General features: G+C 33.8%; 1 pseudogene; it reads right to left on the reverse strand.

Annotated features, from left to right (window-relative positions):
* Window positions 1–11,265: 11,265 nt before the first annotated feature.
* Window positions 11,266–75,657, reverse strand: LOC149549372 (AP-1 complex subunit mu-2-like; annotated as a pseudogene).
* Between the last annotated feature and the right edge of the window lie 68,522 nt (window positions 75,658–144,179).

Raw genomic sequence — 144,179 nt, forward strand, 5'->3', positions numbered from 1 at the left:
GTCAAAGTCCTTCAAACATTTGAGGTTGGTAGGTCAACTATAGTGCCTAAACCTCTCAAGTTTCTAAATCCTCTTGTGCTATTGTTGCCACCACCCTTACCTCTGCATCACATATGGCCAAAAACTATTCTATTTGGCCATTCAAAACTACTTTCCTAATAATATAACAAAACTATAGCTTCCAAAACTATTCTTTCAGCTTAGACAGCCAACTCCATACTTTTGCATCCTTGGTTCCTATAGCCAAATGAACCAAAATATATCAATTTTATGCATTAACCATACACTCTTTCAAGAAATATTTCAAACCTTAAGACTTTATAAAATGCATTATATTCCTTAATAATTAAGGCATAACAAGGATTAGGATGGGCTTAAGATAAGGAAAAGATGTATAAAGAATGTACAAAAACAAAGTAGTTTGCACACCCATCATTCTCCCCAGGTTAAAGGTTTTGCATGTCCTCATGCAAATGAGGTGACTGAGTGGATCCAATAGGCTTGACATTTAATATCTTAGCATTCACTTCAACTCCAACTATATCAGTGGCTTCCTTCTTCTGAGAAGCAAGAGCTTGTACTTGTAACTATAACTGTTGATTGGATTCTTGGAGTTGAGCGACAATCTACCATAATTGTGTATTAGAAAAGAGTGGCATACCTTACTCTACGTCAGGAACTCCATGAATTCCACTTATCCCTGTAGCAACTGGACCATCTTGAACTGTAAGGGCGACAAGAGTTGCATCTTTACTAGCATTGGCCATTGTAATGGGAGACTCATAAAAAGGATGCTCATTTTGTATGTCTTGGTAAAGAATCACATTAGTATCGATGGTTGGAAGATCCTCTATTGCATCCTTGTCTTGTTGAATACTTTCTTCATGAGGAATAGGGCATACATTTTCAATTGTTCAAGGAACATCCTCTTATGATTTTTCAATGTTAGGATTCTCTATAATGCCTTCTTCTTTATTAACCTGAATATGCATATTAGTATCTTCCTCAATCTCTTTGTCTATGCCTTCAACTAATTGATTAGGATTCCCATAGTCTTCCACTCTTTCCTCATCTCTCTGTTTAGGTGTCTCTTCTTCCTTTGAAATGGGATGCTCAATAGTAACAGATTCTTTTCATTGTTTTTGTTTTTTATTTCTATGCTGCTGATTTCTTAACCTCCTTAAGAGTTAGGAATTCTTTACCTGAGGTTCCTTTGTACCTAAGATTTCCATGTCATAGACAAATCCTACTTTGTCAGCTAATTCCTGCAACCTATTAGGGGTATGCTGCTTCTACTGAGTAACCATAGGATGAGTACTAAATTTTGGGGTTTCATTTCTCGCTTTTCTTTTAGGCTTTGAGGCTTTTTCTTTTAGTAGGCTTAAGGGTTTCAAATGCCACTTCTTAAAAGGGTCGGCTTCAAGGATATTATCAATGGCAGGAGATTGCGGGTTTTTTATATGGCTCTGGTTCACAAATGCATCCCATCTAAAATTGGTTAAGCCCGACGAAGGTTGTGGTCAATAATGAGCTTAATTAACCCATGGTGAGCCAAGGAATCAACATGACCTCAATTATACTGGTCACAAGACCGATTCAGGGAGCAAAATAGGTAATATGGGAGATTAACAAGGACACCATATCGCAAGTGTAACATGAGGCGAAAATGGTGGGGAAATACATACATGTAGCATTCTTCGCAAGTGATATAGTGAATTAAAAACTTTTCAATGACATCCCATGGTTCTAGAAGTGATTTTTGCATCACCCCTTGTCCTTAGACATTCTCGACCAATTCTCCTTTTTGAAGAAACTACTTTTTGTGGGGTTTTAAATTTATAACCCTTGATGATGGATTAGGAAAGAAATGGTCACCAATTTGAGGTAGGCCAGTGACCCTTCCAATTGTCTGTAAATTGATAGGAAACTATAGTCCCCAAATAGTAGCATGAGTTCCTTGAAATCTCGAAGCAAATTCTGTGTCTATGGTCGCATCAAACCCACATAGGCATTTAAAGAAATTTGTCCATCCAGCATGAGCAAAAATTTTAAAGGCTACCTCATCAACATATAACTTATCCAAATATTTTGGTTCAAAGTGAAGATGTTTTCCCCCCATGACAACAAGCAATAGTTTGAACAAGTTCAACATGGTAGGAAGAAATAAAAATGGCAATGGTGAAAATGACAGGAAATATGGAAAATGACAAGAAATATGAAATGGTTTTAGCAACAGAGAGGATGATACCACCAAATTTGGTAATAATGACAAGGTAAGGATAATTAAAGTTTAGGATAGAAAGGACTCGTGTAAGAAGTGACCTGGTGCAGGATCGAAAAAGGCTTAATAATGTAAAAGAAGCATGTAATTAATGTTGTGGAAGTGATAACCTAAAAGGATTTACGTGGAAATGATGACTTGGTATAGGACCTCAGACTTAAGTGGCTGATCTATCTTGGTCATGCCAAGTAATCATCAAAGGAATAAACTACATTGAATAAAGCAAAAGGTAAGAGAATACTTCCTAACATGGCAACAGTGAGGAATGAAGATTTGAATCGTCAGAAAACCCAAGGAGATCATCTCATCAAATAAATCAAGGGGACGCCAACCACAAGGAAAGGGACAGAAAGCACGTGAGAATTAAATAAAATCTTCCAAAAATAGATTTGCAAATAAATGGTCACTAATGCAGAGAGACACATGGTAGTGCAGGCCACCGAAAAACTCTGAGTGATAGGAGGTTCAGGAGGAAGGAATGCCAAGAGAATGGCGACAGGAACAAAGAGACCTCCTATCGCACAACCATTAGAATGAATTGTTGGAAGTTTGTTTTCTTCTATTTTTTTTTGTAATATATATATGGCATAGAAATATTTTATCAATTCTGAAGGGGACCAAAGGGAACCATGGTGAGTTCCTTGGCAATTTCTAGAAAGAAAGCTTCCTTCGAGAGAGGTTTCTTATATAGCTTCAACTAGTGACCATTAATGAGGAGCTTGCGATGTTCAGAGTCCATAGTTCAAAGTTGGACTACACCATTTTCATATACATGCTCAATTTCATAAGTTTTGAGCCATCTTGTATGAAATTTACCTTTAAAATCTTGGAAGTGGGAGTCATAGAGAAGTGCCCAATTGCCAGGTTGGAAAGAATGCTGATGAATGTTCTTTTCATGCCACAGTGCTTGTTGATTTTGAACATGTTTGGTATGAAGAAGTTCTTCTTAATGTAACTCATCAAGGGAGTGGAGTTGTGTTAAACGTTCCTTTTGAGCATTAGAGAGACTCAATCTGAGTTGAAGGGTAGTTGGAAGAGTCTTAATCTCAAACTCAATAGGAAGTACAACCTTCTTAGCATAAACCAATTCATAAGGGGTTAGACTAGTGGTTTTGTCTTCCACATAGTACAATAGGCCCACATAGCTTTAGGAAGTCGTGTGGCCCAATCACGCTTATGAAGTGCAATAATTTTGGTAAGAATATTTTCCAATTCTTGATTAGTTACCTTGACTTGTCCATTTGCTTGAGGATGATAAGGTGACAATTTTATGTGGTGAATCTCATATTTTTTGATTAATGTAGAAATGAGGTCTAAAGTAAACTAAGGTTCTTGATCAATAGTGATCTCATGTGGAACACCAAAGTGAGTGAAAATCTCAGAATATAAGAATTCAGCAACTTTGGTATCTCGAGCATGTTTAAGTGCGACCACCTCAACCCATTTTGTAACATAATTTGTACAAACAAGAATATATTCCTTATTTTTGGAAGGTGGGTTGATAGGTCCAATGAAATCAAGAACCCATTTTTCAAAAGGTTCAATAGGGTGAAGTGGCATCTCATCTAATCATGTAGGATGACCCATGCACTGGCATTGGTCACAATGTTGAACATAATATTTGCAATCCTTATGGAGCGTAGGCCAGTAATAACCTACAATCAAAATCTTTTGAGTAGTTTGTTGAGGAGCAAAGTGTCCTCCACAAGGTTCAATATGACAGGCATGAAGAATATCAAAGACATCATCCTCAAGAATGCATCAGCGAATGATGTTATCAATGTCGGTATGAAATAGAAGACCATTGATCCAAGTATAATGTCCACTGAGGCCCACTAACTTATGATGCTCATGAGAAGAGAAGTGTGGTGGAAATTTGCATGTGACCAAATAGTTGGCAATATTGGCATACCATGGAATTTTGGTAGAGATTACAAAGAGGTTTTCATTAGGAAATGATTCATCAATAGGAACAACTTCATTATCCAACTGCAGTATCCGGGACAAGAAATCTGCAACCACATTTTCTTGACCAGGCTTATGAAGTATAGTGACATCAAATTCTTGTAATAAAGGAAACCATCTAATAACCCTACTAGTTACTACAGGTTTATTCATCAAAAATTGAATTGTTGAATGATCAGTATGAACAAACACCTTATAATCAATAATGTAGTGCCAAAATTTATTAATGGCATAAACAACAACTAAAAATTCTTTTTTAGTTACCATATAATTTAACTCAAGACTAGTAAAGTTCTTGCTAATTTAGTAGATTGAATAGAAGAGGTTGTCCTCCTTTTTGTCAAAGTATTGCTCCCACTGAGAAGTCAAAAGCATTAGTGTGGATATGGAATGGTAATTCCCAATTAGGACCTTTGAGAATAGGAGTAGTTACCAACTTGGTCTTAATGGTTTCAAAGGCGTCTTGACATTTGAGGGTCCAAGTGAAAACATCTTTAGCTAACAAGGTGAACAGAGGAGAAGAAATCTTACTAAAGTTTTGAATAAATCTCTTGTAATATATGGCATGACCAAGGAAACTCTGAACATCTTTTTGGGTTAAAGGTGTGGGGAGGTCTTGAATTATTTGGATCTTTTTGGGATCAACTTCTATACCTTTTGATGAGATTAAATGACCTAAAACAATTTCATCTGTCATCAACATATGACATTTCTCATGGACTAAAGACAAATTAGTGTCGATGCATCGCTTGAGCACTTTCTCTAAGTTATCTTTAGCTTCATCAAATGTATTTCCATGAATAGTAAAATCATACATATAAACTTCTACACAATCATTAACTAGATCAGCAAAGATACTTAACACTACCTGTTGAAATGTTGCAGGGGCATTACATAACCCAAAAGGAAGAACATTGTATGCAAAGGTTCCCCATGGGCAAGTGAAGGTAGTTTTGTCCTGATCTTCTGGGGCAATGTGGATCTGGTTGTACCTGCTAAATCCATCCAAAAAGGAAAAGAATCACTTTCCTACAAGATTATCCAAGACTTGATCAATAAAGGGTAATGGAAAATGATCTTTCTTAGTAGCCTTATTTAAAGCTCAATAATCAACAAAAATATGCCACTTACCATTATTCTTTGGAATGAAAACCAAAGGAGATACCCACCTACTATCCAAAATTGGATAAATGAAACCAACATTCAAAATTTTTTGGAGTTCCTCTTTGACAATATCACGCAAGGTAGGATTGAGTTTGCATTGTGGTTATCAAACTGGGTGACTTCCTTCTTCAATGTAAATGTGATGGGTACAAGTGTCCGAATGAATACCTCACATGTCTTGATACTCCCATGCAAATGCATCTTTATGTTCTTTAAGCACACTTATGAGATCCTTAACCTGAGCTAGTGTTAGATGTGGATTAATATTGAGGGTATGCCTAGGTAGGATTTCCATAGGTTCTGATGATGTAGGCCTGGATGATGTTTATGGTTTTTCCAAGGGCAATAATGGGCTATGCAAAGACTAATGTGGCAAGAGTTGATGCAATGTGAGGAAATGTTGAATAGATCTGGAATTTCCAACAAAAGGAAATTTCCCAAAAGGAAAGTCAATAGTCACATGAGAAGGGAAAACCATAGTTTTTAGGATATCATTAGACTCGGCTATTTTGAAGAAAGTTCACTAGGATGGCTCATCAGTTGGGTCTTCAGAATACTATACTTGCTCAATGGTAAGGATTGGAACATAATCATCTGAATCACTACTGACCCAAGTTGGGTCCTCAATGTCTAATAATGGTTGAGTAGGAGGATATAAGGTCAACTCTTTTGTTTGCTCACCATTGGAAATAATCATGTTACCTGATTGACAATTAATGTGGGCATTGACTACTGCTAACCAAGGTCTTCCACAGATGAGAGGATATCCCCCCCAACTTAGCTTTGGGCTTAAGGATCATAAAATCGGTTGGATAATCCCAACTATCAATGGAAAGAATGAAATCTTATATAACCCCTTCTAGTCTAACTAGGGATCGATCAGAACTTTGAAGCACTATAGGATAGGTCTGAGTCCTTCTAAAGATAATTTTTTTTTTAAAAAAAAATTTCATTACATTTATAACAGTGCCTAGATCCACAAGTGTATTAAGAATAACAATTGTATCGATACTTACCTAGATGATAGGACTACTAGGATCTACACATTTTGGAATGCTAATATTTTCCAACATTAATTCTACAAGTTGTCTAATAACTTGAACAGTTTTTTGATCTTTCTTTCTCTGGGATCAGGTACATAATTCTCATATTGTCTTTTTGTATACTGGCACATCCTTAAGAGCCCACAAAAGAGGAATATTGATATTAACATTGTGTAATTCATTTAAAATATCAAACTTAGAATGTGTTGGTTCTTTAGGCTCTGGCTTATGAATGAATCAATCGGGAAAGGGTGGTTCTTTTTTTGGCTCCTCTTCAGGTTCATCTGGAACTTCTATGATAGTAGATCCTTTAAGAGCTTTCCCAGATCTGAGGTGTACACCATCCAACTCAACCAAGTTAATAGGATAGGTGGGAAAATTAGACACTTCACTATGATAGATTGGTTGAGGAGGTTTATTATTGGGATTTGGATTTGGTTGAGTTGGCATGGATGTGGGTTTAGGAAGTTGTGGTGGATTTAAAGGTGGATTCAAAGAAGATGGAGGTATGGGAGGAAGAAATTATTGAGGTTGTTGATAGGGGCTTATTATTGGTGGTGGAGGAAAAGACTCTTGTTGAAGATAGGGTTGCATATAAGGTTGTTAAGGTAGATACGATGATTGTGGAGGTGGACACAGAGCTTACGCCCTCCACGTTTGATGCCATTGTTGCGTACTAGGTTGAAAACTTTGGGGCCATTAAAAATGAGTTTGATGTTGTTGATAACCTCCATACCATGATCTGTGGTTAGGGAATTGCTAGGCTAGTCCAAAAAAATATTCATTAGAGAACCCTCTAGGTAAAAATTGGCATCATGGAGCCATATAATAAACTAGTTCTTCAATATACTCCATAGGAATCATCCCTTGAGGAAGAGGTCATAGTGTTGAAGTCTTACTAGCTTCCTCCAGTGATGCTATATGAGTTCGATTATAAGGGCAATCTTGCAGTCCATGCTTCTTATGACATGTTGGACAATATATTGCCAAGGCCTTTTTAGCTTCCTCATGTTTCTTGTGAGAATACAATGTGTCAATTTGTTTTCCCATATGATTCAATAAGTTAGTTTTAAGATCTTCAAGTAAATTACAAATTTCACATTTAGAAATACCCGATGTATTACCCATAGTGGAAAACTTACTTGAATTTCTGTGAATAGATCGATGAGACTACGAATAGTTCCTGCATATATTGAAAATATCTTCAAAGGACATTTTAGAAATGTCACATTTTCCAATCAAATTTAAGGCATCCATGGTTTCATCATGAATCTCTCTTAAGAAAAGCATCTTGATGGTTTTTGAAGTTAAATCAGGATGTTGTGAGCATTGTAAATTAAAGGCAAAACATTCCAAGAAATCTTCAACCGACTCTTCTTCTTGTTGAGTCATGTGAAAGATTTCATCCCATACTTCCTTTGTCTTACAGTACTCCTACTATTTGGATAGAAAATAATCATTCATTTGGTTCCATGTTCTAATGTCCCTAAGACTCATAAACCATCATAATGTAGCATCCTTCAAAGTAGCTGGGAATAGCTTTAATTTTTGTGCATCACTTTGATAATCATAGCAATTACAAAGGACATCAAATTCAAATAGGAACATATTAGGATCTTCCGAGGTTGACCTCTAAATATGGGAAGTGCAGAGTGAGGGATGTTTTTGATAGGGGCATCATCCACAAGAGCTTAAATAGGGAACTCAAAGATCATATTGTGTTCAACAATTTCATTCCTACTGTATCTAGCATTAGTTCCTCATACATTTTTGTTTTCAACATTGTCAGCCATGACTTCTTCTAAAACTTTGGTTGGCCAAGGTGTAAAATATGTTTTAAAGGGTTGTTCCTAAGGCTTTGGAGGCTTACTACACCTAATTTTGTATGACTTTGCAAACTATTCAACAATTTTAGAGGGTGTAGTAAGAGAGGTGAATTGAGAAGATGGCTGGATTTTAACTTTACTGCTTGGTTTGATTTCTACATTTGATGGATTTTTCTCTTTTTGTGGTTTTTGAATTTTTGAACTACCTACAGATTCCTTCTTAACAAATCTACCTTAACTATCTCTAGGCCTATTCATCCACCTAAATGATTTAACGTAGTGGAAACCAAAGGTACTATCCTAAGCAAGGTTGACAATTGTTCAAAATTTCTCAAGGGCTCACTGTTCCTATCTTGACTTATTATAGTTTCACACCTTTAATATCTCTCCTCAACAATGGTGCCAAAAATGTTGGGTAGAACTGACGTTCATCTTGATGGTATATGATTGAATCAACAATAGCCTAAAAATTCCAATCCAAGATTCATAAACTCGTGAGAGATATAATAACTATTTGCACAAGGGGTGAAGTTAATAAATCAAGGGGTTTATGAATGCAATTATTGTTTGCTAATAAATTGAACTGTTCAAATTACCACACATTGAAGATTTACAAATGGTTTCTAATCTAAAGTCCACACTTAAACAATTGAACACAATATATTTATAAATGTTGTGAATGTTATTAACACTCCTCTAAAAAACTAATCACAAATACTATTAACTCTCCTCTACTTTATCACAATTTTTTTACGAATGCTATCACAAAGTTTTGTTTGATTAAAAGGTTGGTCCGAATTTACTTGAATTGTGATAGGAGCTTTGGTAGTGGTAGGAGGTTGTTTACAAAAAACTGGTTGTACTACAAAATGTTGTAGGAAGTATGATAAGAGTGGCAAAGAGTATGATTAGTGCAATAGGAAGTATGATAAATAGAAATAGGAAATGGTTTAGTAAATGAATGGAGATTTAAGTAGTAGCAAAACAATGATATATAATAAGTGAAATAGATAAAAATGCTTCAGCCAACTACTTCATCAAACACTAATACATTTGGCATCAATTTGTGATGGCTATGTGTTGCCACTATGACAGTAATAGACGTCGCTATTTTTTAGTCGCAAAATACGACGTCTACCCTATTCCGTCGCAATTACAACATATAGCCATCGCAATCCAACCACTTTCTTGTGACACCAACCTCGTCACAATTCGTGGGGTATCCATCACAATAGTGATGCCTCCAAGGTTTTTGCGATGGCAGTTGGGGCGTCCACCTGTAGCGACTCCAATAGCAACCTCGTCGCAATAATTCCTTTCTGTGTCGCAATTGTGACGACGACAGTTGAATTGCAATAGAAGGGGGTGTCTCCTTTACAACAACCTCATCGCAATTCATCATTTGTGTGTCACAATTACGACAAGATGTGACAGAACATGGCATCACCAATACCGCTTTCCCGTCGCAATTATGATGGCGGTGGAGTAAAACATAAAAAAAAATCGTTGGCTTCCAGCTATGTCAAACAAAATCAAACCTCTTAAACCCTGCATAACTTCATTTGGTCACATCTTATATTTGAGTAGGATGGTGTCTTATTGGTGCTCCCTCAATTATTTCATGAGATATTATTATCAGGCCATCCAATCGACTATAGGACAAAGATGATTCATGAACAATCAAATTAGCAATACAGTCGATTTACATTGCATTTGGACACTTGGTTTGAGGTTCATCTCATTGATTCCCATTCATCACAGGATCTTTATTTGATTAGAACTCGATAGAAAACATTGAGATTTCTCAAGCCCCAAGCCCAAATCATGCAGGCTTCAATCTCTACATATCATAAAGCCTGTATATAGAGTTGAGCATCACGTAGCTGGAAGCTTCACTTGCATCAGCTCTCGAATGTTGTGAGAATGCTCAGCTCTATATATAGGCTTTATGATATGTGGATATTGAAGCCTACATGATTTGGACTTGGGGCTCAGGAAATCTCAATGTTTTCTATCGAGGTCTAATCAGATAAAGATCCTGTGATGAATGGGAATCGATGAGATGAACCTCAAACCAAGTGTCCAAATGCAATGCAGATCGACCATATTACTAATTTGATTGTTCAAGAATCATCTTTGTCCTATAGCTGATTGGATGGCCTGGTAATAATATATCATGAAATAATGGAAGGAGCACCAGTAAGACACCATCCTACTCAAATATAAGATGTGACCAAATGAAGTTACATAGGGTTTAAGAGGTTTGACTTTGTTTGACGTTGGAGGTAGTTGAGAATGATGTAGCTGGAAGCTTCACCTCCCTTGTCTCCTCCCTTTGTCTCACTCCTTCTCAGGCCTTAATATGTCATACTTGTGTTGCTTAAATCATTGAGTACTGATAATTTTGGTAAAATTGATTCCTTACATTTCACTTTTCAAAAGCTTTCTTATAAGGATAAACTATGATAGAAACAATCTCTTGAACATGCACACACTTTTCTTGCTATGGTGGACTAGGAATGTGTAATATATATTTTGTGCATTACAATATCATGTAGTGAAACCAATTATACAAATACAAATATAGAAGTAGTGAAACCATGGAAGAAAAAGCTAGTAAAATTGGGAAGGTTCAATTCTAATGATTAGTGGCTGAAACAATTGACTGTAACTAATCTCTATATCCTCCCACCCAATGCTGAAGCAAAGTTCATTCCAAAGATTTTTTTTTCCCTTAGAGAGTAAATTAGGTGAGATCGAGAAACTACAATTGAAAGCAATCAGAATATATAAAAGAAAGAATGATGAACACAACAAAACCAAATTTGTGATGGGTTTTTAACAAGACATAGTTGTTAGGCAGATAGTCAAATAACATCCTTCTGCTTGATCCTTCATTTAGAAACTAAAAACAACTTAATAAACCATCAGAATGATCAAATATCACATTCTCTCTTGTTTACAACATTTCTTAGTTTTCACTAGTCTAGATCATTCTTAGTTCATATTCACCTGCCATTGTAATGTACCTCACCCATGGCAATGCTTGATATCCACTATTTTCAATGATTTTCAGATACCTGACCTGCAATAAAGAATTGCAACAAAAGAAAGTTGTTATAAAGTAGCAGCCTAAATCTAAATGAACAAAATGTAAATTCTCAACCATTTATTCAATGCATCAATTTACTTGTGGAGCTAAATATTTAAAAAGCATAATGATTTTCACTGAGGCCAATATAAATATAAGCAATGAGCTTGTTCTCATCAAAAATATAGAAGTGAACATACAAAAGGGTCCAACACTATGATGAATTTTATGGATTCAGTCCAAAATGACTTGAAATTACTCAAATTTCAAATAAGTTATAAATCATGGTAATGAGCTAATGATACTCGTAAAAGAAATAATCTACATTTGTAAACTAAAGTTAAGAAATGACCTAAATTCCTGATATAGTAAAATATGGTATCTCAAGTTTGACACGAATAGGCGCCCACTTTTCTAGGGTTGCTTCTTCAGCAATTATGCTAGAAAGGCTAAATTTAGCCTTGAATATGTATTCATGAATCAAAACCCACATAATAAGTCAATCAAGAAACTAAAACATCAAGGTCCAAAACCATGGTACTATTAACCATCTTTGAACAAGAAACCCAATGAAAGCTACAAGATACCTTTCCACCAAGAAATGATTTTATTTTCCAAAGCAAAGCATCCCTCTCTGAGGAGTATGCAGAAGTACCCATTGCATTAGCTAGTACTGGCAATTCAATTTCAACATTTGTTGCCATACTGCAAAGTTAAAGAAAACCATGAGACAAATGAGAAAATACATAGAAATATGAGTCATACTTAAACCATTCCCTGAAGCTAACATGTTAGAAAGATCTATCTAAATAGTAATAGGCATACATAAGCCAGAGAGACAATTTGAAACTTGCGATCTTTGTATTGGCTGCGTGCTCTCACCAAATATTCTACCTGACTTCTTGAATGCTTTTCTACTTGAGCTTCAACCCATATCAATGGCTTTACCTGCAAAGTAATTAAAAAAAATGATATGAAACCTACTTTAGAAGGATATCCTTCATAACAGAACTTCAATGATTTGACAACAACTGCATTCTCTTGAATATATGAACAAACCTATGTGCTAAGTATGTAGTTCATAAGATCAAAAGTCCCATCATGAGGTATGAAGGATATAGTTCTATCATTTTCAAAAAGAGCAAGACGAACGCACCTGACAGAAGAAATAGAAATTAACATATGCCTTTTAAAGGGAAAAAAAGACCAAGTACAACATCAAAGGAATTTGCAAGCACTTTAATATAAGATAAAATTGATATTTTAAGGAATTGAATAAGAAAATGAGCTTGATTGCATACTGATGAAACTTAATGTCATCCAAATCAATTGCTTTACCCTTTGACGCTTTGCCTTGATCTTCTAGTAGCACCCTGTCATTGAGTCCAAGTTTGCATTCTGGCATTTCGTTGAAAAAAAAGTGAATCAAAATACACTTGTCATTAATAGCTAGCTATGTAACATTTCAGGAGTCATGCTAAAAGTACATTATATATAAATAAAAATTAGAAATAGCCACATTTTGCACAAAACAAGCTAAATTAACCATGAAACACAATTAATAATTCAAAGCCAAATATTAAATCAAAAGTTATAAAGGTTTAATACTTATGGCATATGTATAAAACAAAGAAATCATTAGTGGTCAAACTACTTTGAACACTCAATAATTATATAAAACGTCTAAAGATATTTACATATCAGTATTTTATTCTTTTTTTGTAATTTTTCATACTTTTTTATTTCCAAGATCAGCTGTGGAGTTCCAGCTTCAGCCTTTATATGGCAAGGGCACAGGTGTCTTGACCAAATTATTCCAGATACATTTATTACAGACCTGGGGAAGGCCTACAAACTGTACAAATTAGACCTAGTTTGGGTATGGGACCCAATGTAGCATAATCTAAACTTCAACATTTGGTCATTATAATTTGACTTTTAATCTGTCACTCTAAACTCCCCAAGAAATTGCACTCTGTTCAATCATCCACCACAGTTCATTATTCTTCTATATTTGTTTTATTCTCGCTGAAGCATGTAATCTGTTGAAATACAACTATCCAACAACGAAGTTGGTTGTCTCATGACCAAAAAAAAATTATTTATTAAATCTTAGCAATGAATATGAACATAATATTTGTACTTATAAAAGTTGGACAATTTGTAGATTCTTTGTCTGATGGTAATTCATAATTCTACCACGTAAAAATAAACACAAGATGTTTATTATCTAAACTCTCATGCACCAATCCTGTTCTCATAATATATGTCTATATGTTTAGCTGTGTATAAGCATACATGGGCCTTTCAACTTAGAAAATGGGGTTTTTCCTATTTCAAGGCATTCCACAAGTAGGGTACATATTTAAGAAAATAGGTGTGCAGTAACATTATAATTTTCTCCATGAACCTAGCTGGAGTTTACAGTGTTTCAACTTAGCAGAGATTATGGGAAACAATTCCATGTTTCCTCTATGTAGTCTATTAGTTTTATTTCTAAAAGAACTCAATAATAAGATTATGCATGGGGTAGGAAAAAACTACCTCAAGTACGCTCTCATCTTCAATGCTCCAACCACATCTGATCACACTATTTGCCCATTGCTACTCACAAGAATATTTACACTTTCTACTACATCCAAAAAGACCTTTAATAACAAATTAAAAGCACAAAATTAGTTAAATATCAATTTCCATATTCAAGCAAAGCACAAAGTTAAATCTAGATTAGCCTTTAACCTCATTTTTTTTGTATTGTATTCCTTCACCTCGCCAGGAAACTGCATTTTTAATAGCCATTGGAGGTCACTAAGTGATTTCCATCCTGTAATCATCTATTTTGATGAATTCACTCAAAATCTTTGCCTCTATATATTGAGGGTACCCGAAATCTATTATTTCATCTAGTAGTTCATACTGCACAATGGGAAATAAAAGTGGTGAAATGATCTATACACATATTTTAAATTTTAAGTTCGTGATAAAATATTCTTAAATAGTTCATTACAAGGAATTCTGAATCCTCGACCCTCTGTGGCTTAGATTAAAAATAGATGTGTACACTCACAACAACAAAAAAATTGTCTCTCAAAGACTCTTCTTCTAGCTCTTCAAAATAGTGCTTGAATACCTACAGAAATAACACACATGACAATCCAAAACTGAACCTAAAGTTGACATGTGAATCAGTTATTGCAACACACTAATCATAGTAGAAAAAAAAGAGGAACATTAACAACTCTTGATTACTGTAATAACACCTAAATATGCATGCAATAGCTACAAATAAAAGAATTGTATGCATACACTAGAATTCCTAGCTCTATAGGTTCAATAAGTTCCCTAAATGTAGTGTTCCATTTAATAATTGAAAATAGAGCCTCGGACAAGAAATAAATTGTGAATGAGAATTGTAGATTGTTGAACTTACATCCACAACTCGATGTAAAAATAATAGTAAGCTAGTTGCATTAGAGTTATGTCTTGATGCTACCATAAGGTAGATATTGTTATGCTAAATGAACATGTAAGTCACCTCATTGTCATAGAGTACTGGATTTTGTAATGTGGGATCACCCTGTCCATGTAATTCCATCAAAAAACTTGTCAAAACACATATGTTGAAACCATCCTCATAGATGGCCAATTTAGCCTTATAAGAGACAAGATATAAGAGAGGGTGGTACATTTTAATGAATATATTCATACAAGACAATGTAATTTATGTGACATTGGCCACCTAAATGTCTTTAACTTTTAAGTAATTTGCATACCTCTATGTAAATATTCCATATCTGAGAAGCTTCTTTGTACAACATTGCAATTTTTAACTTCATGATGCACATAGCACAGATGAGTCAATAAAAACTATAGTTTCTTGCGTTCTTTCCACAATTTTAAAAGAGTTCTTATTGATAGATCCATGTAAGAATTTTATTCCTCTAAAAATGGTTTTATTACCAATTTTAAAGAAAGTGGACACAAACTAAATAAAGAATCTTCAAATCAAGGACTGGAAGTTACATTTATGTAGAGCCTTCCAATATCCCCTTAAGGAACCCTATTCAACTCGAGGATTCAACAACATCTTGGAATCCACTCAAGGAACTAGAGTTCAACTCAAGGATCAATAAGAAGTCCCTGACTTAGTAGATCTCTTCCACACACCATACCCACAAATTCACTTCCTACCTCATTACCACAATCTCTTATTGTATCAATTTCCTTCTAGGTCACCTAGTGTACCTAGCACATCCATCATACCAAAATCCAACTCCAGCATCTCTCATTGACCCTAACACCTTAGACCATCTTATCATGGCCTATCTACCATGCTTCAACTCTTCACCAGCTTCCAACAACCCATCTTTCACCATTTCCTACTTTAGCCCTTCTAGGCCTGTCTGGTAGCCCTGTCATGTAGCAAATTGCACTTTTCTCTCTAACTCCCCAAACAATCTATTGACTTAGTCATCTTTTCAAATAACCTTTATGGTTTTCCTCAAACCTTTCAAATATTAGTTTCTCAACCTGTGACTATTGCACCTTTCTATGGCCATCACTACAACAATTAGGCCTAATTAGCCCTTGCCTAACAAAGCAACTATGCTTTGGACAAACACCCAACTCTCCAAACCTTGAAAAAATCTTAATGCATCTAATAAATGATAGGATTCCACAATTTTTTTGACCCTCCATGCATTTCTAGACACCTTCTCATCAAACCCTCCCTTTAAGGGTTTCTAGTCTAGGGCTTCCTAGGAAAGACCCTAAATCAACTCATAAAACCTTTCTATTGGCTCAAACACCTTTAAAAATACTCCCTAAAATTTTTTCAACACAGATTTATCCATTCCATCCTCCATTTTCTCATATTCACCATGTGGTAACTTGCAAATGCACCTTCACTGTTTGGTACAACAGTCACCCTGTTGTTCTTTTCTTTATTCACTATCACCTGCATCCTCCTGGATTAAAATCATAAAAAAAACTTATTCATACACTTAAGTGCCTCTCCCATAAGTTAGATTCCATTCACAAAAAGTGGGAGAGGTTTGTCTCCATTAATGACTACAAAACTGTGACAATCAGTCACGTTCCCTGTGACAGTAGAGATTTCAAAGATAGTTTTTTTTTAAAAATAACTTACAAAGTCCTTGCCAAGAGTTAACAAATCATGACAATATTTTTGAGGAGCAACAACAATAAATATTGAATATAAATAACTTTATTGGATTACCAAATTGAATCTTGCAATCAGGAAACTATCACTATGACAGTGAATAGCAGATTTGTTTGATTTATTTATTTTCTTGTTACATACACCTCTCTTCAACTTCTACCCTTGTGTCTTATAATGAAATTTATTTTCTAAAAATTTTCCCATCTAACTAACTCATAAAACTGAACTAAAGCCCCCTTGGACACCAACTGCTCTTCTAACTATCTTATGACAGCAAATAGACAGTTTTTATAACTTTTTTTAACATCATTACCTTTCATTATCTTTTGTGACCTTTTCTTGGCTAAAGACTTATGAGAACTATAATTTCATTCCTAAATGACTCTAAAAGACCTTTTAAAACACTCTTCACACACCTATAACCTTAACTAACCCCATTCAAGCCTAAGTTGGCTTATGTTGCCAATGTTGGCAATTTTACAAGATCTTGCACTTTGAGTGCATTTTACATCATTTAGGGGCTTTAATAGCCTATTACATCTTGTAAACACTACCATCCACCCATAACTCTTCCTAGGACACCCTAGGGCTTCAAATGACCCCTTACATCATATTGACTCCCTATTTGTGCCAATTTACCTATTCTTGGCAATACCTTACATTTTGTCAACTTTGTGAAATTTATTAGATTTAATGGCTTTAATAGCCATGATTCATCATAAAATAACTCAATAGGTCTCCATTAGGCATTGATTGCCCTTGTACCTTCATTATCTCCTACATAGCTCCTGGTGTACCATGTAGGTTCATTTTTTCTTGGGTTCCCTTGCACCATACATGGATTCAAATGAAGGATTGGTAAAATATGGATAAGAAATCAACAAGTATTAACAGTGACACCTCCTTTACTTCTTAGTAATATCAAAAGTGAGGTTCACCACTAAGTATGTTGGTTAAGTGGTGGTGGTGATGGTGTAGGGGCCAACAAGGTTCAAACAGCCACTAGGCCATCATCATTGTAGGCTTGTGCCAATTTGCTCTCGAGGTTGAGCCTTAACTTTGTTAATTGTGGATAAGGTCCCCCATTTGTGGCCTCACCAATCCATAGCTCCAGTTCAAAAGCATTTTTCTTGGAGCTGGAGTGTGTGTTGTGTTGTGTTAGAATCACTAATATGATCAAATCCTAATTCCCTTTGCTTAAAATAACCTCTTCCAAGCAGTGGCATATTCAGATAACATAGTCCCAAGACAATTTTGATCAAGGGTTTCCCTAGTTAATTATGATAATTGTATCATTGGTGATAACATAGTCCCAAGATAGTGTTGATATCCAAGGATGTAATAAAAAAGCTACAAGTTTAGAACTTCATGATAGTTCAAAGCATGAAGCCTTAGATGCATAGGGCAATAGACTAAACATAGTACAAAATAAAGAAATATTTAGTATCTTATTGAGCTTCACTTTGTTTCAAGAATAGTTTAATATTCTCTACTAAACAGGGCCAACCACATGAAGGTGGAAGCTCATTTGGCCCCACCCCCTCCCCCTAACATCACTCTACATTCCCCATTAACATCTAACATTCATTCATTCTTTCAACCATTAATAAAATGTAACATTCAATCAATATCACATGATAACATTCATTAACACATTAGATTTGTAAACATGTAGTTCATTCATCAATATTTTACATTAACACATAATTCATGAACATTCATTAGCACATAATTAAATTCATTGAGACATAAAATTCAATAATTATCAATTAAGGTATGTAGATGACAATCATTTCTTTTTTTTCTTTCTATTTCTTTTTTCTATGTAAGCTCTAAGAGGAGCATCGGTGTCATCATCAATTCCCCCCTCATCAGTTGTTTTTTTCTGTATTCTTGATGATCTCAAATTCCTATGCTATTGCAAAGGGGGGTCCTCTGCAATAAAAAATAAAAGAGTTAAATTAAAAATAATTTATTATAATTTTTACAAGTATTTAATTATTTTAAATAATATAACTGTGGTGCTCTTTACCTGATCTGACCACATCATTGTGTCTGGACTCAACATCAACATGCTCATGAACATTGACCCCTTGATCCTCTACAGCTGCTATACAAAATGTTATGTTAACCCAAACACAATTATAATTACATATTAAAAATTTAATAGCAAATGTATACCTCCACCACTGGGATGCACATCATGTGAACCTTCAGCATTCACAGATTGTGTATAAGGATTGTTAGGCTACATTCCAACATCCTATGCATTGTTATCATTGGTTGCTTAAAATAGATATACTCACTTTATATTGGAACTTAACATCAAATAGACTAATTGGTAAAGTATTCAATTTGAAATAAATTTCATTTAGCTTATTTATCTGTGGCTCAGATGCATCATTATTCGAACCTTCCACATTGATTTCAGCTCGTAGCCATTCAGCCACGGCTCTATAGCCTTGTTGGAATCCAATTCTCTTATCCTCTTCTGTGAGGCATCTCTTGAACTCTGAGCCCTACATTTTTGCATGGTATGGTGAATTTTACTTGCATTGTTTCATCAACCAATGGAGGGTAGTTAAAATATCAAAATGAAATACAAAAGTGCAAAAGTTGAGGATCAGGAGCATAGACAAGCTAGTCTATCCTAGCATTTCCCATCATAATATATAAAAAATTTGATACAATTTTTCATTTACTGATACTTACAACTCGTGCTTGAAGTTTCAAAAAACCACCAGAGCCGAGCTTGTGTGTCCTGTGCTTTTCTAGTCTTGCCTTTGTTGCCTTTGATGTGTCAAGCAATCTATGAAAAGTTTGAAATATGTTAGATAGTATAAATATATAGGTTAATTAGTACATAATTACATTCTCAATAGTATCATATACCTTGGTGTACTCTCTACTAGTGTAATTGCATTTTTCTTGTCAACTTTATACTTTCCATCCAAAATCAAAGCTTGCCACTCAGCCTCAGGAACATAGGGCAGACGCTCGTACCTAGGTTTATCCCGTAAGTTTTTTCTATACTGGTCCCTAATATACTTCAAACATAAACCAACTTTTTCAAGGAACTTGTTTCTCTTGAATGCACGAGGTCCAAAGAGTTGGGTCATGCTCTCTATAAGATCATCCTTCAACTTTTTGTCTTCGTTATTCCACCTTTTAAGTAAAAAAAAACATGTTAGACTCATAAATGAAGTGAAGCTACTGGGTAAAAGCACAAACCTGTGTCACCTTTTATAAAGAAATGTGATATCAAAATGTGACAGTTCAACATTAATGACAAAAAAAATGGTATTCATGTTTAAAATATGAAGATTATGTAAACTGATGAAATGTGTAGAATTGTATGAATTTTATGCTTATAATTTTTATAATTTTTTTGACTAAGAATTTCTTCATTTTATTTTATTTTGAAGTCCCTTTTTTAACTGTAAAAAATATAGTATGTAGTTCCCGTCAAACAAGTATGTGCAAATCATCTTTATTTTGTTTTTATTTGAAAATATTTTATAGATGACATGTATAGCCAGTGAACAAAAAAAGAAATAATTATTTTTTATGTATATTTTCTTTGTTATAAGTACTCAAGTTCGACCTTGTCAGAATCCAACAGTTTTTTCCTCCTGTCAAAACTTCCCTATCAAATCTATACCCTCTTGAAAAAAAATTACATATTCATGAAGAGGATTCTCTACTCTAGTGATAAATATTATTTTTTTATTTTTTTTATATGATTTACTATTTTTTTTCATTTTTGGAGAGAGCATCTTTTGAAATGTTGAAATATCGACTTATAATATTTTGAGATTATAACATATTATAACTAATCAAAACACTCAAAAATTTATATAATGATGATATTGAATCTGAGATCTATAAAAGGGTATTTTTAGTTTTTGAAAAAAATTGAGCTTTGATAGAGAAATGAGATTTGACCAAAATAGGTTTTTGTATCACAAATGGTGACACAGATCTATGCTTTTACCCTACCTTTAATATAGTTCAAGAAATGGATGAAAAGGAAAACTATTCTAGCAATGATATGAAATAAAAATAGTGGTTTGGGGTTTTAGTTAGGATATGATGTTCCACTAGATATGCTTGGTGGGCCCGAATATTCGCAAACACTCATCACCAAGTTTTTTCCAAAAAACATCATTCCCTACGAAACAATCATGGATCATTAGTCGATGAAGAGTGATCAAAAACTAAATTACTATTATATCACTATAGAATAATAACTTTAAAGTACCTAGAACTTTGGCTACTTTTAATGGAATGCCTTCACCGTTGTTGATGATCAATATGACATCCTTCACCGTTCCTATACCAGGAACATAGGAACATCTAGGAAATGATGTTGCAGCTCCTATTGTGAAAAGTTTCATAAGTTTCATAAGTCTTTGTCATGAAGTATAAACACATAACACTTAAACACATAACAAAAGAGAGAAAAAGAGGGATTTTTGTACCAATAGATGGTGCAATAGTCAATGCATGTAAGCTACATGTTGTTGACTCAATAGTCGGAAAGAGATTTGTGGTTGTCCCTGATAGAGGTAGCGTCATCATAGGACCTAAAGCTGAAGAAAAAAAATGTTAGAGCATGCATAAATATAGAACGTGTGGACTAGCATGGACAAGATTGTTAGAGCATTAAATAAAGGATTGTTCGAACATGTATTGTCAATGATTATGATAATTCCTATATATATTCAGTGGAAAACACAAGTGGGGAATGGAACATGCGATCTACCTAAACCACCTGCAACACCCTCATCATGGGAATGGGGCTTGAAATCATGCAAAAAAATCTGTAAAGACAATGCATCCATATTTTAATTAATGCCATAAAAGAGCATAACATAAAAACCATTATTGAACTCTTGTTATAATTAAAAATTTCATTAATACTTACTTTTAAGGTTTTAGAGGTGTGCAACAATTCAGATGCCCTATCTTTTATTTCCTGAGTAGTAGGCTTAATGGTTGCCAAACATATAATTTCTTTGCCAATTTTCTTTAGCAACTTTTTAATTGAACCGATCGGGTCATCGGTCTCTGCTAAATCAATATAAAAAGGGTCCTCCTGAGGGGTGAGCTACTGAGGGACTGCAGGTTCCTTTCCCTCCCTCCGACCACTGGCCCTCTGTGACAACAATAGTATTAGTACTATCAAAATTACTCCAAAACAATGAAGAAAACAACATTAAAAAATAACATTTTTCTTCTATCTAGTTAGCACAATTACAGTGAGTTTTACCTACTCATGTGTAGATGATCCAGGAACATCGTCAGCATCCCCTCTAGGTAGTTGCTCCATATTGTGCCCCTATCTCAAAGATCAAGTAAAAAAATGTTAGCCAAAAATTTATTGACTAAATGGTATGTTGGAGTCATTGATTAGAAGTTGGTTTAATAGTATGTACCACCCCCATGATAGTAGCATCGTTTGTATCTATGTGGTTCAAATTGTAATCAATAAGAAGCTCTTCCCCTGTACATATTGATTTTATCATATAGATGAATACGCGATTTCCCTCACCCGCCTCAAATATGCAATTGGGTTGCTTTATAGTTGACCCTGGTCCTATACTATTTATAAAACCTGCAATATTCCCTATTGCTTTTGCCCTTGCATCAATATATATAGCCACACTTTTGCTTTGATTATTGTCTTGTTGTTGTATATAATTTTCCAAGAGGGCATACCTACACATACTTATTTTATATTGAACAATATCCATTCAACTTTTGTTATCGTAACATGGTCCAACATACTCCATCAATTCAAAAACTTTTTTGTAAGACACCTTTATGTCGTCCATAGAAAATAGGCCCAAACCATGTAATGATGATGGTGCTATGCAATATATCCTCTCGTTAACACAAAAATTAGTGTTTATTGGAGGAAGTTCCTTGGGTACCCAATGTTTCTATAGATGTTGGTACCTCAAGGGCACCTCGATGTTGTCTTCTGTCTCATCATCATAAGAACATGACCCCCCTTGAGCAAGGAAAAATTTCATGCATTTATTGAATTTCCTTCTAGTCATTTGACCTCTAGTTAATCTTCTTGTTCTAGATAAACTGCATGTCTCACTTTCCTCTTCTATTCCTATATTTCCCTCACTCGAGGAAGACACTTTTGACAAATACCTATTCGCTGGTACCTACAAATGGGAGAGATCTTAGAAGACATCAATCTTACTATTGATAATTGTATTAAATAGACTATCTATAAGGAGTATTGACTTATACCTGTCAATCCATGAGACTATGTGGGATGCTCCTGAAAGGGGTTCAGTTTCCTGCAAATGTAATTCAATTATCATGAGCATAACCAGATCATAATCATAATCACATCCATCATAAGCATCACATAAAAATTAAAAACATTAAAAGGTACATAATATAACACTTAAATCAGGCTCACATTATAAGCCTACTAGGGAAGTAGGCATAGTGAAGGGCTAAGCACTTATATTATGTTTTCCTTATGAATTCTATTCTAGGTACAACTCCCTTTTATAGATATTTAATGAATTCCCTTTTCTAAACTAAACACTTACAAATGCTTTTGACTTGAAAGAAAATAAGGCTCAATACATTCACACATCAATATGTATTTTAAATAGTTTTATTTAATTAATTTAGATTAGCAATATTCTATTTCTAGTTGAAACTTGTAGCTTTTAAATAGATAATGAATAAACTATGTAACCATATAAGAAAAATATATTTCTATCAAGAAATGAATATTAAATAGATTAAGGATTGATGGCATACCTCTAAATTTCATCATCATCATCCTCGTCGTCATCATCATTATCATCATCATCATCCTCCTTGTCATCATCATCATCGTCATCCTCACCATCATCGTCACCATCATCGTCATCATCGTCATCGTTGTCATCATCATCATCAACATCAACATCATCTTCATCATCATCATTAGTAGCAACATCTACATCATCTTCTACTTCTTCGATATCTTCTTCTTGCATCGCATTATACTTTATTAGCCTTCCTCTCGGTTCATGTCTAACAACAAATGACCAACCCAGTTTATGTGGAACCTCTGACTAAAATAACTACTCACATTGGCTTGGAAGAGCATAGGGCTCATCCCCAACTAGCTCAAACTACCTTGTATTAACCATTGTAAATCCATTATCATGTTCAATAATAGTTCTATCAAGATCATTTGGTCATAGCATGTACCATTTGACAAAAAAGAGTACAAATTTGAAGGAACTAAAGTCGCATCAAGTATATCATCCAAAATGCCATAGTATCAATTTTCAAACTCTTGAGGATGTAAGTTTTTTCTAGATGAAATATTAGTCACTTGAAAGACTGCAGTTATTCTTGAATCACAAGGTTTCTTCATGTCATCCAACACTTTGACACAAAATTTTTTACCATTACAAAACATAGCCTTGTGGTGTTTAACCTACAATAATATGTGAAACATGTCAAAATTATTGTATCATGAGTTGATAAACATACGGGTGATTAATAAATTTGTACGTACCTAGAAATCTCTTAAACCACGTGCTAAATCTATTTCTCTTTGTGCAACATTGGAATCTCCATTACAATGAGCTTCTTTAACCAATGAAGATACACCTTCCCATGTTAATGTTCGACTAGAATGTTGACATTGTTCAATCCATACCATCATCCAATAAAGATTGTTTGCAATATATAAATGTAGTGCATCCCACTCTGTAGCACCTGTACAACAAAAAAATAGACAACTTACAACCGATTTATTTTGAAGATTAAGAAATAATTTATTACAATAAAATCTTATAATTTATTACCTCTCACTTTCCTCAATGTACCTTTCCCCATCAAGTACTCCCCTTCTAATTTTTTAAAAGGCCCAAGATCACAAATGCGATCTACATGGATATTTGATGCAAACTTAGGAAGATATTCAGTAATGTACACCATAGTTTGGTATACCATAGAACCCTCAAGATGTGCTCTTTGTCGAACCAAAGCCTTCAAAGATTTCAAGTGCCTCTCAACCATCCACATTGAGCTAGTGTGTACAGGTCCACACAATTCAATCTCCTCAACTAGGTGTATGAGGTAGTGTTCCTGTACATTGAAAAAAGTTGGAGGTAGAAACTTTTGCATTTCACATAGTAAATGAGGAATTCTTCTCTTCCTATAGTTTATACCTTCTTTATGGATTTCTTTAGATGACAACCACCTACATTAAGAGATTCAAGTCACAAAAAATATATAGATACGAGACTTTACAAAATAATATACAATAGATTATATAGCAAGAAAAAAAAATCATGAATATAATAAATATATACAATAGATTGAACAGATATTACTACTTACCTCATATATTTTCCAAGATCATATATCACTTGTTTGATGTTATTGTTGAAGGGCTCTGGGAGAGATAGAGGAAGCACATACTGCAGTAATTATAAACCAATCATTTCATTGCTTTCTAACATAACATAATGAACAGTACATGTAGTTTATGAATATATTGTAAATAAAGAAGAACATAACTTACCTTGATGAAAGTATGCCAATCATGCATTTTGAGCCCTAGCCCAAATTCACTTTTTTTTATATGAGATTGTTTATGTTTGCAGCAAATCCTGTGGGAAATTAAATTTTTTGTATGACTTCTTTTATGGCATCACTTTGCTGCTCCGTTAATAACCAATGAAGGACACTTATATTAATCTGATCTCTATTACTATTTGAGTGAATGGAATTCTTCAATGCATGATTGGATTCAGGAATGTTATTACAAATTTTGACAATTTTTTCTTTGTCACGCCTTCCATCCAGTATTTTCCACAATGTCTCTATTATATTCTTTCCAATATGCATAGAATCAAACAAATGCACAATTTGTAAGTGCTTGTAGTAGGGAAACTTGCTAAATTGTCTGGGATAGCTTTTTAGTCCCTTTGGAAGGTTGTCAGTACTGCCTTGATGACCTTCACGATCATCAATTATACAATTACTAAACAAAAATCACAATAGAAATATATAAATTACAAACATAAACCATTAGGTGGAATGACATTACCTTCATGATTAATTCTATTATATTCCAACTTCCATAGGCGAGGTGTCATTCTTTGTGGCTTTGATGTAGTCTCTTCTTTCCCATTGAAAAGATGTTTTTTCGTACTTCAATACTTATGATTCTTGTGGAGGAAGTGTCTACACTCATCAAAAACATTCTTTCCTAGACTTTTTGAATGACGAGATTTTATCTTTGGATCACAAACTAGACATGCAAATTTTCCCTTTGTTTGAAGACCTACAAGATAATGATATAATTGGATTATTAAATATGTTGATTTTTATAATTAGAATTATCGCGTGCAACTTGAATTCACTATAACATACCACAAAAATGTGTTAGCCCTGGGGCATCATGTATTGTCCATGCAAATTGCATGGAATTGAAGTTGTCTTTGTCCTATTGGTCTAGACACGTCATACATAGTGACATTGTTCCATAACTCCACCAACTCATCGATAAGAGGATCAATATATACATTCATATCTTTAACTTGATATTTACCTACTTGAATGAACAGTAACATTACATAATTATTATGACCATTTTACTGCAAGATTTGTAAGTACATGTAAATTAATAACTATCAAATGATAAGATACCTGGAACAATCATTGCCAACATAATGTGCTCCCTCTTTATTGACATCCATGGAGGAATGTTATTGTTAATAAAAAAAATAGGCCACACCAAGTAAACAAATCTCATCTCTCCAAATGGATTGACACCATCTGCTACCAATGAAAGGCTGAGATTATGAGGTTCTTCTGTGAAGTGTTGCCACTTTTCCTCTATGTACATAAATGCGAAACTATCTACAGGGATTCAAATAATTTCATCTCGACTTCTATTGTGTGCATGATAATCCATAAATTGAGCCAAGCTACTAAACCTGAATAATTATCGCATCCGTGGAATAATGGAGATGTAACAAAGAACCTTTTGAGGCACCTTTTTTGTTAGTTGATCTATTCGATATCTACTCATATGACATATAGGGCATTATGTTGCAAATTCATGTTCTTTATAATATATAATATGATCATTGGGACGAGCATGTATTGCTTGATACTCCATTTCAATATATTTCATAACAGCAGATAATTCTTGATATGAGCGAGGTAGAATATTTGATGATGGTAATAGAAACTTGCCTATCAATCTACAGCAAAAAATATAAGTTATTAATATAAAAAATATTAGTGGTACATTATTCACCCTTTGTTAACTATAAAGACATATATGACATACCTTAACATATGTGACATTGTTATGTTGGATAAACCATTCATTACCTTCAAGTTCAACAACAAAAATACAATAGAGAGAAGAGTTGTTTGGAAGTATTTGTATAGGGGCTCGTATGCCTTCTGAAGTAGAGGTACATCAAGGCTATCATCATCATCATGATAAGATAAACTTGGACTAAATGTGTCATGGATCAATGTATTTATACCATCATCTTCAATTGTGTTTTCTGGTGCATGATTTTCATCTTCCATGGGATCATTATCTTCACCTTGGATATTTGCACCTCCATGTTCCTCCACTTCAAAAACCATATTCTTCAGATTGTTGTGGTTCATATCATGTACTTCCCTGGGGAGATCAACCTATATAAAATTGATTAACATAAATAAACCATGATCATCAACTCATCATCAAGTGATTTCATATGTATATAAATTGTTAAAATGATATAATGAATGACTTACTAGTGGATGATAGTCATGCCCGCCTTCAATGTGACCATTCTCCCTACAATGTCTCTTAACTGTTTTGATTAGTAGTCTTCTACTGTTAAAGCCCTTACAAATTTTGCAAGGACAATAACATTTTCCATCACCTTTTCTTTTCAAGTTAGACCACAATCTAGTGATTGTCTCCCTATTTTGTTCTTCACTTATATTATTTGACATGATTGTTCTTTGCAGAAAGAAAAAATCGGGCTATGAAAACTTTGGTCTACAACTTTCACAAACTAAGAAAAACTATTGAAAGTACACAAATCTTCTTAGACCTAGTTAAATACTTTAATATTTTAAAAATACTTTCTTTGTCTTTATTCCTAAGACATTTAACCCAATCACCTTTTATAACATTCAATCAATTGCTCTAGGAAAATTTGTGGATAAGATTATTTGTAAAACTTTGACCAATCGCCTGAAGGTCTTATTTCAAGTGACCTTACAACATTAAGCCACTAAAAGAAATTTCAAAACATATAAGCTAAAATTCTAGTTAAAATATACATTAGATTAAAAAATATACAATTTTCATACCCAAGCACGCAGCTATAACTCGTGCAACAACCTTCTTCCTTAGCTGTAGAAGCTCTCTAGCAATCAAATTATACAAACTACAAGGCCTAACAGCAATTTCAAAACATATAAGCTACAAGTCTAGTTAAAATATACATTAGATTAAAAAATATACAATTTTCACACCTAAGCGCGCAGCTATAACTCGTGCAACGACCTTCTTGCTTAGCTGTAGAAGCTCTCCAGCAATCAAATTATACAAGGTACAAGACCTAACAGCAATTTCAAAACGTATAAGCTACAAGGCAGTACATATTACATGACATGGCAAAAGGAACAAAATTTACAAGCTTTAGCAAGACATATTAAATGACATCATAGTGCTAGAGAGATCGCAATTATATGAGTCAAACATAGTCATGAAAAAATACATAAATTAGTTATTATATGCAATTAAAAGATATAAAGTTAGATAGGGACATCCATAGGGCATATTGAAGAAATGAAATGTTCATATAGATTTCATATAGGATTTTGAAGATGATAGTGTTCTAAGGCAAAGAATCCATTCATATAACCATAATGACATTAAATGTTTAAGCATGGTCAATCATCAAATACCAAAATAGAGCAGCAATAAATCATTAGCAATAGTATTTGCTTGAAAGTTTCTAAAGCTTTTTCAAAAAATCCATTTTGTTCTTTTAACTCTTAAATCATTTGCTTTTGTTTCTATGATGATACAATAGCAAGCAATGTTATTCAGAATTAGATTCAACAAACCTTAGTAGTGTAAATAGCCATCTCATCTAAATTGGACTCTATACACGAGGGGGCATTCACATACTCTTCCCCTAAAGGTATCCTGAAGAACAATAGCCACTATTCTTGAGTTTGTGAATTGCACCTCAAGATGAATGAAGCTTAAAAGGAATGAAAATTGTTTTCATACATTTAAATCAGGATGTAATAGTTATTCATAAGTATATACCTTGCAAGCACTTATAATTTATGTTATATGTGTTGCAGGAAAAGAAGAAGTTTCAAGATAAGTTTACATTGTTGTTATATGTGTTGCAAGAAAAGAAGAACGTTACATTGCTTTAACTTTCCATTGATGAGTATCATCTAAGACTCTTAGCAAAATTTTCCCAGCAAATTTTATCAATTTTGCCTCTCCATAATTATACTTATTAAATAAAATAAACCACACAATTACTGTTTAGTACAAGAGAGTTATGTTCATATGTTAAGAGACAATTCATTTTCTGTTATGAAAATTTGGGGATGCCAAATGCTCTAAAATCCGTTATATTCACTTTTTATTTTATTTTATTATAGGTAATTTCAATGTAAATTAAGGTTATTCTTTTTCTGAAGAATGATATTGAATGGTCTATCACAGGTATGTGCTTCATCACTTGGTGAGATTTCTACTAAGGCTCAATTAGATGAGAGAGCCATGATTGAAGAGGCCTCAAATTCTATAGCCGCTGATATGCCAACCATTCATCCAAGTGCTACTGAGGAACATGGTGAAGTAGAGAAACCGGTCTTCAGAAAAACCAAAGGAAACAAATGAACCACTTGAGTAAGATGGATGCCAGTTAGGTAAGGTTGATTCTAGTGAAAAAAGACTTGAAAATTTTGAAACTCCCATGCAACAAGATATAACTGAAGAGGTTGAGATGCACCTGGTGGAAAAGTAGGAATCTCCAACCATAGTTTAATCATCAATTAAGATCCTGTCTCGGAGTGATGATATTGTGAAGTAGCAAGAAGAAGGGTTGCTATTTGTGGAGCTAGTTGCTGGAGCTGATGCTAATGCTTCTGCTTCTAAAGAACTTGAGTCTCAAGGGGTACATTCTGGTGTTGATGTTTAGAATGAAAAAAATGTGATAGATAACAATGATATTCAATGGAACAATGACATTCAATGTAACAATGATATCAACAGTGCTTTAAGATAGTACGCATCTCTTAGACAGTGAGATATCAATAAAAGACAGTGATGCTCAATAGATGTCACTGCTATGACAAGCAAGGTCTTTTATATTACAAAGATCTTGAAGATGACAAGAGCAGTTAGGAGCAGCATTATGAAGAGTCATGACAAAAGGAAAGAAACTAGGAAATGAAGACAATATCAAGGGCACTAATGAAAGCATCAAAAGAATGCAATAGCTATTAGAGAAGATACGAAGCAAATGAAATACATTTTTACACAAATGTTTCCACTATAGGAGTTCTTATAAAAAATTTTCATTTTTATTAACTTTCATTATATAAATGAAGATCTATCTAGGTTGCATTGCTTGCAAAGAAAATCTTTATGATTCTGGTAAACTTACTATTGGTAGTTGGGTAAGAATGACACCTTACATCAAATGTAGGATGATTAGGTTGATCTAGACATCCATGGAAAATATTGTGACTTAGAGTGATTTTACATGAATATTAGGTCCTAAATGATATTTACCACTATAGAATTTTGAAAAAAAAGTGATGGTCATGACAACTCATTCAAAAGGATGTTCAACAGAGAATAACATCTCGTGAATATTATAGCAGTAAGAAAGAGATAAAAAAGGCACGTGTGTTAGAGGCAAAGATACAAGTTTGTCTAAGAGCAAAGCATTACATAAAATAAGACAAGAACATTGTTGTTGAAAAGAAGAATACTGAAATCTAAAAGGAAAGCCCAAAGAATGAGAATTCCAGTGCAAAATAGTGATCAACAAATTAAAGGACAGTAGCAGTCAAGAATCATGCAATTAAGATATTAAAAAGAAAATTAATGGACAAGAGCCAAGTCATTAAATGGTGCCCATTCAAAGACAAAAACAAGTGCTACAAAAGACTAAAAATAGTGAGAAGGAATTGGAGATATCTTGAGCAGAGATCAATCAGAAGTCATCAAAATCAATCAATGTTATCTAGGAACAATGTCAAAGGACAGTGATAAAGAAATACAACATTAAAGGACAGTGATGAAGAAATGTTGACACACTTTTATATGTATGTTCAGTGAGCATAGATCAAGACCAATGGTAAATGTTGAAAATAACAAAACAGATATGTCATCAAATGGAATCCATAATAGTGATGACAAGACAGTGAGATGGACTGTTATAGAAACTCAGAGATGATAGGACATGACAAGATGTACATTTACCATTGTCTAGAGGAGCATCATCATCAGAGGTTACAAAAGAGCTATCAAAAATGATATGAGTAGATTTAATGACATTAAAACATCATGATCACAATTAATTTCAGTGAAGAAGAAGATCAAAACTATGATAAATATTAGAGAGCGTGACTCATATGATGAGGGGCAGAAAGAAAGATAATTTCACCTTTTTGTTAAAGGTATTTAGAGTGTTTTCAAGGTGATTCACTATCCTTGGATACATTCACAGCTTTTATTTGAAGGATATTCACCATATAATGATCATCAATTTACTGTCTTGTCTAAGGGGTCCAAGCACTAATGTCAAAGACCATTTTCTGTTAATAATGGTATAACACTTTTGGTGAAGATACAATATCTAAAATTGTATGAAACGATGCTCTTGGTTACACAAAGTAGACCTAGAAATGCAGTAAGAATATTATGATGGCCATCAGACAATAAAGAGCAGTGAGGTGGCCAAGGGTAGAAACAATGTGTGTACCATATAAAAGCAGAAATAATATATGTATAAGAGAAAAAAAAGTGATCAAACAATGTAAGGAAATAGTGAGCAGATATGCATCCAAATAGCACTACTACAATGCAAAAAATAGTGACATCAGAGAGAAAGATAGTGGGGAATATACATGCAAAACAATGATTGATGTTATGAATAAATTATAAAAAATGAATGTGAATAACAATGACATGGAAATAGTGAGTAAATAGAAATATCAATATCAGAGGATAGGAAGATCGAAAATAGTAGTCAGAGATTAGTAATATAACAAAATTGGGTACATTATCCAATTTTTGAAGTTCTTGATTGGAGGGGTTTAGATAATTGGCCTATTAAGTTTTATGCTACTCGAGTTGTACTTCCTAAGAATCCTCCTTTTAAGTTCCAACCAATGTGGCTTCATTTCATGGCTTCATGGTTCTGAGATGGAGGCTTGCCATATGAGCATATGATAGAAGTAATAAATTGCAATATGTTTAAATGGCATATCAAGAAATGGTCATGTATTGGTAATATTTATGCTAGGAAGAGGTAGGCACAAGATTGTGTGTTGTCACTTACAAAAATTCAAGATCTTGTCTTTTCATAGGATTTGAGTAGAGAGGAGTCTCAAGTTGTTTGAGAACTTAAGTAAGTAATGAGAACTATTTTAAGGAAGTACAAGGTAAGGGTTGATTGGCTTTAGGAAGGAGATACAAATATAGTATTTTTCTATAATTATGTGCAAACTTATAGTTAAAATAGGATTTATATATCTACTTTGGTTAATTTAGATGGAATTTATCTAATCTTTTCATATGTTTTGTCTCAAAAAAATCTACGTGGTACTATTTAGAAGATTCATCCCTACTAAGGATGAGGGGAATGATGCAGAGATGGGTAAGGGCTCTTTATCAACTATTAGGCAGTCTTGCCAAAAGATCAAATTGCAATCCAAACTAACAATGTTCCTTAGGGCTACTAATGGCTCACATATACAAATACAACGACTCAACTTCACGAGGGTTCTACTATGGTTTCCAAGGTCCTCAAACACCTAACCCATCCCAAAAAGTTCACTCACCAAGTTAATGGTTATAAAGATTAATTTGAGCTTGTAAACATTGTTTCAGGTTTACAATTTTTTGTTCTCTAAATAAATAAACCCCCTATGATTAGGCAGTTGGAGTAGGAAAACATCAAATGCTTGGACTATATTTGCAACTTTCATGTTTAATACTACTAGCTACATCAGTGCTCTTGAGTTCTATTTACATCTTTGCAACTTCAATCCTGAAGCTACTATGGCAGGAGGAAAATGTAGCAAATCTATTAGGAGAATATGCACTTTGGATGCTACCAAAACTATCTGCATTAGGTTTCCCAATGCAAAAGTTTCTTCAAGCACAGAGAAAAGTCATGGTAATGGCTTGGATTGCCTTGGCGGTGTTGATGTTTCATGCATTTTTGAGCTGGTTATTAATCTTCCAAGTGGGTTTAGGGTTAGCCAGAGTAGCTATTACATCAAACATATCATGGTATATTATCGATATTAGTCAGCTTTTGTATATAGTTTACTTTTGCCAAGAGGCTTGGAAAGGGTTCTCTTGGCTTGCTTCTCATGATCTATGGGCTTTTCTTTGAATTTCAATGGCTTTGAGTGTCATGCTATGGTTAGTAGCATAATCACTCTTTCTATTTTGTGTTCTAAACTCAATTTCTGGTATAAACCCTAATTAGGATATGCAATGATGGGTAATTTTAAAAATGCAACAATTCAAGTTTGATGCACTATCTATTTGGTAAGGAACTCCTCCACAAGTTTGTTTAAAAAATCCAACTTTTTCCTCAAATGCAACTTATCTAGTAGTAATGGACTCAGATCTAGGTATTTCATAGGTGAAATTGTTTGTTACCAAATTGGGTGTCTCATGGTGTATATGGTTGTTTAAACCTATAATAAGTTAAAATAAGTAGTTAAATGTTCTCTTTTTGATAGTTCACTCTGTTCTATTTATAGCATGATTTTGAATGGATGGAAAACCATGATCTTCATCAATTTCAATGTTGGAATTACGTATGAATTATTCTTATAGTATATATTCTATGATGAGTGTTAAGTCATTGGGCATCAATAACACGAGATTGGCTGTAATAGAAATAATTACACTAAATTTGCCTAATCAATCAATCAAAATATGTTACTGGTAGTGTTGTATACTCAGAACCTATGTGTATGAATGCAACTAATTTATCATTTAGCAATAAAACTTCCACCCACACAAATTGCTAAGTTGTGGACATTTCTCACCTGCAAAGCCTGATAATATACCCTTCTCCAAATGAATATAATGCAAAACGCCGATGCACATACCCTTCTCCAAATGCATATAACGTTGGCGACAGCCCCTAGTTTTGTAGGTAAGTTTGAGGATTTTTGAACGCGGAAGAAGTTGGAATGAAATCCATGACCTAATTTAGTGCCAATTAAGTTTTATTTGGGTTTGGGAGATTGTGAACACGGATGAAGATGAGGATGAGCCAGCACAGCTCTCCCTTTCCCAAAGTTTGCAGAGAGATGTTTCTCCTTTTGTTCTTTCTAATAATTCTTCCTTCAGTCTTATGTGATTACCGATGGTCTATCTACAACAATGCCTCAAATTTTATAGAGGGGAGTGCATACTCCACAAACTTGGATTGAGTAACTACCGATTTATCTCGCAATGCACCTCAAAGTTCAAGTTTTCAATGTTTGAAATGGCATATAACGTGACTTGATATGCTGCAGAAGAAAACTTGCTGAATGACCAATGCAAGCTTTTTTTTTCAATTATAGCTCGATGACATTGCAATTGCGACACCTACATTGCCTGATGTCACAATTGCAACATCGTCGGGCTATAATTGAAAAGAAAAGACAAAAAAAACATAACATTTGTCCACCATCGCAAATTGGCATCGCAAATTGACCCCTAATGTATTAGTGAGACAACTAAATCCTTGATTAACAATAACAGGCATTAACAAACATACATGCAATGAACTTAGATAATTGAGAAATATGTAAATACACACATTCAATTTAATCTATGGAAAGATGCATAAAAATCAATCATTGTTGAATACTCACTGAATAAACTAAATTGATCTCACCAATTTTCCCAAGAGGGGGCCCTCCTTCGGTTCACAAGGTCAGAGATGCCTAAAACCAGCTACTACAAAAGCTTCATGTTCTTAATATCACAGGTTCTCCAAGATAATATAAAGAGAGTATTTTATTCATATATCATATATCACATGTCTTACAATTAACATTTTTTAATATAGACTTAATATGTTTTAACTGAATCAACAACTAGTTGGAATGACTGACAGCCTATTCCCTAAATGTAAAAGATGATTTATTTTGGCCACTGGCCATATAACCATTTACAAAACAACTTGACTAAAATAACATACAACCAAAAACTATTTTGTTTAGCCATTTAGAACTACTTTCCTAATAATATAACAAAATTGCAACTTCCAAAATTGTTCTTTTAGCTTAGACAACCAACTCCATACTTTCGCATCCTTGGTTCCTATAGAAAAATGAACCAAAATATATCAATTTTATGCATTAACCATCCACTCTTTCAAGAAATATTTCAAATCTTAAGACTTTATCAAATGCATTATATTCCTTAATAATTAATGACATAATAGGGGTTAGGATAGGCTTAAGATAAGGCAAAGATGTATAAAGAATTTACAAAGACAAAGTAGTTTGCACACCCATCACATCCATATCCATACCTTAGTCACTTTCATCCCTCCCTTTGCAAGTCTATTCACTACCACCCATTACCAACTATTTTTCTATGCCACCCTTAGGCAATAGCAAATTCTCCCCTACAATGCAATATCCCACTATGAACACTCTTCCTCACATTAATTACCTTGCACCTATTAATACTCAATTGCTCTCTCAAGTAGAAGCATAGCCAACCTATATTGGGCAAGATATACATTCCAAAGCATGGACCAAGTATTGCTAACACTACCATCCTTTCAGTCATAATCATCATGCCAATAGTATGCTTAGGTGTCCCTGCAAAATTATCTAGTAGGGAAACAACCTCATACTTACACTCCCCATCAATAGTCTACCTAGAAAATGCAATAGTATGCACAAACTACATTCCAACAACCCATAACATGCATCCCAGTAGTAGTACAACCCATTTTTTAGACACCACCATACAATAGTCAGGCTTTCCCATATTAGCCTTTAACATCTACTACATATACCACACTAGGGACACCTAGACCAGGGGTACCCATTATCCCACCTATAAACTCTAAATGGGAAGAGATAAAAAATGCTCTCAAAGCCCTCAAAGATGGGACAAACTCCAAAAATTTTGATTTTGAAAATGATTGTCCATATCTATTTGACAAAACCATCACAATGAAACCCTTTCCTAAACACTTTGAGATCCCCAAGTTTGATAAATTTAGAGGGAAAAGTGATCCAGTCACACATGTCAAGGAATTCCATATGCATTACCAAGAAGTGGCCTATAATAATGTGTTCCTCATGCTAATCTTTCCAAAAATCTTAGGGGGCCCTACCCTCAAATGGTTCTATCCTATACCCTAGGGTATCATTAAGACCTTTGCTGATCTTTCTGAAGCCTTTGTGGCTCAATGTGCTCATCTTGTCGAGACTGAGTTATTAGTAGTAGACCTAGTTCATACCAAGAAAAAAGGAGGAAAAATCCTTGTAGATGTATGCGTGAATATGTGACCTCTACTAACACACACACTTCAACACGGTCATTGTATGTGGATTCATCTCAAAATGAATATTGGATTGTTCATCCAAAAATCAGCCTGACAAGTGACCTGTTGCCTTCTATCTAAAGGGAATTGCTTGTCAGATATCCTCAGATTCGAGGTGTTTAAGCAACCAGACCCTGTAAGAATGAAGGATTTAAAAAGAAGATGTGACTAATCTATATGAGAATGTAGATTAATCTAGAATGGAGTATGCACGTTTAATCTAAAAACATGTAAAAGAAAGCAATGCTAAAATGTATACATATTAAATATAGAAAATAAATATGAAAGTAGGGAGCTCAAATGAATGCACAATCCAGTAGCAATTCGATGCAAATTCTCATTCAACCTCCTCTCAATAAGAAGAGATGAGGGTCTCTTAAATAGACTTTCCTAGAATCCATCAATGGTTGAGATTGATTTCAATCAACTGTCAGGATTAAAGGTGAAGTTCAATCATGAAGGAAGATTCCCAAATTAAAGGGAGTTAACTGATTTAATTTGAGTAAAAAAAGGAGTTAACTAATTTAATTTGAGTAGAAAAAGGAGTTAACTAATTTAACTCATTTTTGATCAATAGTGAACTGAAAATTTCCTTTTTTGAACTGAAGAAGGATTTTGGAGAGATATTTAATTTAATAAAATGAGATATGCTCTCATAATTACCTTTTCTAATTAGTTAAATAATCCTTTAATTAATTAGAGATACTTTTCTTATTTAATTAAATAACTTCATTTAATTAATTAGGAATGGCTTCCCATTTAATTAAATAGATGTGTTTAATTAATTAGAAGTAAGTACTCCATTTAATTAAATAATTTTGTTTAATTAATTAAAATAGGCACATTTATTGAATTAAATAAATTTAATTCCATACTACATTAGCCTTAGGATATAATTTAATTTAATTAAAGTATAAATACTTAATAATTAAATTAAATATTAATCATTAGGTTTAATGTGACTAATATGAGTAAATACTATAGGAATTAAATAATAAGGATGATGAATGTAGATTTAGGTTTTCTGCATTTGACAATTAAGTCAAGTAGCGAGTAGCAGAATGAGAATTGCCTTTTAGAATAGGTCTTAGGATTGATCAGAAATAGACCAAAATTGGTTGAGATGGAAATGAGCCAATTTTGGGGTATTACAGTAGAATACTTACAACATTGGCAGACCCTCACAACTAGGATCTCATGTACCATCCTAGAACGTCACCTTGTCAAAACGTTCATAAACAATGCACATCCTAGTCTCGCCCATCACATGGTTATGAACTGTTTACACATTAAGGAAAAAGGGATGGGACTTAAGTAGGGGCTCATCATGGATGGTGTCATTAAAATTTACAATGAAAACACCCAAGACCGAGGCCCAAGCAATGACAAACCACAATATTGGAATAAGAATAAGAACATAGTAACGGATGGCGTCATTGACACCCAACATGTTCATATTGTTGGGGCAACAGCCAACATAACTACCACATTTTGTCAACAACAACAACCACCAATCTATTAGTAGCCTCCTATGCAAAACAACATGCACAATGCTCAACTAGACCTAAACCATGTAATTAGAGACAACCCCATGTATACACCCCATTAGGAAAGCCTCTTGATGCAATCTTTGAAAAACTAGCCAAGAATAATCTTATTAGACATTCGCAAACCCAACCCTTGGAACCTAATCAGTCTAGGGCATCTTGATATAAGGATAATGAGTTTATCAAATTATATCATGTCAAAAGGCATACCATCCTCAAATACATGCAACTCAAGGACTATGTCCAAGACCTTATTGATCAGAAGGAGATCATAGTGGGGGCACAAGCCTCACCCAACACAAGATTAATGATATATCAAAATGCTTATCCTTCTCACAACACAAACAAAGGAAAATAATCTACAAACACTCCTACCAACAAACCAAACAATGCTATAAAAAAAAAAAGGCAATAATTGAGATAAGTCTCAAAACTATACCTCATCATACTAGACTATAGAAACCTTATTGGCTCCATATCACAAGTTGACTTGTCTATCAATGTTATAAACATCAAAGGCCTAGATTCCCAATATGTAGTTACTACTTGATGAGCTCGACTCAATATAGCTAGCCCATCTATATCTACACCATCAAGGCCACCTCCATCAAGAGCACCTTCATCAAGATCACCCCCATTAGGACCATAGTATAATATCTTGGAACATCTTGGAAACATGCCAACATAGATTTCCATTCAAGATCTCTTACAAAAAATCCAACTTTATCAAGAGATCCTTGACAATACTCTCCATGAGTCATGTGTCTACACTAACATAAATGCCACCGAGTTTCACAACTTGGTTGACCACCTTTCCACATCATGTGTTTTATCCTTCAAGGCCTCTGACACCCCAATAGTTGAACCTAATCATGTACTTTGACTTCACATAGCCATCATGGTTTCTGACTTTGCAGTCAAATGGGTCATGATAGATAATGGATCAGCTTTAAATCTATGTGTGTAAAAGCACAGATCTGTGTCACTGTTTATGATACCAAAACCTGTTTTGGTAAAATCTCATTTCTTTATCAAAATTCTTTTTTTTTTTCAAAAACTAAAAATACCCTTTTATAGATTTTAGATTCAATATCATCATTATATAAATTTTTGAGTGTTTTGATTAGTTATAATATGTTATAATTTCAAAATATTATTAGTCGATATTTCAACATTTCAGAAGATGCCTACTCAAAAAAGGAAAAAAAATAGTAAATCATATAAAAAAAAATAAAAATAATTTTTATCTCTAGAGGAGAGAATCCTCTTCATGAATATGTAAATTTTTTTCAAGAAGGTATAGATTTGATAGGGAAGTTTTGACAGGAGGAAAAATTTGTTAGATTCTGATAAGGTCGAACTTGAGCACTTATAACAAAGAAAATATACATAAAAAATAATTATTTCTTTTTTTGTTCACTAGCTATACATGTCATCTATAAGATATTTTCAAATCAGAACAAAAAAAGATGATTTGCATATACTTGTTTGATAGGAACTACACCCTATATTTTTTATAGTTAAAAAAGGGACTTCAAAATAAAATAAAATGAATAAATTCCTACTCAAAAAAATTATAAAAATTATAAGAATAAAATTCATCCAATTCTACACATTTCATCAATTTACATCATCTTCATATTTTAAACACAAATACTTTTTTTTTTGTCATTAATGTTGAACTTTCACATTCTGATATCATGTTTCTTTATAAAAGGTGACACAAGTTTGTTCTTTTACCCATGTACTTTAAAATTCATCAAAAAATTAGGATACACTAAGGCAGATATCCTTAATGAGGTAATTACCATCAAATCAGATGACAATTTGGAGCTCACTACTGAAGGAACCATCTTGCTACCCCTCTAAGTTGGCCTAACCACTCAAGAAATAGTTTTTCATGTAGTTGATCTTAACCTCCCATACAACATCATCCTTGGCCAACCATGGATTCATGCTATGAAGGCTATTCCATCCATGTACCATCAGTGCATCAAATTTCTACATAATGGCACTAAGGTAACCATCCATGTAGATCCTAAACCCTTTGCTTATTGCAATGTAGTCAAAGCTTCATACACCAACAATTTTAAAAGAATCAAAATTGGCCACATCATGGCTAGTTCCTTTGGCACCTGCCATGATCCAAATACCATTTTAGTCTCAACCCTTTCCATGGTTAAGATCAACTACCAAGGTTGTGGTGAATATAGTCTCATAGATGCTTTTGTTGTCGGCACTCTACCACTTAGTTCACATACTTCGAGATACCCGACACATCAAGGGCCAAAGCCAGATACCACCTCTCAACTTGTAGTGCATGCGGCTAGGTTTCATTTTGTTATCATTGCCAAACTCTTTTACGGTCAATTGTATATTGATGATTATTAGTAACATTATTTTGATATTGTTTTAGATTTGGTTTATTATATGATGAGATTACTTGGTACTTTATAGTTCATGTATGTATGATGATTATTTAGTAATTTCAGTTATTTAAGATGATTAGTTAGATGATTTTTTATCATAAGTGTTTTCTCATGGATACTTACCCCATACTTGCATGTGTATGGTGTGCATGCTTGTCTTCTTTCTGTATGGTGTTTCTGATGTGGTTAAAGAAGGGAGTCATAGTCACCTGCTAGTCGAGATCTACACGATGCACCACTTCCTACCATTCCCTATTTAGCTTAGTAAATATTGTGTATGTACATGTGTGGATTTTATGCAAGCTATAGGTACCGAGTATCAACTTCCCTGAATTGCCAGGATGAGCATACCCTATCGCATTATCTCAATGGTAAGAGAGGGGAGATAAATTCTCAAGTCAAAATCCCAACCCTTTAAGCCATTGGTCCTAATTGAAAATAGGGACAAGTATCTGAGTTGAGTACCTTTCAAATATGTCAGATGACGTAATTCATGATATTGACCCTTTTGGTTTGATTTTGTATATGTTTTGCTATGATGGGATTTTGTATTTTACTTTTATGAGTCTTTGGTATATTTTCTATTAATTAAGTCTAATTAAAAGATTTAATTAAAGGTTTAATTTAATGAAAAATTGATATGATATTTATTTTATTTAATTAAATGGGAAATTAATTAAATAAAATAATTAAATTTGAAGATAAAAGTTATGAATTTAAAGTTGGAACGTGATAATATATATGTAATTTAATAATATTATTATTATTGAAGTTAGTAAATATTTTATCAATTAAGTTTGAAAAATAAATTTAAAAGTGAAAATGATATTAAAATTTATTAAAAGATTCTAGATTGCATGATGTGTGCATGTGATTAAAAAATATATATTAAGATAAAACAAGTGGATTTATTAAAGTGAGTGCATGAGATTTAAGAATTAATAAATTAATTTGAAAAGAGAAAAGTGAATATTAAATAAATTAATGTGCATTATTTATTCACATAGGAGTATGCGAACTCTCGAGAGTTGTCATGTAGACAACACAAGAATTTGCACTCTAATTATGCACGTGTTGTCTACACTTAGGAGTTAGCATAATATTTAAGCACATGTTGTCTACAACATTCTAGAGACCTCATCATGTTTATCTTCTTATTGTGGAAGTTATGTGGTTAGTTGTAATGCTTATCTCCTAGTTCTTTCTAGACACATTCTAGATGCATCTTAGAGGCCTTTATATAGAGGCTCTCCTGGTGTGTTTGGACAAGCTAAAAAAGGCATTTGAGAAGCTCATATGCTTCTACATGCTCTTATGCTACTACAAGAACTTCTAGTCACTTGGGGGTTTTAGTTGGTTTGATTCTTGGAGGAATGGAGAATATTGGAGAATGAAGAGATTTTTTTCTATGGACTTCTGAGGCATAGAAAATTAGCATCAGTATCCAGGTACACTCGTGATTTTAACATATTCCATTTGCACTCTTTCTCTTCATGTCTTCATCGTGTCTGTTATATTTGTCTGAATATACTCCATGAATGAATCTTCAATCTTGAAATTGGAATCTAGATATGTATGTTAATTTTTATTTGGTTTCAAAGAAACATTAGGAAACCCTCATTTTATTTATGAAAGAAATTCATCACAAACTGGCCTGTCACTACCCCTTACATAGACTCGAACTCAAACATTCATAACTTTTTGTCTGCACCAAATTTATTCGATCACTCCAATCAAATTTGGCACAACTTGGCCCTCTCTAACATATTTAAAATTTGGCTCGATCCAATGGTTCATTAGGGACATATGGCCTCCGTACTAGGACTATTTTATTCAATGAGAGTCATTCCTCCATTTTCCATAACCAGGAGTTCTTTGTGCTTAAACTTCACAAAAATAATCTATCAAAGCATGAAATGAATTAAAAATTAAACCAACATAGATCTAAGAAATTTATACTGAAGATTTTATCCAAATGAGAAGTCTTTTCAATACAAAACGTGTATTGTGCCCTTACAACAGCAAGCTAGGACTTTGCAGAGAATTTAATTTGGTATTGTATGAAACTTTGATAGCCCTACATCATTATGCATTTTATTAATATTCAAAAGTATTTTCAAGAGTTTTATCCCAACTTTAAATCCTCAAACCACTCTTAAAATCCATAAACCCTCTTCGAGCCTTCTAGGCTTCATTTTGCCAATTTTTGGAAATTTACATTTTTAGGCACTTCAAGTGCATTTGACACCATATAATGGCTCTACTTTCCATATTAAAATAAATTGGACCTTTGAAGGTCTTTAAATAACTCATCTACCTTAGAATCTTGAAGTGAACCCTAGGTACACTAACTCCCAAAATACCATTAAGGCTACATCATTGATCCTTTTACAAAGTGATCAATCAAAATATTTAAAACATAAACAAAAGATTATTAAGTGACCATTGTGGACTTATTACAATCAAATGAACCTTCAAGGTCATGTTCATTTTTTGATCCCCCTAGGATCTATTTAGTTACCCTAGTTCCTCTCAGCCTTTTGTCCTTGGCCCTGGTGCTCCTGCACCAATTAATAGTAGAAGAAGTGTAATTAATTATTAGTCAATTTAAGTAAATGGATTTTTAAATGGGGCAGATTAAAAGAAAAGAGATAATAATAAGTGTTTAGTGGAATTAAATAATTGAATTATTAATGAGATTGATTTTACTTAAAATCAATGAGGATTATTTTAAATAAATGATTGTCCTTGAAGTGTTTTAAGAAAATTGTAAACTAATTATTTGAAAGTTGATAAGTATTATTTTTATGATTTGAATAATGGGAGATTCTCTTAGAATTAAGGGAGTTTCATTTAATTATTAGATACATTGATTTTAGTAAAATAATGCAATGATTTTATTGAAAGTCAATGGGAGTTAGTTTAATGATTTGAATAAGTAAATAATTATCTTTGAATATTTTAGAAAATTGTTTTAAAATAATGGAGGGATAATTCTATGCTTTAATTAACGAAATAAATGGGTTGACTTGTAGAAGAACCTTATACTCTTGAAATGTACTTGAAACAAAATCAGAATCCTCATATTTGGCTTAATCATGTGATTGCAAAAGCAAACTAAAATATGTGTTTGTATCTTGTTATTTATGCTATCCATGTTTAGGGTTTGGGGGGTCCTAGAGTGTTGACCAATTAGGATGTCTACCAGACGCTTGGGAGTTATACGAATGTGATGGCATGTTGATGTTATTTGGTCTCGATCTTTTTAAAACCCAACCATGGTAATGTGATGGCATGCTCTATGAGATGTTTTTATTTATTGCTTGTTATTGATTTTCAGTCTTAATGTGAAAAGCCAAGGTGTATGTATTTGATACACTTGACTTAACCATTTTTCAGTCATTGATCAATTATACTTGGGTTATTTTCCTATCACCTTAATGGGACTAAAGTGTTTGTTTTGATCTTGATGAAGTCATGTTATGACATGTTTTGACTTGACCATTTTAGAGTCTCGATCAGTATTACTTTGATATACTTTTTGGTTGCTTGTTGAGAATCAATGGATATTGTGATTATCAGTGATACCTTCAGTTCCCAATAGAGAATTGTTGTGGTCATCATTATTAATGGATGCTTTTCAATTGCTCATTGAGATTTGATGCTTTTATTGTGGATTATCGTTTGGTATTTTTCCAGTCGCTTGTATAGGACTGTGGTGATTTTGAGATTTATGATTCTATGAGCTTAGGGTAGGTTATCTAATTGTAGTGTCGGGAAGTGGCTTGCAATGGGAGCCAGGGCCCTAGGTGGCTGCCACGGTAACTCATTGTAAGTTGTTTTAATAAGTGAAAATGTTTACACTAAATGGAGATTAAATGAACTTAAAAAGATAATTGTATGTTCTCGCCCATGCCTCGAGTGCTAGTACAGACTAGGATGGGAATAGAGAGAATGCTTGGTTGCGACCTTGCATTCTGTAGTATGCCTCGTCAGTATGAGAGGATACTAGTGGCCACATAGGGATCACTAGGGGGTCGGGGTCTATTGAGAGACTACCAGGGTAACTCTAGCGTGATCCGTTCGATGACACTTTTCTGCTTGCATAGAACGTTCCTACATGTCTTTGTTTTGCCTCTGGGATTAGATGTCGATTTGTGAATTGGAACCTTTGAGTTAGTATACTTTTAGTATTCCTGTACTTAGAAAATTTTTGTGCTATGTGATTGGTAGCTTGTTTAGGAATTGACATTATCTCCTCAGCACAGTGGGAGTGAGCCATTTAGCTTCCCTGCGGTCGGGTGGTAGTGGTTTTTCACTCTTAACATTTGAGATCCGTCTGAGACACCATGGCTGATGTATTCCTTGTTGGCATCTATCTTCGTTTTTTTGCTAGATTATGATGGTTGACATGTATCCTTATATTGATGATTATCATATGATAGATGATGTTATTTACTTATCTTATGCTTTATTTTGCATGTTAGATTTCTTTCTGCATATGATGTAGTATGTTTTAAGAGTAACATTCCTATTATGATAATACCAATGATCTCTTTGGTGAGTTGGGATGTTATGCACAGAGGGATGGCTAGGACCCATAATGGTCTAATGATGCTATTTACAATTGGAAGGAACCGTGCACTTAGTTAATCATTATTTTTATCATTTATGACTATCTTTTACAATGGATGTTTATATCTTCTATGATGATGTATCATGTATGGAATTTGGTTTCATTTACTTTATTACACTTGTATCATGGATTTGATGAGGATGATGTATCTTTATTTTCACACATGTATATTCTTTTAAGATTTTCATTCCCTGTGACATGTACAGTGGATGATTGAGTATTCTAAATTTAATTACCAAGAGGCATTCTGAAACAAATGTGTAATATGGACATTGGACTTCCTATTTATTCTTTCATGTGGATGTGATAGTGGCTAGACTTAGTATTAATTAGATTAAATATGACTCAACGTCATGGGATCCTTAAGGAATGTAACCTATTTATGTAAACTTTTAGTTGAATGTATGTTATTACTTCCGCTACTATGTGTTTGATATGAATGGTTTATCTTTCATGTTTAAAAAAAAAAATATTGTCTGGCAAACTTAGAAAAACTTAAGGTTAATTCTTTTGGGTCCCTTGGTGGGGCATTACATCTAGTATCACAGCCCGAGTTTCAACATTGGGAGCTCTGGGTATATTGGAATGCCACTAGTTATTAACTAATTGAGAAAAAAAAAACTTTGAACTATCATGTGTATCTCTTTCAAATTGAAACTTGAAACTAGGTGAGTTGAAACATATCTTAAACCGTTACTTGGATATTTTTCATATTTTTGCACTTGGGTTTCAAAATTGAAGTTATATTGGAACCTAAACATGGGCAAAACTTAAAATTGGAACTTATCCTATTTTTAAAACATGTATCTTTTATCTATGTTTTAAGATAGTATGCCTTTGATTATCTTTGCAAGCATTATGTTGCTCTTGTTTAGAGTGTTTAGGGAATCTGTTTTAGAAGTTGTTAAAAGAATGAATGTTGGATCAATGTGGTTTCCAGTTTACTATTAAACTAGAATCATACTTCTCTAAGTGTGCGGTAGTGTACTCAGTGGAATCATATCCTCCTACAGGGGGAAAGGGTTCAATGGGACCCACACAGTGAGTTCTTTAGTCTTATCATTCATGTAAGCTTCCAAGAGTAAGCCTAATTCTATGGGGGGTGGATGTAGTGCTTGCCCTTAGGTTGCATTTTGTTATCATTTCCAAACTCTTTTAGGTCAATTGTATATTGATGATTATTAATAACATTATTTTGATATTGTTTTAGATTTGGTTTATTATATGATGAGATTACTTGGTACTTTATAGTTCATGTATGTATGATGATTATTCAGTAATTTCAGTTATTGATGATGATTAGTTAGATGATTTATTATCATAAGTGTTTTCTCATGGATACTTACCCCATACTTGCATGTGTATGGTGTGCGTGCTTGTTTTCTTTCTGTATGGTGTTTCTGATGTGGTTAAAGAAGGGAGTTGTAGTCACCTGCTAGTCATGATCTACACGATGCACCACTTCCTACCATTGCATGTTTAGCTTAGTATATATTGTGTCTGTATATGTGTGGATTTTATGTAGGCTGCAGGTACCAGGTATCGACTTCCCTGAATTGCCAGGATGAGCATACCCTATCGCATTATCTCAATGGTAAGAGAGGGGAGATAAATTCTCAAGTCAAAATCCCAACCCTTTACGCCATTTGTCCAAATTGAAAATTGGGACAAGTATCTGAGTTGAGTACCCTTTGAATATGTCAGATGATGTAATTCGTGATATTAACCCTTTTGGTTTGATTTTGTATGTGGTTTGCTATGATGAGATTTTGTATTTTACTTTATGAGTCTTTGGTATATTTTATATTAACTAAGTCTAATTAAAAGATTTAATTGATGGTTTAATTTAGTGGAAAATTAATATGATATTTATTTTATTTAATTAATTGAGAAATTAATTAAATAAAATAATCAAATTTGAAGATAAAAGTTACGAGTTTAAAGTTGGAACGTGATAATATTTATGTAAATTAATAATAATAATATTATTATTTAAGTTAGTAAATATTTTATCGATTAAGTTTCAAAAATAAATTTAATAGTGGAAAAGAGATTAAAATTTATTAAAAGATTCTAGATTTCATGATGTTTGCATGTGATTAAAAAATATATATATTAAGATAAAACAAGTGGATTTATTAAAGTGAGTGCATGAGATTTAAGAATTAATAAATTAATTTGAAAAGAGAAAAGTGAATATTAAATAAATTAATATGCATTATTTATTTGCATAGGAGTATGCAAACTCTCAAGAGTTGTCATGTAGACAACACAAGAGTTTGCACTCTAATTATGCACATGTTCTCTACACTTAGGAGTTAGCATATTATTTAAGCACATGTTGTCTACAATATTCTAGAGACCTCATCATGTTTATCTTCTTATTGTGGAAGTTATGTGCTTAGTTGTAATGCATATCTCCTAGTTCTTTCTAGACACATTCTAAATGCATCTTAGAGGCCTTTATACAGAGGCTCTCCTAGTGTGTTTGGACAAGCTAAAAAAGGCATTCGAGAAGCTCATATGCTTCTACATGCTCTTATTCTTTTACAAGAACTTCTAGTCACTTGGAGGTTTTGGTTGGTTTGATTATTGGAGGAATGGAAAATTTTGGAGAAGGAAGGGATTTTTTTCTATGGACTTCTAAGGCATAGCAAATTAGCATCAGTATCCAGGTGCACTCATGATTTTCACATATTCCATTTGCACTCTTTCTCTTCCTGTCTTCATTGTGTCTGTTATATGTGTCTAAATATACTCCATGAACGAATATTAAATCTTGAAATTGGAATCTAGATATGTATGTTAATTTTTATTTGGTTGCAAAGAAATATTAGGAAACCTTAGTTTTATTTATGAAAGAAATTCATCACAAACTACCCTGTCGTTGTTAGAATCTGATAAGATTAATAACCCAGAAAACTAGTGCAAAGAGTAAATATCTAAACTATGAATGCAAATGATACAAAATAAAAATAACATCATAGAGTTAGTCTCCAAGAGAGTAATGCAAATGCTAGAAGCAAAATAACATTAAGAGGATGCAAAAACAAGAGATACAAATACAAGCCAGGTAGCATGCTTATATAGGCAAGGAAGAGAGAGGAGGTGGCAACACCAACCAATGAGGAGCAACCATCTATCGGACTAAAGATAGCAAAGTATCTTCCCAAGATAGCTAATGGATGCTCACATGTAGGAAGGTGACACCTCACAACCATTCACCTAATAAGACATGCTTTATTAACCTAAGCGAGATTATTAAAAGTGTAGGAAAAACCTAGCAAAATAGGAAAAAATAAAAAACTACACTAACACACCCCCATAAGCGAAGCTTAGGTGGATGTAGAAATGGGTCCCGACAACGAGGCCATGTTAGGTACCCAAGTACAATGCAAGAAGATGCAACCTCTGAAAGCGGGGAAAGAGAGAAAACCACAAGGGAAAAACCCTCCCCCAAAAAGAGGTAAGAACCTAGTGAAGAACTGAAGAAGTCTCCCGCTAGGGAAATTGTCCCCTAAAATAGGAACAAGGAGTGATCATGAAGAAGCAACATCACTGAAGCATGAAGAACCGCAAAACTCTGTCAAAATGTTGATCTGTAGAACCCCCATGGAAATAGAAGGCATGAACCATCAACCAAAGGAACCTCCATGGAAATAGAAGGCACGAACCATCAACCAAAGGAACCTCCATGGAAATAGAAGGCACGAACCATCAACCAAAGGAACCTCCATGGAAATAGAAGGCATGAACCATCAACCAAAGAAGCATAGAACAACAATATAACCTCCCCTTAAGGTAGGTGAGGTGACAGGCAGCTAAAAAGATGGGCCAAAAATCTCCTACAACACAGGAGAAAAAACTCATCGAGAGTGAGGTACAAACACAAATAAAGGCATGTGTCGTCAACACTGCATGAGGAATTAGAGAAAGAGAGCCTATAAGTGGCAAACAACTATCCCCCCCATCAAAGCGAAGAACAGAGGCAAGGAAAAATCAAGGAGGCCAAAAAGCCAGATCCATCTTATGGACATGCAAAGAGCAATATCTCATATAATCCAATAACTGAATGAATAAAATACAAAGAGGTGAATCCTTATAAAGGAATCACGAAACCTGAAAAGGGAAGCTAAAGCCTAGGAAAGCTAGGGTTGCACAATATAATTAATAAAATATTAATTATATGCACTTACAAGATAGCTTAAGAAAACTAGAGTAATAGGCAACTTAATTAATTAAATCAAAGTGATTTAATTAATAAGTTAGAACAAATAATTACTCTAACAGTCGTTGCCCCTTACATAGACCCAAACTCAAACATTCATAACTTTTTATCTAGACCAAATTTATTCGATTGCTCTAGTCAGATATGGTACAACTTGGCTCTCTCTAACATATTTCAAATTCAGCTCGATCCAATAGTTCATTAGGGAGATATGGCCTCCATAGTGGAACTATTTTATTCAATGACAGTCATTCCTCCATTTTCCATAACCAGTAGTTCTTTGTGCTTAAAATTCCCAAAAATAATCTATCAAAGCATGCAATGGATTAAAAAATAAAAAAACATAGATCTAAGACATTTATACTGAAGATTTTATCCAAGCGAGAAGTCTTTTCAATACAAAAAGTAGACTGTGCCCTGACGACAGCAAGCTAGGACTTTAGAGATAATTTAATTTTGATGGCTCTACATCATTATGAATTCTATTAATATTCCAAAGTATTTTCAAGAGTTTTATACCAACTTTAATTCCTCAAACCACACTTAAAATCTGTAAACCCTCTTCGAGCCTTCTAGGCTTCATTTTGTCAATTTTTGGAAATTTACATTTTTAGGCACTTCAAGTGCATTTGACACCGTATAATGGCTCTACTTTCCATATTAAAATAAATTGGACCTTTGAAGGTCTTTAAATAACTCATCTACCTTAGAATCTTGAAGTGAACCCTAGGTACACTAACTCCCAAAATGCCATTAAGGCTACATCATTAATTTGTTTACAAATTGATCAATCAAATCATTTAAAACATAAACAAAACATTATTAAGTGACCATTGTGGACTTATTAAAATCAAATGGAAATTCAAGGTCATGTTCATTCTTTGATCCCCCTAGGATCTATTTAGTTACCCTAGTTCCTCTCGACCTTTTGTCCTTGGCCCTGGTGCTCCTGCACTAGTTAATAGTAGAAGAAGTGTAATTAATTATTAGTCAATTTAAGTAAATGGATTTTTAAATGAGGTCAGATTAAAAGAAAAGAGATAATAATAAGTATTTGGTGGAATTAAATAATTGAATTATTAATGAGATTGATTTTACTTCAAATTAATGAGGATTATTTTAAATAAATGATTGTCCTTGAAGTGTTTTAAGAAAATTGTAAACTAATTATTTGAAAGTTGATAAGTATTACTTTTACGATTTGAATAATGGAGATGCTCTTGGAATTAAGGGAGTTTCATTTTATTATTAGTAACATTGATTTTAGTAAAATAATGCAATGATTTTATTAAAAGTCAATAGGAATTAGTTTAATGATTTGAATAAGTAAATAATTATGTTTGAATATTTTAGAAAATTGTTTTAAAATAATGGAGGGATAATTCTATGCTTTAATTAAGGAAATAAATGGGTTGACTTGTAGAAGAATCCTATACTCTTTAATTGTACTTGAAACAAAATTGGAAACCTCATATTTGGCTTAATCATGTGATTGCAAAAGCAAACTAAAATATGTGTTTGTATCTTGTTATTTATGGTGTCCATGTTTGGGGTTTGGGTGGTCCTAGAGTGTTGACCAGTTAGGATGTCTACCAGAGGCTTGGGAGTTATGCGAATGTGATGGCATGTTGATGTTATTTGGTCTTGATCTTTTTAAAACCCAACCATGGTAATGTGATGGCATGCTCTATGAGATGTTTGTATTTATTGATTGTTATTGCTTTTCAGTCTTCATGTGTAAAGCTAAGGTGTATGTATTTGAGAGACTTGACTTAACCATTTTTGAGTCATCAATTAGTTATACTTGGGTTACTTTCCTATCACCTTGATGGGACTAAAGTGTTTGTTTTGATCTTGATGATGTCATGTTATGACATGTTTTGACTTGACCATTTTGGAGTCTTGATTAGTATTACTTTGAGATAATTTTTGGTTGCTTGTTGAGAACCAATGGATATTGTGATTACCAGTGATACCTTCAGTTGCCAATAGAGAACTATTGTGGTCATGATTATTAATGGATGCTTTTCAGTTGCTCATGGAGATTTGATGTTTTTATTGTGGATTAACTTTTGGTATTTTGCAGTCGCTTGTATAGGACTGTGGTGATTTTGAGATTTATGATTCCATGAGCTTAAGGTAGGTTATCTACTTGTAGTGTCAGGAAGTGGCTTGCAATGGGGGCCGAGGCCCTAAGTGGCTGCCAAGGTAACTCATTGTAAGTTGTTTTAATAAGTGAAAACATTTACACTAAATGGGGATTAAATGAACCTAATAAGATAATTGTATGTTCTCACCCATGCTTCGAGTGCTAGTATAGACTAGGATGGGAGTACAGAGAACACTTGGTTGTGACCTTGCATTCTGTAGTATGCCTTGTCAATATTAGAGGATACTAGTGGCCTCATAGGGATCACTAGGGGGCTGGGGTCTATTGAGAGACTACCAGGGTAACTCTAGCGTGATCTGTGTGATGACACTTTCCCGCTTGCATAGAAGGTTCCTACATGTCTTTGTTGTGCCTCTAGGATTAGATGTCAATTTGTGAATTGGAACCTTTGAGTTAGTATACTTTTAGGATTGTTGGACTTTGAAAGTGTTTGTGCTATGTGATTGGTAGCTTGTTTAGGACTTGACATTATCTCCTCAGCATGGTGGGAGTGGGCCATTTAGGTTCCACGCGGTCAAGTGGTAATGGTTTTTCACTCTTACCATTTGAGATCCATCTGAGACATCATGGCTAATGCATTCCTTGTTGGCATCTATCTTTGTTTTGTTCCTGGATTATGATGGTGGACATGTATCCTTATATTGATGATTAGCATATGATAGATGATGTTATTTACTTATCTTATGCTTTATTTTGCATCTTAGATTTCTTTTTGCATATGATGTAGTATGTTATAGGAGTAACATTCCTATTATGATAATACCAATGATCTCTTTTGTGACTTGGGATGTTACACACAGAGGGATGGCTAGGAACCATGATGGTCTAATGATGCTATTGACAATTGGGAGGAACCGTGCACTTAGTTAATTGTTATTTTTATGATTTATGGCTATGTTTTACAATGGATGTTTATATCTTCTATGATGATGTATCATGTATGGAATTTGGTTTCATTTACTTTATTGCACTTGTCTCATGGATTCAATGAGGATGATGTATCTTTATTTTCACACATAATTATTCTTTTAAGCTTTTCATTCCCTATGACATGTACAGTGGATGATTGAGTATTCCAAATTTAATTGCCAAGAGGCATTCTGAAACAAATGTGGAATATGGACATTGGACTTTCTATTTATTCTTTCATGTGGATGTGGCAGTGGCTAGACTTAGTATTAATTAGATCAAATGTGACTCAACGTCATGGGATCCTTAAGGAATGTAACCTATTTATGTAAAATTTTAGTTGAATGTATGTTATTACTTCTGCTACTATGTGTTTGATATGAATGGTTTATCTTTCATGTTTCAAAAAAATAAAAATTGTTTGGCAAACTTAGAAAAACTTTAGGTTAATTCTTTTGGGTCCCTTGGCAGGGCGTTACACAACTCAGGTAGTTGGGCCCTACCACATTTATTACCAAAGGTATTCTTGATGGAGATGAAATTGCTCTAGACATTAGCACATGTCTATACAAAGAGCCACCTCCAAAAAGTGAAGAACTTCCTTATCACTTTAAACAAAAATATCCCTGGTCAGATCGCCTTGCCATTAAGAAATGGGATTATAAAGGAGGTGGTCTAGGCCATATAGAATTAGGCATTAGGTAGCCTATAGAAGCATACCAAGAAAAGAAAAAGAAAGCCTTAGGCTATGGACTCCCCGTAATTGGGATCACTACGAAAGAAGGCCATGCCTTCACAAACATCCAAAATAGCCCTATTGAGGTTGAAGACATTCTTAAAGAGGTAGAAAAGAAATCCTACAATGATATATTCCTTTAAAAAATTATCCTTGGAGCCTTTGTGCTCTGCCAATTATCCCTAAATCTCATAGACCTACCACTCACTCACCCTAAACTCATAGATTGGGACCAAGTGTTGTCCATGTTGTCAAATTCTCTATAGAGCATAGACTTCTTAGATTCATGGTGGTAGAAACACCACATAAATGACTGCCACTACCATCAACATATGTCTACAAATTAGATCCAAGAGATTAGTTTGGGGAGGAGGAGATCTCTAGTTGCAAAATTGAGCTGAAAAATGAAACAAAAAAGAAAAAAGAAAAACATAACCATCCTCTAATGAAAACTCCTCTAGAGCACCATTGAATGATTCAAAAAATGAAAAGAAAATAAAGGACATATCTGATAGTGAAAACCTCTTAGAGGTACCTAAAGATGGAGATTTCATCCTTCCCCCACAGGATCTGAGGCTTGTCATATCATCAGTCTTGATAGAGGAAACTAGACCGGTCAATATCAGTCTGATTGAGGTACTAGAGATCACATTTATTATGGCATCTCTACCACTCAAGTAGGCATAACTTCTCATCAAATTTTGTGGAAATTTTTGTTTCTTTGCACGTTCCTACCAAGACATGCCAAGGTTGCACCCCAAGTTATTAGTCCACCATTTCGTCATGGATCTAAGGGCCAAACCTGTCAAGCAAAAGCTTCATAAGATGCACCCCAAAATTTCTTTACTGGTTAAAGTGGAGTTAGAAAATTTTCTAGAGGCAAAGATCATTCACTCAATTGACTATTCAAAATGGAGCTCCAACATGGTACTTATCACAAAGCCTTCTGGTGATATTAGAATTTGCACAGACTTCCAAGATCCAAATAAGGCTTGCTTGAAGGATAATTTCCTATTACAAAACATGGACATGATTGTTGATCTCACCATAGGCCATGAGCTCTTATCACTCATGGATGGTTTTTCTAGGATACAGTCAAATCCAGATAGCATAGGTAGACTAGCATAAGACAACATTTACCACCTCTTGGGGGACATTCTATTATAACATGATGCCATTTGGATTAAAGAATGCTAGAGCAACATATCAGCATGCCATGATAGTCATCTTCCATGACCTTATCCATAAAACTCTGGAGGATTGTGTGGATGATATTTTAGTCAAATATTTTAATGCCCTTGATCACTTGTCTCATCTGGAGGAAGTATTTGATTGATTGGCTAAATATTGTGTCATTCTCAACCCTAAGAAGTGTGTCTTCGATATCACCTTGGGAAAACTCCTAGGATTCATTGTATCACAACATGGTATCAAGATCGATCCTAATAAGGTCAAGGCCATCATGGATATGGCTCCTCCTAAGGCCATCCAATAGTTTCACTCTCTTCAAGGGAAGCTATGATCAATCAGACAATCTATCTCACAACTTGCTAACAAGTGCAAACCATTTACACATTTAATAAAAAAGGATCAGAATTTCAGGTTGGACCCCATTTGCCAATGCAAATTTGAACTAATCAAGCAATACTTGGTTAATCCACCTATATTGGTTCCTTTGGTTGTGGTTCATCTTCTCATAATCTACATCATAGCTATCCCAATAGCACTAGGTGCTCTTCTAGAACAACTTGATGATGTAGGCTAGGTAGGGGCTATTTACTACGTTAGTCATAGTTCAGTGGGATATGAGCTCAATTATACACCAATGGAAAAGGGTTTCCTAGCTATGGTATTTTTCCACTTAGAATTTGTGTCATTGCATGTTAAGCCACACAATGCTACTTATATCCAAAATTGGTCCTTTAAAGTATATGTTGTCACGCACAATGTTCACAAAACATCTGGTTAAATGGGTCATGCTTCTTAGAAATTCAACATCCAATATGTCAAAAAAAAGGCTACTAAGGGCCAACCTATAGAAGATCACTTGGACAATGCACCTTTGGTTATAGATCACCCCCTCATTATGGAATTTCCAGATGAGCACCTCTACTTAATAGACAAACAACCCTCCTTGAAATTATACTTTGATGAATCTTACACATCCCATGGCACCGACACTAGCATACTCTTGGTTACACCTTAGGGAGATTACATTCCTAAATCCTTTAAGCTATAGTTCCAGTATACCAACAACATCTCAGAGCATGAGGCCCTTGTTGTAGGGCTCAAAATAATGATTGAATGGAATATTATAGAGCTATAGGTCTATGGAGATTCATAACTTATTATCAAATAGGCCCTGGATGAATATCCAACCAAGGATGACAAGTTGTTTCCTTAAAAGTAGTTATTTGACCAATTGAAGGAACATTTGACTCAAATTTAGTTCATATAGATACCTAGATTGCAAAACAAGGCAACATATGCCATGGCCATTATTGGTTCACTTTTGGAAATACCATGAGAGGCTACACAGTATGAATTCTTAGTCAAGCAGCTACATGAGCCTACATATGAGAATTATGAGTCAACACGGGTATGCATCTTGGTTAGTCCTCAATCCCCATGTTACCATGAAATTCACGCTTACCTACAAAATGGTGTCATATCTCCCTATCTTACATGAACTCAATGCCAGAACCTTATTTGTAGAGCTTGTTGTTATACTATCATTTCCCAAACCCTATATCATCATGGTTATCATAATACTTTCTCTTGATGTTTAGAAAAAAATGAGGCTACAATGGCTCTCAAGGAGGTACACATGAAACTTTGTGGTTCTAACACGAGCGACATAGTTCTAGCTAAGTATATCCTTTGGGCTAGGTATTATTTGCCTACTCTAGAGCATGATACATGAAACTTTGTGAAATGATGTCTACCTTGTCAAAAACATGCTAATCTAATCTAAGCTCTAGCTCAGGATCTGAAACCTATTGCAATGCCATGGCCATTTACGTGTTGGGGGTTTGACATTATCGATGTTATCACACCTCTCTCTTCAGAAGGACATAAGTGGATAATCACCACCACTTATTATTTTACTAAGTGGGTAGAAGTAGTCCCACATGTCACTGCCATAGGAGTTCAAGTGTCCAAATTTATCCTATATAATATCATATGTCACTTCAGCATCCCAACTACCATTTTCACTAACCATGGAGGTAATCTTGAAAATCTCAATATGGAGGAATTGTGCACTTCCCTTCATATCCATCACCATTTTTCTAGCCCATACTTCCCACAAGGTAATGGTTAGGCAAAGGCAACTAATAAGACCCTACTCAAAATCCTAAAGAAAGTGGTCAATGATTCTAGCTGCGACTGGTATTTATAAATCAACCCCTCTATGGGCCTACTGCACCTCATTCCATACATCCATAGGCACAACCCCATACTCCTTGGTTTATGGTGCTAAAGTAGTATTACCTATTGAGGTTGAACTCCCATCCCTTCACATTTCTTTATGCGTCCATATATCAGATGAGGATTGCAGAGTGGCTAGACTTACCCAGCTTGATTTACTCGATGAAAAAAGACAACAGAGCTATGACCACCTCATATTCTACCGAAATTGCCTCAAGCACAATTTCAACAAGATGGTCCATTCTCACCACTTTCAAGAGCGAGACATGGTCCTCAAAGAAAACATGAAGGTCCAAGCTAAACGAGAAAAGAAAGACAAGTTTGAGCCTATGTGGCTTGGTCCTTATGTGGTCACAATATCTTTTGGCTCAAGGGCCTATCAGCTATCCATAGTTGAAGGTGAAGTCCTGAATGATCCCATCAATATCATTCACCTTAAATTATATCCCTAAGAATCTTCGATCTATCCTACCCACTTTAAGGGAGAAAAAAATAAGAAAAGAAAGAAAGAGAAAAAGAATCAGGAAAAGAAAAATAGGCGTCCAATGGTTAAAACTTGGCAATTCAAGTGCCTTGGATAGGTACCCTAGTGAAAACCTAGCAATTAGGTGCCAAGTGTTCTTAGCCTTTTTTATTATCTATCAATGACATACATCTTCCCCATCACCCTTTCACACCTCATTGCCCATCTTCCCATTTTGCAAGGTGTTCCCCATAGTTTTGCCTTCACACCCCCATCCATCAAGAACATATCTATGTCATCTTAGGTTATACCATAAGGATCCTAATATTCTTGGTTTTCTTTCCTTCTTGGTGATAACCTTTGTCCTATCATAAGTGTTAATTTTTTAGTTGTTTGAATTCTTTTTATTAAGTTAGTATTTAGTATTACACTAGTAGATTAAGTGATACATTTTGGCAGCTACCTGGTCCAAATGCTCATCCAATGGGTATTATCCTCTTCATATCCTATATGTTACTCCTAGCCCCACCATCCCCTATAGTGCTACTTCCCTAATCATCTCCCTCATCGCCTTTGGTGGCATCCCTTGCATTGGTAATCCAAATATCCTATACACATCCTCTAGTGTCATAGTCATCTCTCCTATCAACAGGTGGAATGTGTTTGTCTCACTGTGCCACCACTTGCATAAGGCTATCACCATCACCATATATGTATGTGTATTGGGTAATCTTGACAGATACCTCAGGTCGATGGCATCAATCCTTGCCCAGTTTTCCTATGTCAGTTGCTCTTTGGTGCATAGTACAATTGCCCATTGCTTGTGTGACACCAACATATCTAGAGACCATTGCACACAAACCAGTCACACATTAGTTTTCCTTTTCATATTTACATTGCCTAAACTTCTAATCACCCCTCATCCCTCTACTCAATCCCTCCTTTGTCTACCACCTTTCCCTTTTTCCCCTAATCCCACCATCATGGTTTCATGAACACTCTAAACTCATGATCCCACTAACATTAGTTCCCTTGAGATCATTGTTTGACCCTTTGACTCCCTCAAACCCTATCCACATTCTTTCAAGCACATTTCCACAAGTCTTAACACTAGTAGTCCTGTCGATCCAACTTTTCACAGGATTGCCTTTGACCTTCTATTCCTGGTCAACACTTAACTCATTCCCATATCACATTCCCACCTGGAGAAGTGCATTTTTTCTTGTGGGATCACTTTCCTGCTATCTTATCCTCATTCCTATAAATTTATACACAAATTTTTTATCTCATGAAAGGTGTTTTCTAGGCCTTTTTAACACTACCCCTAGCCATTTTTTGCAATATCATGATCCTGCCGATCCCGCTAGACCGTGTCCATGAGATTGAGTTTTTAATATTGTGAAAATGCTAAAATAACTATAAAATAAAACTTGAAAGGTTGGTTTTTTGACCCTACTGATCGATCTGGTGTCCTCCACACCCGTAATCACTATACCACATCTTCTCAATGCTCTGGTTGTCTAAGCATAGCCATCATATCATTTAAATCAAAGCTCCTAGTAGCTATATCTCCTCATCCATATGAATGAAAATAAACCTTCCTAGCTCCCCTCAAGCCCCTTATAGACCCCCTATGGTGTCCTATCTTTCTATCTGCCTCCTCTAGTGTCCTCCTTTTCCCCTGGCCTTCTTTCTTTTTTCCTTTTATTCCCCTTTCCACCCTTTTTTCATTCTTCTATGTCCTCCTACTTGCCCTAACTAACTGTAGATTTTCAAGAAGTCATCAAGCCTTGTATTATTTCCCCATTGCCTTCTTGAGGGGGCATCACATAGCCCATTCTCTCCCTTTCTACTCAAAACAGGGGCAACCATGTTGCTTCAAAAAGTCTTCTTCACATTGTTTATATTCAAACTTCTTTGAAATAGTGTTGTTCCAACACTACATCAAAGAGAGACAAAGTGTAGACACCTAAATCTAATTACATAAATAGGTTATCATATTTAGTGATCTCCTAGGACATTATTGATTAAATATTTATTATTTAATTAATTAATCATCATCCCCTAGTTAATTAATTAATTAAATTAACTATAGCCCAATTGATAAAATCAAATGATAACCCAAAATCAATTTATCAATTAAATTAAATATGTTGTCAAATCTATTTAATTTAATCTGATATCCCTTATTTGTTAAATAGACTATTTAATAAATTATCCAAGTCCCTAAAACATCCCTAAGCCCTACCTTTACCCCTAATCCAACCCATTCACCCATACTAACCTCACTTAGCCTCCTTACTAACTCATCCCATCAAAGCTAAGCCACTTGCCCCCTAACCCCCTTTCTAAGCTAAGTCTAATCCCCCTCCTAAATATTTGTAGATCTCTAAGCAAAGGTTAAGACTTGCTAACCCAAGCCAAAGTCAACAAATCCCCCTTATCCTCTTCCATCCCTATCCAGGAGCATTAATGCCTCTTACATGCCATTAATGTATCTTTCATCCCTCTTTATGACTCTTACATCCCTCTTACACACTCATCATCCCTCATTACTCCCTTTGACCAACCTTTATCTCATCCCCTCACAATCATCCTCCTTGTGAGAAGTGTCACCCCCCTATTGGCTCTAAACAAGTGCAATCCATGTGCTTCCCTTTGAAAGCATCTTAGCCCTCCCTCACCATTCTTCCATCCTTGCATCCTGAATCTCCATTTCACTACCCCTTAGCCTATAAATAAAGCCCTTTCCTCTCATAATCCATCATCCACTTTCATACAAACTTATAATGTTATTTTGAGAGCCAAAAAAATACCAAAATACCATCATAATGCTGAAATCCTTCCCTACCTCCATTGTTGAAACACTCATCTATATACACACTTGGTAAAAACCCACACCTATTGGAATCTTGAGAACAACATGAGCATACACCCCTATCCATGAGGGACATATCTATGTCATCATAGGTTATACCATAAGGAGCCTACCATTCTTGGTTTTCCTTTATTCTTAGTGATAACCTTGGTCCTATCATAATTTTTTATTGTTGAGTTGTGTGAATGATTTTTATTAAGTTAGTATTCAGTATTACACTACTAGATTAGGTGATACACCACCTTTATTGGCATCAGGGTTTCAGTGGGGGTGTTCTAAGGATATAACAACATGAATTTGACATGAAGAACTCAAACTTAAAGGTTCTTGATGTTAGCATATAATAGCATGGCATTCAACTAAGTATGAATATGAATTCTGCATCTAGTGTGGGGTCACGATAGATGTTGTTCTTGTATGTAGTGTGTACACGATAATTAATAATGTCATAGTTTGGCTAAGGGTTTCTTTGTTAATAAAACTCAACTAATTTAACTTTCTAACATCTATCATTTAGTTACTATATTTTCATCTCGTAATGATTATAGATCTTATGAACCATCCTTATGTACATATGGATTGATGCATAATCTACATAGATATCTAACTATTTTCTTAATGTTACAATTGAGAATTTTACTCATCACTAACATTGTACCACAACTAGTTAAATATGTTGACCATCTTACCAGATATTTTAATTCAAGCAAATTTCATACTCATCTTGCTAATAACTAACTACTAACTACTAACTACTAACTGACCACTATCTAACCACCCTACTTACTCTAAATACTAACCATTAACTCACCACTAGCAACTAACTTCTAATACTGCTACTAAATTAACCTATATTATTTATATCATTTTATGTAACAATTATATACTTACATCATAATATATATATTTCAACATATATTTATCTTGCATCATATACTATCTTTAATAGCTATCATTATTATACATACTAAACTAATATTCTTATTAATGCTAATACTGACATTACTAACTAAAACAAATTACTAATGTACCCATATTCCTAACTCAACTAGTGACTAATATTTATGTTCCCTAAGTTCTGCTACTACCCTCATACCTTTGACTTAATAATTCCCCAATTTCCTAAAATAACCCAACCTAAACATACACATATCAACATTCAAAACATGTATCTCCTTTCAGCTACACATGAACCCCACCCACCCCCCTCCCGACCCAAGGTGCTAGCTAGTCTCCAGAAAAAATGCACCAACAAAAATAAAATCAAACATGATTCTTTTTTACATTCATGAAAACACAATGAAATTTTCTAAAAAAAATTGTTGTTTTTTATCACAAAATATACAAATCATGAAGATCAAATGTTGAAAATCTCAAAAAAAATCATTGTGTTTTAATTTTTTTGAAATTTAGTCAATACTACAATTTTTAGGGAGGATAGTGGTGTCCCTTACCCAAGTAGTATACTTGGAGGACAATACCAAGCACTTTCCTCTAGCTCTCGTGATTGGAGGGCCGACTTGACTAGTGATATGGTACTGAGTGGAACCTCGAGGTTGGGTCGAATCCCAAGTGCAAAATCTTCACTCTCATGCCAAGTACAAGGAGGGATTTTGTTCATTTATTTTTTCCTTTTGCTTCTATAGAGATGACACCTAGAGTAATGTCAGGGCAATTTCCATGTTGGGCACTAAAGAAAGGGAAGGTATTATGTCCTAGGTATTTTTGACTAGGGTCAAAACATGTTTTGTGCCTCATACTCAAGTACTTGGGTGGTATATGAAGGGTTAGAGGAGATGTGGCATGTAGGATGGGAAGTGCTAGGGACCACCTCTCTCCTCCCTCATCTTATACATAAGACTTATATATGATATCTCTCTAGGTTCTTTTTCTCTTTTAAATTATTATATGGTCCTTTACTTTTGCATGGAATGGTATAGATGGGACATATTTATTTTAATTTATTTGATGGTGACTTATTCCCTAAGTATAGTTACAGGGTGTTTGAGTGTTATTTTTACTTATTTTGTGGATAGACATGCATGGGGATTTTGATGGGACTTAAGATTGTCCCCCAATTTTTTTTAACTTATACATTCCATTTAAGTCCTAGGCTATAGGACATATTTGTTTATTATTTTATAGGGGAGTCATAGGAATATACCTGATGAATTTTTGTATTGCTCTGTAATTGGGGAGTCTCACTCCCCATACATTTTCCACATAGCTTATTGCACTCTTCCAACTTGTAGTTTCAACTTATCATGTGTTACCTTTATGTTATTTTTTTGAATTTTATTATAGCTTTGTGAATTTCTTAGTGTAGTATAACTATGATGTCATAATTAATGTTTTTCCATGTAATCAATAGATTAATGAATCTATTTAAACCACTTATAAAATGAACTCACTACACAAAATGTAATAGAAATAAGATCAATATGAAACTATAAGATTAATCTTTACTATGAATAATGGAACTTGAATGACATCCATTGATAATCCAAGGCTTAGTGAATTTTTCTTTACATGAACAATTTAATTGAAATACAATATATTATATTGCTTTATGATTCAATTGAGCATGAGACAACAATGAATAATCATTACATAAGTATCAAACCACAAACTATCCCTTGATAAGAATCATTTCCACACTTCATCTATGACTATTTTGATATATCAATCCTTCCATTTCAATACAACTAAATGAATGTAATTGTTCTTAGGATGCAACTACCTACTTTCATCTCCCAAGTTCATCAACTTTTCAAGAAGTTACACTTCACAGTAATGTACCTAAGATGGATATTCCATCCTTCCAAATATAATACACAACAACATAGATGGAGATTCTTCATGCAAATGAATCACATATCTACAAGATGCTACATCAATGCATTGAGCAATCCATGCTTTTCCCATTGGCCCATTGAGCACAAAGTCTAGAAATACATAAACAAAACAAAACAACAAGAACCATGGAAACTCTCCTCCCAACCATAGGCCTCCAAAGAGACCATCCCCAAGCTAGGGGAACAAGGCTCAAATTGGGTATACCATACAATCTTGAAAATGCATATACATTACATTGTTACACTTAAACAATCTCATCCCAAGGTATGTTTCACAATGGTTCACAAATGGAAAAATTAACATAGGGTGAAGGTGTGCTTTTCAAATATGAGACTTTCCATAATAAACAATAAATGCAATAAACAATCTCCTTGCCCTTTTGAGGATTTCACAAATCAACAATTATGCCCTTTTGGGGCTTTCACAATCATCCACATCTTCACAATAAATTCCCAAACACACTACCATCATCTATAGCTTTCTTGGAGCACATACTCGATAAACTTCCTCTCTCCACCATACTTTCCTTATCACCCTTAAAGAAAGATATGAATGATTATGTCATACAATGGAGCCCATACTCCAAGGTTCTCAACTACATTGTCAAGCCCAACTAAGCCCTTAACCTTGGACTTCTCTTCCCTTCCCAAAGAGTGAGATAAGTCCTCACACCTATAAACAACATACTTAACAAAATGGAGAAACAAGAGAAAATCAAATGCAACAACACATTTTTCCTCAACACAACAATATCATAATCTTCCCATAACATGAGTCACCATTCCAAAATTTACATGAAGGCTTCATAACAATACAACACCATGCGATCTACTTACACTATGAACTCACACTCCTTCATACTCATGAAAGAAATACCATTATGCAAGTTTGAAGAAAAATAGTACATGGCCAACAAGCACCAACCTTGGTCCTCTGCAAAATGGCCATGAAAGTTGGAGAAGAGATCCCTTTTTCCTTCCCTCCAAGTTTCCAAACCATAAGTGTCTCTAAAGTAAGAGAGTGGGTAGAAAACCCCCTAATTTCATCCCAAGTCCTCTAAAAAGGATCCCAAAAATGGTCATAACATAAGCTTCCTTTACTTACACTTGTTTCTTTCTAAAAATGTTGCATTGACCAAGTAAGAGTGTGTTGAAGAAGTCATGTGACACTCCAATTTCGAATTTCTTTGAAAGTGACTTTTTTGGAGGGCTTCCAAGGTCATCTAGGCTTACTAAAGGTTAAATTTAGACCACCAACCCATACTACTATCATGTGAGCACTTATTTTTCACTAAAATAATGCCCTAGGACCACTTTTTGATCCATAAAAGTTAATAGGAAGTTGGAATATGAATTTCCCTTGATGGAGACAAGTTTCTCCTAACATTCTACCATAAGGGGTTAACTTGGATACTGCATTGGGTTAGGTTTAGGTTAGGTGATAAGCCATCAACACATGGACAACACAAGTGTCAAGTGACACATAAACACAACACATTGCATTTGTAGTGACACGTCTCTAATTATATATAAATTGAACTATTACACACACACACATACAATTCACGTTTACGAAACAAAAATACATTACAACAAGTTTCAAATCTTTCCACTGATTCAACCTTGGCTATGTCATGTTCCCATGGGTTTGAGCCTTGATTCCCAAGTTAATTCCATGGTTAATTTTTGGCACACTAAACTCAATTATCAGTAGTCCAAGAAAACCATGTAAGCAATATATAAATATGTGCAACAAATCATTATCACATTCAATATTAGGTTTGCATATTTCATCATTTCCAATTAACTTTCCTTTTTCATATCATTCCATATAAAACATTCAAAACATTAAAATATCAAATTCTACATATCAACATTAGTCTTTACCTAACATGACCAAATTAGCATTCTAAATAACCTCATAATCGTATTTCTATCATAGTGATGGAATATTGAATCCATGAGTATTGAGTCACCATGCATGTGAATTAGGTCATAGTGAATACCACAATCTATCCTTTACCACTAGTTTTCTTATTAATCATTATAATTTGACAAATTCAGGCATTTCTACAATTCAGTTTCTATTGAACCATTTAATATATCAAATAGCTCCTAATGTGTAGAGATAAGTGTGGATCATCAAAATAAATATGTTAAAATAACATATCCCTATAGTCTCAACAATGTATCAAAACATCGAACTAGAAGTATCATAATGAAAATATGTCATCTGTGCAATGGTGGATTGCACACACATATTTAATGAGTTTTATTTGATAGGCTACAAAACACTAACACTCGCTCTTAGCTAGGGAGGATAAACACCTGAAATATACTACTCCATTATTAATATCAGGAATACATTTTTTTAAGGATATCTTTGATCAAAAGATATCCACCATTTTGATATCATAAGTATTGGTCTTCCAGATTATTGACATATGATATTTATCAAATATTTAACTAACGTTTGATATCACATTTGATATCTTGACTATTGGTCTCCAAGAATATCACCACATGATATTCACTAAGTACTCAAAAGGGTTTATATCACATCTTTAATCATGAGAATTTGTCTCCCAAAATAGAAAAATTCAATATTCACCAAATACTCTTTGAGTAATGGCCTTCCAAAATGTTGATATGTAAGATGTTCGCCAAGTACTATGAATAATGGCCTTCTAGAACTTCAAGTTGCATGATGTCTACCAAGTACTCTATGTAATGGCCCTCTGGAACATTAATTTACATAACATTCACCTTGTACTCAAAAAATGTTTATAAGATATGTGCACATGCATTTTCATAATGCTTACCACATAAACATCCACCATGCAAAGTATAATCTATCATGATCCACATAGACATTGTAAGATATCCATCTTAATAGAAATTAATTTATTGTAAGATCCTCATCTTTCAATAATTTATGGAAATATAAGTGATAATTATTAGGAATTCATCACTTCCTCATAATGTACACAAGGGATATGCCCATTAAAACATGCAATCACATGCATGATACTAAAAGTTTACATCAAGTCAAAAATCTCTCTAATTCTTATGTGATCAAGACCTTCAAGGATCAATTAAAACATATCATCTATCTACTCCTTCTGATTGTAAGGAAACAATAAAGAATATAACTATTTCCACATAACCCATAATAGATCTGAAATATATATGCAATTAAAATCCACATGCAAGAGAATAGACAACATACCCACAAAATTGTGACACAAGATATACCTTGGGAAACCCTCATTAAGGGAAAAAACCTAGCCTCCAAAAGCATCCATCACCATGTATTATTCAGCAAAAACCACCATTGCAACCATGGAAGCCTTCAAAGCCATAACCACAATCAAGCAATCCATATGAACAAGCATGAATACACACATCTCATGCCATGCTTCCAACCTTCACAAATGCTACCTTGGCTAACTTGTCAAGCCTATTCTTGCTCGATTCTTTCCCTTTTTGCCTTCTTATTATCTCACATGCCAACAACTACCCTTGTGACTATTTATATAGTAGTAAGTCCCACAAAACCACCAAGTGGTATTACATAAACCATGTGCTAAAGCCATGTGCTACCTAACCCATTGAACTCACGTTTAATATTGAAAATTTAATTCTTTTTCCCAATATTAAATAATTACATGAAATATTATCATAATGTTATAATACAACACATCAAGTTATCCCATTGGAATCTTTACATGTTTAACATCCATCTAGATGCTCTTAGATATAACATTATATAATGAAATAATATAATATAATATAACAATATTATGCAATGTGTGCAACACTCATTATCTCAACAATCTCCCACTTGTTGCATATATTGCATAGGGTCAATCTGTAGCCACATAAATGAACAAGGGAATAATCCCTCCTAGCACATCCTCCATCATGGATCAAAGAACATCATGTGCTCTACCTAGTACCCACAACAAAATCAAACTATCCAACATCTCAAAAATGAATGATCTCACCTCCTATTATGCCACTACCACTAAATAGAAATAGAAGACATCTAAAGAGAAAGCCACCCAAATTGTCAGATTAGAAGATCATAAAATTATGTACCAACTAAAATACCAAGAACAAAAACCTTATCCAAAAGTAATCACATGTATCCATAGTTGTCAAAATATCCACAGCTGAAATAACACCCACAACAAGTGCCAAACCCATCCAACTATTCATACCTCCAAAGGTATACCAAGTGAATCTCTTATCATCAACATATCCAATCTATAACCTACAATCACAAGCTTTAAGAGAAATACCTGCCACATATATACCAAGACACTCCCACTAGAAATGATAATGTGAAAACTATAACCAATCCACTCACAACATCTCAAAGAAGTGAAACCATGTAGTCTCAAGGACATCCACAAAACATAAACCAATAACCTATAAGAAAAACTCTCATAGCAAGTCTCCAATACTCTCCCAAGCTCTCTAAAACTAATAGAGGAAAGAGATAAAGGAATAACCATGCCATCTCTCACATGACATACATGAACACAAATAAGTGATCACAATCTCTAACCAATCTCAAATCCAATGTAAGTGAAACTAAACATCTAGGAAGATAACCAAGATGAGAGAGAAACCATGCAAATCATAACTTGTATCATGTCCTTATACATTCACCTCTAGATGTAAATTGTGCAAGTATGGTCTCCTCCATAAAACCCCAACCAAGAAGCCTCAAAAACACCCAAACCATATCATATAACTAATCATGGATGTAAGACTCTCACAAGAAGATCAAACTTATAAACCATTCCTAATACAAGGAATATGCCCAATTTAAAATCATCTCCCAAACTCAACCAACATAAAAAGATATGCAAATGGAGATAACCAATGCTAAACCATCTCTCAAATGAACCCTCCATAACTAACTCATGTACCATAGCTCAAGATCCATATCCATGAAATACAAGCATAAAAATAATGCTCTTGAGAGAAATAATGGGCTATAGCTCTCAAGTAGAAAACCACTGAGTAGACCAAGAGTGGAAAATGAGAATTCTCATCAAGATATCCAAGTCTCCAATGAAGAATCATATAAGAACAATCTACTCTCAAGTCCATATATCAGAGCCCAAGTTTCTACATTGGGAGCTCTGGATATTTTGGAACAACTAGAACTTTGAACTATAAAGTGTATCTCTTCAACTTAAAACTAGGTGAACTGAAATAGAACTTGAACTGTTACTTGAATATTTTTCATACTTCAACACTTAGGTTTCAAAACTGAAAATTTTACTTAAATCTAAACATAGAACTAAACTTAGTCTATTGCAAACATGTGTCTTTTGATTGTAATAGTACTTTGTACTATTGTAGGATGGTATCTGAGACTAGGACTTCTGTTAGAGGCCATGGTAGAGGCCGTGGAAGAGGCCATGGTCATGGTAGAGCTATCAGTGTCCATGAGTCTGCCCATGAGGGATCGGCTCATGTTGAGAGCAGGGAAGAGCACACTAGTAGGTAGTAGAAAGAGAGCCATAAAGAGGACCAAGCTAAGTCTGAAGAGGTTGGTTTGAGACAGATGATGCAGACTATTCTAGAATGTCTACCTCTTGTTCAAGAATAGCCCAAAGTGCATCAGACAAAACAAGAGCATAGACCCAGGTCTAGGAGTCCTCGAAAGGATCGTCAGAGGTCCATTGTGTCCACTTAGATGAAGGATCTTTCGAGATCTAAGGTCAAGCCTTTCAATGGGTAAGGTTTGTGTTATGTGGTCGAGCAATGGCTTATTTCCCTCAACAGGATTTTTGCCATGCAAGATTTCAACAGCAATGTTAAGGCAAGATTTGCGATCACTAATTTAGAGAATTTTGGGGCCACTTGGTGGACGATTGAGGAGAAGAAGCTGGGAATCGATATGAGCAGTGTCACGTGGGAACTATTTTTAGAGAGTTTTCATGAATGATTCCTACCAAAGGAATGGAAACAGTAGAGGACAGTCGAATAAGGTGACTATTAAGAACAGGTATCCTTTGCCTAGGATTGATGACTTATTTGATCAAATCAAGGGAGCTACAATATTCTCCAAGATTGACCTTAAGTCAGGATACCACCAGCTTTGCATCAAGGAGGCTGATATTCACAAGACCACTTTTTGAACGCGCTATGGGCATTATAAGTTCATAGTGGTACCCTTTCGGTTGAATAATGCTCCATCGATTTTCATGAGTTTGATGAATGGAGTGTCCTGATCTTATCTAGACAGGTTTGTACTTGTGTTTCTTGATGACATATTGATATATTCTAAGACTCAAAAGGAGCATGAGGAACACCTGTGGTTGGTATTCCATTGTTTGGGGGACAACCAACTTTATGGCAATGCAGCTAAGTGCAAATTCTTCAAATCGAAGATTCAGTATTTAGGGCATGTCATTTCAGGCGATGGTATTTCAGTGGATCTTGCAAAGATTCCGGCGATAATAGATTGGCCTACACTGACTAATGTGTCATAGATTCGTAGTTTCATGGGCCTAGCTGGTTATTATCACAGATTTGTCCAGAACTTCTTTAAGATAGCACATCCTATCACTTCTCTTCAGAGGAAAGGAAGAATTTTGTATGGATAGAAAAATGTGAGGAATCTTTTTAGAAGCTCAAGGGGCTTTTGACCACTACACCTATTTTAGCCATACCTGATCCAGAGGGTGATTTCATGGTGTGTACAGATGCTTCTCTTGAAGGGATTGGGGCAGTGCTGATGCAAAATGGACAAGTGATTGCGTATGAATCACGCAAGCTCAAGGATCATGCGGTAAATTATCCTATGCATGATCTTGAGTTAGTAGTAGTAGTTCATGCTTTGACAAGGTGGAGACATTTCTTGTTGGGGCATAGATTCCAGCTACATAGAGATCATCATAGTCTTCGGTACATTTTCACTCAACCTAATTTGAATGCTCGTTAAAGGTGACAGATGGAGTTTTTATGCGAGTATGATTTTGAGGTTAAGTACATTCAGGGTAAGGAGAATGTGGTGGCAGATGCTTTGAGTCACAGGAGACATGTGGTATCATCGACCACTCTTAGTGTGGATTTGAGGAGTCAGATTCTTCAGGCACTTCCTACAAATTCTTGCTATCAGGAAGTGTGCAGAGAGATAGATTTAGGAAGACCTTTGGAAGGTAGGGTTGTAGGTTATTCTTGAGAATCAAATGGTCTTTTGAGACATTTGGGGATGATTTATGTGCCATTACTGGATGAGTTTTGCACCTTGATTCTGGAAAAAGCCCATCGTATACCTTACTAAGCACATTCAGGTGTCAAGAAGATGCATGCTGATTTGAGATGTTTGTTCTTTTGGTCTGGGATGAAGCGAGACATTGCTGATTTTGTGGCTAGGTGCCTTAAGTGTCAGAGAGTTAAAGAAGAACATCAGCACATGGCTGGACTTTCGCAACCAAATCTCATTCCTTCTTGGAAGTGGGATATCATCTCCATGGATTTCATAGTAGGATTACCTATGACTGTTCGTCGTCATGATGCTATCATGGTCACCGCTGATCAGTTGACTAAGGTGGCACATTTCTCACTGATTAGGTCTTCCTACACAACAACTTCTATAGATAATTTCTTCATGCGTGACATTGTGAGATTACATGGTATTCCTAGAAAGATTATTTTTGACAGGGATCCTGTATTCACATTCGCATTCTGGACATCATTGCAACATGAGCTTGGAGCATAGTTAAACTTCGGTTTGACATATCATCTAGAGACTGATGGTCAGACAGAGAGGGTGAATCAAGTTTTGGAGGATATGTTATGGATGTATGTGATGAATAGGTAGACACATTGGGAGGACTATCTCTACCTAGTGGAGTTTGCTTACAACAACGGGTATCATAGTTCTATTGGCATGGCACCATTTCAAGAATTATATGGACGTCCTTTTTGTACACCCTTGAGTTGGGACAGCCTTGAGGATTGCATCCTATTGGGTCCTAAGATTCTTCATGATATGGAGCAACAGGTAGTGTGAATCCATGAGCACTTGACTATGGCACAGGATAGGTAAAAGAAGTATGCCTATGCTCATAGGACTAATAAGTAGTTTGTTGTGGGTGATAAAGTTTTCTTGAGAGTGCATCCGCGAAAGAGTCTGATCTGATATGGAAAGGGTTCTAAGCTAGCACCTCGCTTTGTGGGACCATTCGAGATTTTAGAGAGGATTGACCTGGTTTCTTACCGCCTTGCTCTACCGCCCAGCCTAGCTCGCATTCATGACGTTTTCCACATTTCAGTGCTTCGGTAGTATATTCCTGATATTGTACATGTTCTTGATTGGAATTCGTTGGAGGTAGAGGACGGGTAGCTGGCTTTGGAGCCGGTTCATATTCTGGAGCAGTGAAAGTTGACCCTCAGGGGTCGAACCATCAAGCAGGTAAGGATCCAATGGGACCCCACTGTTGATTCTTCAGATACTTGGGAGGATGCAGCTAGATTATGGGAGTTATATCCCTACTTGTTTGTAGGCTTCTAGGAGTAAGCCTAATCCAAGGGGGGGTGGATGCAGTGCCTACCCTCCTTCACATCTCTTCTGGACATTTTTGTTGTTATTATCAGACTATGATAGACTAGTTTTATGTTGATGGATTAGTAGTATTGTTTTGAGACTATCAGACAATATGTTATGGATTTAGTGGTTATATGATGAGATCATTTATACTTTATATTTCATGTATGCATGATGATCATTACATTGCTTTCAGTTATTGTTGATGATTAGTTATATGGTTTATTATCTCATGTCTTTTATTATGGATACTTATCCCATACTTGCACGTGTATGGTGTACATGTTTTCATATTGTATGGCATTTCTGATATGGTTAAGGAAGGGAGTCGTAGTCACCTGCTTAGTCGGGATCTACACAATGCACCACTTCCTGCCATTGTCTGTTTAGCTTAGCATTATATATACTGTATGTACATGCATGGGTTTTTCTAGAAGTTGCAGGTACCGGGTATCGACTTCCCTGAATTGCTAGGATGAGTGTACCCTATTATACTATCTCAATGATAAGAGAAGGGAGATAAATTCTCAATTCCAAATCCCAAACCCTTAAACCATTTGTCCTAGTGTGATAGGACAAGTATCTGAATATTTTACACACCGAATGTGTCAGATGACATATTTCGTGACTTTTAACCCTTTAGACTAATTTGGTGTCAATTGCTCTATGATGGGTTTTCATATTTTATCTTGGAGGTCTATGGTGAATTTTCTATTAAGTCTTAATAAATAGATTTAATTAATAAATAAATTACTTGAGAAAATTAATATAAAATATCATGATATTTGATTTTTTTTTTATTAATTAAATGAGAATTAATTGAGGAAAAAGGAATTAAATAAAAGAAAATTAGAAATTAAAATTAATAATAATAATAAAATAATAATAAAGTGATAAATAAATAATAGTAATAAAAGTTATAAAAATTAAAATGAAAGTTAAAAAAATTTAAATAGAAATTATATAAAAAGTAAATTGGAGTTATAAGCTTGCATGGGAGTTAATGCACCTTTTCATTTCTCATATGTCAACAACACGGGGGTTAGTGCATCAATTAAGCACATGGTGTCTACAACCCTATGACTCATCTAGAAGGTTGGAAAAGACACATGCTTAGTTGGTGACACCTTCTAGCTATTTCTAAAAGCATTCTAGATGTTTCCTGAGAGCTCTTTATATTTAGGCATTCCCAGAACCTTAGACATAGCGTGGAAAGCATTTGGAGGATTGGAGGACTTGGGAACTCTGAAGAAGGGAGAAGCTTGCTCTGTGGGTTTTCTAAGGAAGAGCGAATTAGCATCAAAATCTGGGTAGATGCTTGTGATTTTACTTATGCGATTTCCGCATCTTGCATTCCCTTGTCTTCTTCGTGTTTTCCATGTTTTTTCTAAGGATTTTTCTATTTAAATTATATGCATTCTCAATATGGGTAGTTAAATTATAATTGAGAATCTTATTTGCATAAATCTTAAAAGAAAACGGGGCTAGGGTTGAATTGTAGTTAAATTCATTAGAAAGTTATTGAGAAAATAAAGAGAAAATATTTTATAGGAAACTCATAAAATCGTGTATATATATATATATATATATGATACTAGATCTACATTTTCATATTTAAATTCTAAAAATTTATACACACACACACACACACACACACACACACACACACACACACACATATATATATATCTATTTAAATGGAAAAAAAAATTGAGTGAATTACCGCAGTGGAGACTCGTCAAATCGCATTGCGACTTGTATTTGCATTTTTGAAAACATGCTATAAAAACAAATGTTATATGTATTAGATCATGGGTCAGGTGGACGTACCAACCTGACTGTCCTTTGTGCTAAGGTGCCAAGGGATCCAAAGAATTAACCTAGAATTTCACTAAGTTTGGTAGCATTTTTTTTTTAATATGAAAGTAAATACCACATATAACTTATGCACAATAATGTAAGCAATAGCAATGTCCATCTGAAAGTAAACATAACATCCATAACAGATTACATTCTTTAAAGATTCCTTAACGTTGAATTACATCTAAAACAACTAACATACATGAATCCAACATCCACATGAAATAATAATGATAAGTCCAATGTTTATACATTACATTTCCAAATGCTCAATCATCCAATGTACATGTCACAGGGTATGAAATCTCAAAAGAATATACATATATAGAATAAGGTACATCATCCTATTCTAATCCATGATACATCAAAGTAAAGATAATCGCATGATATACATGATACATCATCATAGAAGACATATACATCCATCATAAAAATCAAACATAATAAACTAAGTGCACGGTTCCTCCCAACTATTAATAGCATCATTAGACCATCATGGGCCCTAGCCATCCCTCCATGCATAACATTCCAAATTACCAAAGAGATCATCAGTATTAACATAGTAGGAATGTCACTCATATACTATATCATATGTAGAAAGTAATCTAACATGCAAATATAACCATAAGATAACATCATCTAACATATGCTAATCATCAATAAAAGGATACATATCCACCATCATGAAGGATGCATCAGCCATGATGTCTCAATGAATCTCAAATGATAAGAGTGGAAAAACACTACCACCCGACCGTGTGGTACCTAAGCGGTCCACTCCCACCATGCTGAGGAGATAATCTCAAGTCCCAAACAGGCTATCAAAATCGCATAACACAAATCTCTATAAGTTCAAGAATCCTAAAAGTATACTAACTCAAAGGTTCCAAACACAAAATCGACATCTAATCCCAAAGGCACACAAAGACATGTAGGAACCTACTATGCAAGCAGGAAAGTGTCATCGCATTTATCATGTACAAGTTACCCTAGCAATTAGCTAAACTCCACGGGTCCATACTAATCTCATGTGGCCACTAGTATCCTCTTATATGGACGAGGCATACTATGGAATGCAAGGTCGCAACCATGCATTCTCTCTACTCCCATCCTAGTCTATACAAGCACTCAAGGCATGGGTGAGAACCAAAACACTTATCTTTTTAGGTTCATTTAGTTAGTATTAGGTGTGAATGTTATCACTTATTAATCCAACTTACAATGAGTTACCCTGGTAGCCCCTTAGGGCCTTGGCCCCCATTGCAAGCCACTTCCCGATACTACATGCAGATATCCTACCCTAAGCTCATGGAATCATAAATCTCAAAATCACAAAAGATAATCCATAATAAAATCATCAAATATGTATAAAAACATCAAATCTCCATGAGCAAGCATCCATAGAAAATCATGATCACAATAGCTCTCTATTGGCAACTGAGGTATCACTGATAATCAAAAGTATCCAATGGTTCTCAATAGCCAAATAATATCTCAATCATACTAATCGAAGACTCCAAAATGGTTGAGTCAAGCATGTCACAACATGACATCATCAAGAATAAATCCACATTTCAGTCCCATCATGGCGACTAGAAAATAACCAAGGATAACTGATCGATGACCAAAAATGGTTAAGTCAAGTGTCTCATACATAAGAATCTCAACTATAACAATCAGTAATTACAACCAATACATAGAGCATTCCATCACATAACCATGGTTGGGTTTATAAAGATCGAGATTAAAACATCATCACGACATCACAATCACATAACCCCCAAGCCTCTGGTAGACATCCTATAACTGGTCAACACTAGTCAACCCAAAACCCAAAACAATAGCATAAAGAATGCACAATGCAAACACATGTTTTTGTTTTGCTAAATTTACAAACTTGAATTAAATGTAGAAGTCTCAATTTATGTTTCCAAGTTTGGAGAATGAATGGAGGAACATTTTGTATAGTTTTCCTAACACATGTATTGTTTTGGATGAATAAAAGTTTTCCTTAAAAATCCATCTTCCAATTATAATCTTTTTTTGAAAACATCCCCCACCAAACTATCAATTAACTTTCATATACTTTATTTAATAATTTAAAACAATTAATTAAATTTTAATAGTTAATTTACAATATTATAAACTAATTCATCCTTATAAAAGATGAAACTTTAATACAAATAATTTATCAAATAATAATAATAATTCATTAATAACATTTTACATACTTACATATGTACATATATATATATATATATATATATATATATATATATAAAACTATTGCATTTTTAATAAAACGAAATATAAAATCGAATTATATAAATTCGATTGATGACATATAATATGGAAAGAAGCATTATATAAAACATGCACTTCGCATATAACAAATAGCAGCGACCATACCTAGTGTTTAAAACACCGTCACCACACATAAGTCGTGCGGCCTGTAGTGCCAACACACTGCCAAGTGCAAGTGTTGTGTGCACGGGTTTACGCACGAAGGACAGTCGGGTTGGTACATCTGCCCGATCCATGATCTAATACATATAACGTTTGTTTTTATAGCATTTTTTCAAAAATGCAAATACAAATCGCAATGCGATTTGACGAGTCTCCACTATGGTAATTCACTTGATTTTTCCATTTAAATGTATATATATATATACATACATATATATATACATATATATATATATATATGTATATATATATATATATGTATATATATATATATATGTATATATATATATGTATGTATATATATATATATGTATATATAAATATATAAATATATATATGTATATATATATATATGTATGTATATATATATATATAAATGTATATATGTATATATATAGGTGTATATATATATATAAATTTGTAGAATTTAAATATGAAAATGTAGATCTGGTATCATATATATATATATATATATATATATATATATATATATACACACGATTTTATGAGTTTCCTATAGAATATTTTCTCTTTGTTTTCTCAATAACTTTCAAATGAATTTGACTACAATTCAACCTTAGCCCCGTGTTCTTTTCAGATTTATGCAAATAAGATTCTCAAATATACTTTAACTACCCATGTTGAGAATACATATAATTTAAATAGAAAAATCCTCAAAAATCACATGGAAAACATGAAGAAGACAGGGCAATGCAAGATGTGAAAATAGCATAAGTAAAATCACAAGCATCTATTCGAATTCTGATGCTAATTTGCTCTTCCTCAGAAAACCCGCAGAGCAAGCTCCTCCCTTCTTCAAAGTTCCCGAGTCCTCCAATGCTCCAAATGCTCTCCATGCTATGTCTAAGCTTCTAGGAATGCCTGAATATAAAGAGCTCTCAAGAAACATCTAGAATGCTTCTACAAACAGCTAGAAGGTGTCACCAACTAAGCATGTGTCTTTTCCAACCTTCTAGATGAGTCATAGGGTTGTAGACACCATGTGCTTAATTGATGCACTAACCCCCGTGTTGTTGACATATGAGAAATGAAAAGGTGCGTTAACCCCTAGGCAAGCTTATAACTCCAATTTACTTTTTATATAATTTTTATTTAAATTTTTATAACTTTTATTATTATTATTTATTTATTACTTTATTATTATTTTATTAGTTCGTATTCTGGAGCAATGGGAGTTGACCCTCAGGGGTCGAACCATCAAGCAGGTAAGGGTCCAATGGGACCCTACTGATGATTCTTCAGCTACTTGGGAGGATACAGCTAGATTACGGGAGTTATATCCCTACCTGTTTGTAGGCTTCCAGGAGTAAGTATAATCCAAGGGGGGGTGGATGTAGTGCCTACCCTCATTCACATCTTTTTTGGACATTGTTTTTGTTATTATCAGACTATGATAGACTAGTTTTATGTTGATGGATTAGTAGTATTGTTTTGAGACTATCAGACATTATGTTATGGATTTAGTGGTTATATGATGAGATCATTTAGACTTTACATTTCATGTATGCATGATGATCATTACATTGCTTTCAGTTATTGTTGATGATTAGTTAGATGGTTTATTATCTCATGTGTTTTATTATGGATACTTAGCCCATACTTGCATGTGTATGGTGTGCGTTTTTTCATATTGTATGGCATTTCTGATATGGTTAAGGAAGGGAGTCGTAGTCACCTGCTTAGTCAGGATCTACATGATGCACACTTCCTACCATTGTCTGTTTAGCTTAGCATTATATATATTGTATGTACATGAATGGTTTTTCTACAGGTTGCAGGTATTGGGTATCGACTTCCCTGAAGTGCCAGGATGAGTGTACCCTATTATACTATCTCAATGATAAGAGAAGGGAGATAAATTCTCAAGTCCAAATCCCAAACCCTTAAACCATTTGTCCTAGTGAGATAGGACAAGTATCTGGATATTTTACCCACCGAATGTGTCGGATGACATATTTCATGACTTTTAACCCTTTAGACTAATTTTGTGTGAATTGCTCTATGATGGGTTTTCATATTTTATCTTGGAGGTCTATGGTGAATTTTTTATTAATTAAGTCTTAATAAATAGATTTAGTTAATAAATTAATTACTTGAGAAAATTAATATAAAATATCATGATATTTGATATTTTATTTATAATTAATTAAATGAGAATTAATTGAGGAAAAAGGAATTAAATAAAACAAAATTAGAAATTAAAATTAATAATAATAATAAAGTAATAAATAAATAATAATAATCAAAGTTATAAAAATTAAAATGAAAGTTATAAAAATTTAAATAGAAATTATATTAAAAGTAAATTGGAGTTATAAGCTTGAATGGGAGTTAATGCACCTTTTTATTTCTCATATGTCAACAACACGGGGGTTAGTGCATCAATTAAGCACATGGTGTCTACAACCCTATGACTCATCTAGAAGGTTGGAAAAGACACATGCTTAGTTGGTGACACCTTCTAGCTATTTCTAGAAGCATTCTAGATGTTTCCTGAGAGCTCTTTATATTCAGGCATTCCTAAAAGCTTAGATATAGCGTGAAGAACATTTGGAGCATTGGAGGACTGGGGAACTCTGAAGAAGGGAGGAGCTTGGCTGCGGGTTTTCTAAGGAAGAGTGAATTAGCATCATAATTCGGGTAGATGCTTGTGATTTTACTTATACTATTTTCGCATCTTGCATTCCCCTGTCTTCTTCGTGTTTTCCATGTGTTTTCTGAAGAAATTTCCATTTAAATTATATGCATTCTCAATATGGGTAGTTAATGTATATTTGAGAATCTTATTTGCATAAATCTAAAAAGAACACTGGGCTAGGGTTGAATTGTAGTTAAATTCATTAAAAAGTTATTGAGAAAATAAAGAGAAAATATTTTATAGGAAACTCATAAAATTGTATATATATATATATATATATATATATATATATATATATATATATATATATTTGTAGAATTTAAATATGAAAATGCAGATCTAGTATCATATATATATATATAGATACATATATACATATATATATATATATATATATATATACATATACATATATATATATACACATATATATGTATACACATACACACACACACACACACACACACACACACACACACACACACACACACACACACATATATATATATCTATTTAAATGAAAAAAAATTGAGTGAATTACCACAGTGGAGACTCGTCAAATCGCATTGCGACTTGTATTTGCGTTTTTAAAAAAATGCTATAAAAATAGACATTATATGTATTAGATCATGGGTCGGACAGACATACCAACCCGACTATCCTTCGTGCGTAGACCCATGTGCACGACACCTGGGCTTGGCAGTGTGTTGGCGCTGTAGGCTACATGGCTTATGTGTGGCGATGGTGTTTTAAACACTGAGTATGATCGCCGCTATTTGTTATATGTGAAGCGCATGTTTTATATAATGCTTCTTTCCATATTATATGTCATCAATCGAATTTGTATAATTCAATTTTATATTTCGTTTTATTAAAAATGCAATAGTTATATATATATATATATAAGTATGTAAAATGTTATTAATGAATTATTATTATTATTTGATAAATGATTTGTATTAAAGTTTCATCTTTTATAAGGATGAATTAGTTTATAATATTGTAAATTAACTATTAAAATTTAAATAATTGTTTTAAATTATTAAATAAAGTATATGAAAGTTAATTGATAGTTTGGTGGGGGACGTTTTCAAACAAAGATTATAATTGGAAGATGGATTTTTAAGGAAAACTTTTATTCATCCAAAACAATACAGGTGTTAGGAAAACTGTACAAAATGTTCCTCCATTCATTCTCCAAACTTGGAAACATAAACTGAGACCTCTACATTTAATTCAAGTTTGTAAATTTAGCAAAACCAAAACATGTGTTTGCATTGTGTATTCTTTATGCTATTGTTTTGGGTTTTGGGTTGACTAGTGTTGACTAGTTATAGGACGTCTACCAGAGGCTTAGGGGTTATGTGATTGTGATGTCATGATGATGTTTTCATCTCAATCTTTATATACCCAACCATGGTTATGTGATGGAATGCTCTATGTATTGGTTGTAATTACTGATTGTTATAGTTGAGATTCTTATGTATGAGACACTTGACTTAACCATTTTTGGTCATCGATCAGTTATCCTTGGTTATTTTCTAGTCACCATGATGGGACTGTAGTGTGGATTTATTCTTGATGATGTCATGTTGTGACATGTTTTGACTCAACCATTTTGGAGTCTTTGATCAATATGATTGAGATATATTTTGGTTATTGAGAACCATTGGATACTTTTGATTATCAGTGATACCTTAGTTACCAATAGAGAGCTGTTGTGATCATGATTTTCTATGGATGCTTGCTCATGGAGATTTGATGCTTTTATGCATATTTGATGATTTTATTATGGATTATCTTTTGTGATTTTGTGATTTTGTGATTTATGATTCCATGAGCTTAGGGTAGGATATATGCATGTAGTGTCAGGATGTGGCTTGCAATGGGGCCCGAGGCCCCAAGAGGCTACTAGGGTAACTCATTGTAAGTTGGATTAATAAGTGATAACATTCACACTTAATACTAACTAAATGAACTTAAAAAGATAAGTGTTTTGGTTCTCGCCCATGCCTTGAGTGCTTGTATAAACTAGGATGGGAGTAGAGAGAACGCATGGTTGAGACCTTGCATTCCATAGTATGCCTCGTCCGTATGAGAGGATACTAGTGGCCGCATGAGATCAGTATGGACCCGTGGTGTTTAGCTAACTACCAGGGTAACTTGTACATGATAAATGCAATGACACTTTCCCACTTGCATAGTAGGTTCCTACATGTCTTTGTGTGCCTCTAGGATTAGATGTTGATTTTGTGTTTGGAACCTTTGAGTTAGTATACTTTTAAGATTCCTAGACTTATAGAGATTTGTGTTATGTGATTTTGATAGCTTGTTTGGGACTTGAGATTATCTCCTCAACATGGTGGGAGTGGACCACTTAGGTACCACGCGATTGGGTGGTAGTGTTTTTCCACTCTTATCATTTGAGATTCATTGAGACATCGTGGCTGATGCGTCCTTCATGATGGTGGATATATATCCTTTCATTGATGTTTAGCATATGTTAGATGATGTTATCTTATGCTTATATTTGCATGTTAGATTACTTTCTGCATATGATATAGTATATGTTAGGAGTGACATTCTTACTATGTTAATACTGATGATCTCTTCGGTGATTTGGAATGTTATGCACGAAGGGATGGCTAGGGCCCACGATGGTCTAATGATGCTATTAACGGTTGGGAGGAATCGTGCACTTAGTTTATTATGTTGATTTTTATGATGGATGTATATGTCTTCTATGATGATGTATCATGTATGTCATGTGATTATCTTTACATTGATGTATCATGGATTAGAATAGGATGATGTACCTTATTCTATACATGTATATTCTTTTGAGCTTTTCATACCATGTGACATGTACAGTGGATGATTGAGCATTTGGAAATGTAATGTATAAACATTGGACTTATCATTATTATTTCATGTGGATGTTGGATTCATGTATGTTAGTTGTTTTAGATGTAATTCAACGTTAAGGGATCTTTAAAGAATGTAATATGTTATGTATGTTATGTTTACTTTCAGATGGACATTGCTATTGCTTTCGTTATTATGCATAAGTTATATGTGGTATTTACTTTCGTGTTAAAAAAAAAAATGCTACCAAACTTAGTGAAATTCTAGGTTAATTTTTTGTATCCCTTGGCGGGGCTTTACACCATATTAGGTGAATCCACCTTGTACGTCCTATTGAAACAATCAACGATCCCAACAAATACTTTTCTAAACCAAGAGAAATCAACATCGCCACCATATCTAAGTATCCATGAGCACTTGTAACCAATCAATCCATGCTAACTCCAAATGCAACATAACAATATCATGAAGTATATAGCTTATGATCAATGTACTCAATAGCAATAAACTAAGCCAAGATCATCGTCAAAGTTCCAACCATGGCCTCAAGAACATAAACATGACAACATGATCTAACCATCTCAACCAAAGAGATAACATACTCCATATGAACACACCATAACATGTCACAAATCTAAATGCATATCAAGAGTATACCATGACATAATAATGAAACCATAATCAGACCAAGGATAACATGTGAAATGAAAGCATAAACCACACCTTTACCAAGAACCTCATCATTCCTCAAGATGCAACCATCTCCACATACAATGAAGACAACTATCTCCACATACTGTGAATAACCATCTCCACACACCATGAAGAAAAAAAAACCATCTCCACATATAATGAAGAAAAAACCATCTACACATACCATGAAGAACCATCTCCATACACCATGAAGATAACTAAGAACCACATGAGTCCTCAAGATCTAACCATCTTCACACACCATGAAGATAAGAAAATGTCAAAAATGCTTCTACAACAACATGATCTAAGATAAACCTCCAACATTTTCAAACACTTTATATATATATATATATATATATATATATATATATATATATATATATATATATATATGCTGACAACTCCCACTCAACTGTCATACCAACTCACCTATGACATCATAACATCCATCTCCTACATGAAAATCCTCTAGTTCTGCACACACATAATCAAAGTGTTAGCACCAAGTGAAACTAAGATCTCCAAACTAGGAAGATACAAACTAAACCAGGAAATAATCCTACATTATCACCTCATCACTATCACAAGCTCCTGCTAAGCCATGTATCCAAGCTATCCATGACATCATGATGAAAAACTATCTTTTAACCATGAGAATTAACCATGGCATAAAACTATCAAAGATCTCAAAGTGCACATCATGAGCTCTTCAAAATAAACCAAATAACCATGATCCTCAACCAAGAAGATATATCACCATAATCAAATCAGAAATTAAAGCTAATGAACATCAAGGATGTACCTGTATATCCAATCATTTCACAAAATCCAGGACCAATGATCACATCCATGAACCAAGCATCTAACTCTCAATATGTCCAACCTGTCAACATAAATTACTCAACCATAATCTTCCACCATGATTGTACCTGATAACAACATCTCATCTCTTTTACATAAAGAAAAAAATAGAAAAGCATGTGAATTAGGGCATAGACAACCCAAATCCAAGCCACCAATTTGAATATACATCAATAATGAAAGATCAATGGGCAAAGCCAACCCATAACCAAGCTATAAATATAACCTGTAAGTCTAGACTGCTTACAACACTACACAACTTGTAGACCTAACAAGTCATCATACATATCAAAACCAAATACTGATAATCATATCATCATGAGACCAATCTAAAATATGAACTGAGTATACAATGACATCAAATCTTAAATCTCCAAAATATACAATGGCATAAACTCACAATGCTACCATAGTCAATATACACCATAAATTGTTTAGGTCAAAATATCTGTGAGGCCTCACCCGGTCCACCATACTATAAATGAGATAATTACATTATGATGATTCTAATTCAATGTTTTGATACACTTTTAAGACTATAGGGTTATTCCATTTTGATATCTACATTTTGATGATCTACACTTACCTCCGCATATTATGACCTAATTGATATATTTAATGATTCCATTTCATGTTCTAAATTATTGACATTGCTTTAATATAAATTGAATGGTAGAAATGCTTGTTATGTAAGAATGTAATGTTTAAGTGGAAATTAGTGTTAAAGGATAGATTGTGTTATGCACTGAGACCTAACCTGCATACCTAGGGATTCAATATTTGTGGATTCAACATCTTGTCACAATGATAAAAATAGATTATGAAGTTATTTAGAATATTAAATTGACCATGCTATGTTGATAAGAAAAGTTTGATATTATAGTATTCTGAGCATTTTATGTGAAAATTGTTAGAAAATAAAGTTAAGTATGGAACCCAAATGTTGAATGGAATATGCAAGTTTTGATATTTTAATATTTTGAATGTTATATTTGAAATGATTAAGGAAAAGTTAATTTGAGATGATGAAATATATGTGTAATGAACCCTTTTTTCACATATATATTGTCTTGCTAATGTCCTCAATATCAACGTACGAGCAGCCTTATAACCAATGTGTTCTTCTTATATATGCCTTCTATTACTCTTATATTACCTTATCTTACATTTATATTTCACTTCTATGTTCGGTGTTCTTATCCTTGATAAGGAAATTGATATCCTTTGGTGCTATAATGTCTTCCCTTGATATTCTCTACACTCTCCTTGAAGCTTGTTCCACGTCTTTGAAATTGGGGAGCCATGTATATCCTTTGATATGAAATTGGACTTGAATATTCATGCGACTGAAGTAGTATGTTTCAGCGAGTGTGGCTCCTCCCAAGCCACTGCAATTCTCATTGTCTTACTTCCACTTTTACTTATGCAAAGAACAATTGGTGGTGACGTGTCTATCGTACCCCTGCCGGAGTCTATTGGAAAACCAGCGATGATTGTACGAGCTCCAATGTTGACTACCCTCATATAATGCCTATTTTTATCCTTTCAATGTGATTCGGTAGTCGACCTGTGATACGGATCTTGCTCAATGTAGTTTTCTGAGTATGTATTCTTTGTATTCCTTTTTCCTCCAATGATTATCTGAGTCATTTGCTCACCCTTTTAAAATACCTATTCAATGTGACACGACTCTTCCATGCGTTAATGTAATATGTTGGTTGGGTTTATTAATCAAACCTTTGTATTGAGTGTAACCATATATTACATTAATAATAATATTAGTAAAAACATTATTATTATTGCGTAGAGTATTTGCTTTTTACTATTTGTATTATAATGATATATTATAATATTATCCTTCGATATGTTAATCTTATAATAATAAAATTATTATTGTTATTTGATATATTTATAATTAATATCTTTATTAGTTATAACTATTATATATCTCATAGATATTATATTGATTAATTTATTAATCAATTTATTATCAATAGTTAATAATAGTATGTGTGATAATTATATTATAATTATAATATTTATTTATTCTTACATCTTTGTGAATAATAATTATTTATGTTATTAAGAATAATATAAATTAAGTAAAATAAATAGATCATAAATAGTTTATCAATATTATTTCTTTTTTTGAATAATCGATAATAGAATTATTATTATTATATGTTATCCAGTTATAATTATAGGATTCCTTTTAGGAGGGGTCATGACAATATGCAAGCCTAATGTTGAATGAGGTAATGATTTATTTCACATACGTACTTATTGCTTGCATGATTTCTTGGACTATTAATGCTCGAGTTTAGTGTGCAGGAATTTGACCATGGGTTTAATGGGGAATCAAGGCTCAAACTACTACAAACATGATATAGCCAAGGTTGAATTAGTGGAAAAGACTCAAACCTCATTGTAGTGTGTTTTGCTTCGTATACGTGCATTGTAGGTATGTGTAGTAGCTTGGTTCATGTATTATTGGAGACAAGTCACTTTTAATGTAATGTGTTGTTTTGTGTGTTGTACATGTGGTGATGCCATGTCATTCAGGGTTTTACAAGAAGTAACCTAACCTAAACCTAACCCCAATGTAGTACCTAGGTTAACCTCACATAGAAAAATGCCATGAGGAGTCTCCATTAAGGGAAATTCGAATTCCAACTTCCTACTAACTTGTTAGAGTCAAAAAGTGGTCCTAGGGGGTTACCATGGTGAAAAACAAGTACCCACATGATAGTAGTATGAGTTGGGGGTCTAAATCCAACCTTTAGTAGGCCTAGATGACCTTGGGAACCCTCCAAACAAGTCACTTTCAAAGCAATTCGAAATTGGAGTGTCACATGACTCCTTCCACCCTATTAGTTGGTCAAGGCTACATTTATAGAAGGAGACAAGAGTGTAAGAAAAAGGCAGATCATGTTATCACCATTTTTAGATAGTGGGGTTTTTGGGATCCTTTTTAGAGGGCTTGGGGGAAAGTTAGTGGGTTGTCCACCCATTCTCTAACTTTAGAGACTCTTAGGGTTTGTAAGCTTAGGAGGGAGATCTTCCACAACCATTCATTGCCATTTTACAAAAGGATTCAAGGTTGGTTTCTTCTTGCCCATGTATTATGTTTCTTCAAAACTTGCATAATGGTATTGCATTCATGAGCATGTACAGATGTGAGTTCATATTGTGAGTAGATTCATGGCATTGTATTGTGATGTAGTGTTCACATGAATGTTTGAACGGTGTTCTTTCCATGTAGTTATTTTTCTTTCATTTTGAAGTTGAATCTTGAGATTGCATTCATGAGATTGTAGGTAGTGAGAATGACATTGTGAAGGAAATGATTGTTACCATCTTGTAACTTGATGTGTTGTGTTGTGTTGTGTGGTGTTGAGCATGAAGTTTGGATTTCCCTTATTTTCTTGTTTTTGATCTTCCATGTTTGTGCATGAATATTGTTATGGGTGTGAGACTTCACTCACCCTTTGGGAAGGGAAGAGAAGTCCAGGGTGAAGGGCTTAAGTTGGGCTTGAAAATGTATTGAGAACCTTGGAGTATGGACTCCATTGTATGACATAACCATTCATATCTTGCTGGGGGTGATAAGGAAAGTATGGTGTAGAGAGGAAGTTTATGGAGTATGGGTTTCAAGAAGGCTACAGTTAATGGTAGTGATTTTGGAGGATGATTTGTGGAGGCCCCAAGAGGGCATTAATTTGTTGATTTATGATAGCCCCAAGAGGGCATGAAATTTGTTGATTTATGATAGTCCCGAGAGGGCATGAAAATTGTCTATTGTAGATATAGTTTGGTATAGAGAGTCTCCATTCTAGAGCACACCTTCACCCTATGTTTAGGGTTCCATTTGTGAAACCATTGTGAAATAGCCTTGGGAGGGAATTGTTCAAGTTTTGTAATGTAATGATTATGAATTGAATGTTTGTATGTGTAACCTAGTTTGAGCCTTGTTCCCCTAGCATGAGGGTGGTCTCTTTGAGGCCTATGGTTGGGTGGAAAACACCCATGGTCCTTGTTGTTTTGTTGTGATGCATTTGGAGGTTTGTGTTCAAGAAGAAATGGAAGAAGGGCTTGGAATGATCACTTTATAGAATGTTGCTTGAAAGAGAGAATTTCTCATTTGTGCATTTCATAGTATGGAGGGATCTCCATCTTGATTGTATTGTTTAAGTACTATTTCATGTTAGAAATGTAAGGATTGTGAAAATATAGCTTGGATCATTTTGTTGATATGATAATTTCATATGTAATGATATGAAGAGATGAATGTCTATAATGATATAGTTGTAATTCAAGATAATCCTTTGCAACTAGATAGCTTAATGGTATTACCCTCATAGGAAATGTTAACATTGTTTGAGTAATGTTCATTCTTGAGCTTTAGATGGAGAGTGCATTCAACTATGATTAGTCATAAAAAGGAGCTCCAATATGTAATGTAAGTTTGGCAAGTAAATTCATTTAAAGTTTCACATTTGGTGATTTGATGTAATAGGAAGAGAACATTAAATAAAATTAAATTATAAAACAAAAGACCCTCCTTATGATGATTTATAGGCAATCAAATAGAAATATTTCATAGTGTTGTGTGAATGATTTCTATGATATAGTTGGTTCAAAAATGATAATGGTATTGTAAGAGTATATGTTATGAAAGGGAAGAAAGTTGATTTATTTTGATAGTTCAATTTATGTGCATGAGGGTTAGATCATTTAATTTCCAAGATTTAATAATCATCAACATGTTCACCACAATTCCATGGAAAGATAAAAATAAATTTAGTATGAGAATATACATAGTCCAAAATTAGACGGAAGTTGTTGTAGGAGCATATTATGCTCTCTAGAAAATGTATGGGGAAAGGAAAATAATTCCTTCCCCAATACAGAGCAATAAAGTAATCAAGAAAGAATATATACCCTTAAGATACCATACATAAAATAAGAAGAACTAAGATATTTGAATAATGAGCCACACTTATAATGAACTTTTAGGCTTATCAACAGTTGAAAACCAAGGACTCATATGAGTCTCATGAAATTTATCACATCCTCTCAAATGAATAAATATATATATTTATAGATATATGCTCTTAAACTTGTCACGACTACATTATTACCCTAGTAGCTAGCTTTTAACACTAGGTGTTACTCAAACACATCACCACCAAGAAATAATGAAATTCAAATAAATAAAAATAAATCAATAAATAAACCAACCTAGATGCCATGTGTTCATAGTGGAGTGAGGCAGATTTTATTTTATTTAAAATATACGTATATATATATATATATATATATAATGATAAACCTTAAACACTAACAACACGTGATGGGAGCCGAGGCGCTATCGATATGGGGAAATGTGAAAGTTTTGTTTTTTCTAAAAAAAATCTTAAGCAAGCTAAGACAAGCGCTTTACACCTTAGAAGGGACCCAAGCGCATATGAATGTAACCTGCCCCTGACACATGTCAGGCCCCTCCCCATTAGGCACCTTCCTCCATTAAAGCAAGCCGCCATCCTTGGAGAGAGTGCTGGGATCTTGGTGTAGTCACCTAGGTGTAGATGAAAAGGTCGAGATAGGTGTATGGAAGAAAGCGCTTGAGACTGCACCTTGGAATTGCACGGCACCGGCTACGGTGCAACATATTTGCACTGGGCCCGGCCCATTAACGAGTTTATTTATATATAAATGTCATCCTATGTTAATTTTAACATGCATGAATTAATGCTCTGTACTTCACCGTAACAAACACGATTACCAAAGCCGTTTGGTGACACATTTGACTTATGCTTAAAAGTGGTTTGCGTTAGTAAAAGTTTTGTTTGCACAGTAAAAGTTATGAGCAACAGTCCCTAAATAATACTTACCTGACTTTATTTTTTAGTAGTTAATTTTATCTTTTAATTAAGTTTATTAATATATAATATAATATTTATTGAACAAATCTAAATATATATATTTAATAAGTTTAGTTTTGAATTGATTTTGATAAATTGTGATGTTTTAATTTCGTTAATAAGTGTTTTAAAAATATATATTTTATTATATTGATATTATTTAATAATATCAAGTTGTGTGATTACAAAAAAATGTATTTCACAATTCAATTTAATAATAGTTTTTAGTAGATACATTAAAAGTAATATAATAAATACTTTCATCTACATCTCCTTTCCATTTCTTCTTATTATTTTGAAAATATATCAAAAGACACCATATGATAAATATTATAGTATACGTTTTTTTTACTTTAAAACTATTTTTAATAAGATTATAGTATACGAATAATAAATAATAAATTATTTTGATTTTAAAAAAGAGTTCTTTTAATTAATTTTAATAAAGCTTAAAAGCAACTCTACATGTAGTTATAAATAAGTTTTGAATTAAAAGCAATCTTTATATGGTTGTCAAATAATTTATTTAAAGTATAATAATACATTACGGTTATAATCTTAACACAATGTGTAATATATTTTTTAAATTTTGAAAGGCTTTGTGAAATTAAATGAGAGAAGTAATATCATAAATTATAATTATAATTATAAATAATTCTATGTTAAATATATCTATTAAGACTTATTATTGCTAAATAATAATAATAAAGCAAAAAAATAATTTCCAGAAAGTGAAATATAAAATATCAGTCTCAAATTTTTTTACAATTGAAAAATATGAACATAGATAGATTGAGAATAAATTTTTTAGAAAGTAAGTGACTAGGTTAATTGTAATTTTCCATTAGTTCTCAACTTTTTTTACAATTGAAAAATATGAACATAGATAGATTGGGAATAAGTTTTTTAGAAAGTAAGTAACTAGGTTAACTGTAATTTTTCATTGGCTCTCAACTTGTTTTACAATTGAAAATATGAACATAGATAGATTGAGAATAAGTTTTTTAGAAAGTGAGGAAGTAACTAGGTTAATCATAATTTTTCACTAGCTCTCAACTTTTTTGACAATTGAAAAATATGAACATAGATAGATTGAGAATAAGTTTTTTTTAGAAAGTGACGAAGTAACTAGGTTAATTGTAATTTTTCATTGAAGTGGGGAAGTAACTAACACTAAGTGTAACAATAAGGTGTACATAATGTCATGACATGGGATGTGCATATAAACAATAATGATTAGGGTGCAACATAAAAGATAATAATATTTTTCTAAATATAAATTAAATGATTAAGTATGTCTATTAAAACTATTATTAAATTGAATGAAATAAAATATTTTTATCACTACAATTTAATATAATAAATGATATTAATGTAGTAAAATAAATGTTTAAAAAATAAGATTAAAATAACACAAATCACCAAAATAAATTCAAAATTTAACTTATTTAATATATTCGTTTGAATTTGTTCAATAAAATATTATTTAATATATATTCGTTTGAATTTTTTACTTGAACAGTTATATATTAAACAATATTTTCTTGACTTCAAAATAATTTATTATTTATTCTTCATATACTATAATTTTATTAAAAGTATTTTAAGAAAATATTTTTAAAGTAAAAAAATACTTATACTATAATCTTTGTCATATGATGTCTTTTGATATTTATTTAAAATAATAACAAGAAATGGAAAGGAGATGTAGATGAAAGTATTTATTAGATTGTTAAATATCTACTAAAATCTATTATTAAATTGAATTATGAATTTTTTTTTTTTAATCACACAACTTGATATATTAAATGATATCAATGTAATAAAAAAATACTCTAAAAATACTTATAAACAAAATTAAAACATCACAATTTATCAAAATCAATTCAAAACTTTACTTATTAAATATATATATTTAGGTTTGTTCAATAAATATTATACAATATATTAATAAACTTACTTAAAAGATAATATTAACTACTAAAAATTAAATTTTAGTAAGTATTATTTAAGTACTGTTGCTCATAACTTTTATTGTGCAAAACTTTTACTAACGCAAACCACGGCTTTGGTAATCGGGTTTGTTACGGTGAAGTATAGGGCATTAATTCATGCATGTTAAAATTAACATAGGATGACATGCATATATAAATAAACTTGTTAATGGGCCCGGCCCGGTGCAAATATGTTGCACCGTAGCCGGTGCCGAATTGCACTTGGATCAGGTGCTTGGGATTCAATCATCGTTGAAGGAACCCATGTCAAATCATGTTCCATGAAAGATGGGAACACCTCCAGCAGTCACGTGAATGCATGGGGAGGTGAAAAGCGCGCCCAAAGTTGGGTCTCGAACCAAGGCTATCATGTGCTGGAGCTGTCTATCTAGCAGAGGATTTGCACCAGACGTGACAGTTTCATGAATTAATTAATTAATTTATAAATCACATAAGTTAAATTAATTAATTAATTCAGGAAACTGTCACGTTTGGTGCAAATCCTCTGTTGTTTAGCCACAGGCTCATGTGCTAAGAAGAGAGTAGGTTGTGCTGACACGTGGAAGTATGAGAGGTTGGTGGGGAAGGTTAGGATGTTGGGATGCCCTACTCAATAATTTGGATTGGTAGAGGCCCGTGGCTATACAACCATGAAAATGCACTTTCTTTACATTGCTTATTTCTAACTTTTTAAAAAGTTAACTAAGTCCTCTCCTTCGTATGGAAGTGCATTTTCGTGGCTGTATAGACGTTGCCTTGGTAGAGGGCCATGGTCATAGAGTTAGATAGTAGTCTACCAAGGAGCATGTATTGGCATATTAGTAAGATATAGGACTATATTAGTTAGGTAGTAGATAGAAAATTATTTAATATGACCAACTAAAGAGAATAATAGGAATTAGTATTATTATTATTATAGGGGTGATGTTGGTGGAATAATTAGGGTAGATAATTGGAATTAGGAATATGTATAAATGGATATATTAGTATAGTTATATATGTTTTTTTCTATGGTGTTGTACATAGTAAAGAAATACTTATTAAATGTTAGTCATCACATAGCTTATGTAGTGTATATTGTCAATATATAAAACCTTATACTTGTGATTTACCATTATAAATTGTATAAAGATTGTTATTGAGTTATATATCAAATATAAATATAGAACGAATAGTATACTTTTATTTAATTATACCATATTAATTTTAACTATAATGAATTATATATTTAGCTTTAGTTAGATTTTAATAAGTTTTTATTCTAGTTCATTTTTTTTAAAGAATACAACTTGATAAATAAATAAACAAATAAATAAAAAATTATTTGATTTCTTAAAGTGGTAGGTTACCTTTTAGTTATGCAATTTTGAAATTTTCATTGCATCAAATAACTATAGTAAATAATTAAATTATATTAGCAAAAAAATATTGTCTTCTACACAATCATAACGCGTTTCAATATGTTTATGTTGACTTCCACTTTGTGTTCAATCCAATTTTCTTATTCAAAAGTTTTTTTATTTTCATAATACAATTAATGAACTGATTATTTTTGAAAAAATAATATTTGAGTAGTATTACTATTCATATGATGTGGCTCTATGAAGGCATGAACTTTTGTGCTTGCGTCCTTGATTTTTTTTGGGTTGTCTTTCCATCTACCCCCACCTAATATACAATATGTGCATTGATCTAATAATGACAATAATCTGTGGTGCATAATTCCCCATGCCTATATAATTTTAGTAAGTGTACCTTTAACATAAGCCTACCCTAAGATTCTAGTTCATACCTAATTGAAGATCTAGACAAGATATCTAGTAAACCCTAAGGTACTATCAAAGAGAGCATAATCAGTTGTTTCTTCCCATCTAATTAGGGTCTTGCATCAATAAAATGCTCCCTGGTTTTTAATGTGGTGTAGACATGAACCGTCTACCAACCAAGTGAGAGCCACTTCAGTTAGGTGACTAAAGGTTCTGGTAACCTTATAAGCATAATTGTTAGGTATTTTGAACTCGTAACCTTGTATCAATATGTAGTCTCATATGCGTTCCATAATTATATGTTTCAGAATAAAATAAAATATTAAAATAAATAAGTGAATAATAGCAATAATTAAAAATAAATAAATAAATTAGTTTTGTTTTGTCTGTTAAATTATGGGCATGACAATATCACACAATAAGCCATGCCAAACTTGCACCAAATCTGAACCAATATGTAAAGATCTCCAAGAGCTTTCTGTTGACTACTCAAAGTCCAAAATCTAACTCCATATGCCCAAGTTTTGCCCTAATCTGTGAAAAATAAATAACATCTGACTTTTGGGCTCTTAAAACCTAAGAAAATATCAAAATCATATAACCAAATCTACACCAAGTTGTAGTGCTATGAATTAGCTTTCCAATGCCTTTAAGATGTTTGAAATTCGATATCTTGAGAGAAAGGTATGGTCATTTGAGTAAGACAGTCTTTTTACCATTTTCACTATATATTTTTTTGTGATTAAATTTTTGATGGGATTAAATTTGATGGCCGTCATGGGCTAATACTAAAAAACTCTTTCATTTCCTCTGGACATGGCCAAACTAGGGCATATTATATTTCAAAATTTATGGAAATGTCAACTTGGATCCAATGGTGAGGTCTATTTTTGCCTAGGAGATCATTTTTGTAAGCTCCCCATAAAACACTCATTTAAATGCAATATCCGAACAACTTTTTTGTCCAACAATTTCACATGCCCAAAATCTACCAACATCCCATCATAACAGAAAACCTAAAACCCTCAAATCTGCAACAAAAACTCATATATCCTACCTTTTTTAATCCTCTCATGCATTCCCATGAATTCAATCTAGGGTTACAATAACACAACCATAGCTCTGATACCACTTGTAATGAAACTTGCAACAAAGAATATAACTATTTCCACATAACCCATAATAAATCTAAAATATATATGCAATTAAAATCCACATGCAAGAGAATAAAAAACATACCCAAAAAATTGTGACACAAGATATACCCTGGGAAATCCTCATTAAAGGAAAAAAACATAGCCTCCAAAAGCATCCATCACCATGTATTATTCAACAAAAAACACCATTACGATACAACCATGGAAGCCTTCAAAGCTATAGCTACAACCAAAAAATCCATGTGAACAAGCATGGATCTACACATCCCATGCCATGCTTCCAACCTTCACAAATGCTCCCTTGACTAACCTATCAAGCCTGTCTCACACGACTTTTTCTTTTTTTGCCTTCTACTTATCTCACACACCAACAACTACCCTTGTGGCTACTTATATAGTAGAAACTCCCACAAAACGACCAAGTGACATTACATAAACCATTTGCTACCTAACCCATTGAACCCACATTAATTTATTAAAAATTTAATTCTTTTCCCCAATATTAAATAATTACATGAAATATTATCACAATGTTATAATACAACAAATCAAGTATATGCCATGAGAATCTTTACATATTGCATGTCCATCTAGATACTTTTAGATACAACATTACATAATAAAATAAAATAATACAATATAATGTTCATTATTGTGTAACATTTGCAAAACCCATTATCTCAACATTGATGGAGGTGTTAGACTCCCTATGAATCTGATATCAATCTCCCTCTTCTTGCAAGTACAATCTTCTAGGAAAAGATCAAGGCAAATAGTTTTTATAGAATAAATAAGAGAGATACTAACATAATACTCAAGAATAATTATGCATATAATGATATAAGATCTAATTTAAATATATTCTTTGAACATATATGAACATATAAATTCAATCTTCTAAGTATATATATCTTTAATCAATATTTTCACATATTATGATTTAATTTACATATATAATCACCATATATGTACATTTATATCTATCCATATAATTATATAAGAAAAGTAAATTATACTTCATAATAATATGGAAAAGAAAAATAAATAACATACCACTATATATCTTAAGAGGATCGTTAGGAAGAATCCTTAATAATTCCCTTAACACACCTCTTAAAACAAAGGTTAGTGTACTCAAGTATGTCCTCTTCACTGGGTGCTGCCAACATGAATGTCTTTCCCACTTGGCTGAGGACTAGCCTAAACACAATTAATATCTTTCCTTGTCATATCCCTATGGCCTGCATTTGATTTTCCAAGCCTTTGATCTACCACATATTGTTTTCTCTATGACATATATGCCCATTTTATGTGATCAAACACCAAACCATTAAAAATTTCCTCTACCTTTAGTGATATCTACAATACAGGCAATAAAATACTTATGTTTAGTACTGTAGTTTTCAACCATACGTCAATGGGTCCAATCACTAATTAGGAGTGATCTATTCATATCACACACACACACACACACACACACACACACACACACACATATGGGTATGCGTAGGATCATGGTCAATCAAACTATGGCCTTAAGTGGTAGTGAAAAACATGCAAATTAGGGCTATGTTAACTTGACACATAATTTTAAAGTATTTATGGGATTTATATATAAAAGTTGTAGAAAAAGAATCTATAGGAAATTGAATGTAGTTTCTAAACTACTAGGCATTATCTAGAGAGAAAAATATTTGATTTGTCAAAATTTTGGATTTTAATGTAGTACTAGAAAAATTTAAGGGTGAAAATAAAAAGTATGTATTTTTCTAGCCACCTTAATCAAAATCAAATGATAATATTTTTTTAATATAATTATAGATATAAAAAGTAGATTCATGCCAAGATATTATACATATTCTTGGGTATTTTTATTTCAAATAAATAATTAACTATGAATTTTCTACTATAACTTTTTTTAGAATAAAACAACTCCTATATCTGACCACCTTAACTAATTGAAAACTTTAGAAAATTCTTTTTTTTCTTTTTTTTCTTATACTAGATGAAGCATAGAATGTGAGGCAACTTTTTTATTTCAAAAATGTTATAACGTTTGAAAGTTATAGCTATTTTTCAATTAGTATGTCAATCAGTAGATTACATATATCTTCATTAAAAATTAACTAATAAATATTTATCAAACTCAGAATTTCATAGCAATTATATCAATGAAATCTTGAGAGTGTTATTAAAAAACCCTTTTCGTTTCATTGAATTTCAATGAAAAAAATATTATTAGATGGCTACTCGAAGTCTGAATGTCATTGAATCATATCTCAAACACATTTTTTGAGTTGACTAAAAAGGTTTGGTAAATACCAAGCCTAATTAGGTACTCGATCCAAAATTGGGTACCCAAAATGTGGCTGCAGTTTTTTTTTCAAAAATTGAGAAGGTGAGATATTAATTGTACATTTTAAACTGAAAGTTAACAAACATATTGAAATATGTTTTCACATTTAACATATAATGATATATTTGACTACTATTATTTTATATATTTTTATTTTATATTATATAACAAATTTTATTTTATAATATTATATATGATATTAAATATGATTAGATAGTATATTAGTATTGTACTACTATCTATTATTATATAGTATTATATATTATCTATATATTATTATAATAATAATATTTAATATATATTACTATAATATATATTATTATATAGTATTAAAAAATATCACATAGTATTATATGGTTTATTAAATTACAATATGATCGATTACCCTATGTCCCTAGGGGTACTAGGACCTCTAGGGAAATACAACAATCAATGCAATGGGTCTAATGGGGTCATCGGCTACCACGTGACCCCATTCAACCCATTGCATCTCGAAATGTGTCCCTAGGGGTCCTAGGCACCCTTGGGACATAAGGTAATCAATGTTATGGGTCTAATGGGGGTTGTGCACTAGCTCACGACCCCATTTGACTCATTGTATTGCGACATGTGTCCCTAGGGTTCCTAGGACCCTTAGGGACATAGAGTAATCAATGCTATGAGTGGAATGGATTTGTAGTCTAGCAAACAATGCCATTCAACCCATTGCGTCATGACATGTGTCCCTAGGGGTCCTAGGACCCCTAAGGACATAGGGTAATTGATACAATGGGTCAAATGGGGCCATGGGCACATTGGACCCATTGCATTGTGACATGTGTCCCTAGGGATCCTAGGACCCCTAGGAACATAAAGTAACCAATGCTATGGGTCCAATGGTGTTGTGAGATAGCCCACAACCCCATTTGACCCATTGCATTGCGACATGCATTTGGGAGATAGGGTAATTGATGCTATGGGTCAAATGGTGTGGTTGCTTAGCCCACAACCCTCTTGGACCCATTGCATTGTGACATGTTTCCCTAAGAGTCATAGTATCCCTAGGGACATAGGGTAATCAATGCAATGGGTCAAATGGGTTGTGGGATAGCCCATGACCCTATTGGACCCATTGCATTGTGACATCTGTCCCTAAGGGTCCTAGGACCCATAAGGAGATAGGGTAATCAATGCAATAAGTTTAATGGGGTCATGGGCTAACCTACAAACCTAGTGGATACATTGTATTGTGATATGTGTTTGTAGGGGTACTAAGACCCCTAAGGACATAGGGTAATCAATGCTATGAGTTGAATGGGGTCGTAGGCTAGTGTACAATCCAATTTGACCTATTACATTTTGACATGTGTCTTAGGGGTCCTAAGACCACTAGGGACATAGGATAAGTGATGCTATGGGTCTAATGGGGTGTAGGCTAGTCCACAACCCTTGGACCCATTACATTGTGACATGTGTCCCTACGGGTCCTAGGCCCCTAGAGACATAGGGTAATTGATGTTATGGGTTGAATGGGGTTGTAGGCTAGCTCACAACCCCATTCAACCCATTGCATCACAACATATGTCTCTAGGGGTCCTAGGACTAGTAGGGACATAGGGTAATTGATGCTTTGGATCCAATGAGGTCGTAGGCTAGCCCATGATCCCATTGGATGCATTGCATTACAATATGTGTCCTTAGGGGTCCTAGGACCCCTAGAGACATAGCATAATTGATGTTATGGTTCCAATGGGGTTGTAGGCTGGCCTTCAACCCCATTGGACCCATTGTATCATGAGATGTATCCCTATGGTTCCTACAACCCCTAGGGACATAGGGTAATTGATGTAATGAGTTGAATGGGGTTGTGGGCTAGACCCATTGCATAATGACATGTGTCCCTAGGGATCCTAAGACCCCTAGGAACATAGGGTAATTGATGCAACCAGTCCAATGGTGTTATAGGGTAGCCTACGATCCTATTCAACCCATTGCATCTTGACATGTGTTTGTAGGAGTCCTAGGACCCCTAAGGACATAGGGGAATCAATGCTATGGGTTGAATAGGGTCATAGGCTATCCCACAATCCCATTCAACCCATTGAATCATGACATGTGTCCCTAAGGGTCATAGGACCCCTAGGGACATAGGTTAATCTGTGCTTTGGTTTGAATGGGGTCATGGGCTAGCTCTTGACTCCATTTGGTCCATTGCATTGTGACATGTGTCTCTAGGGGTCCTAGGACCCCTATGTACATAGGGTAATCAATGTAATGGGTCCAATGGGACCAACAGGGCTGGGGGCTAGCCCATGACCCCATTCGACCCATTGGATAGATTACCCTAGCCTACGAACCCATTACTATATAATAATAATAATACATTACTATATTATATAATAATAATAATATATGACTATATATTAAATATAATAATATGTTTAATAATAATAATTTATTACTATATTATATAATAATAATAATCATATATTGTTAGGGTTTGACAAATTTAGAATAATATATGAATAAATAGTTAAATGCAGAAACAAAAGAGGAAAACCATAAGAACACATAGAACACATATATTTAACATAGTTCACCCAAAACCTAGGCTATGTCCACCTACATAGCCATCCAACTTTTCTTATTATCAAGTGCTTATAGTACAAACCTTTACAACTCAATACCACCACAAGAACAACCTATCTCATTATACATCAAATTGCCACAATCCATAACCCTAAGCTATCTTATACTTCTCTGATTAGTCAGCACAAACTAACACATATTGGGATATTATATTTAATAATAATATTCATATTTTACTATATTATATTAAATATTAATAATACTATACTAATATATACCAATATAATAATATATAATAGTTGTTGATTTCCCACAATTACCCAAATTATTTCCCTCCAAATTTTGGGCAATCATTTCTAGTACTTGATATCATATTGGGTATCTGATGTTATATCAGATACCCAACATGGGATCAAGTATCTAAATTATTTTACTAGCATACTTTTCCCTAAATATTCTCTATCACTGCAAACCCAACACTCACTTTTTTTGGGGTCATTTTCATGAGTTTGGAGAAAAATGATTGTTTGGGGCCCATTCGACTAAAAAGGTTGCTACAAGATTTGATTAGGTGTCTAATATTGTTTTCTAAATGGGGAGTAGTAGTCATCAAAAGGATAAACACAAAAGGAAGGCATCAAATTAAGACATTGCAACATATAGGGAAAGGGATAAGGTAAATCACTAAAGGAAGAGATAAGGTATGTTAAATGTAAATCAAGTTGACAATTTATTGATTGAAGGTGAAATCATAGAGTCAAAAAATGAATATGTTTAGTTGGGGAATGAAAATGTACCAATTGATAATGATAATGCCACAATTGAAAATTTGGAGAATGAAAATTTACTAGTTCATAGTGTTCATAGTGTAAATGTCATGATTGACCATGTCAAAAATGAAAATGCACATGAATGTTACATATGTCCTAATTATAATTTGCATGAAGGTCCTAGAACACCAAAATGGATAATTGAAATTGATGAAATTATTATTACTAATTTGGAAGGGAAAAATCACAAAGAACGCATCGGCTATGGGCTTCAACACTATATAAGATGTATTTTTGTAATAGGACAGTGGTGGAACAATGTCAACTTTTTATGCACTTATTAAAGTTGAAAAATATAAGATCTATGCTTTCCAAATTGAAGATTTGTGTTAGTAAGAAAATGGAAAGAAATACCATTAATGTGAAGAATCTTTTCAGTGCTCTTAATAGCATTAGGAAAAATAGCACAGAGAAGGAAAAGAGAGATGCTCTAAGGGTTATTATAACCTCTTTGGTAATTCATCATTTGAAAAAGGGTAGATATATGAGACAAACTTGTATTGACTTGAACCTAAATTGCACTACTTTGAGAAGAGCATTTACTAGATGAGAGAGAACTGATGATCCTTTTCAAAATGATACAGGGGTTTTTGGTGGGAGACTTTCACATTTTGATAAGAAGCTAACTGATGATGTGAAGCAAGAAATTACATAGTTTTGGCACTCTAGCTCAATAGTATCACCCAATGCTAAAGATGTGTTGAAGTTGAGAATTGGCATTAGAGATCGCACACCACATCCTAAACATTATTTGGAGGTAAGTTAAACTATGTTGTTCAAAGAATTTAGAGAGAGAGTCATTGAAGATTTCATATATCACAAATGGATTTTGAATCCTTGAAGTCATTTTATTGTGTGCCACTTAAAATTCAAAATACATGTTGTTGCAAATATGATAGGGAGTTTTCTATGCACCATGAACTATTATTCTCCATCCGTTCTACTATGCATAGTAAAGAAATGTTGGAGAATTGTGGTGCTAGTGGCTTCCAAAATCATCAAGAGATTTGTTACATCAATTTTTATGTCCTAGAGTTAATGGTTGTTTCTTTTATCGAAATTCTTGCTTAAATGAGAAGTGTTCAACATGTGGTGGCTTATCCAAGTTTGGAACATGTTTTCATGAGGGGTGCAAACAAGATCTTGGGAGGAGAATAGTAAAAAAATAGTATATGAAATGGTGAAATACACATTGAAGAGTGGAGGTGAGGGCCTAGATGTGAATTGGTTGCAAAAGAAATTAGTGTAGCTAGTTTTATTTTAGATTTCAAGAAATTTTTTTTCTACAAGTATACAAGACATAATCATAGGTCTCAGTGGTTGGATCAACAATTAAGAATGTGTAAGGAGACTTTTCCCATTGGCACTATTATATTAGTTGTTGACTTTGCAGAGAACTACACATTGTAGCACCAAAATGTGACATAATCTCACTATTACGACTCCACTTAGATTGCTATTTTTTTCTACATAACATATATACATACCCCTAATAGTATATAAGATAATCAAAAGATTATTAGAGAGTACCATTTTTACATGAGTGATGATAGATCTCTCTTATGAGTTTGTGCAACATTGTTTTGAGAATTATCTTGATTTCTTACAGGAGCATGAAATTGTTATGAATAGACATATCATTTGGTTAGATAATTACATAGGTCAATTCAAGAATGGTCACATGTTATATTATTTGTGTAGGATGCACATAGAGAGGGGTGTGCCTCATATTTGGAGTTTTTCTGAGTCTAACCATGGGAAAGGGAAACATGATGGAGCAGGTGCATGTGTGAACAGAGCTCTAGTTCAGGAGAAATCAAAGATTTCAGGAGTAGTTCTTCTTGATGCTCATAGCATTGTTGATTGGTGTAGTTCAACATTATCACAGAGGGACTCTTGACTCAGTAGTATGCACGTTCTTTTGGTTAGTTGAGGAAGGGTCAATAGGTGATAGATCATATTGTGGTACTATTAGAGAGTCATAAGAAGTGCATTCATTATAAAGCTTTGATTTTAGTACATGGACCATTTGGATATGACAACTAGCTTTCTTTTGTCCTATTTATTTTTAGTGTGATTGGGATCATTGTGAGTTGAGTGAAGGGGTGGACGCATGGGCTCTACATTATCTTGCTCCATTTCCTATCATACCCTCTATCAAAAATGATGATAGGGAAAGTTTAGTTGAGCATAACCATCTATTGGATCTTCTTTTACCAAGACATGTCTTTGCATTGGTTGCACCATAGGGGAATGATGAAAAATTAGATTATTGGTTAGCATGTTGTGTAAGTGGTAAACAAAATCTTGCACAATCAATCACAGATGATGATGGATTCATATATTCTATTGGCTGAGTTGTTGTTGTTGGAATATGGCCATAGACATACATACTTAAAGGGAATGGAACTCCTGCATTTGAATACTATTGGAAGCACAATTTCTTTTTCATATATTCACATCTTATTATAGAAACAACTATGAAGTTGTTGAAGCATCGAGGAAAACCAAAAGTAAAAGAACTTTTTACTATTACTAATGCTGATCACAAAGCCTTATTGGAGAACCTAAAATAGAGAGAAGACCCTAGAGGAACACTCAACTAGGTATATTTAGTTCTTATATTATTTTTTTATAATTACTTAGTGAACCGATGACTATCTTGTTTAATACAATTATTTACTAATATTTTTTATAATATTAGAATATAGGTACATCATGAAGAGTAGACATGCATAAAGATAAAAACTAAATAAGGAGTAGAATGAAGAAAAATCTATTCTATTTTTGACACTATGTTTTTTGGTAATTGTGTATTGATGTAATAATGATGAAATACTTGAGATATTATAAATGTAAACTTGCTGATTTAATGTAAGAAACAAAGATATTTTTACTTAATGTAATTAATGTGTAGGGACCTAAAAGATGATGATTTTAATTAATACTAACACCAAACATGCACTATCCCCAATACAAAAAAATTGAGGGAGCTAAAAAATATATTTTTTCTTAATACTAACCCTAGTGACACCCTTGTTCCCAATGCATAGAGCCTCCAATGTTTGCAGCCACCCTATATCAAAGAGTCTCCAAGGTACTCTAAGAGTGTTTGGAGGTCGATCTTCTGAGGGTCATAACTCATAGCTCATTGGGGCTATTGGTGAAATGTTGAGCACTACAAGATGATCATGTTGAGGTCTCCAATAACCTATATCATTTTGGAGAGATCAAATTCCATGTGAACTTGGTACAACAATCTCGCTCAATGCCAAAACTTGCAGTATGCCTCAGTTCATAGGTGCATCACTATGCAACTTGAAACTATTGATATTGGAATAAAATAATCAATGCCAGTAGCTCTAGATGGGTAGGTAAACCATAGCAAGACCCTTGTTCCAACTGTGGAGAGCCTCCAATGTGTTGGCTCCTAAAGTAACAATTTTTTAATAACCTAGTGATAGGAACACATACACCTAGGGGCAGCTAATTCCCATGTTCAATGTACCTAGTTAGACACTAGGGCCAACTGTAAGGCTATACTCTTACTTTAGGCTCTGCATGTCCTAGGTGGGTGAACCTTAGATTTTTCATTTTGTACCACTTTCAAATTATACAACTTGAATCTATATAACAGATAGAAAATCATGAATCTTCTATGCTTGTACAAACAAAATAGACATGAAATACTAATAACATGACCTTAGAACTTGATAAACTAAGAATCTTCTATCCTTATACAAACAACATAAACATGAAATACTAATAACATGACCTTACAACTTGATAAACCAAGGAAAAAGCTTTTTAGCTCTTAAACATAAAAGGGAAAAGATTTTTGATCAGTGTGTTGATTATTAGCAAAACCAATGTATGAGAATAAAAAATCATAGATCCTATAGTTGATCAGTGCCTTATCTATTGGGAAATTTCATGAATCACAAACATTAATCCTTGGACATCATTGATATATTCCATATATCAAGACTATAGATCTATCCTATCACTTTGTGAATAAGACATTTGCATCATTTTTGAATCTCATACTCGACCTATCCCTTCATGAAATATGCAACCCTGTGATGATAAACTAAGAACTTACATGACTCCTTGAATCACAAAAAAATATATCAACACATACAACCTAAAATATGATGCAACGTGGTTTTGTGCTCTATGTTCACAGACCATAGAAGATTACAAACAACATAAAAAGGAGACAAAATTTAGATTGAAGATAAACTAATTGATCACTTCATTTATTTCTTTGAAATATATGAAATTACTCTATTAAAAAAATCAACAGACCAGAATTGTCTATATTTACTCCATTAATGTTGATCAAATACAAAGAGAAATGCTGAGAATGGTGGAAACCTAGTTGAGAGCATGCCTAGAAAACTAGGGAACCAACATGTTGTATCAAAGTTGTGAAAAAAAATTCAACCAAATTGAAACCATGCTTGTGGTATCACAACAGTAAAAAATGTCCAAGAACTAGAACCCTTTCCTTCACATCTTGAAAATCCTTATAAAGAGAAGGATTGTAGAAAGCATCAGATGCAAGGGCACATGTCAAACCTTTACTAAAAAAAAAATAGATATATTTCCATAACAATACATTTAAAACATTCTCTACATTTAGATAAAATTGAGGAAGTGGTTGCAAAGCTGGTAGCAAGTAATTATTGCAGGAGTCTTCAACTTAATTTTGTTTGTCTTCTACTACCTTTAATCATGTAATTCTTTAACTACCTCTTACTTTCAAAGCCTTATGATTTGTAAATACTTTCAAAATATTCATTCTTTCTTGATGGGCCTCTCAAAGAATATGATTTTCATCAAAATATCTTATAGCTTTACGCTACCTAAAAATTTGATATCTATCATTCCTATAGCTTGAGAAACTCATCTTCTTGGCATTGTTTAGTATTGTCTTGTGCACTACTCCTTAGTATTCTTGTAAGCCTAAAAACTAGCCTTTATGATCTCATGATCATAACCATATCACAAAATTAGGCTTTGTCTTTTCCAGCCTTACAATCTTACGATCATAGTTAATTGCCTCTTTGTAACTTCAGAAGTTACCTTTAACTATCACCTTTATCTCCCAACCATATGCTCGCTGCTTGTATTTCATTATTGTAGCCTTGGAAGCTTTAACTTTCATCTTCATGATCTTATGATCTTCATTTTCATAGCTTCGGAAGTCTCCTTGTAAAGCCTTTACATATACATGGTCTTCCCTTTATCATAAGATTGTAACCATGCATTCCTTCAACAATTTATGTCTTTGCAATCTTATGAAGACATGAACTTATGATCCAACATGACATCTCAACTTCAATCTTTTTTCATCCTTGACTATACAACATCTCATAGCATCGAAGCTCCTCCATCTTTATCTTACAATTTCACAATAAGCCTAAGATCGCAACACCATTTTTCTTAGATCCCTGATATTATGAAATGGAAGTAGGGTTGTATCTCTAATTCTTAACACCTTTGACCTCACAAATAGTCAAACCATCATAGATTTAAATACCAAGCCCTTCCAAATTTATGATTGGCCTCCTAGAGCATGCCACATGGCACCCTTTGATTTTCTAGATTCACCACATATCATCTTATCGCACCATCAGGGCCTTTACCCTTGACCGCACTTTAACTTGAGAAATCATGCACCTAACTCTTTTTCACACTATTAGACCTCATTTCTTTAACCTAGGTTAATTACCATGACCCTATGATCAATGATCAACTAAACACTCTCACACCTTCTCTACCTTGAAAAAAAACTATGATGTTAAGTTCATGATGCTATGACTCCTCATATTTTCCACATCACAATTGTATTTCCCTATTAACTAAGTTGACCTACAATGTTGAAAACCATTGTATACTAACCCTAATTGCCTATTCGACACCACTAGAGATGATGTTTTCTTTAATTGTGTGATATTGTACTGAGCATTTTTTGGTTAAATGTTGCTTCATTTTCCAACACCACAACTTAACACCTTAATTGTCTTTGAAAAATGCAACAATGCTTTAGCCCATTTACCTTGACATTTTTCTTCATTGATAGCTTTGCAACTTCAAATGTTAACCAAAATTTTTTCCTTGCAACAAAGTAATCCGAAGCTTTTGTGACTTTTCCACTGTAAACTAAGTCAATCATAATATTCCTGCAATGTTGTGATAGTCTAAAACTTAACTTCTTGATTTTTGTCTCACTCCATTGAAACTTAACTCTTCACTATATTTTAGACCCTTGTGAAAGAGTGATGAACATGTCTACTAACTGTCAGATATGTTTCATGGATTTGTAACATTAAACATCAACTTCCATCTTACTTGTGCGATGATGCAATTAACTGTCATAGCTTACCTATGCGATGCTATGATTAACTGTTCACTTGACTATTACTCCTTTATTGCTACTTCACAAATTTAATCTCTAAGTTAACATTTAACCTTATGATAGTGCTACTACAAGATTTTCAATGCTTTGCCACCTTTACCCCTTGTTTCTCTTAACCACCTATGAGCATGTGATAACCCTAATAGTTAATTGATTATGCCTTTTACACCATCACGACTTGAAATTATTTAAGCTTACATTGATTTGTGATCATGCAAAAACCATAAGACTTAACAACTATTGAAACCTTGACTTCAGGCCCACTAATCTACGTGGCATTTCATCACTTCCCCACTTTTTTTAAAGGTAGCACATCTTCAAAATTTGGGGAAGTGAAAATTATTGATCTTCCTATGATCTAACAACCTCAAGAAAATAATAGTTCATCAAACTTGGAATACATAGCCAATAGAACCATGCCACTTGGACCCTGTGTTGACATATTTAGTTTTTGCGGCCCAAAAATAGGAGTGGACCCATTAACTCCATGTGGTTGCTTCTTGCTTCCCCACTTCCATTAAAATTTAGACACTTTCAAAATGTAGGGATGTGATAAGCATCAATCTTCCTATGATCTGTGATCAGGAACTTGCATGATCTACAGTACTCTAAAAGACATGGAAAGGGGCACGCAAGGATAGGTGTCACAACATTGCTTTCCCACTTTTTTAAAACTTCACACAACTTTAGAATGTGGGGATACACCCATTTTTTATCTTTGCCTGATCAACAGTCAAAATAATAACTCTTCAAGGGTTACAATTTTCAAAAAAATACTATGTGAACTAACCTAATGCAAACCTAGGGTAAAAAATAAAATAAGTGCTAGATTAAGGATTTTCATGAGAAACATTTGAAAGACTATGCAAAAAAAATATGATACAAGGTTTTGAGGACTTTATAAAATTTCCCATGCATATTTTTGAAAATACAAACAAAAGTAAACCCACTTTCTAGGAACCTAGTGCACAAAGGAAATTATGGCCACAATAATTAGGGGTTTTTTAATGAGGAATGAAAAATTTTCAAAAAACATAAGCATTAAAAACAATTTCTTCTTTAGTTTCACAAGGTATTTCAAAAAATTTTGGTTGGGTGAAAAATTAGGCCGACACAATGTTTGCAACCACCCTGCATCGAAAAGTCTCCAAGGTGCTCTAAGTGTGTATGGAGGTTCATCTTTTGAGGGTCGTAACTTATAGCTCATAGGGGATATCAATGAAATTACAAATTTTATAGGATGGTCATGTCAAGGCCTACAATAAACTATACCATTTTGGAGAGATCACATTTTGTTTGCATTCTGCATAATGATCTCGCTCGATGCCAAAACTTGTAGTGTGCCTCAGTTCATAGGTGCATCACTGCGTAACTTTGAAACCACTAATCTTTGCATCAAATATTCAGTGCCATTATCTCTAGATGGGTGGGTGAACCTAGTGAAACCCTTGTTCTATCCATTGAGAGCTTCCAATATTCATGACCACCACATGTCGAAGAGTCTCCAAGGTGCTCTAAGTGCATTTGAAGGTTAATATTCTAAGGATCATAACTCAAAGCTCATGGGGACTATCGGTAAAACATTGAATGCTATAGGACGTTTATGAAAAGGCCTACAATAACCTATCTTATTTTAGAGAGATCACATTCCATTTGGATTCAACACAATGATCTCACTCGATGCCAAAACTTGTAGTGTGCCTCAGTTCATAAGTGCATCACTATGTAACTTTGAAAATGCTAATCTTTCCATCAAATTATCAATACCATTAGCTCTAGATGGGTAGGTGAATCCTAGTGACACCCTTGTTCTAGCCACAGAGAGCCTCCAAAGTTTGTGGCCACCCCATTCTGGAAGAGTCTCCAAGGTTCTCTAAGTGTGTTTGGAGGTTGATTTTCTGAGGGTCATAACTTGGAGCTCATGGGGGCTATTGGTAAAAGGTTGAATGCTATAGGATACTCATGTCAAGGCCTATAGTAACCTATGTCATTTTGGAGAGATCACATTCCACTTGGATTCAGCACAATGATCTCACTCGATGCCAAAACTTGCAATGTGCCTTAGTTCATAGGTGCATCACTACATAACTTTGAAATCACTAATCATCGGCATCAAATTTTTAGTGCCATTAGCTCTAGATGGGTGGGTGATTCCTGGTGCCACCCTTTTTTTTTTATAAAGAGCCTCCAACATTCGTGGCTACCACATACCAAAGAGTCTCTGAAGTGCTCTAAGTGTATTCACAGGTCAATTTTCTAAGAGTCATAAATTAGAGCTCATGGCTATTAGTGAAACATTGAATGCTACATGATGGTCATGCTAAGGCCTACAATAACCTATCTCATTTTAGAGAGATCACATTCTATTTGGATTCAACACAACAATCTCGCTCGATGTCAGAACTTGCAATGTGCCTTAGTTCATTTATGTATCACTTCACAACTTTGAAATTGCTAATCTTGGCATCAAATTGTCAGCTCCATTAGCTCTAGAAGGGTGCATGAACCTGAGCAACACCCTTGCTCTAGCCACTGCAAGCCAAACATTCATGACCACCCCATACTAAAGAGTCTCCAAGATTTTATAAGTGTGTTTGGAGGTCAATCTTTTGAGGGTTGTATCTTAGAGCTCATGGGGGCTATCAGTGAAATGTTGAATGCTACAAGAAGGTCATGTTGAGGTCTACTGTAACCTATCTCATTTTTGAGAGATCACATTCCATTTGGATTCAGCATAGCAATCTCACTTGATGCCAAAACTTGCAATGTGCCTTAGTTCATTAGTACATCATTGTGTAACTTTGAAACCATTGATCTTGACATCGAATCATTAGTGCCATTAGCTCTAGAAGTGTGGGTGAACCCTAGTGACACCCTTGTTCTAGCCATAGAGTTCTTCTAATGTTCATGGCCACCCCATATGAAACAGTCTTCAAGTTGCTCTAAGTGCATTTGGACATTGATCTTCCAAGGGTCATAACTTGGAGCTCATGGAGGATATCAATGAAATGTCAAATGCTATAGGATGGTCATGCCAAGGTCTAGAGTAACCTATCTCATTTAGGAGAGATCAAGTTTCATTTGGATTTGGCATAGCAATCTTTCTTGATGCCAAAACTTGTAGTGTGTCTCAGTTTATTGGTGCATCACTGCGCAACTTTGAAACCACTAATCTTGGCATCCAATCATCATTTCCATTATCTCTAGATGGGTGGGTGAACCATAGTGACATATTTTTTCCATCTGTAGAGAGCCTCCAACATTCATGGCCACCTTGTACCGAAGAAGTTCTTTAAGTGTGTTTGGAGGTCAATCTTCTAAGGGTCATAACTCAGAGCCTGTGGGGGCTATCATTGAAACATCAAATGGTACAAGATAGTCATTCCAAAGTCTATAATAACCTAGTGACACCTAGTGACATGCCAATTTTTACCATAGAGCCCCAATAATGCTTGTGACCAATACATACCAAAATGTCTCATAACACCAAAGATGGGTTCCTAAGACCAAATTGGCCATGTATTTGGCTAACTATAGAGATATTAAAGGATCGTAGAGATCATTTCAAATTAAACATCGCATCAAAATTTGATAATAAAGGTTGTTAAAATGTTCTTCACAAATTATTAGATTTGAATTGAATATAACAAACATGATCAAAATTAATGATATTCCATAAACATGAACAATGCACATAATCAATGATAAAATGGACAATACTATACTAAATTAATGTGTATATCATTATGCATATAAATAGAAAAAATATATATCAAAATAAATGTATACATAGACAAATTAGATAAATATATATACGAAAGTTCATGTATCCATAGACAAATTATGCAACTATATATAAAAATACATAGAACCATTTACAAAATGTGTCTGATCATGCCATTGAAATGTGCATAATATCAATATTTCTATATACAATGTGGCATATGCCATCTCAAAAAGTCTCATGATGTATCCTATGACAACTATACTATCCTATGTTGCTAGTGGATGATCAAAATGTAGCCTCTTCGCTAAACTAGGTGGATCAGATACCTCCTACATAAACAAAAAAAGAAAATGCAAAGTTAGAATACTCAATTAATATGATTCTATGTATCTAACATTGAATTACTCAAATTCATAATGATCCTTTTTTAAATGAATATTTATAGCATTAAAATTTCATCATAAATACCTCTCTCATCAACCTCCTGCACTGGTTAAGAGTCTTCTCATGTGTCAATATGCTTGGAACCTAGTTGGTTGTGGCTTGTATATGTTCAAGTATGTTTTTCGGATGGATCTACAACTTAAACTATAACATTATAATTCACAACATACTAAATTTATAACATATAATTAAGAATTCAAACTACAATTTACCTCTGTTGACTCCTTCTCTAGATATAATGGCTATGTGAGAAAATATTAAAATCTCTGACATGTAGCCTCTTGTGCACTAGGTGTTTCCTATGAGATAAAAAGCCTAGTTGTTAATATCATGGAAATTAGTTTTGAATTTGTTTATGAAAATATGATAAATAACAAATAAATGATACTTATACATATGATGGGGCTCTCACTACGAATGGAAATGGGTGTGTGATACAAAATCTTCCTAGACTCATCACTAGTAGTCATGCCCTATGCAATAAAGAATGTAATTAAATTTTGTTAGCAAAAATATTTTACGAAAGTGAATTAATATTTAATCACTTTAATATCAGCTAATTACCTTTTCCTTGTCAATGGATTCTACCTCACCCCCCGCACTCAGCCCCCCACTGAAATGTGATGCCCGTAAGTGAAAACAAAGATTATAAACCATATGTGCTCCAAGATCAAATAGAAAAATAATGAGAAGACAACATAATGTACCATAGATGTCTCAAGGATAAATGAAATAGTTGACAATGTGACATTACCAACCTATCTGAGCTCCTCCTCAATCATCAACAAAATGTGAATGAATATCACATACATGTATAACTTAGTATGGGTTAAAATTACTCTATTATAAGATTAACTTTAAATTACATATGTTGTAACAAAAAAATGTATACATGTACCAACACAAGAGGATCCCATGCCTCTGTATGCCCCTCCTCTCTCATGTTAGGGTGTGTAGCCTCTATACACATATTTGGTGTATCATCCTCCTCAAATACAAAATGATACTCAGAAAGATCACTTAACCCAAACAAATATTCTTGCATGTTATGCAAGTATGGAGCACACAAACATGTGATGAGCTTTCCAATCATGAACTCGTGCTAGCATCATCAACACAGGGAGGCAAAATTGACCGAGCCTTTGATATTAATAGGCCACTCAATCTATGGATGGATTTAATAGTCTAAGAGCTAGCCTCTACAATGATATTAAGATGTTGCACTAGAGGAAGGAGGGAGACATTAGTTGGGGAGACAAAAGTGCTAGCTTTCTTCCATTGAGTAAAGGGTCTATCCTAAGGAGCTCCTCCTCCTACACCCATGTTGGGCCTCATACTCTAGTAGTTCACCTTGAGGTGAAACAAAAATTTGGCATACAATGAAATAGAGTGACACCTCTAAATTTTTGAGTGGAGGTTTGTCAAAAACCATCCACCAATGATCCCAAAAGTTCACATGCATAGCCTCATTTGTGCACCATTTAATTGATAATTTGGGCTTTTTGTGGTCTACTATATTACTAGTTTTTGAGTCCAAAAAAAGGTTAATTATATTATTTTTACTTATGTTTAGGGTCGCAACCTCATCATAGTCCAACCCATCATCAAACATGGCATGCATTTTCTCATGCTAGTGAAGAACAACATTTTGTTCATTGGTAAGTGTTTGAATATTATCCACTATGGTGTTTAACATGGATAACACAGGAGGTAATGCAAGTATACTATTATATGTGGTTTGTAAAATCCTTAGTTTTGTGAGATTTTCTTCTATCAAATGTTCAATTCAAGGAGGGTTTTGAGGGGGTAGGGGATCATTGGGTGGATGATTTTGGTGGGGTACTAGATCATTTGGTGGAGGGTTTTGAGGAACATTGTTTCCTAGCTCAGTGTCATCATTCAGGTCTGACATACCTATTAAATTGAAAACCAACATTTCTATTTAAAAAACCTAATTTTCAACAATTTCTATTTAAAATACCTAATTTATATTAAAATTTATTTAGAATCATAAAAAATACAAAAAACTTGTTACCTATACTATGTACCTGTTCCTATATTCCATACCAAAAATGGGGGCAATATAAACCAAACTCAAATGCAAATGTCTTATTTTCTCTCAATTTTTTTTAAAATTCCAAGTTATAGGTTTCGGGTATCCAATCTCATATTGGGTACCTTATATTATATCAAATGCCCAATATGATATTAGGTACTCAATAATGGATCAGATACTTGATAAAGTTTGGCACAACCTTTTTGCATTGGTATCAAGATGGGTGGAAAAAAATCAAAGCAAGTTTTGAAATGCTTTTAGACATTTTCAAACTCTACTTTTTTCACATTGCCACTTTTTGGCACACCGTGATCATGCACATACCCATATATACATATATATAATACACACACATATACACATATATGCATACATATATATACGTATATATGTATATACATATGTATACATATACATACATACATACATACATGTATATATATTTATATACATATACATATATATACATATATACATGCATATATACACATACATATATATGTATGTATACATATATATTTATACACACACACACACACACACACACACACACACACACACACACACACACACACACACACACACACACACACACACACATCCCTCCTTTTCATCCATATTATGTAAAGTGCATCCCCTTTATATTATAAATTCCCCTTCCTTGCTAATGGCATGTGTAGAGATGACTATATGAATGCTCATCTTATCGTAGTGTCTATACTCCTTGAGAATATGGTTGTCATTTCTTTTGTATTCCTTCTTTGTCTTCGATGAGTGACTTCCCAGTTAATTTAGGATGGGTCAGTGACTTCCAAGGAAAGTTTTTCATAACTTTGTAGTATTGACAGTCCTATGGATGCCACATTGACTTAGGCTTTAGCATGGGTTTTTTTTTGTTTCATTCTCCTCATATTCACTCCTGGGCTCCTGGCTCTTATTATGTCACAAATCATTATCTAGATTTGGAGAGTTATATCAACTATGTTTCCAAATCAACCTTCTTATTTTCTCCCATTCCTTCATTCCAACCATCGATTAGAGACAGTCACAACATTCTTTTAGGGCCTGTTTGGTTGCAACAATAGGAATTGAGAATAGGAATGCATATTGAGAATAGGAATGGTAATTTCATTAACAACTATTTTTTTGAATGGACATAAGCTCATTTTAGGGGGAAAATGGGAATATGTATTTGTTGGTACCCATATAAGACCATGTAATGAAACTTTCAGTGCAAGTTCTTAAACCTCTTTGAACCAAGTTCAAAGTAGTTCAAAGTGGTTCAATTTGTTGAAGTAGCTTCAAATGGTTTATGCTAAGCCATTGTAGTTCAATGGTTCAATCTACATTTGAAACATGTTTATTGTTTTGATATGGCACAAACAATGTATTCAGATGATTATTTCTAGATTGTCCAAGGCCATTGTTAATGTAGGGAGGGAAATAAGAACTAGGGCTGAAGACACACCTCGAAATCCAAACCACCTTGTAGAGTAAACACAATAGAAGAAAACACACAAAGAGCATAGGACCATAAAGAGAGAATGAGATTCTTTTATTGATTCATCAAAATATTAGCACACATGCCCATCTATAAGACCTTTTGGGTTACATCCATAGACAATATACATTCAAGATCCAAGATCCTACTTCAAATTTGAACTTTTAGACACATAGGCAACATATTTTTTCCTACCTTCAAAATATCTCCTCAAAAATCTACTAAAACACTAAACCTAAAAACCTTATTTATACTTGCCAAAATGGCTTATAGAAGATTGTAGAACATATTAAAATAGAAAGGCTGACTCAACAATGGTCGACACACATCACAAGACAATATCTAATCATATAAGTCATGATCAGAATTAATCCTACAAGTCAACTCCCATTAAGAACCAAAATATAGAACACTCATCCAAAATGCTGACACTCGGCATCAAAAAGTTCACTCATCACATGAAGGATCCCTCAGCACACACTGAAGAACTTGACACACACTACCAAGCGAGATGGGATAACATTCAACTTTGAATGTTAACATGATGTGGGATAACTTCAATTCCATAGATACTACAAAATTGCTAGCACTTGGCAATTGCTACAACTCGACAATGACTGTAACTCAGCAACAACTAGCAAAATGAACACAAATGAGTAGGATAACACATCTATTGGAAATCTAATTGAAAAGGTCATTGTGGAAAGAAGATTGATTGAAAGAGGGAGATTTTTGTTAAAAGAATGTTTTCAATCATTGTTTTGTCATTGATGTCAAACCAGCTATTTGTAGGAATAATAATTGCTTATAAGATCTAAGTACTATCACTTATTGATTGATGAAGAGGATTTAATCAATAAGATGTAACAAGAGTGCCTAAGGGAAAGGTTGAGTTATGGTTTTGAAATGAAGTGCAAGGATCAACAAAAAAAGGGGTTAAATGATGTGTTGATAACATATTCAAAGACATAGAGGATGGTCACACTTAGAAACATTAGAAGTATAAGTTAGAACAAGGTTGACTAGAAAGCTTAAACTAAGTTCATTAGTGGGTGTCAAGAAAGTTGGTTTAAGCCAATAAAAATCTTAGTTGGAGCTAAGCAAATGTAAAATCTAGTGTGTGCCGAGTGAACTTTAGGTGCCAAGTGAAGTTCAAGTGCTAAGCAGAGTAACAGGTGTCGACCATTAGAAATTCTTAGTAGGTGCTAAGTAAATTTTAGGTTCCGAGCATCAGTAAAACATAGTTGATGCCGAGTAACATAGTATGTGTTGAGTAGCATAATTTTAATAGTGCCATGCTACTGCATTATTGGAGATGACACATATTTTCCAAATCTGAGTTGACAAAGTTGTTACCTTGAATTTTGTGAACCAGTTGGAGGATAAGGATGATGAGCTAGTGGTACATAATTTTATGTAAATCCTTTTTTATCAAATTCAAGAGGATTCTTCATGATTTTTCTAGAAGAAACAAAATATGGGTTAGATTCAATAAATCCTACCTAATCCATATGAATTGAAATTAAAAGAGGAAAGAATCGAGTGGGAAAAGAAATTCTAGATTTCTATTTAAGAAGTCACAGAACAAGAAGCAAGAGTTGCTAGAGTGCCAAATTGCGAAGTGATTGAAGGGTGTCAAGGAGAAGACATCTAGGAGAAGGAAGGGAGAGCATAGCACATCGATCTACTTTGACAAGTGGTTAGAAAGAGAGGATTACACTGGTACATTGAGCATAGAGACTCAAGGAGACTAAGCTTGAAAGAAGGGCAAGCTATCAAGAGTTGTAGAGACTAAAATCTAGGCAATATCATGAGATGAAGAGTGATTTGAAATCTGCAAGCTAAGTTGTATGTTGTAATCAGGTCAAAATCCCTTATTATTACTCTCTAGCAATTGTATCAGTGAGGGTAAAAGAAAATCCTATGGACTTAGGTTGGTTTAATAGCCATTTTTAAATCCTTTAATAGGGTGACATTCCAAGTAAAAGTTCTAAAGTCCTCTAACCATGCCCACTTCTAATAGTGTGGTTAAATCCTTTAACCAGGTCACATTTAACAGTGTGTTATAGCCTTTAAAAGGGAAAGCCTTTTACAGGGCATCACTTTAGAAGAGTGAGAATTGAGTAGCATGTTAATGGTGTTTTTTTCCAAATTGAGTTTCCATGTAAATCATTGATCTTTTTATGTGTTATGATTGCATGTTGATTTATAGTAACTTGCTGAATAGGAAAGTTAAAGCTTGGATGGATGAATAAGTTTGATGGGCACACTTTACTTGATGAAAAAGTTTGAATAGGACATTTAGACCTTGAATAACTTATTTACCCCCCCTCTTAATTATTCTAAAGAATTTCTAACAATTGGTATTAGAGCCATCTACCAATTTAGTTTTAAGGTAGTGGAAGCAGGAAGATCAAGATGTCCAAGAGAGAAGTTCCCAAGCTCAATAAAGACAACTTCATTGCATGGAAAAGTCTGATGAAATTACACCTTGGATCAATAGGTGATTATGCAAAAACCTCAATTGGAATAGAACATGTAGACCTAGCTGGACCCCTCTTTTCAAATGATTTGAACAAAAGAAAGGAGCACAATCAGACAATGTTGGAGATTGCTTCTGCACTCAGTTATGCTAAATTTGATAACAGCAAAGGATGTGATACTAAATTAAAAATGTGGAAAGCCTTGTCAGATATCTATGGAGGAGATCATAATGTTCAGAGACCAAAGAGAGAAAGCCCTAGAGTAAAGTTTGATGACATGAAAATGGAAGAAGGTGAAAATGCTACTCAATATGCTACTAGAGTGAAAGAAGTGGTAAGTGCAATAAGAAGTCTAGGTGGTCAATTTGAAGAAGAGACTATCAATAGAAAATACTTAAGGACCTTGCTCCCTATCTATGCCATTAGAGTTTTAGCCATTCAAGAGCTAAGGTGTGTACAAGGAAACACTCTAACCTTTGAAGGAATAGTGGGGAGACTTGTTGCATTTGAATTGTCCAACTTTGATAATTACAAACCTGAGAATCTTGAATCTACTTTCAAGGCCAAGCTGACATTGTGATAGTAGCATAGATGAGGAAGATGTGGAATAGTTAGAAGCACTACTAGTTAGGAGATTCCATAGAGGCAAAGGTAAATTCAAAGGTAAGTTGCCTATCATTTGTTTTAATTGCAATGAAGTAGGTCATACTGCTGCAAGGTGTACACAGAAAAAGAACTATAGAGAAGGAAATAAGTACAAGAACAAAAGAGATGACAATAGAGATTACAAGGACAAAGGAAAAAGATGCTAAATTGTTGAAGAATATTCTGATGAGAATAATGACGAAGTTGTGTATGTAGCTGTGAAGGATGAATCAGATTAAAGATGAAGCAACAACATTATTAACATGTGTGAACAAGAATAACAAGTGGATCATAGATAGGGTGCTCACATCACATGACATGAGATAAAAGTAAGTTTACTACTTTTACTCAATATGATGGAAACAATGTTAGATTTGATAATGATGCTCCATGTCGAATCAAAGGAAAATGTTCAATGAAACGTATAGAGAAAATTTCATGTGATAATGCATACTATGTTGAAGGACTGAACTACAATTTGTTGAGTGTATCATAGTTAGGCAATGTAGGTTGGAAAGTAGAATTTGGAAACAAAACTACCAAAATCTATGACAATGATGGAAATCTGATAGGAAAAGGTGAACATACAAGAAGTAATTTATTTTACCTAGACATGGAAGATGCAACTTGTCTTGTTGTTAGATTTGATGATGCATGGTTATGGCATAAAAGATTGTGTCATGTTAACTTTGACAATCTGATAAGCATCAACAAAAAAAAGAAAGTAAGAGGTTTGCCTAAACTGAAGAAGCCTAAAAATAGAATGTGCAAACAATGTCAACGAGGGAAGATGACTAAGCCTAGTTTCAAAAGAAAAAATATACACTTCCAAAGAACTACTAGAGTTAGTCCATACTAACTTATGTGGATCAATAGAAGTGCAAAGCTACTTAGGAGATAGACACATAATGCCATTTATAGATGACTATTCCAAGATGATGATTGCTATGTTCTTATAGAAAAAATATAATGCATTTCAAATGTTCAAGTGGTATTTGGCTAGAGTTGAGAAGGAAACAGCTAAGAGTCTGAAATGCCTGAGATTAGACAGAGGAGGAGAGTTTACATCAAAGGAATTTGAGATATTCTATAATGACAAAGGGATCAAAAGGAAAACATCAGCACCAAGAACTCCACCTCAGAATGGTATTGTTAAAAAAAGGAATAGATCAATAATAGAATGTGCCAGAACCTTGATGATGGAGAAAAATGTTGTTGCAAAGTACTGGAGAGAAGTTGTAAGTACTACTATTTATACTTTGAATAGAGTCCAAGTAAAGAAACAAACAACTAAAACACCCTTTGAATTGTGGTATGGTCACTTACCAAATGTAAAACATTTCAAAATATTTGGTTGTAAATGTTATATTCTTAAAGACACTAGAAATGGCAAGTTTGATGCAAGAAGTGATGAAGGCATATTCCTTGGGTACTCCACTACAAGCAAAGCATATAAGTGTTTGAATACTAACACTAACAAGATAGTGGAAAGTGTAAATGTAAATTTTTATGAGCATGCAAAAGTCCAAGTTGATGAGTCCAAGAAATCAAAAGATTATAGATATTTTGAACACTTCTATGAAGGAATGACTGTTGAAGATAATATTGCTGATCAAGATGGAAATCAGCAACAAATCTTAGTATCAGCCGAGTTGCAACCAGTGAATGTTGAGCTGCATTCAAAAGTTGAGTTGTAGAATGAAGAAAATGCACATTGTAATTCTAAAGATAGTATACATGAAAGAAATGATGAAATACCAGATGGAGAAGAGAAAAATGACTCTAAAGCTAAAGGATCAAACGTAGGAAGAAGGATAGAGCCAAGATTAGCCAAGTATGTAAGAAGACATCACCCTAGAGATCAAATCATTGGTGACAAGGATGCCAGACCAATGAAAAGGAATATACTAAGGAATGAATCATGATTATTGAGCAAAGATGAGCCCAAAATAGTGAAAGATGCACTTCAAGATGATGACTAGTATAAAGCTATGGAAGAAGAGATAGACCAGATTGGGAAGAACAAAACTTGGACACTAACTCCTAGACCAACTGATAAGAATATAATTGGTACCAAATGGGTGTTTAGGAACAAACTTGATGAGAATAGTGAGATAACTAGAAACAAAGCTAGACTAGTTTGCAAAGGCTATGCACAAGAAGAAGGATTGGATTATGGGGAAACATTTGCCGCTATTGCAAGAATGGAAGGAGTAAGAACATTACTTGCATATGCTACTTACAAAGGTTTCAAAGTCTACCAAATGGATGTGAAGTCTATCTTTCTAAATGGTATACTAGAAGAGGAAGTCTACATAGAACAACCAAAGGGATTTTTTGATGACAAAAACAAAGATATGGTTTGCAAACTACATAAGGCACTTTATGATTTGAAGCAAGCACCTAGAGCATGGTATGATAGACTACACAAATAACTTGTGAAGATTGGATTTGAGAGAACAGAGGAAAAAAAAAACTTGTACATCAAGGCAAAAAGAAGGTAAAGATATTTTGATATCTAAAATCTTTGTTGATGATATAATATTTGGAGGAAAAGATGTTCTATGCAAAGATTTTGCTGATCAAATGAAACATGAGTTTGAAATGTCAATGTTTGAAGAAATCAAATTCTTTGTTGGATTACAAGTACATCAATTGAAGCATGACATATTTGTGATCCAATCAAAATACATCAAGGAGATACTCAAAAAAATTGGATTAGAAGACTCAAAACTAGTTAGCACACCAATCGTGATAAGACATAAGTTATCAAAGAATGATGAGTCAGGTGAAGTGAATTAGACAATGTATAGATCATTGATCAGAAAGTTATAGTATGTTGTACATAGTAGACTACACATTGCATTAGCTGTTGGAATAGTGGCAAGAATTTTTACAAATCCAAGAGAAAATCATCTGATGGTAGTAAAGAGAATACTAAGGTACCTAAAAGGAACTGATGACTTTGGTTTATACTACAAGAGAAGTGAAAAGTTTGAACTAAGAGCCTACACTGATGAAGATTGGGGAGGTAATATTGATGATAGAAAAAGACCTAATGGGGGAGCACTTTTCTTGGAAAGAATATTGATTACATGGACCTGGAAAAAGCAAAGTTGTACCTCATAGTCTACTACAGAAGTTGAATATGTTGTAGCTGCTATCAATTGCACTAATATTGTATGAGTCAAACATTTGTTGCAAGGTATGAAGGAAGAGGTAAATGAGCCTATGATACTTTATTGTGATAATACAAGTGCTATCAACATATCAAAGAACCTTGTAATGCATGCCAAAACCAAGCATATTGCAATCAAGTATCACTATGTAAGATATTTAGTGGAAGACAAATAAGTAAAGATGGAATATGTTTTCTCAAAATAATAGATTGCCAACATCTTCACAAAAGCACTACCTAAAGATGCTTTTGAGTATCTTAGAGGTAAGTTAGGGGTGATACCCCTAATCAAGGCTACTTGAAGAAAAAGAAAATTTCCCCTACATCAAATGAGCTAATTGTTGAAATATTACACATTGATGCAGAGGATATTTACTTTAGGATTCATGCCTAAAGTAATTCAGGTGATGAAGTTTCAAATCAATCACAAGTAAGGTGATAGAGGGAGAAATTGAAAGAACCTGCAAATGTTACACTTGCATAATAAGATGCTGTGATGTCAATATTTCTTTGGAATTGTTGTCAAAGAGGGAGAATATTAGATACTGATCAATAGCATTGAATAAGATAGAGGAAAAAATAGAATAAAGATGAGCAATGCATATAAAGGGAGAGAAATAAGAAAGGACATAGTAGCTAAGAGGGACAAATAAAAATAAAGCAATTAGGAGAGTACATCAAGAAAAGGAGATGAGACAACTAATGGTAACACAATTTCCTTTTGGCATTTGACTTACTATTCTAACCTAGTTAGCACATTGATAACATGGTTTTGGTTTAATGGTTGATCAGTTTGGCTTGCCATCAATGCCAAAGAGAGAGATTGTTGGAAATCTAATTGAAAAGATCATTGTGGAAAGAAGATTGATTGAAAGAGGGAGATTGTTGTTAATAGAATGTTTTCAATCATTGTTTTTTCATTGATGTCAAACGTGCTATTTGTAGGAATGAAAATTTCTTATAAGATCTAAGTACTATCACTTAGTTGATTGATGAAGAGGATTTAATCAACAAGATGTAACAATACTACCTAAGGGAAAGGTTGAGTTATGGTTTTGAAATGAAGTGCAAGGATCAACAAAGACAAGGGTTAAATGATGTATTGATAAAATATTCAAAGACATAGAGGATGGTCACACTTAGAAACATTAGAAGTATAAGTTAGAACAAGGTTGACTCAAAAGCTTAAACTAAGTTCATTAGTGGGTGCTGAGCAAGCTAGTTTAAGCTGAGCTAGTTCTCAGTTGGAGCCGAGCAAATGTAAAATCTAGTGTGTGTCAAGTGAACTTTAGGTGCCAAGTGAAGTTCAAGTGCTAAGAAAAGTAACAGGCGTCGAGCATCAAAAATTCTTAGTTGGTGCCGAGTAAACTTCAGGTGTTGACCATCAGTAAAACATAGTTGATGCCAAGTAACACAGTATATACCGTGCAATAGAATTTCAATAGTGTCGAGCTACTACATTATTGGAGATGACAAAGATTTACTAAATTTGAGCTAACAAAGTTGTTTGCTTGAATTTTGTGAACCAGTTGGAGGATAAGGATGAGGAGTTGGTGGCGCAAAATTTTATGTAAATCATTTTTTAGCAAATTTTGGAGGATTCTTCATGATGTTTCTAGAAGAAACAAAATATGGGTTAGATTCAATGAATCCTACCTAATCCATACATATTGAAATTAAAGGAGGAAAGAATTGAGCAGGAAAAAAATACCAAATTTCTATTTAAGAAGTCATAGACCAAGAAACAAGAGCTACTGGAGTGCCAAATTCCAAAGTGATTGAAGGGTGTCAAGGAGAAGAAGTTTAGGAGAAGGAAGGGAGAACAAAGCACAAAGACTATACTTCAAGAAGTGGTGAGAAAGAGAGGATTGCACTAGTACATTGAGCATGGAGACTCAAGGAGACTAAGCTTGAAAGGAGGGCAAGCTATCAAGAGTTACAAAGATTGAAAGCCAAGCAATGTCATGAGCTGAAGAGTGATCCAAAATCTGCAAGCTAAGTTGTATGCTTAATCAAGTAAAAATCCCTTATTATTACTCTCTAGCAATTGTATCAGTTAGGGTAAAAGAAAATCCTATGGAATTAGGTTGGTTTAATAGCCATTTGTAAATCCTTTAACAAGGTGACGTTCCAAGTGAATGTTCTAAAGTCCTCTAACTAGGCCCACTTCTAATAGGGTGGTTAAATCCTTTAACCAAGTCACATTTAACACTATGTTGTAGCCTTTACTAGGGTAGGCCTTTCACAAGGCATCACTTCAAAAGAGTGAGAATTGAGTAGGATGTTGCATAAATCATTGTGTTATGTGTTGATCTTTTTATGTGTTATGCTTGCATGTTGATTTACAATAACTTGTTGAATAGGAAAGTTAAAGCTTGGATGAATGAATATGTTTGATGGGCACACTTTACTTGATGAAAAAGTTTGAATAGGAAATTTGGACCTTGAATAACTAATTCACCCTCCCTCTTAGTTATTCTAAAGCATTTCTAACAATGTCAACCTAGGATGCTCCTACATCAGACAACCAGGGTGGAAAGAAATTATTCTCCAAAATCATGCAAGTGTTACAACCTAAGCTAAATCCAAATTAGAATGAGAAATCCATGTAGCATCTTTAAATGGCTTCTCTTCCACTACACCAAATATTTATAGTACTCTTTTCCTCTTGTGCTTTTACCAACTCTCTGATCAAATTTTTGTTCAACCTCTTCAATTTGCTTCTTAGGATAATCATTAGGTACAACAACTTCAACATTTGACTCATGATACTTATATAGATCAGTAACATTGAATATAGGATATGTATCCATGTCATCAAGTAACTCAACTTCATAAGCATTTCCACCATCAAACTTCCTCAAGATCTTACAAGGTCAAAACTTCTTCATCTTCAACTTACTGTATGTTCCAATCAAGAATCTTCCTTTCTTCAAATGAACAATCACCTCATCACCAACTTCAAAAATATGATGTCTTCTAGACTTATTAGCATTCTCCTTGTACTTTTGATTACTTTGTTCCAACTTCAGCTTTACTTCCTTATGCAAAGAATCCATAAAATTAACAAATTCTTCTCTTGTAGCACTTCCCTTTTCTTCACTAGTAACATCCATTAAATTTGATACTCCTCTAGGCTTCATTCTAGTAAAAATCTCAAAATTTGTCTTCCCTATACTCCTATTCACAAAATTATTATATACAAACTCAGGTTATATCAATACCATCTCCCAATTATGTGATTCATCTCAGAAAATTACCCAAGCTTCTATTCATAACCTTTGTTTGTCCATCTATCTATGGATGGAATGTAGAACTAAATTTTAACTCAATACCCATCTTCTTCCACAAAGTTCTCCAAAAGTAACCAACAAATTTATTGTCTCTGTCAGAAATAATACTTCTTGGTAATCCATGCAACCTAACAATCTCTTTAAAGGAAATTTTAGTAACATGCTCAACATTTGATGTCTTCTTATGTGTTATAAAATGAGCCATTTTAGAAAATATGTCTACAACAAAAAATATAGAATCATACCCCTTTGCTATTTTAGGCAATCCAAGAACAAAATCCAAACTAATCTCACTCCAAGGTTTCTCAGGAATAAAAATAGGTGTATACAATCCAATATTCTAACTTCTTTTTCAACTTGACAAACTCCAAAACTCTTCACAAACTTCTGAACATCCTTATACATCTATAGCCAATAATACTTCTCCTTTAGCAAGATCAATGTCTTATCAATTAAAAAATGTCCAACCAATTGACCACTATGCTTTTCTTTAATCTGATTCAACCTCATAGAACTTATAGGGATACAAAACTAAATTCTTTTTAACAACATACCTTCTTGAATAAAATATTCATCATACTTACTGATGTGATCTATTAGATTTGATGCTCTGCACTCTCTCCATGTCTCATAAAAATTAGTATCAATATCATACGACTCTTTAATGTCATCAAAACCAAGAACTTCAACCTTCATTTCAGTCAACAAAGAATATCTTCTACTCAATGCATTAATAACTCTATTAGTAACTCCATGTTTATTGTTTGATCACAAATCTAAAACTCTAAAAATACTCAACCCACTTCATGTCTTTGATTTAATTTATGTTGACTTCCCAAGTACTGTAAAGTTTTATGATCAGTATATAACACAAACTCCTCAGGAATTAAATAATTTATCCACTTCTTCAATGCTTCAACAATAGCATAAAAATATTGATCATAAAAAAAATACTTCCTTTTAGCATCATTCAACTTCTCACTAAATAAATCAATAGGTTTACCTTCTTGACTTAACAAAACTCCTATTGCACTACCACTTGCATCACATTTAACTTGAAATACCTTATTGAGAATAGGCAAAGACAATATGGGTAACTTAGCAACCTTTGTTTCAATATCTCTAAACTCTTATCAACTCCATTTGTCCACTTGAATTCCATTTTATCTCCTCTCGTTATCTCATTTATAGTATTACAAATAGCACTAAAATCCTGTATAAACTTCCTATAAAAACTAGCCAAACCATGAAATGATCTTACCTCACCCACATTCTCAGGTGTCGTCCATTCCAAAATTGCTTTAATATTTTCAAGATCCATTCTCAAACCATCAGCTAAAATCACAAATCCAAAATACACAATCTCCTCTTGCATAAAAGAACACCTTTTCAGATTATTCATAACTGCTCCTCTTTCAATATCTACAATACTTGTCTAACATGCTCAATATGTTCTTCCTTGGTTTTACTAAATATCATAATATCATCCAAATAAAAAATCACAAAGTTACCCAATAATCTCTTTAGAACTTCATTCATCAACCTTATGAAAGTAATAGGTGCATTAGTCAAACCAAAAGGCATAACCAACCATTCATACAAACCATCTGTTGTATTGAAAGTGTCTTCCATTCATCACCTTCTTTGATTTTGATCTGATGATAGCCACTTTTCAAATCAATTTTGGTAAAGTACTTTGCTCCACTTAAACAATCCATTATGTCATCCATCTTTGGCATAGGAAACCTAAATTTCACATTGATCTTGTTAATAGCTCTAGAATCCATACAAATTCTTCGTTCCCCATTCTTATTAGGTACTAATACAATAGGTACAACACATGGACTCAAAATTTCTCTGGTTAATCCCTTTTGTGGTAGCTTATGCACTTGCCTATTAATTTCTTCATTCTTTGTAGGTGTTAATCTATATGGTTCTTTGTTTGAAAAACTAGCTCTAGGAATCAGATCCATGCAATGACTTATGCTCCTTACTGGTGGTAAACCATCAAGAATATCCTCAACAACAATATCCTTATACTTATTCAACAATTCTATAATTTTTACTCATACTTGGTCAATATCACCAGTTTCTATTGTCACTCGATCATTACCAACTTCTGCTGCTCACTCATTACTACCAACACTTAGTACTCTAGGAACTATAGAAAAAAAAACTTGATTCTTCTTCACTTTTTTTTCAAATTTTTTCCCATTAACCATGCAAACTCTCATGATAGTACACTTAACCTCATTTGGACTTTCAATAAATGGAAGCAATATTTTCTTCTTCCCATTCACCCAAAGAGTATATTGATTCAATCTTCCATCATGTACATCATATCTATCATATTGCCAAGGTCTACCCAACAAAATGTGACAATAATCCATAGGCATAATATCACACAACACTTCATCAAAGTAATGTCCAACCTTGAACATCACAATGCATTGCTTACTTACCAATATCTTATGCTCATCTTTGATCCATGAAATATGATAGGGTTTAGGATGCTTCAATCTTTGAAACTAAAACTTTGTAACCACCTCTTCTAATGCTAAATTCGTAGAACTTTCACTATCAATGATCCCCTTGTAGCATTTGCCAGCCATCTTACATCTAGTCTTGAAAATGCTTCTTTTAAGGATAGTTTCCTCATCACTTCCCTTATTACATAAGGTTCTTCTCACCATTAGATTTTCTCCAGCCTTAGGTCCACTCAGTGAAATCTCAATGTCTTCTTGAGTCACAACATTTCTATTACTTTGCCCACTTTTAGAGGATCTACATTCAAAATATCTTTGCCCTTCTTTACCACATTTAAAATAATTACCATAAAAATCACCTCTAGAATAAGAATTATCTCTTCCTTGGTAAGAACATTTACCTCCTTGATATGAACTACCACCTATCCACTTGGTCTTATCTTTGTCATCACTCTTCCATTCATATTTTCCTTTATCCTAGACAAAACTATTAGATTTGCCACCTTCATAATAAGATCTACCTCTGCCTCTCTAGAATATACCACCTCTACCTCTTTGTCTTTGTTCATGCTTCTTTGTCAAGGTCTCCTCATCTTTCAAGGAATATTGATATGCTTCTTCTACACTTTCCAATTTCACAAGACTTATTTCATCTTGGATTCCAAATCTCAATCCATTTAGATATCTTGCAATTTTCTCAACATCATCATCCACATGTCTAGATTTGATGTCCAATCTATAGAATTCCTCAGTATGCTCTTTCACAATCATGTCTCTTTGCCTCAAATCTTGCATCTTTCTCAACAAGCTAAGTTGCTAATTGGTGGGAAGGAATTTTTTCTTTACCTTGTTCACCATCTTTACCCAAGTTATGATCTTTTCGTATCCTCTCATTTGTCTATTAGTTTGCAAATGCTCCCACCATAGTGAAGCATGACCTTTAAACCTGGTAACTACAAGTTTCACCTTCCTATTATGAGGAATGTTTTCATGCTCAAAGAACTTCTCCATATTAGAGATCCAATCCAACATAGCATTGGTGTCCAACTTTCTATCATAAGGAGAAAATTCTACAATAAGCTTTGAATGTGCCCTATATAATACTCTCAACAATATTTCCTAGTCTTGATCATCTTCAAGTTCTAGATTAGGGTTTGGTGCTATAGCTTCATCATCACTCACATCCTCAAGATGTGCTTCTCTCCTCTAGGCTATCTCCATAGCATCTAATCTGGTTGTAATTTGTCTCAATGTATTTAATATTATATTATTTACATTTCCTCTACCTCAAACCATCTTAACAAATTAGGTTCCTACAAGATCATAACCCTTAGCAAGTTATAGGTCAAATCTACAGATCTGCAACCCTACAACCAAATTTGAATCAAGATTCTACATAATCCAATATCCACAAGGACAAACTGCAATCCCTAATGCCACCTGATGCAAAGAGGGAAAGAAGAACTAGGTCCAAATGAACACTTGACAATCCAAACCACCTTGTAGAGTAAACACAATGGAAGAAAACACACAAAGAGCACAACACCATAGAGAGAGAATGAGATTCTTTTATTGATTCATCAAAATATTAGCATACATGCCTAGCTATAAGGCCTTCTATGCTATGACCAAATATAATATACATTCAAGATCCAAGATCCTACTTCAAATTTGCACTTCTAGACACATATACAATAGACTTTCTCAGTCCTTTGAAATCTCTTTCAAAAAAACTACCCAAATTCTAAGACTAAACATCCTATTTATACATGCAAAAATGGCTTATAGAATATTCTAGAACATATTAAAATAGAAAGGCCAAGACAAAAATAACCTACACACATCCCAAGACAAGTTCTAATCATAAAAGTGTGATCAAAATTAATCTCACAAGTTGACTCCCATTAAGAACCAAAACACAAAGTACTCATCCAAAATGCTAACACTTAGCATCAATAGGTTCACTTGACACATAAAGGATCACTCAGCACATGAAGAATCACTTGACACACACTATGGATCTTGACACACTATTGTTTAGTGTGGAGCTTGATTAGTCCCCAAGTGGGAGATTGTTAGTTTGTGGTGATTGAATAGGAAAGTATTGTACATACTTCATAAATTCTTTAGGGTTCAAGGTCATGGACGAAGTTGTAGCCCCTGTATGGATGACATATGGCCGACATGTTGCCGACATGTTGTAAACCTGAAGTGGCATAAAAATACTTGTATAAAAGGGCTTAGGGTTAGGGATTGCTTCATTGTGGTAATGCAAAAATTGGTTCTTGCGGTGGTATTGAGCTATAAGGGATTATGGATTGTAATCAGGTTGTAATCACTTGATCGTAATAATATTGAGCTTGTTGTTTGGTGTACATAGCCTAGGGATTGGGTGAACCATGTTAAATATTAGTGCCTTGTGTTCTTTTTTGTGTGATCTATTATTTTTTGTTATTGGTTATATTTGCATGTAATTATTATTTCTGTCTATGGTTTAATCCTAACAAGTGATATCAGAGCAAGGTTGCTTTTCCAGTTATCCTCTGCAAGAAAGTCTCATGGTTGAGTGGGAGTCTCATGATTGAGTGGGAGTGATGGCAGACAAGGGTAAGTTGAGGGTTGATAGGTTTAATGGGCAGAACTTCCAATTATAGAAGATGCAAACAAAAGACTATCTTTATCAGAAGGATTTATGGAAGCCCTTAGAAGGCAAAACCAAGAATCAAGGATCTATGCCAAATGATGAATGAGATATTTTGGACAAAAAGGCACTTGGAAGAATTTGATTATGCCTAGCACCATCGGTGGCATCAAATTACAAAAGAAAAGACAATAGAAGAGTTGATGAAAACCCTAGCGATGCTGTATGAAAAGCCCTTCAGGTATTTCTCACAAAGTGTTTATTTAATATGAAAATGGAGAAAGGTGGATCTATTATAGACCATTTAAATGAGTTTAATACTATTACTAGTTAATTATCTTCTGTGGGTATCAATTTTGAAGAAGAAATTAGGGCTCTCTTGATTTTGTGTTCTTTGCCTGAAAGCTAGAATGGCTTGGTAATGGCTATGAGTAATTCTATTCCTGAATCTAGTACCCTAAAATATGATGATGTGATCGGTGTTATTTTGAGTGAGGAAACTTGTAGGAAATCCTCAGATGGATCTAAATCAGGAAGTGCTTTGAATTCACAAAGCAGGGGCAAAATGACTGAGAGAGGAAGTAATTCTAGAAATCATGGGAAATCAAGAGGAAAGTCAAAGGGGAGGAGGTCTTAATTGAGAGGATCGAATGACTACTTGTACTATGGGAAACTAGGTCATAAAAAGAAAGATTGCTAGAATTGAAAGAAAAATGGAGATAAACCAGATGGAGACAAGGAGGAAAATTTGGTGAGTAACAAATATGAAGAGGATGCTTTGCTTTTTTCTTTAGAAAGTCTTGATGATTCATGGGTTTTAGATTCAGGTGCTTCATTTCATGCTACACCTCATAGAGGTTATTTCATTGATTATGTCCAAGGAGATTTTGGGCTTGTTTATTTGGGGTATAATGAACCCTTTCAGATTGTTGGAAAGGGAAAGATTAAGATTAAGTTGCAGAATGGGAATCATTGACTACTACATGAGGTAAGACACGTTCCAAAGCTGAGTAGGAATTTAATTTCAATAGGGCAACTCAGTGACGAGGGTTGTGTAGTTACTTTTAATGATAAAAATTGGAAGGTTTTGAAAGGTTCCCTTGTAGTACCAAAAGGTGTCAAAGTAGGCACCTTATATCTTTGTATAGGTCATATTGTTCCTTCTACATTAATTTTTTCAAAGAAAAATGAATGTTCAGGAACAATTGCTATAGTTGAGTAGGGAGAACAAATAGCTACTGTAGATTTTGATACAGTGTTGTGGCACAATAGACTTGAGCACATGAGTGAGAAAGGTATGAAAGTAATTCATTCAAAGAAAGTTTTATCAGGTTTGAAATGTGTTAATATGGATTTCTGTGAAAGTTGTGTGTATGGAAAACAAAAGAGAGCGAGTTTTGTAAAGACTGGGAAGGAAAACAAAAAGGAGAAATTAGAGCTTGTGCATATAGATGTATGGGGACTAGCCTAGGTATCTTCCCTTGGTGGCTCTCATTATTATGTTAGATTTATTGATGATGCAACTATAAAAGTATGGGTTTATTTTCTTAGACAAAAATTTGATGTATTTCAAACTTTTAAGAAATGGAAATGCTTGGTTGAAAATGAGACTGGTAAGAAATTAAAATGTCTCAGATCTGACAATGGTAGTGATTATTGTAGTCATGAATTTGAAAATTATTGTCCCACTAATGGTATTCATAGATAGAAATATATTACAAGGACTCTATAGGAAAATGGAGTGGCTGAATGCATGAACATGACTATAATGGAGCACGCAAGGAGCATGAGTTTGCATGCTAAGTTTCCCTTACACATGTGGGTGGAGTCTATCAATATTAATGTATATTTTATTAATAGAGTTTCCTCTACTCCTTTGGGCTACTATATTTTAGAGGAAGCATGGATTGGTAAGAAGGTGAGTTATTCTTTTCTTAAAACCTTTAGTTGTGAAGCATTTTCTCACATAGATTCTAAAAATAGAACCAAGTTGGAAGCTAAGTCAAAGAAATGTGTATTTGTTGGATATGACATTAATAAATTTGGTTATAGGCTTTAAAATTTTGAAAATCATAAAATTTAAGAAGTAGGGATGTCATATTCAATGAGAAAGTGTTGTACAAAGATCTGTTGCATCAGCATAAGAAGAAAGAAGATGATTATGTAGTGCTGGATGATACTCCAAAAGCTGATGTTCTAGCCATTCCTCATGATGTGCAACAAATACAACAACAAATACCATACACACCAATGAATGTTACATAGTCAACAAGGCAAATTAGACCTCCAAAAAGATTCTCTCCTATTCAATTTTACTTACTGATGCTGGTGAACCTGAATGTTATGATGAAGTTGTGCAGGTGGATACTAAGATTTAGTGGGAGTCTACAATGAAAGACAAAATGGACTCTTTTTTGAAGAATTAGACATGGGATTTATACAAGTTACCTAAAAGTAAAAGAGCTTTATAGAATAAGTTGGTTTATAGGTTGAAAGAAGAGGAAGGAGGTAAGAAAATATTTAAAGCCAATTTAGTTGTGAAAGGATTTGTACAGAAAAAGGACATTGATTTTGATGAGATATTTTCTCCTATTGTTAAGATGACTTCTATCTGTACTATTTTAAGTCTTGTGGCTACTGAAGATTTGAATTTAGAGCATCTTTATGTTAAAACAACCTTTCTTCATGGTGATTTGGATAAAGAGATATATATAGCTCACCCATAGGGATTTGCGGTCAAAGGTAAGGATAACTTAGTGTGCAAATTAAAGAAAAGTTTATATGGCTTGATGCAAGCACCTCGGTAATGGTATCTAAAATTTTACAGCTTTATGCATGAGCATGGTTATAGTAGGTGTCATTTAGATCATTGTGTCTACTTTAAGAGTTTGGATGATGATAGCTACATTATTTTATGTTTATATACTGATGATATGCTTGTAGCTGGGTTTAACATGGATCACATTAAGGGACTGTAATGCCAATTAGCACATGCATTTTCTATGAAGGATTTGGGTGTAGCAAAATGAATCCTTGGTATGAAGATTTGTAGAGATAGGGAAAATAGAAAATTGATGCTATCTTAGGCTGATTATGTTGATAAGGTGTTGCAACATTTCTCTATGGAGAATGCTAAAGTTGTCAACACACCTTTACCTAGTCATTTGAAGTTGACTAAGGAAATGTGTCCTAAGACACAAGAAGAGGAGGATAATATGTCTAAGGTACCTTATGATTTAGCTGTAGAAAGCTTGATGTATGCTATGGTATGTACTAGGCCAGATATTGCACATGTAGTGAGAATCGTTAGCAGGTATATGAGTCATCTAGGAATTGAGCATTGGAATGTCATCAGATGGATTCTTAGATATTTGAGAGGAGCATCTAATAAGTGTTTACACTTTGGGGGCTCTACTACTAATTTACAAGGCTATGTTGACTTAGATTTGGTAGGGGATATTGATACCAGGTGGAGTACTATAGGTTATTTTTTTACCATTGGTGGAGCAACTGTGAGATGGGTTTCTAGGTTATAGAAGGTTAATGCTTTATCCACTATAGAGCTAGAGTATGTAATTGCTATAGAGGTAGCCAAGAAGATTATATGGGTTTAGTTCTTCTTGGAAGAATTGGGACACCCTTAGAGGGATAATTATTTGTGTACAGATAGTCATAGTGACATTCATCTTGCAAAGAATTCAAATTTGCATTCAAAGATCAAACACACATAGTTGTGGTACCATTTCATTTGGTCAGTTTTGAAGGATGGAGAGTTAAAGTTGGATAAGATACATATAGATGGCAATCCACCATATATGTTTACAAAGGTAGTAACAAGGGAGAAGTTGAACTCCTCTTCTACTTCAATTGTTCTTCTAGACTGAACATGAATAAAAGAACAATAGATCCAGGGTGGTTTGATCCTATGGGAGCCCCATGTGGTAGCGGTATAGCTACAGGATCAATATCTAAGTGGGAGATTATTTTTTAGTGTGGAGCCTAATTAGTACCCAAGTGGGAGATTGTTAGTTTGTGGTGACTAATCAAGAAAAAACTGTACATACTTCATAAATTCTTTGGGGTTCAAGGCATCACCCTAAAAAAAATTTTGGGCTATGGTCGATGTTGTGGCTGATGTATGGCCTATGGTTGGCATACTATAACCCTAAAGTGGCATAAAACTACTTGTATAAAAGGGCATAAGGTTAGGCATTGTTTCATTCTAGTGATGCAAAAGTTGGTTCTTGCATCGGTATTGAGCTATACCAGATTATAGATTGTAATCAGGTTGTAATCACTGGATCATAATAATATCAAACTTGTTGTTTGTTGGACATAGCCTAGGGATTGGGTGAACCATGTTAAATCTTGGTGCCTTGTGTTCTTTTCTATGTGATCTATTATTTTCTGTTATTGGTTATATTTGTATGTAATTGTTATTTCTATCTATGGTTTAATCCTAACACACACACACACACACTATAGAGTGAGATGGGATACCACACAACTTTGAATGTTAACATGATGTGAGATAACTTCAATTCAACAAATATTACAAAATTACTAGCACTCTGTAATTGTTGCAACTTGCAAATGACTACATCTCAACAATAAATGGTAGAATGGATGCAAATGAGTAGGATAAGATGTCAACCTAGGATGCTCTTGCATCAATTATTGGATCCTTATGTGCAATGATTCAAAAGTTTATAAGTGTAGATGTACAGTTCAAATTCCTACCTGCATTATATTTTAGTGGTTCAATAAGTTCAATGATGATAAAAAAAATGCTAGAATAGTTCAAAATGATACAAGATCAATTCATTGGCTCCAATTTCCATGATTTAGAAGTGTTGAAGTGTAATTCAAAAGGGAAGATTCGATATAGAGGTAAACCACAAATTTCAACCTCCCAAGTCTCAAACTATCCAATGTTAGTGATTAAAAGGTACCATGCATGTTAAATTTGAAAATGAGAAGTATGTAATCCATAATGAACAAAGGGATTGGTACTAAACCATTTGACAAGATATCAATAGTTGTGAATACTCAGCCTCCAATCTATAGAAGAGAATGAGTTGACCATAGATTGATATTATATGTAATTAAGAATATCCAAATTTGATAATTTGTATAATTGGTTGGAATATTTGGGATTCATGAATATAAAGAAGGTGCATAATTGTATCTGGTTTATGATCTAGCAATTTAAATGTGTAAATGTTTCAAGTTTGAGTTTCACATATACCATCTAAAAATGATGAGTAACTTAGGTATGTCAGCATTGGAATCATTACAGAAATGTATTGGGTGACTCATCACTCCACCTTGGATAAGTACAGTGAAGCTCCTAGAAATTTTCCATTAAGGAAGGCATTGGGTCAAATCTTGGGTTCTCAATATTGAGTATCCCTTAGCAAGAATGCAATGAAGAAAGGCACATCTTTTCTTATGTGAAATCTTTCTAGACTAACCCACACTATAGAGATGAGTAACAATGTCAAGACCATAAAACCCATGGAAGTGAAACACCAAGTGTCAGCTTGAAAGCATCACATCAGGCCTCCACTCCATGAAGATTCTGTGAATGAAGAATGGTTGCAAATGGTGTCAAGAGCATAGTCCTTGATTAGAAAGCATATAAGCTCAGGCCTCTTGAAGATGGGTATGGGTCTGAAGACACATATAAGATGCCCTTTTCAAAGTATAGAATCTTTTGACAATAGTTTGAGTCGATGACTCACTACCTTGTCAAGATGGAAGAGATAGGTTATGAAGTGCTTGACTAAATGTCAACGTGACTTCTGGAGTTCCCATAATCTCATGAATATGATATTACAACATCCCATCAGCAATTCAAAATTTTAATTCTTCTAAACTATCTGTTAGAAGATATTGACGAGCCAGGCTTGGGATTGACTATCCTCTTCATGATCATCGATGTGACAGTCTTTCACAATGGTCACCTAAATATTTCTCTAGGATGAAAATTAAATTATTTGAAGGAATATGCCAAACTATACCATGACAGATCTCAAACTTGGTAATGCTCTTGAAATTGACTCCACCAACATCATGATGAAGCCCACTTGCAAATTCATCATATTGTGTGTTATTCAAACATAATGGTGGAACCAAAATAGAGATAGGGATGATTCCAAATGGTAAACTATATCTTCTAGTAAACATACAAATCTTGGTTCACTATGACAGGTCTCTTTGAATCATAACACTAACTTAGAGACATTTGAAAAATCATATTGTTATGCACAGGTTTCAAAGGCCAAATGAATATGCAGTAACTAAAGTGTAGTGATAAGATTAAAAACAAGACAAATCCTATATATACCACCCAATCATTGATATTAAGTGGCATATATTTTTAAGATCAGTGATTTTATAATGTTTGAGTGGAGACACATCTAGCAAAGGTGTGAAAATAAGATATTTTCCATCAAACATAAAAAGAGAGAGCCATATGATATCAAGAATTAGTTGTAAAAAGTGAATACCATTCACTCATGCCTATTTATTTTAAAATAATTGATTAGTCAAGGGTTCCAATTATTGGGGATGTGGGCTTCTTTTCTTGAGACTTTTAGCCATAGGAAAGGGGCAATTTTTCAATGTAGACTTTGTGCTACAGGAATGAAAGAAATTTTATCTCTAATTGTAATGTAGGGAAAGGGACTTTTTTTTTTAGATGATGATCAGTGTATAAGAATAAGTATAATCTTTGTTATTTTTTTGTGTTTATAGAGAGGAAATATCAACATACTAAAACTTCAACTTTAGATGCTTGTGTTCTAATTAATATTCATCTTGGAATGATATTGATTTTGCTGTGAATTCAAGTCTGTTACATTTGATCATTGTCATGATCATCTTTGGACTTTGTGCTCTAGTTTTTTGTATATCTAGAAAGAAGACTTCACCTTTCTCTCTACATTCTTTCTGTAATGTAGTATTTCATTAAATGAACTTTGTGTTATTTACTATTTATTTCCCTTTACTTACTTAGTCATTTTGCATCTATGCCATGTTTATAGAAATATGTTTGTAAACCTTTATTGCTTTTAGGTTAAAAGCATTATCGATTATAGTTTAGTTGATTCATTATAAATCAGACATGTGGAGTTGTACCCTAATAAATTTAGAGGGCATTTATCCTTTTCAATAACGAAGTGACCCAACTATTAGCATTTTCCTATTTGGGCATTTTAGAGTTAAATTGTATGTATTTCTTTGAAAGACAATCTTTTCACTAACAATATTCCTATTCCCTATTCCAAGTGGCACAACAAACAAAAAAATAGAAAACATATTCCTAATCTCCTATTCCTATTCCAACAACCAAATGGGCCCTTATTGCACTATGTATGACCATAATAAATACAAAGGTGGTGGTCTCTTATATAGTAATAGACAACATATGGAATCAATGGGTTGTCATTTATCTTATCAATCACCAATTTTTAATATTCCTATGATCCAACTTTATGCAATAGCTCCTATAGAAGATGTAGATTTTCCACCATGTATTAAAATTTGATCCCAAATCATGGCCTACATTGATCACATTACATGACTTTAATCTTTAAAAAACTAGTCTTTGACCATTGTGTTTGTATGCCTCTCTAGTCTTGTGGTGAATTCCTTATATGACATAGTTTACATATATATTAATTACTACTTTATTTGAAATGTGTTTCTCAATTTCTTATTTGTACATCTATTATATGGTAATAATATTCCAATACACATTTTTTAAAATAAAAATATCCAAATCTTGTTTAAACTCAATAACATAAGGTGGTAGCTATAAAAATATATAATTCTCATTATAGAGGAGATTTAGATCAAATATCTATTTCCTCAATCTTAATAATATTATTTACATTGGATTCCCCACTCCAAACATTTTTCATGACTTCTCCTTCAATTATAGTCTTTCAAGAATTAAAAAAAATACCTTACCTTCTATCATATTCTCTCTATCCTATAATTACTCAAAAAATGCTAGAAGTCTCAAGAATGAAATCTTCTCTGATACAACATTTTTTTATGGAGAATTTAAATGTACTAAAACTGTTTGTAATTTCGTATCCATACCAAATAACATTCTCAATGCATATGTATATGTTATTTAAGAAGTATGTCTACATAGAGACACGTCTCTTTAATTATCATTAGTTATGAATAATATTGATTTATTATGATTAGGAAAGTGATAATAACTCTTATATATTTGTGTGTGTGTGTGTGTGTGTAGATACACACACACACACACACACACATATACATACATACATACATACATACATACATACATACATACATACATACATACATATATATATATATATATATATATATATATATATACATACATACATATATATATATATACATACATACATATATATACATACACACACACACACACACACACACACACACACACACACACACACACACACACACACACACACACACACACACACACACACACACACACACACACACATCTTTATTGAGTTTTATTTGAAAGATGCTACAAAGAACTAACATATATTAGTAGATATCTTTATTATATAATCTACAATCGTTTTCTCAACATCAAAGGGAAATGTGATTATCCAATCTCTACAAAATAAAGATGCATTTAATTTAATGCTTCACATCTCCTTAGTGTGTCTCTAATACTTCCTCCAATATTGCACATCTCTTCTATGCATGTCTCCTTAATTGCTACACAAATAATCTCTGCTTTGTTTTAAAAATTATCTACTAAACATTTCACATGAGATACATTTCATGTAAAAGTTCACATCATTTCAAAGTGTGTCTAATGCCTCCTCAAGTGTTGTTTGAGATACACACAATATGTCAATACAATATGTGCATCCACATGAAATATTCTACCCTTTCTCTTTTGAGAGATACAAGTATTCCACCTCCCTCTTTTCTCTAGGGATATAGACATGGCATTTTCTATTCAATGAATAATCCTTAAGACGTTAGTGCTTGGCCAAATAATGGTATCAGAAACCCAAAGCAATGGAATGCTTAATTCAATATTGGACAGCACAAATGATTCCTAATGCATTATTTAGTCTCATTTATTATCGAACTGGGATGTCAACTTGGAATGGCATCTACAAAATATATGCTTGAAACCTCCTGTTATAAACCTATTTAAGGAATTCAAATGCTTATGCTTTAGGAAAACTAAACTAAAACTAGTAAGTAAATGTATTCTAATCAAAATAGGAAATTATAGTTAGGAACTACTCCAACTAACTGTGTTGCAGGAACACACTACTAATTTTGGTATCAGTGATTGTAGGAACAATAGAGTTCAAAACATATAAATGAATGGGAAATGAATTCTACATTAACAAAGCAATTCACTCATCAATGGCCCCCCTTGAATGAGTTAATGGAAAGTACAATCAAGATGAAAATTGTAAACTTGAACTGAACATTCTATTCATTCATAAAAATGATTGCATTCTTTAAATAGTATGGAAGAGTTTTATAATAAAAACCAATTTGTTTGACTAACTCCCAAAAGAGTTACAATAGTTGATTATTTAAAAGGAAACTACTACTAAAGTTTCATAAAGTTTCATAACATAAACATTATTTACCATGAACAATCCCAAAATATAGCACACACTAAATCTACACATTTCATGCAACAAGAAGCATTGACTTGCTTTGCGAAGATTTAGTAATCATAGTTGGCTTTGATGACTTTTGCACTAGTATGTTGGTCCTTGAATATCCATGTTCAAATCTTGCAAGATAATCAATTCACACACATCCAACCATATACATATATATCCACATCATCAATATTAGGAAAAGGTGTTATTTTTAATTATCATTCTTCCAAACTGTTAGTCTTAATTGCCACTCTTCCATACCTATGGCTACAGGAGGTAACTACCCAAAATAGAGCTTAGGAAAGAAAAAAAATATTAACATGTGTACTATTATATTCACCATTCATGTACATGAAATTAAATATATATTATGTCTTTAGAGGTATCCACATTCCATCTTATGTTTATACACACATATAATCATATACATAGAAACCATAAGTTCATATGCATGAAACCATAAACATATGTCTATGTGCAATCAAATGTCTTAGAAAGAGGATAAAAAGTTGCAATAAAGATGGCTAATTTAGGAGTCCATCATTCCCCCCAATTGAACTATTAGTAGCCCCCAACAATCATTAAGTTATGAACCTTGGCATAGACCCTCAAATCACTAGAGGATCTCTATCCTGCCTCATCATGAATATAATCAAAGTATCCATGACTCTCTTTGAGTCTTTCCCAATGCTAGACTTCAGAGGTCATGTCATAATTTGTTGCACTATTGTTGATTGATAGCAAGGGTTGAAGGAAGAGTGGAGGCTAAAACCTTAATGGAACCCAATGGTTAAGGAGTGTCTGGCCCAACATAATATACCATGGAACTCTCCTTGTTGCAAGGGATATATTCTAAGGTGAGTGAGGTTCCATTCTCTTTAGATCCTATGACATCCTTATCAACCTTTTTCTAGAGGAATTAATTTCTATTGTAACACCCCAAGAGGAATGTTGTTCCCAATCTACAAAGGCTTGTTCTCTCACTTGATAGATCTTATTGGCTCCACTAGTGTTTTTTGTGACAAAGATCTAGTTAAAATAGGTTCTTTTGGAGTTTTGTACCTTAGGCCTAATCATTAAAGAAACTAACATTTCTTTCTCCCTATATGGCATAGCCTAGTGTACATGACTTACCTCATTATGCATCCATGACATAACTGCTTTGAGTTGTGCATCTCCTACATAGAGGAGTGAATTACACTTTGTGTCATCAAGAACCACTAGGTTATGCAAGTACAATTCACACAATAGATACTTCATTGTAATTGGGGAATACTGAAATGCATAGCAAAATTCATGGGAAGTTGATATGGATGGATTGAGACCTTCTAAATCCTCATTAATTTGAAATTAACAAGTGTCTCTTGAACGAACATTGCATATACTGGTGAGGGTGATCTGCGTTCCACTAGCTGTGGAATTAACCCAGTAATCTAATCAATTCTTCATTTTAGTACCTTAATCTCATATGATTTATGCTTCAATTGAGAGTTCTTCTCATTAATGACTCATTTCAATTTTTCTTTTTCTAAATTCCATTGTGTCTTTTCCCATAACAACTGTTGGTAAAAAGTTATTCCTTCTACAAGAGGTGTAGACAAATCTAGTGGGGGTAAAGGTTCCTAATTGAGTATGTCCACCCATCCAGAGGGAAAGTGAGGAATTTTAACTATTTCTTCAGGTGCAAAGGACTTACCCTTCCAAACAATAATTGTTATGATCAAATTAGTTTCTTCACTAACATTAGCTACCACCTTAGCTGGTGTTTCTAACTTTTCTTGACTACCCTGTAAGGGCATTTATTCAATGATTTTAGTCCCAAAGTCATGCATTTTCTTTGAGTTCATACTAACATCTAGTTGGGTGGAATTATCTACATATCCTTTTGTCTTCGGAGTCCTTAGAGTCTTGATTACTATCTATTAGTATGTAGTTAACCCCAGGGCTAACCTCTATTTCTAGACTCTACTCTCTCATTATTGCATCATTGGTTGTAGGTTGATTATTCAATTCCTTAGAAGAGGAATTGTTCAAAGGTTCATTTTCTACAGATTTAGAAGAATCAATATTAATAATAGGAATAGATGCTTCAACACCTTTCTCAAAAAGTCTTTTATTTCTTCTCATAGGGGGTGTGGATGAGCTTGAAGGACTCTTCCATTTCTTTTTCTTCTTAATGACCACCTCCTCTACCAATCCTTCAAGAGGTTTTTCAGCATTCTCTTCCCTAGGGTTCTAATAATTCTCTTTAGGAGGAAATTCAAGATTCTCTTTCCTAGGGGAATGTAGGGTTTCTTTCATATTATTAGCATTGTCAGCAGGCTAAGGCTCTAATGTTTCCTCTTGTGGATCTATTATTTTACCCTCACCCCTCCTAGATACAAACCTTGTCATTACAGATAGTGAAGATTCTAAAATATTAGGATCTTCTACACTTTTGTTTTTGTTCCTTTGAGAAGTAGAGGATTCAGAATTGAACATTCTTTTTCTAGGTGACCTCAAAATGGAAGGAGAGGCTTCTTGATCATCCTCAACTCTTTGAAGAATTATATGAACCAAAGAAGATGTTTGTTTTCTCCTATCAATACAATGTCCTCTAGGGTTGACTATTCTAGGTTTAATCTCATTCATCTACAAAAATTCTTCCCATGTCCCAACCTTTTGCCTATTCAATTCCCTTTCTACAATTAATTTTATTAAGCAATGGTGTGAAATAGACTGGTTACTTCTTGATTGGACTAACAAAGACTTCTTTTTCAAAATGTTAAATAAGAAGCTAGGAAGATTTATTGGTTGGTTATCATGGTGGAGGTGATTGAGAATTTTGAAGTGCAAAGCATGTATGTATTTGTGGCATCCTTCATAGGTGAAGTACTACATAATAAATGTGATCAATTATATGAACTCTAGAGGCAAAAATAATTGCCAGGTTCCTTGATTCTTGTCAATATCTAACTAAGGATCACCATGCAAAGTGAACTATGCTGTTTCTGATTACAGGTCAAATTCTTTCACCATTGTTCACTTTCTTGAGGCAAACCTGTCACCTCAGCCACTGCATCTTCTATGAACTCAATTTTCAAACCTTTAATTTTTGCAACCCAATCTTTCAAGGTGGACATAAATTGTAGAGTAGCTTCCTCATTATACTCCTTAAGGCTTAAAAAATAATCTAGCCACCCTCTCCTTCTAAACATTTCACAAGTGGGCACATCATTTAACAAAACTGTGTGGTCTACTGGTTCATGCCTTTGGCAGTCACCTCCCATTGCTTCTCTTAGAAAAATTTCCAATTTGCATAACATAATTCTTGCAGAATTCAGCAATGGCAAGTCACAAACTTCAATGCATTATGGCTCAAAATACTACAGAAGAAGGAGGGTGTACAAACTACAACTTGATTCATAAAAATAAAGATTTATTTTCATAAAATCTTATGATATGAGTTTGACATAACATCTCATAAAACCTTGCACATACCAAGATTTCCCTCCTGAACATGTCATAGAAAATCATTAAAAATCAAAATCATCTTTTAATTTCTTTAGTTTATTTTGATTGTGATGATGCAATCATAAAATTACAGATCATAGCGTCATGTCCTAGACATATTTCAAGACACAAAATTAAACTTTACATGCCAATTTTAATTTTTAAAATAGAATAGTTCCTCCCCCCAACTAAGTAATGGCACGTGTACCACCAAGCCAGGTTAAGCAAGAGTGGAAAATTAAAATGACACAAAATCCTAAAAATTAATGAATAAGAATAATATATGTATGAGTATATGTGGCACTAACCTGGAGGCACTATAGGAAGAGTTGTTCATAAAAAACTGCACCTATGTGAAGTGATGGAATGGGGTGGATGGGTGGAAAAGAGAGAAGGCAAGATAAAAAATTATTATGGAGAAAGTATTCCATAAATTGTGAGATATTTATTCCACTATATGAATTCCTAAATTGACCAAATGTTTGTAAAAGAAAATAACAAAGATAAGGTAATGAGAAGTTTAAGAAAATAACTTGAAAAGTAAATCCCTAATAGGCATAAGCCATAGAAAAAGCATGCCTACAAGTTAGGCCTTTGAAAAGATCGGTAGTGAAAATAGGAGAAGCACTTCCTTAATTCCACTGATGCAATCATCAATGGGAATTTGGTAACAATAAGATGTTTCACTTTTCATTAGATTTCAAAGTCACAAAAAGTGTGCTCATGTGAGACAAAAATCTATGCAAGAACAAAATAGTGATCTCTTCTCAAACTAAGTACATCAACAAAATTTGTAAAACCATAGGAAGCGCAATAAAAATATTGGCTCCATTACATTCCATGAACATACATTCACAAAATATAACACATTCAGGAAAGAATAACTACACTCTAAATGAGAGCACCAAAAGCATATATTATAGCATGAAAATAATGGCTTGGAATATGTATTACATTCCTAAATTTATAAGAAATATTCTCCTCAATTTGTGTTGAGAGTGGGAGATCTCTTTATGTAGACATATGCTTCTAAACTAATGAAACAAATCTATATATGTACAAACTGGCTTTCTAACTAGTGCTTAGTAGGATTCCATCCTTATTTGTATCATTAAATAGAGGCATGAACCTTTACAGATATTAAAACAAAGAAAACATGATAAAATAAGATGAAGAAAGCCATTAGATGATATGAGAGCCTTTTAAGGTGCCAAAAATAGAAGCTCAACCTTCATTGGATGCTTGTAGGAGTTAAACTGCCATCAAAATGCATTTTTGATGCATGGAAAGCTCTAAATTTGGAACTAGCTATTAATTGTTAGTGTAGCTCTAACTTGTTCAAAAACTTCTTGTGCACCTTAGAAGAAGTGCACCTTATAAGTAGCACACCTAGTGCACCTAGTACACCTTGGAAGCTTGGAAGCTTGTGCACCTTAGAAGCAAGTCCAAAAATGCAAAAAATTACTAAGTGTCAAAACTAAAATTCTAGCTTCTAGGTTTTGTTCCCCTTCATACTAGAGCTATTTCTAGGTATTTTCTCTTTAATTTCTCTATAATCTTAGTGAATTGGGCTACATCTAAAAAATCTAAAGCTTCATATTTATCCTTCACTTTTTTCCTATAGTTACCCATTGATGTGAGTCTCTACAAAATATTCCAATTTCACATCTAAATCTAGCAATTCCTCCTTGGTCTTAAATGCATGTCTAATGTCATCATCAGTGGAAGCTTCTTCAAAAGTCTTCTAAAACTATTCAACAACAACTTCTACAGTCATTAGTTTATCCCTTGAATCATCTTCAAAAATTTCTAAGCAAGTATCACTATAATGTCTCTTTGCCTCCAAAATTTTCTCTTAGGTTTGATCCTTGAGCTTATGAATATCCACATGTAATTTTTCCATTACTTTATTTCCATCCAAAATATTCTATATCCAATCATCTATTTTATCTAACTCATTCATCGTATATACATCCATTAACATTTGATACCTTTGACCCTTTATTGACAATAATGCTTGCAAGTCTTTACCCTAGGTATGTACTTTGTCCATCAACCCAAAATCCTGGTTCAATATAGCAACCAACTTATCTACATTATTTTGCATATGGTACATAGTAGTTTAATATTTCCTTGTATGATCTACACACCTTTCTTTTCAAAACTTTCTTGCCATTGCGGACAACCCTTCAAAAATGGGTCCAATTGTATAATATCCTTATCCCTCTTCTTAAGTGTTGCATTTAGAGTCTCCTCAAGATTTTTAGAATCCAATACACTGACTACTTTATTTAGATATCCCTTAGCATATAATTCTACTTTTGAAGGGTCACCAATTTAGTCTCATCCTTTTCTAAGTGTCTAAGCACTTCTTTGACTCTCATTGTGACCATTAATTTGGCCATATCCATCGTGAGTTTCCCAAGCATGAGCTCCTTGATTTGATAATATTTTGGAGTCAAGTCCTTAATATCTATATGCAGAGGAGGGATAGCAACATGGGAAAACAATTCTTGCTTCAAGCTTCTTGAGGGCTTCAATTAATTCTCCCATCCCATTTTCCTTAGTAGAATTCTAGTGTCTTTTGTTTCTAATCATTACCTCTTTGCTTAGCCACCTTGGAATATTTACCATTGGATATTTACCTTTAGAAGAAGGATTTTTTTCTACTAGGCCTTTTCCTTTATCGCTCCTCTTTGGAGTCTTCTCCTTTTGTGATAGATCCACATTGGGCATCTCTATATCTATCAATTCTACTATCCTCACCTCTATGTCTTGGGAAGTCTTTTGAGGTTCTTCATATATTTTCCCTTCCTCTAACACTTCATCGACAAACATTTGTTGTGGCTTTTCTTCCCATTCAACTTGGACCTATTTTT

The sequence above is a fragment of the Cupressus sempervirens genome, chromosome 7, assembly GCF_028749045.1.
Source record: "Cupressus sempervirens isolate cs-2001-9-10 chromosome 7, ASM2874904v1, whole genome shotgun sequence".
Classification (NCBI taxonomy): domain Eukaryota; kingdom Viridiplantae; phylum Streptophyta; class Pinopsida; order Cupressales; family Cupressaceae; genus Cupressus; species Cupressus sempervirens.